Source organism: Magnolia sinica, chromosome 8, assembly GCF_029962835.1.
Source record: "Magnolia sinica isolate HGM2019 chromosome 8, MsV1, whole genome shotgun sequence".
Taxonomy (NCBI): Eukaryota; Viridiplantae; Streptophyta; class Magnoliopsida; order Magnoliales; family Magnoliaceae; genus Magnolia; species Magnolia sinica.
In genome coordinates, this window is record NC_080580.1 from 10,771,677 (window position 1) to 10,915,855 (window position 144,179).

A 144,179-nucleotide genomic window follows, 5' to 3' on the forward strand; every position below is an offset into this window, starting at 1 on the left:
ATACTAAGATAACTCTAGATCCTGTCCATTGATAACCTTAACTAACCCTAATTTGGTATCATAGGCCAAACAAAGGGTTGGCCGTCCAATCAACGGCCATTCTATTAGATGCAATATAAACAATTAAACCATCAAATGTTTAAAATTTAAAAGCTGCTTTACTTTTAACTTAGCATCACATGTATAATTTGGCATCTTATCTATTTTGCTATTGATTTGTTTAAATCAATGGCCATTCTATTAAATTCATGAGCACTACACCAACTTTGAAAAATGAAAAATCTTTAAAGCTCTTGATTAGGCACAGCCCAACCGGCCATTAGTTGTCCAATAAAAAATCTTCCACCCCTGATTATCCCATCATGTGAATGTCAAATCTTGACCGTTCTCAACATTATCAGACCGAATACGGACCGTTTGTCTTGAACCATCCATTAGAAGGCTAGCCAGGTATGGAAGGGCCTACCAGATGGACAGTCCGGATCATCCAATCCATACAGAACCAAAAACCGTGATGCAGATCATTTAACTAAAAACGTCCAGTCCTTTCTTAAAATGGTGAAGGTTATTTGCGGCATTCAACCCCAACGGCCACCGTCTCCTAGGACAGTTACAAAACTGTGTGTTTGCCATAACTTACTATAGCTGTGGCACCTCATCTACCACCAAAGTCCATGTACACATGGCAATCCAGACCATCCAAATCGATAAGTTCTGTTGTCGGTCAATCATACCATGAAAATCACAGAATTCAGTGAATCCCAACCCCTCAATTGCTCACATCCAATCTACGGTCAAAGAAAAATAGTGAAAACCCAAGTTCTAAGTGGAAAAATCTACCAGTTGAATTCGTCAGACTGATGCAATTTTCTTGCTACCACCCATCCAAGATGTGCCCCACAACATGGACGGGCCAAAATAATCATGCGTAAATGCCACGTGTACATGTGAGGAGTTGCCACAAATTATCGAGGAGAAATCGAAGGGTCACTATCACATATGCGAACATGATTGTCGGTCTAGATGGTGCCAAACTGCTGGAAAGTCCAAAAGTTAAAGATTGCAACGTGTAGGGTGGATACCTGCCACAAGTCGGTAAAGCTGTTAGAAACGCACATTTTAGTCTACAGTATATAAATCCGACTCCCGCACCCGTTTCTTTCTCAGCACCTTTCCACACCCCTTCTCTCGCTCCGTCAAAAACAGAAACGGAGAGGCGCCGTTTGTCCGTCGCGACGAACGCCGGCGTCCTCCGTTGCTCCAATTCCTTCACAAGAGAATCCCCCAAATACCCTTCACCCCCGCAAGCAGATCTCCCCATCTCCTCTGGGCATTCCCGTCATTTCTCCAAACCCTAGATCGAGGAAGAGCAGAAGCCCCTAACAATGCGACGATCGTACATCTCGCTCCCCATCATCGTCGTCCTGTCGACGATTTTCTTGCTGTATTACCTGATGATGTTCTTCGTGATCGATGAATGGCTGGGATTGAAGACATCGCAGGGCCTCTTCAACGCGGTCGCGCTGACCGTCTTCGTGTGCATGTCGCTCTCCACCTACGCAATGGCGATCGTCCGTGACCCCGGGCACGTGCCACCTTCATTCATGCCGGATGTTGAGGATCCCGACAGCCCTCTCCACGAAATCAAGAGGAAGGTATAGAATTTTCTCGATTTCTCTCTTTTTCACGATTTGGGTCTTTTAGGTTTGGGATTTTTCCGGATTTCGTTTTGGTTTCTGGGTGCAATTTTGTTCTTCAATTGTGCATATAAAGAATTGGAAAGGTGTAATTCGGTCGGACACCCGGCGTACGAGCTGGTTGGGATTTTCTGAGTCAGTGGGCGAATGTGGATCCACCGCGGCATGAAATGGGGTTGATCGGATGAATCTGACCCTTGATTTGGTGACCATCCAATTGTTTGGAGGTTGTCAACCGCCCAAATTAATGGGCAAGATCGGAAGTTGAGATCGATGAATTATTGTTATTTTTGGTTTAGGCTTCTACCACAAAGTGACCTGTGAAAGCGACCTGTGATTTGGATGCAATTTGGATTGTCCAAAACTGGTGTGCGCGTACCATGGATGAAGCGCTGCAGATAAGCCGGAAGGTAGAATATCATGATCCTATGCATGAACGCATCATGCACACAACCATTGTTTATATGACATTTATATACTTCAATTTAAGCCGTTCAAATTGGCGAATGAGCTGTAGATGGGGCATATCACAAAAATCAGATTTATTTGATGATCCCACCTTCTGATTAGCAGATGATCGATCATTGAATTTGGACCAGATATCATTTTAAATTTTAACCGTTCATTCGGTGGCCACCAGTTAGATAGGATGATTCATCCTGTGTGATTTGTGTAGGAAACATGATTTGGATGGCTATGGATTGCTCCTTCTTCCTAATGTGATATCTCTAACTTTGCAACTTCAATCCCAATGCGAGGGGGTTTATCATTGGAAATGATTACGAATGGAATATGGGATTTGGTAGGCGTTGTAATTGGATGTTGTTGAAGATAGTTGTTATAAGAGTTTTACATGGCAACAGTTGATTCATCTGAGTTCGCATTCTATTTCCGGAGTGGTTTATTTTGCATGAATGTGTCACAACATCAGCCCACCAGCAAGTGTCAACCAATGGGGCGTCCATGCAGCTACCAACGGATTATTTGGACCATTCGTCTGCTGGTTACCACCACTGATGAGTTACATCTAGCAATTCTTTCACATGCATTGTGGAACATGCCCTTCTACCAGGTGTTGTGCAATGGATGAGCTACATCCAGCAATTCTTTCGCATGCATTGTGGAACATGCCCTTCCAGCAGGTGTCATGCAATGGATGAGATACAGTATAATAAAAACGATTCAGAATGAGCTTCGGTTATTGATTGGTTGCATTCAATGGGAAAAACAGTGGTCAGGATTTTATTAAGCTTGATTTTTGGAGCGTACCCCACCGACAGTAGTTCCAATCAGATGAACAGTAAAAAAACCTGACTATGGCTCCATGTGGGCCTTGGTACCTGAGCCATGCAACATCCTTTTGGGAAACTGGTTGTGCATGTGGTGTGCTTGTCGCACTTATTTATTCTATTATGGACATATATGAGTGCATTGAAACGGTGAGATGAAGGGAGAACAAATGAAGAAGACGCTAGCGGGACTTAATGATGAAATTTGGATATTTTGGCAGTAGCACGCATGTTTTTCATGACATTCGTACAGCTAAGGAAGCGTGAGATAGTTTTGGTTTGGTCGCTTTCTTCTAGGAAACCCCGCCCTTGATGTCTCTCTTGATCCATCAATAAATGGTCATCAGAAAAAGATATGCATCCATATATTCACATACCTACATATATACGTACATATACAAACATGAATCCCAATCATCAAAATCATAGCCTTGCCCTAGCATTTGGGGTATGCTTTATGAAATTCTTTTGCAAATCATGTCCAGAAAGGCATTCTCATAGTTGTTTAGTGTCAGTTCTACGAATTAGGATTTTCTCAGGTAGGCAGCCAGTACTGTGAGAAAGATTCATGTTTCCTATATATTGGTGAAATGGGATTTGTAGAGCCAATACCAAATAGTTGGGACAAGATGGTGGTGATGATTTGGGACCTTGATGTAAGTAAATTCATATGTATTGTTATGATCATCATCATAGTGTTGTGACACCTCTTTGGGGACACCATTCTCATTATTTGCTTGACAAAGGCTTGCTTCGCCAAGCTAGCATAGTCCTCCTCTACCTTAGCTTGGGCCTGTGGCAACTAGGTGGGGTTATTTTAAAATGGTCTATATGTATATATGTACATGTGAAGATGGTCGGCAAATCTAAATTTAAAGGTCAAGTCATATGGTTATGATCATCCAATCAGTGTGATTTTCGGTCTATGCACCATCCAAATGGGGCCCACAAGTTGGATGGTCCAATGTTAGTGTGCTTATATGTCATGTGCTTTGGATGAGTTGTTGCACCTTGTGGAATGTGGCTTGCCCTACAGCACCCGGAATCATTCTTATGCATAATTCATTTAAAGCATTCATTCATTTGTACAACTAGGAGCAAGCCATGGTGCAAAAATCGTGCCCATTGGGTGATCTAAGCTCCCCATCGATGGAATGAAAATGGATAATCAATATTGACCCGAGAAATAAAGTAGGTCTAATCATCATCTTGAAACCTGTAATAAGCAGATCCTACTTTGTATTTCTTATGATTGATTCTAAAGTAGCACTTTGATTTGATGATTCTAACCATGTGATTTATGGTTTATAAACAATGGACGGTTGTAACAAATTAGCCTCATTCCAACGTGTTCTGTATTCGTTACAATATGGCCGTAAAGGCTGATACGATAGGTAACAGCCGTGACTGTTATGCGATATGGGGTGAAATAGGGCAGTTGTTTTTTGGGACCATATCGGTTGTTATGGGGCATAATGACCGTTACCCTCATAACGGTCAAAAAACAACCACTTCTTTTCTATTTAAATCCATTTTTTCACTTTTCTCATTCCAAAAACTTTCTTAGATTATTTTACAGTAGATTATGACCACTCGTACTATAGTTTTTAGAATTAAAACTATAGATTGAAACAATTTGGGCGAATAAAATCTCTAAAGGCCATTTTTTTCAAAAAATTGAAAAATGTGGTATTTATGCTCTCTTTTTTATTCCTCGATTTCTAGTTCTAATGTTTGATTGTGATGTGTAAACATTAGAGACATAAACCATGTTCATAAATTCACTAGACAACCAGATAGAACAGTCTCACCAAAGAGTGGACGAGAGTGACCATTACTCTACCATAAACATGTTCAAAACAAAAAAGGAATACATATTTGAAATATTTACATTATTCTAGATTTTCTAAATATTTTTTGAGAATTTTTCCAGCAATTTTTTTGCAACCCTTACAGGGGTCGTAAGGGTTGTTACGCTCCCGTATCAACCGTTACAGCCGATACCTGTATCAGTAATGGTGGTGACAGTTATGGCCACCGTCACCGATACAGAATACCTTGCCCTGTTCAAAGGTTTAGAGATCATTCAATTGGCATGATTCTTGCACCTAATTGTGTGAATGAATAAATGGTTCAGATAAACTAGGTCACCATGTGCCTTTTAAAAGGTTTAGGGATTTTGCTAACGCCCCCAAGATAAGTTTTGTATTGATGTGTCAATGTTGTCAAAATCGGTATCCTATCGCAAATTGTGATAGGGGTTGAATCGTATCGAATTACAATTAGTACGATTTTTTTATAATTTTCTTTAAAAATTATGAAAACTATAAATAAATTAGGAAAAAAAAAAAAAAATCAATTCATCAATCAATCCTTTTGCCATCAATATTCACCCAGCAATACCATGTATTGATAGTGTTAAATGATTCCTATCTTCCTTTATTTTTGTCTTTCAAGAAATTTCCTTTAAAAACACATAGGGATCCTATAACAATTTTTGTTCTTGTTACCTTTCTTGAATATAGAGTCACGTTGGAAAAGTGGTATTTGATACTGTAGATAGACGAAAAATATATTTTGATTTCTGAACATCATCCCACAATACATATAAGTCAACATGATCATAACCATTCATAAAAACATTCCAGATAAGTCTTACATCAATTTGGTGTTTCGACTAGTTAAGAAGTAAGAATTCATAAAAAAGCTCCATGATTTAATGTTGAAGAGATAGCATTCACTCTCTTATAAAGAACAAATAAAAAATTTACCTCTTCTAAACAATTCTTAAAGCCTCCACCAATTTGAAAACATAAAATGAAAGTTAAGTGAAGCTAAAAATATAAGCGAACTAGTATAATTTGAATTGTAAATTGTAAGATTCAAACCATAGAATTGTAGGATTCATATAAAAAGGGATTCAAGGTGGGATTCAAATCATCTTGCTTAAGATTTAACGGAAATCACATATCGTAAATTATAAATAGAAGGATTTTGGCAACACTAGATGTGTGACGTGTCTGTTGGCCTGATACATGTGAAAACTTGACCCTATGCCACGTGTCTAAGTAACACTCGCAACAGGTAGAATATCAATTAGTGTATTCAAGATTGTTTGTTTTTACTCCACTCTTTTTTCTTTTTTCTTTTTGGCACCTCCAGCTTGTTTAGTTAGTTCAGTGGGTATTCCACCATTTACCAAAATAAAATAAAAAAGAAACTTAAGGGCCTGTTTGGATGGCCAGTTGCAATTCAATTCGATCAGAATAGACCCTATCCATTTCATTCTCATGGCAAGAGCAAAGGAAAGGGGTTTGCACAGGGCATTTGGTTTATCAAAATGTCCTTTCCAGATTCAAATCCCTTTGTATGAAAAAAAAAATCTAAAAAAGGTGGGGATTCTCTGCCCCTACAAACAGGCCCTCAGAGACTTAGAACAAACCGCTTCCAATCCATAACTACCTGACTTTCTTTGTAGCGGGTTTCATACCAGGGTGGCGATCTGAGATACTGTCAGAAGTGTTCCCACTACAAGCCTCCTCGTGCTCATCACTGTCGTATTTGCAGAAGATGTGTTTTGAGAATGGTACATACTGCGAGCGCTTTCTCATGGCTTTCTGGTCGCGGCACAGAAGCTTCAATGGGTTCTAACAAATTGATTTCTAATGCATGCAGGATCACCATTGCGTCTGGATAAACAACTGCGTGGGGCATGCAAATTATAAGATTTTCTTGGTTTTCGTTTTGTATGGTGTAATCGCTTGCATCCACTGCACGGTAACACTGTATTTTATTCTCTTCTTTTATCCTGTGCATATGCGGAATTGTTTGGAAATTGTTCAACGCCTTACGAAAGAATTCATGATCTTGTTTCAGATCCTTCTTGTGGGGAGTGTGCTAAACAATGTACACACGGACCCAAGTGGAGGCTCGTACAAATTTGTATATGTGAGTACTCTTGAACTCTTTCTTTTCTTTGAAGTGGAATGCCCTACTTGCAGACACAAAACCAGTGCTCTGCAAGATTCGGGCCCATGGTGAATGTGCCATAGGCGAGGTGGATGATCAGGCCAATTGGTTTTAAGCACCAGTTTAGGACTGTCGGTGGGACTCACCTAGGCCTGAAACTGGTCGGACTCGCCCACTCAGTCGGACTCAGTTGACTCGGCCCATTTCAGTATGGTGCTCGTATCATTTCAGATTGAAAGACACGCCCACTCAGTCTGACTTGGCTGCCTCAGTTCCATATCATTGTGGTGACTCATATCATTCCAGATTGAAACTGTTGAAACCAAGATGTATCAGCTCACATGTCAAGTGGGCCACATACATAAACAGTTGAATGGCTAAAACCTTAGTTGTAGGATCCTTCTAACTAGGTTCTGCTCCCACATTGAATCACGCTTCAGACTCCCGCTCATGCTTCCTACCCGTTTATACCTGTTTACACTTTGGAACGGATGCTTCCCCACTCCTGCACCCACTTCGGACTCCTGCTCATGCGTCCTGCCCATTTATACTTATTTAAATTTTGAAACGCATGCTTCCCCACTCCTGCACCCGAATTTGTTGCCGCTTCGCTTCAAGCTTTGTGCAACTATAGCTAAAAGTAGATAACACCACTTTACATTCAGCTTACATGCGTGGCACATCCAATGAGTGGACTTACCTGGGTTTAGGGCCAGGACATAATTCACCATCCATGCATGATTGGTGAACAGACACATGCTTGCACATATGGCACCTGATTAATGAGCAGACATGCTTGCACGCCTTGCCCTGGCTGTTTTCCTCATTCAGTTTTCTTTGCAGATCATTAGTGGAGTGCTGCTGTTTCCCTTAACTGCAGCACTGACTGTCCTCCTGGGCTGGCATGTTTACCTTCTCCTATCAAATAAGACTACCATCGAGGTTTGAAAAATATGATATTCTGTCATGCATCTTGTTTGCTGATGATGTGATTTCAGAAATGCCAATCATGTTTTGTGGGATTTTGCAGTATCATGAAGGAGTGAGGGCAATGTGGCTAGCAGAGAAAGTGGGTAACAGTTATCGTCATCCATATGATCTTGGTGCATATGAAAACCTTGTATCAGTAAGAATACATTTCTCTTCTTTCTCTGTGTGATTTTTCTTAAGTGAAGTTCGCTAACCCCTGACACATTTGGAGCCCTGCCTGTCCACACGCAAGCAGGGATAAGGACTTCTGGTTTAGTGGTCCACCATGCATATGGCTCACATCCCAAAAGGAAAGGCCACATTCATATGCACATGTTCTTAGTAAACCTCCCCCTTTATATGCCTTGGAAATTTAGGAAATTTTGGAGGAAAAAAAACTGTCATAATGTGAACACCATATTTCAGTTCGTGAAGCACATCACAAAGTACCTGTATGGTGATCGTGACTATTGGTTTAGTGGTCCGCCATGCAGGTAGACCACTTCCTGAAAGGCAAGGCAATCAGTTAGCCATCTGATTTGCTGTCTGAAAAAAGAGTAGCAATCAGTTAGCCATCTGATTTTCTGTGTGAAAAAAGAGTAGCAACTAAGAAACTGAGCAGCAAGGTATTCCGTAACGGTTACGGTGGCCATAACAGCCACCACCGTTACCTTTATGATACGGGTCGCAACGGCTGTTACGAACCCCGTACAACCGTTACAGTATCTTTTTTTAATGAAAAAAAAAAATTCAAAAAACCTGTATCTACCCCATAATGTTGAAAAAAAATAAAATTCGAAGAACCTATGTCTACCCTGTAACAGATCATTATGAGGTTGTTACGGTCTTTGCAAGGAGCATAATGGGCCATTAAGAACTGTTACAGGCATTTTTTTCCATAGCGGTTGTTACGACTGTTACAACCCTATAATGTGTAACGGTTCCCATCATTACCTTTATGTAATGGCCTCTACGGGACACCATGTTGGGCAGTGGTCAACATTCAACGACTGAAATGCCCAACAATTGGATGACTGAAACTCATATGCTTATTCCACCAAAATAAGAATGTTTTGGCCCATGAAGCCATTACCATCTCTAACCGTTTCCTCAGTTCCTGGTGAAATGGAATGCTCCCCTCAAAACATGTTTTAATTCCTTTTCATAAAGTCCCCACCTAGAAGATGGCCACTACAGAGTTCTTTCCCATTGAATGCCAATATTTGTTGGATTTCTTCCTAAATTTCGATTCATAATTGTCGAAGGTCCTCCAATGAATGGGTTGGGATTATACCATGCCAGGTGTGTTTTTCAATGGCCCAGATCTTGTAGACATGTACCAGGTATTTGGAGATTCAGTGCCTATACCTAGGATTTAGCTTATAGCATTAGATCCTTTTTTTTTTCCTTAATAAAGGCATGTTAAGGTTAATTATAATATTTTTTTCAAAAAATGAATAAACTCACTCCCGAGAATAATGACAGCAATACCCATACATTGCCTAACATGCACTGATGTGTACGCCAGGGACAATCCTGATCCGGACATGGTTGCAGTCGATTTGACGCATACATCAAAATCCTCATCCCCCATGCATGTAATGACTGTGTACCCAAATTCACATTGGGGGCATGGATCGATGATTCTTAGTCGACTCATCTGAGTCAGCTCGGTTTTAGTGGGGCCTGTTATGGATCAGTACCAAAAGTCACCCTCCCATTCACCCCAAATTGGGCAAGTCGTTGTTCGACTCAGACCAAGACAGACAATTTTGGATGAGTCGGGGAGTTAAAATAAAAAATAAAAACCCTTGTATCATTTGGCAAATATCATATTGTTCTGTCCGTTCCTCAGGTGTTGGGCACAAACGTGCTGACCTGGCTATGTCCCACCTCAAGTCACACTGGTTCAGGTCTCCGCTTCCGTACTTCTTTTGACAGCACGCACTCTTCGTCACCCAGGGGGCATGTTTGAGGTAAGGCAGGTAAGTATCCACTTGGTGTGGAGCGGTCAGTTGCTACTTGTAGAAAAAGAGAGACGAAACCCGTGAAGGTGGTCCGTTTCGGGTTGCAGGCTCTACTGTAAATTACTTTTGGGCGGGGCTCATGATGATGACTGACTGACGGTCAGTAGTTGTTTATTACACATTTACCGAATTGTAGAGGAGTTGAAAGAGGAGAGCTAGCGTAGTTGTTATACACAGGGAGAGCTGATCCTTCATACTACTTCGTTGTAAGCATCAATTGCAAGGCTTCCTTTTATATGGATTTTTTTTCTTCTTCATCTTCTTCTTCTTCTTCCTGCTTTTGTATATAATGTGTGATTCATGGTTTGGCAATCCAGTCCAGGTCAGATGGGACCTTCAAATGATTGTGTGGCTCAGCCCAAAGTGAGTTGGACGGGCAGAGTGAGGAAACCTCTCTCAGGTAATGGTCTCTGCGACTGACTATTGGATGTGGCCCACTCCATGGATGCTTCTTTTCATCTTTTGAATGTAGGACTTTGCTTGTCTTATCCACTCTACAGATCCAAACCGTCCAAGGTCGCTCTGATCAAATTACGGTAGGTAACGGTCGGTGGTCCAAATTCAGTGGGTAAAAATCTGATCATTGTGATTTTGGAGATGTGCCCCATTTGAAATGGGGCCCACATGTTGGAAGCCTGGAATGAATGTGTCAGGTGAACGATGGGTCACCACCATCTTGAAAATTTCAACCTGATCGGATACCCGACCTATTTACAAGTCGGGTAAAAATCGCAGATGGGAATCTGGTTTCTTGTCGAGCCTTATACCCGGATCCAATTTCTCGGATAGGTTTCATTGCTACCCCATATACGTACAACCTTTTGGCCCAAGCATTGTATATTCCTTCCCTCTAGTTTACAAGGATGGAATCTGGAGTCCGGACCCTAACTACCCAATCTGGTGGACAATATTTGGACGGTTTGGATCATGTTATGAATGTGATTTAAGACTCCATCCACCAGATGGTGTCCCTCCGATACTCTGTTGAAAAGGAATTTACGGGACGCGTACCCTTTAATTTTTTTACGATTTCACTGTGAATTAGATATGTAATTCCAGCTGACCTGTGATTCAGGTGGGCCACACCAAAGGAAAGAGTTGTCAACCTTGATTTTTACCGGGCCTGCTGTGATGATTATTAAATCCATTCCATTCATTAGAGCCACACCAAAATTTAGGCCCGGGCCAAACATCAGATCCATCTGTGGCTGATTTTTGGGACCTGGGTCTTATATGGGATGATGCACCTTGTTGTTGGGGTGGATTTCACATAAGCATCATGGTGGGGCCCACCTTATCCGCCCTCCCTTTGCTGGCATGGCCGACACCCCCAACTTCTCGTGAAGAAATTTATATTTTATATTAAGTGGGTAGTCTATTGAAAACTTTTAGAGAAAGGTATCCAAATGTCGGTTTTATATTAAGTAGGTAGCTTTTTGTAAAATTTCTTTAAAAAAATTGGTGGTGATTCATCTCCTCAGAGGTGGTATTCATGTAGGTTATCCTGACCATCCAAATTGTCGAGGCGCATTGTAGATGGAGCATATGGATATCATCTCACTGATCAAGCAATCTTAACCATCCAGATGGATGGTTAAAAGTAAAAGTTCTCGGTTCATATTCCAAAGATGAAATCAAATAAATGGTTGCTATCGTCTTTAAGGTACAATTTTTGAGCTATGCTACATCAACGGTTGGGTTAAAGATCTGGACGGTTGGTTCACGCTGTCGTACAACTAAGCTAATGTGCATGATTGAAGAGTCACCATCATTTTAATTGGTGCAAGACTAACACCGGAATCTCCCATAAAACCCCTAAATAAATCATAACCGGAGGGCTTTGTTAGGAGCCTCGCTCACAACAGCGTCCGTCCAACAAAGCTCATGCACATGCCACCACACGTGCTAACATAGATTGTAACTACAAGATCCAATGAATGAATCAGGGCGGTTCCTCTATGTACATCCGTTCATCTGCTTCAAGCATCGAAGCCCACTTGATGAGTGGGCCAGCTTTTTTTCTTTTCTTTTTCTTTTTGTGAGAAAATCTTCCAAGTTACTACCGCATATGGACCGATTGTATCATACTGAGGAGCCCAGGCCCTCTAGATGAATGCACCAATAGAAGATCAGAGATTTAACAACATCCCTTATCGAGAGAACGGGCCATCCGCAGTGGGGCCCATTAAATGCGTGGTTCCCATTGCAATGAATGAGGTACATGCCATCAGGGGCACAGAGAGAGAGTGCTGGTTTTCCGACTATATATAGTCACGCGAAGTGCACCTGTCGTAGCATTCATTGACTGGCCTACTTGATGCCACACATGCTATTGTGCAAGATCTGAGCCGTTCATCATTCGTGCCCCACTTCTCAGGCCGAGAATTTGATAGATGATCGGGTGGTTACATCGGATAATTGTAACCATTGATGAGCTGCTGCATTAAATTTATTACGACCCACCCTAATTACTCATTTTAGTTGGACCACAAAAGAAGATGGATGGTCCAGATGGACTACTAATTCAAGGGCATTTTTGTAAAATATCAGGTGGCCCACCTAATGAACAGCCTGGATGTTGCAAAAAACTGGACGCGAAGGCTCGGGCTGGGATGCGGTTTGGCTAGTGACGCTGCCATCAGCCAGGTGGCTAGTGATCGGTGCTATGTAGACCCCACCATGATGTATATCTTTTATCCAAGCCGTGGACGCGAAGGCTCGGGCTGGGATGCGGTTTGGCTAGTGACGCTGCCACCAGCCAGGTGGCTAGTGAACGGTGCTATGTGGACCCCACCATGATGTATATCATTTATCCATGCCGTCCATCCATTTTTACAGATAATTTTAGCTCTTTTATCAAAAAATGAGGCAGATCTAAATCTCAGGTGAACCACACCATGGGAAAACAGTAGTGATTGAATGTCCATTAAAAACCTCCTAGGGCCCACTGTAATGGTTATTTGACATCCAACATGTTGATTAGGTCATACAGACCTGGATGAAGGGAGAAAACAAATATCAGCTTGATCCAAAACTTGTGGCCCCCAATAAGTTTTTAATAGCAATCAACAGTGTGGTCCACTTGAGATTTGGGTCAACCTCACTTTTCGGCTCATACCATAAAATGATCTGGAAGAATCGATGCACGGCATGGATGAAAAAAATACATCATGGTGGGGCCCACGTAGCAGCGACCACTAGCCATTGGCCAGTGGTAGGGTCACTAGCCAATCAGTTTCCCCGCAGGTCCAGGCCACACTCGAGACCTAGTTTTAACTCGGCAGGACCGACTTGGACAGGAACCCAGTCCAGTCAGGTCTGCAAAACATGTCGTTGATCCAAATCGTTCATAATCTTGGACCCGTGGTGAATAGGACGTGCTCAAAGAATCTCCTCCATCCATCCCACGATCCCAACTGTTCACCTTGCCTCCCAAAGTTGTTCATTTTCATTGAACGGCTAGAATAATCTGATAGCAGATACATTGGGTGGGGGCATTGCCCATCCCATGATGGGACATATGGTACATGCATGTCTTAGCTCTTACTCACAAACCATCCAAAAGCAATGACCCTGTGTGGGGTCGTGATACTAATGAAGATACAGGTCTTGAGTGAAATCTTCCATACCTCTCCAACACCTAATACTAATGAAGATACAGGTCTGGAGTGAAATCTTCCATACCTCTCCAACTCCCATTCCCATACATCCCTTGTGTCTGAAAAATCAATTCGACTCGATCTTCATGTGGGTTGGATTGACTCGACGACTCAACCCGACTGTACTACCTGATATCCTACTATTATAAATTGAAAACACTAGAATTATTTATAGATATTTCAGATAGTTAAATCTTGTATAATTAGTATAAACAGTAACTTAAAGCAACAATATTATTAATACCTCATTGGTTAAGGTCAGCTGTGATTTGGATAACAAGTCACTCGAAACACATCAGATTTTATTTTTAATAAAAATCTGCACCTTAAGGCAACTTGGTTCGTGTCATGTTGAGTTATGTCGACTCAACCGAGCCCAGAGTCAACCTGATGAATCTCTCCGAGCCCAAGCTCAGTACTCAGTTTCCTTGACACTGACTCAAAATCTCACTGAGTCAAGTTTGACTAAGCCAAGTTTCAAGTCAAGTCGATCAGTTTTAGAACTATGCTCCACATCCTCTTATTTCCTCATAATTCATATTCCTATGGAAAAAGGGCGCCGGCGCCACTCCACCCTCCAAGATAGAGAAGCATGGGAAATAGCCACTTAGCTATCATAAACTTGAGCCAATCTAGGAAAAATCAAGCAAAGGGCTGATCAGAGCACCAGACATCCTCCCATAAATGAATTCCAGTGCCATTCCCCAGCCTCCGTCACCCACCTTGTGGAAAACCCAAGCAAAGGGCTGATCAGAGCACCAGACATCCTCCCATAAATGAATTCCAGTGCCATTCCCCAGCCTCCGTCACCCACCTTGTATTTACAAGATATTACCACTGTGACAAGTATCATGGATATTAAGCTTTCAATATTCCAGGTTTTACAAAAAAATTATTGAATTACTAATGTGATGCAGGACAATTAACCACTTGCTCTAAAAGCTCGAACTGTTAGAGCATGGCAAATTAATCCATTTATCTCATAGTCCAGGCCCCACATCTCATGGGTCAGGACCTCGGCCGAACCCCCCTAGTGAGCCCCAAATCACGTGGGTACCGCCTCACATGGGCCGCCCACCCCGAATGTATCCACGCATCCCACAGGCTACCCCACTCGAGCCCGATGCGAAATGCGCATTAATCACCCCTGATGAAGAATCTTGAACACGAGACCACCCCCGTGGGCCCCGCCCACCCCAAGTGTGCCCCTGCATCCCACAGGCGACCCCACTCGAGCCCGGTGTGAAAAATGCCCTTGCATTATAATGCCATATTTAAATAAAATGTCTAATTGCTTGCTTTTTTTGTTTTTGTTTTTTGAAGAGGACTACAAGCTGCTCTCTATACAAATATATAATTTAAACACACACACACACACACACATAAAGTAATAAATGATAATAATTTTAAATATTTTATTTTCAGTGAGATTTTCCCAATAATATACCAAGAAAACAAATTTTGAATATCTCCCGAGAAATTGCTGGGAATGGGATTTGCCACTATGGACATCACCTGCTTCCATAGTGCCAATGGATTATTATTGCTATTCAATTCCATAGTGCACCCAAATACAGACTTAGCAAAGATGCCCGACGTCTGCAACTAAGACAAACACAGTTTGGTATAAGTCATTGCTCCTGTAGGAGTGTTGTTGATAGTGTAATGTATATACACACTAATTCCATAGGATAAGTTAACATAGTTTATGGATTCTTTGTATTCTAACAGTACGCCTGATGAGAGAGAGAGAGAGAGAGAGAGAGAGAGAGAGAGAGAGTTGCCTTATGATTATCCTAAGAACTGTGATTATCTAGTAAGCAGTAGTGGGTTTGTCTATTTACCTTTCGCTTTGCCCTTTCCATGACCTTTCTTAGAATCCAATTTAGCTTGTATGCGAGCGGCAGCGGCGGCTTTTGCTTCTTCTCTCTTCTTCTTTTCTTCCTCTTTAGCTGCTGCAGCTATCTCCCTTTGCTTCTTAAGTTCCCTGATTTTCAAGTTAAACAAGCACATGAGTCCACGTGAATCAGCATTGGTCCAGATCCAGTCAGTCATTAGAAATCAGTGATGACCATCTTTGAGACAGGTATGCTAATATTATGCACATCCATGTGGGACACGTGGCATTTGTGCATGAATTACTGACCATTTATCCAGTTCACCCCACAACAGGAGGTCCATTGCTCAAACCTGGAATGTGAATCAGTGGTCTATTGTTTCTTCAGTGTCCCTTTCTTCTGTTAAGGCTCGTCACTCAACTGGGATGATTATTGGACCATGGCCCGTCCGTGATGGGCCCTGCCAAAGCAGTCTGGATGTCATACTTGCATTCCATCTGTCCCAACTAGGCATGTGTGATTTGAGGCTATTGTTTGTTAACCTATTATAAAAATGCTGCAGAGTGCCATTCTCAATTTCAGTTTTGTACATGTGGGGCCCTCATTTCAGTGATCCAAAATGCTGATATAAACAGGCCTAAGTGTGGATGGCCCATGCACCGAAAATACAGCAGATGGGGAAGACGTAAAATAGTTGGTGTTACCCTTGGCTGAATGTGAACCGTTGCTGCATTTTCTCCCTTAACCATCTATCGGGTGTCTGATCTGGGGAACTTTCTGGCAGCCATCCACTGTGGGTCCCAAATATCAACTGTTTGGATTACAAACCCTGAAAACCTGAACATTACTGTACAACCTTCACACCCAGACATAGTATATAAATACTCTGATTTGTAAACAACCATATGAACTGGTGTAATCAAAGGTGTGCAGGCAACATAGGAATTAAAAGACGTGCACAGTTCCAGAAAATCAATCTTACTGCAATAAATTAGATAGGGTAAAATGGGAATTTTCACTTACTCTAGCCTAGCCTTTTCATCAGAAACACTCTCAAGACTTGAACCTTTCCGAGGTCTACATGCTACCAGCTCCACTTCAAAAATAAGAGTCGCACTGCATCACATGAATATACCAGCTATTTCATTTATTTTATTGGAAATCATCATTTCATCATTTATTACATAGCAAAGATATGCTGAAAGGAATCAGATGCCACAAAACAGAATGAAATGTCCTTTTACTTTGGTGGGATATCTGGTGGGGAACCAGCACTCCCATAAGCATAGTCCGGCTCGCACGTGATTTTTGCAACTTCACCAACCTTGGAGAAGAAAAATTCAAGACCATTAATGGAGGTTTCAACTGAAGAATTCCACACATCTAGAAAGGAAATAGCTACTAAAGAGAATTAATTTAGTCAGTCCTACTCTCCCACATGTTCCAATGCCGTATGTGTGTGTGGGGAATGTAGACATTTCTGGACCGTGGGTCCTCTCTCTGGACTGTGGCCCTTCTCTCGCTGGACCATGGGCCGTCTCTTATGCTCCTCTTATTTCTCTGACTATTTTTCTTTCTTTTGTTTTCCCCCTCTTTTGCCCTTGGTGCCAAGAGTATTTTATGTAACTTGGGACATCACTTTTATATTAAGGGGACTGGACATCCAGCCTCAAAATTTATTTTTTTTCTCTCCCAAAGGCCTTTTTCTCTCTGCCATGGTAAAGGTACATGGTCCAGATATATCTACAAGATACAAGACATTCATCGGAAGGTCCCATGGTGTATGTGGTGGCCCAAAATCAGGCCATCAGATGGGCCATGCATGTATGTGCAATGCAGACCATTGGTCACCTATAACCATCCATCTTTCTAATACATGTGTGGCCCACCTAATGATCAGACCAACCTTAGCCCACCAGATGAATGAACTGGGTCACACACGTGCAACATGGCACTCAGCTCACCATAAATCCGCGCTCAGCCCACTGAATGAATGAACCGGGTCACACACGTGCAACATGGCACGTGAGGGAAGAAATGGATTAGAAATCCTACCCCTGTGAGTAGCTATCACATCTCTTGGAAAGTGTGGGGGAAAAAAATTTACCCTCATGGTTTTCAAGGCAATGTCCCAAGCCTTGATTACAGCACCCTTTCCGACCTCAAAAGAGAATACTGTGTTGTCTTCATGGGTAGTGTCGAAAACTTCACCAGTTTCAGCAAGAACACCTTCATAATGAACTGTTCGACATATCAAGGATTACAATCAAGGGTCCAAAGTCAAGGTCAATTAGGTGAACCAAAAAGCAAATTTTATTGGAAATTTTGGAAAGAATGAATGCGAAAAAGCTTTATATGCATCATGAAATTAACTTGCAACATGGAACTCCTTTTCTACATGTGGTCACACGACAAATTCTCTACAGACCTTATCTATATATATATATATATATATATATATATATATATATATATATATATATATTAAAAATAAAATAATAATAATAATAATAAAATAATAAAAAAAGAAGAAGAAGAAGAAGCAAACAGAAATTGAGTGTCCAGGGAAAGAAACCCGAAACTGTTTTTGTCTCGATAAGCAACAGCATGCATGACAAGGGAGTAAACTGGAAGCGTGTTTGGGTGCACTATCAAAATGAATTGAAATAACTAGTCTAGTGTAGTTGAAAGGAACAAATTGTAATTGCCTTGCTGTTTTACATCGAGGTACATCCTCAAAATATTGCAATAACGTTACTTCCAAGTTGATCGGAAGGAACTAACTGCAATTTGAGGAATACTTCTTCATTATGAATACTAAGAAACATTTCTAATAATTTCCTCTTGATTAAACAGAAAATATAATCATAACTCACCTCTGCATCCAATTGCATCCCGTATCTATTTATAGATGTGATTTTGTCAAGGAAACTAGAACAAATGAAACATGGTAGGCAGAGACATTCCATTGAAACCATCAAGTATCCATGACCTTGTTGGTCAGTAGCCGAGGATGTTGGGAGGAGACTACAAGAGAAAATCTGATGTATTTCTTCCAACATGTCATTTAACCTCATTGCATTGACCACTCGAAGTAGCCCATCTGACACAATGAGAGCCCGTTTGGTAGCCACAAAATATTAGTCATTGACAGCCTGTCTAGGTCACTCTTGTCCTAGTGTTGTCTATCTAGGTCATGTTGTCCTGAAACTGTTATCATGTTGTTTGTCAAGCATCTAGAATAAGATTATTTGCATTGTGGTGGATGTGTGGCACTTGAAAACGTAGAGTGCATATGTGGCACATGCAGGGTACTTGAAGATGTACAATGGCACGTGTGGCACTTATGGGGCAATAACGATGTATGGTGGCACATGCAGCACACACATTGCATGTATAATTTGGCACATGCAGCACACACATTGCATGTATAATTTGGCACATGAGACAAATACAACACGTGAAAGTGGCACATTTGCAAGGCTTGAAGATGGATAGTGACACTTATGTCTGACATGTACCATAATAGGGATAAAAAGGTTAGGACTTGGACAACTTGCCCTCACTTTTTTGTTTTTCCTTTGGAGAGTAGTAGTAGGCAAACAATGGACAGATAACTAGTTAGTAGTTAGGGAGTGGAACTTTTGTTGCCAACAAACATACCTCGAGAGAGTTTCATGCCAATTTTTTTTTCCCTTTCTTTTTTATAAAAATTATTTTAAATATAAAAAAAAAAAAAAAAAAAAAAAAGAAGAAGAAGAAGAAGAAGAAGAAGAAGAAGAAGAAGAAGAAGAAGAAGAAGAAGAAGAGTGAGTTGGGTGGGTGGGGGGAGCCTCGAAACTATGTAACATGGACTCTCTTTTACCATTTCGCCTTGAAACTATGTAACATGGACTCTCTTTTACCATTTCTTTTCAACTTTTCCACGTTTAATTTATCTGTAAGCGTCCACACTCCTAAACACGGCCATATAAAAAGCTATTTTTATGTTCAATTATTATTTAGGGATACTTTTTTATGTAAACAAATGTTTTTTACGTTTACTGTAATAGATTTTTTATTTTTTTTGCAGGGCGGTGGGGGGATTTTTTTTATTAAAACAATTAATTGTAATATACTGTAATACAATAACCATAATGGGAACGTGTTGGCGAATCTGATTTTTAAAAGTTGTCGTGTCATTGGATCTGGGTCCAACACCAAGGCATGTGTCTATGCATGGTCCCAAGCCCAAATTGGCTAAAACAGATCCAGCTTACTAAGTAAAGATTAGTTCAAGAACTCCCTCCCAAGGTTTATTATTATTATTTTTTTCAATAAGCAAGAATTGCCCAGCAAACTTAACAAAGACCTTACTTGCCCTCACATTGATCCAATTGCTAAGGCCCTATAAAATCATGGATCTTTTTACTCTTTGTTTGACAAGCAGCAGCCTCTTGAAATATTCTACACTTCCTTTCCCACCCATCTGCTCCAACACATAGCGAATACATAGATACTCCAGAAATGTTATACCTTAAAGGGACAGACCAGACAACCCTACAAATTTGAGCAGGAATTCAACCACTCATAGACAAGTTGAACCCAAAATTTATTTATTTTTTTAAAATGATAATAAGACCCCCAATGGGTAATCATTAAATAAAAAATAAAAATAAAAGAAGAAGAAAAAATGATAATAAGACCCCCAATGGGTAATCATTAAAAAATTTTAAAATAAAAATAAAAAGAATAAAAAGAATAAAAAGAAAATGAAGAAGATGAGGTAGCAATTTCTTCCGTAGTGTGGCCCACCATACACATTGTGTAGTATGCATGGTTCAAACACCACAACTCAAGTCAATTCTATTTTCAGCCAGATTAGATTGACCCAACGACTCGAATTGACTTGACTTGATATCTAATAATTAAATAAATTAATAGGACTTTAGGTTAATAATTGGTATAAAGATTTTAGACAAGGACAAGTATTTATTAAAAAAAAAAAGGCTCATGTTGTCAACAAAACAACTTTGTTTAGTTGGTATTGGTGTGTACGCTTTCCCATGAGATTGTGTGTTCAAGTCTCACTTTCCACTTTGATTTTTCAATAAAAAGGTACTCATTCGGCAAGAAACTCTGTTCGAGTCATGCCAAGTTGACAGAGTTAGCAAACCGACTCAACAAGTCTCACCAGGTCAAGCCCAAATCTCTCTCATCAGTGAGTTTCTTAGTGACGGCTCAAAATCTTGTCAAGTCAACTTGGCCTAGTCTCAAGTTGAGTCACCAAGTTTTAGAACCTTGGTAGTATGTAATAAATGTTGTAAGGCATCACCCATTCTAGTGAAGGCCCAAATGTTGGTTATACTCTTCTTTTTTTTTAACACGCACACACCCTCACACCCCAAAATGGGTACTCAAACCCATGACCTTAGTTTTGAAACTCTTGTGGATCTTCTCCAAAATTGCTACTAAGTTGATGAGGAATTATGGGATCCAAGGTATTCCGTATTGGTAACAGTAGCCATAACAGTGACCACCATTACTAATACGGGTATCGGCGGTAATGGTTGATATGGGGGGCGTAACGACCGTTACGACTCCCGTAACGGTTGAAAAAATAATTGTCCAAAAAATTCTGGAAAATATTTAGAAAATCCAAAATATTGTAAATATTTCAAATATGTATTTATTTTTTGGTTTGAACATGCTTGTGTTTGCATAACAATCCACTCTTTAGTGAGAGTGTTGTATCGGGCGGTCTGGTGAATTATGAACATGGTTATATGTCTCTAATGTTTACAAATCACAATCAAACATTAAAACTAGAAATCAGAAAAAAAAGGGCATAAATACCACTTTTTTCGATTTTTTTTGAAGGTCCTCGGAGCTTCTATTCGCTCAAATCGCTTCAATCTACGATTTTATTTCAAAAAAAAACTACAATAAGAGTGGTTGAAATCTACCGTAGAATGATTTAGGAGAATTTTTGGAATGAGAAAATTGGAAAAATGAGGAGAAAAATACATTTAAATAGAAAAAAGGTGGCCGTTTTTCAACTGTTATGACTCCTATAACAGCCGATATGGTCCCAAAAACCAAGTGCCCCATTTCACCCCCGTCTCGCATAACAGTCACGACCGGCCGTATTGTAACGAATACGAAACACCTTGATAGGATCCCTAATCCAAGGCTTTGCACAATATGCTCAAACTTCTTGTTCTGAGACGTGGGGCCCATAGCATAGCTCTCCAAACCATTAGTATGTTAGTTTGAACCATGAATGGGCCATGCATCAATAATCTCCTTGATAGGACGCTTCAAACCTTTCGATTTGTGACCTACAAATTGATAATTAAAAACAATCCACATCCAAATGAAGAAATGCCCAAAATCAAAGGTTAGGATCTTCCAATCTAGAGGAGTTTCCACACATAGTCCATCCACAGCGAGACACAACAGATCAATGGTCTGGATTGCTAATCCATGAGCCCAATTTGTCGGAATTGAAAACCAAAGTATATTGGGTAAAGTCGTGGTCCGGGATCCTATAATCCCTTCAATTTTAAATACACTCTTACCAGAAAAGCTCCATCCAAAACCTTCCCACTTTTCATGGAAGTACCTTTGGGGAGGTGAGACACTTTTCCCCATTAGCCACAAGCAAATTCACGGATTTTATTCTAGTTAAAATTTTGTGAGCAATGCACCTAAATAGGTAGTGGTGTAAAATCTCTAATATCTTCACCACCTTTTTTCTATAATAGCTTAAGGAGGTTAACCTTCATGCCATTGTTCAAAATAATCAAATGAACTTTTATTCATCAAATGACCTTTTAAGGTACCAACTCACATGGTCATGTTCCGTTCAAGAACAAAATAGATATCCTCTCTCGGAGAGATGGCCAAGTGCTTATAAACCAAATTGATTTTGTTGCCATTAGATGAACGGGGGGGGGGATAAAGACATTGTTCTTGTTTCACAAGGACAGTCATCAACTCATCCGATGTCATAAGTTGGCAATCTAGAAGTAAGAAATCAAAATCATCATCGTTGTCATTATCATCATCTAAGCCTATAATAGCCCCATTTCTAGTAGTTAGTCTTATACACTTGTACATACATGTGTATTTCTAAGAAAAAAAGTAGTGAACACTTAGAAACACCATTGATTAGATTTTTCTTTATTACCATTAATGGTAGAAGTGTTGAATTTCGGGGGCGAAATTTTCTTTAAGGAAGGTAGATTGTAACGCCCCGTATCTCTCGTACATGGGTGTTACTATGACCATAGAACCAGTTAGATGGAGTAGATCTGTCCAAACATCAATGTGGACCCCATCATTGAATTGTGCATGTGCACAACTTGTGTGCACATGCAGTGCACTGGACCACTAATTTAGTCAAATGGACGCCGACCTGTACTTCACAAAAAAAGGAGAGAATTTCTCTCTTCCATTCTCCCGCTCGACAACAGTTCAAACGGACGAACGTTTGCTGAATGATGGTGGCTCACCCCTACTTATGATTTTGGTAAATCTTAACCGTTGATCTAGTTCAGATGGTGCCTTCGACCAAACCCTAGTCACCTTTGTACGTTGAAACACACATGCAAGTGCACAAATCTCTGTGCAAGTAAGATGTTCATATGGCATTTCAAGAAACAAAATCATTTTCTGTTTTGTCACGTTGGCAATCTGTGTGTGAGGCGAATATGTCATTCCTAACCCTTCATTCTCGATTCTTCTGAACCGTAGAAGAATCCTTTCAGTTAAGGAAAATGAAAGGCAGAAAGAATATTTCTATTTTCGGTAATATTACGCCCTAGAAACGATTCGAGCCGTAGAACGGCCATCCGATCAATCCCAAGCATTCATTTTAAATGTACAATGAACCTAGAAACTTTTCTTATAACGATTAGGGTTTTTTTGAACCACCATTGAGTTTCGCAGCCACTGTAGGAAAAACTCAAAACCATTAACTTGTTGGGAGTTCTCGTCCAAAACGTCGACCCCACATGCATCCCAGTGTCCATCTAAGCCGTCCAGTCGAGTCAGATCATGTGATGACCCGTCAACCACAAGTTTGTCATTAACATCCATGCCATCTTCTCCGTTGGGTTGAAATACACACCGTCCGTATGTGGGATCCATTTGTCAATCAGGAGCGTCTATTTGAAGAGTGTTCGTATGTGGGATCCATTTATCAATCAGGAGTGTCTATTTCAAGAGTCTTAACATCAGATAACCACCCTCAGTGATTTATATTACTATCGTGTTGAAATTAATTAGTGCATGCCTTCCTAAAACCAAATCTCAGAAAAACTTCACCTGGTGAACTGAGTTGAGTTGAACCAAGTCTCGACTAGATCTTAGCACCTTGTAGGTCTTAAGTTGATTTTGATCCAAATCAACTCGTATTTGTGGTGAGCTATTATTATTCCTTTAGATTCCAGCTAGAATGTTGTTATTACTTAATAAATTGTTAATTAGTATATCTACTTGGTTGTAGGAGTTTGGGTTCTTCCCAATTTCTTCTTCTTTTCTTACCTCTTAGTAAGGGAGATCCAAGCTAGAGGTGAGGATTCACCCTTCAAGCTTACTTTCATTATGATAGTTAATTTAGTTTTATTTTGATTTAGTTCTCTAATAATGTTGATAACTAATTTACTTGTATGATTAAATAGTTAATTGAGTTATGAATTGTTAATCCTCATTTAAGATGATTCATATTTATATATGAACATTCTCTTATAATTAGGAATCATATGAGTACGTCTTTTGATCTACAGATATTAATGTACTAAATCCTAAAGAGTTATGATTTATTTGACTGTAAAATTAATTGGTCTAGGCTATTCCCGATGAGTACTTGCATGAGTATTTGCTTAAAGGTATAAATTGAATTGATTGTAGATTAGTTTGACACTTGATGATATATATTGAATTGATTATAGTTTGGTTTAACATTGGACTGTGTTAAGTTGTAATTGGAATTTAGTGTTAGATGTTAGTGGATATATATATATATATATTAGAGTTTTTCTCAAGCGAGTGGCCGGTCATGAATGAATTAAAGGTTATGTGGTTGTAGGCTTACCATCTCATGGATCATTTGTATCCTTGTGGCTTATGGATCGTATTATTTGGTGGTGTCCTTGAGGGACTTGGTGCCAATGTGGCTTATTGGGAGGACTCTTGTTGTTGGAAGTATGTCTGGACATATAATGGCAATGTCTACGTATTGAATCATGAGTGGCCACTAGTTGTAGAAGTTCTTATAATTGAAATACCTTGAATTCTTTATCTTATCATCACTGCTTATAATTATTTAAATGTATCAGAATCTTAGTTGTGTAAGTCTCATGAGCCGGGGATGGTAGAATGGGACACTATGCCCGAGCTATCGGCCTATGCTGGGTTGCGTGCGCCCCCCATAGTGACATTTGAGCTTATCTGATATCCTGTTTGTAAATTGGACTAATAACGGTTGGGTTAATCATGCATACATGGCACGTGGGCATTATCGGGTGCCTAGTCGACTCTTTGAAATACCAGTGTACTGTTCAAACGACCCTTTTTGCATTTTGAATGGGTCAACTGTTTGAAAGACCCAATATCTTGTATGAATGGGTCAATTATTTGAACGGTTCATTCATTTGTTCAGCTGGATGTGCATCCCCAGGCTGATTGCATTCATGCATTCATTTATTAATTAAGATTAAGTTGGCGATTGAATATTGCGTGTGAAGTGGATTCTATCTTCTTATGTTATACATTAAATTGTAGTTTGGATGTTATAATCGTTTGTGTTATATTTGTGAGGAATGGATTGTATCTCTACATATTATACTTTGAATTCCGGGTGGATATGTAGTTGGTGTTGTACTTGTGAATTGTGAAATGTAACTTAGATTCTATAGTTCCTTGGATTGTACTTGTTGATTGTGTTTTCTTCTTATGTACAGATGGTATCATCCTATATGTCACTTAGGAAACATAAATTGTATATTTTTGAATTATACTTATGAAGTTTACATTGGATATTGTATTCTCCTTTGTCATTTGAATTCTATTCTTGACTATTGTGATGCTTGGTAATCTTGGAGGGTATACCTCATTGGGATAGCCATTAACGCTATCAAATCGTATTCAGTTGGTGCAGGTTATGTAAATGATGTACAGGTTAACATTAATATGTAACACGAAGAACTGGATAATCTTGTGATTCTTGATTCTACATTTTCTACTTATATTAAGATATTTCATTTGAATTTTGAGTCATTGGTTTGTATAAGCCCTATGGGCCACCAATTGTATAAGTTGAGATAAATTTTAGACACTTCCTGCACGTGTGGTCCGTTTTGCTTCCATTGAGATTACTCACTTATACTTTAAAAAAAATAAAAAATAAAAAATAAAAATTATTATTGTGAAATGTGGGCTATCCTTGTAGGTTAACTCTCAGGATTTCGGAATACGAATACAAAACTCACGTTACGAAATCCGGGGCATTACAAAACGGTATCAAAGCGAGTTTAGATAAACCAGGCCTTGGGGATTGGGACTTGTACAAACTCAAATGACTCAAGTTATGTTGATGAAAATTAGAGATTTCAACTTAGGTGAAATTCCATTAGTTACAGGTTATTTTGAGAATCTACAGACCCAAATTTTAGGTTCCCTGAAAATTTTTGGATAGCCATAGAACATAGAAACTGAACTTAGATACCTTGGGAGAATAGATTCCGACCATGATGTAAATAAGATCAGACAAGAACAATCTTTGAATTTGACTTACAAAGAATGATTTTTGAAATCTAGAATTTAACTTTCTATAAGATTTTCCTTAATTAGAAATAACATTTAGCAAATAATAACAATTAGAGTGGGCCCATAACCCACAGGTCACAGGATCGAAACCATGGTTTAATCATGAGAAGACCATAATCAAATGTTAGAGTTTAGGTCTTAAAGTTTTTGTAATAATCCCATTAAGTAGACATTTTGATAAATACAAAACAAAACAAAAATGCGAAAGGTTGTCAGAATATAATGTTTTGACCATTTTCAACTTTCAAATAAATTAATTATACTTAAGCGTTGATTTAACCAAATATGGATCAATTGGGGTCTATTTCTCATGGAAATAAGAAAAATTTTATTGTAAAAAATCATATGAATACCGATCTTCTGCTTGATAAGAGCATTGAGTCCATTGATAATCGTCAGGATTTAGAATTGAATCAAACTGCGTACACTTCGCTTAAATTTCATTTCATTTTCATTTTTCTTTTTTTGTTTTTTACAAGAAAATTTTTCTTAGGTTTATGAGAAATAGAGCCCAATTGACCCATATTTGGTTGAATCAACGCTTAAGTAAAATTAATTTATTTGAAAGTTGAAAGTGGTCAAAACATTACATTCTGACAACCTTTCGCATTTTTGTTTTGTTTTGTATTTTATCAAAATATCTACTTGATGGGATTATTACAAAAACTTCAAGACCTAAACTCTAAAATTTGATTATAGTCTTCTCATGATTAAACCATGGTTTCGATCCTGCGACCTGTGGGTTATGGGCCCACTCTAATTGTTATTATTTGCTAAATGTTGCAACAATGTTATTTCTAACTAAAGAAAATCTTATAGAAAGTTAAATTCTAGATTTCAAAAATCATTCTTTGTGAGTCAAACTCAAAGATTGTTCTTGTCTGATCTTATTTACATCATGGTCGGAATCTGTTCTGTATCTAAGTTCAGTTTTTATGTTCAACAGCTGTCCAAAATTTTTCAGGGAACCTAAAATTTGGGTCTCTAGATTCTCAAAATAACTTGCAACTAATGGAATTTCACCTAAGTTGAAATCTCTAATTTTTATCAACATAGCTTGAGTCAATTGAGTTTGTACAAGTCCCATTCCCCAAGGCCTGGTTTATCTAAACTCTCTTTGATACCATTTTGTAACGCCCCGGATTTTGTAACCTAAGATTTGTACTCGTTTTCCGAAATCCTGAGAGTTAACCTACAAGGATAGCTCACATTTCACAGTAATAATTATTTTTTTTATATAAATATAAGTGAGCAATCGCAACGGAAGCAAAACAAACCACACGTGCAGGAAGTGTCTAAAATATATCTCAACTTATACAATTGGTGGCCCATAGGGCTTATTCAAACCAATGACTCAAAATTCAAACGAAATATCTTAATATAAGTAGGAAATGTAGAATCAAGAATCGCAAGATTATCCAGTTCTTCGTGCTCCACATTAATGTTAACCTATACGTCATTTACATAACCTGCACCAACTAAATATAGTTTGATAGCGTCAATAGCTATCCTAGTGAGGTATACCCTCCAAGATTACCAAGCATCACAATAGTCAAGAATGGAATTCAAATGACACGGGAGAATACAATATCCAATGTAAACTTCATAAATACAAAAATATACAATTTATGTTTCCTAAGTGACATATAGTATGATACCACCTGTACATAAGAAGAAAACACAATCTACAAGTACAATCCAAGGAACTATAGAATCTAAGTTACATTTCACAATTCACAAGTACAACACCAACTACATATCCACCCGGAATTCAAAGTATAACATGTAGAGATACAATCCATTCCCCACAAATATAACACAAACGGTTATAACATCCAAACTACAATTTAATGTATAACATAAGATGATACAATCCACTTCACACACAATATTCAATCGCCAACTTAATCTTGATTAATGAATGAATGCATGAATGCAATCAGTTTGGGGATGCACATCCAGCTGAACAAATGAATGGACCGTTCAAACAGTTGGCCCATTCATACAAGATATCGGGTCTTTCAAACAGTCGACCCATTCAAAATGCAAAAAGGGTCGTTCGAACAGTACACTGGTCTTTCAAACAGTTGACCAGGCACCCGATAACGCCCACGTGCCATGTATGCATGATTAACCCAACCGTTATTAGTCCAATTTACAAACAAGATATTAGAGAAGCTCAAAGATCACTATGGGAGGCGCGCGCAACCCAGCATAGGCCGACAGCTCGAGCATAGTGTCCCATTCTACCATCCCTGGCTCATGAGACTTAAACAAGTAAGATTCTAACACACTCAAATAATTATAAGCAGTGATGGCAAGATAAAGAATTCAAGGTATTTCAATTATAAGAACCTCTACAACTAGTGGCCACTCATGATTCAATACGTAGACATTACCATTACATGTTCAAATATACTTGCAACAACAAGAGTCCTCCTAATAAGCCACATTAGTACCAAGTCCCCCTCAAGGACACCACCAAATAATACGATTCATAAGCCACAAGAACACAAATGATCCATGAGATGGTAAGCCTACAACCACATAACCTTTAATTCATTCATGACCGGCCACTAGCTTGAGAAAAACTCTAATATACATATCCACTAACATCTAATACTAAATTCCAATTACAACCTAACACAGTCCAATGTTAAACCAAACCATAATCAATTCAATATACATCATTAAGTGTCAAATTAATCTACAATCAATTCAATTTACATCTTCAAGCAAATAAAATGAGGATTTAGTACATTAATATCTGTAAATACTCATGTAAGTACTCATCGGGAATAGACTAGACCAATTAATTTCACAGTCAAATAAATCATAACTCTTTAGGATTTAATACATTAATATCTATAAATCAAAAGACGTACTCATATGATTCCTAATTATAAGAGAATGTTCATATATAAATATAAATCATCTTAAAACGAGGATTAACAATTCATAACTCAATTAACTATCTAATTATACAAGTAAACTAGTCATCAACATTATTAGACAAATAAATCAAAATAAAGCTAAATTAACTATCATAATGAAAGCAAGCTTGAAGGGTGGTTCCTCACCTCTAGCTTGGATCTCCCTTACTAAGAGGTAAGAAAAGAAGAAGAAATTAGGAAGAACCCAAACTCCTACAACCAAGTAGATATACTAATTAACAATTTATTAAGTAATAACAACATTCTAGCTGGAATCTAAAGGAATAATAATAGCTCACCACAAATCCGAGTTGATTTGGATCAAATTCAACTCAAGACCTACAAGGTGCCAAGATCTAGTCGAGACTTGGTTCAACTCGATGTCGTCACTAAAGCAAGATCCAAGAACTCAGTTCACTAGGTGAAGTTTTCCTAAGATTTGGTTTTAGGAATGCATGCACTAATTAGTTTCAACACGACAGTAATATAAATTACTGAGCCACTGAGTCAGTGACTCGGTGGAGTGCATGGAACATCACTAGGTAACTCAAATGTTAACTGAATTGGTTAGCAAGTTGAATCAAGATTCCTAAATCAAGCTAACTACAATTTAGCAGAACTAGGTATGATAACTCAGTCATTAACTGGGTGTAACTCAGTTTAGGATAAATTGAGTCAAACTGCCAAGTCAGTCCTTATTTCACATGAGTTGAACCCAGTTTATGACTGAGTTAGCACGAATTATCAAAGCAAGTAATGGACTAGCACGAGTTGAAAACTCGGCAATAACCCCATTGGAACAACCTAACTCAGTTGATTTTCAAGTTGAGGAAGAATGCTAAGATACACCAACCTCGGATGAAGAATCCAATGGATCGACTTGCTTTCTACAACCAGCTACACTAACGACACTTGAGCGAGTCATGCGACACACCAACACTCCAGATTGAGTGCAATACCACCGAGTTAGTGTGACTCGTCAACACTACTCACCTCCACACGAACTTTCAGCTTTGATCCTCTTCCTTTGCACCTCTCCCCTCAGACAACATCTCGAATATTGACAGACTCTAATTGATAATGAGAGCCGTCAAGGCTGAGTCGACTCGGTATAGCTCGACTCAGATTCACAAACTCGCCCCACTCTCACTTCCTCTCTTTCTGAATATTTTTTTTTGAATTAAAAAGGATTAGAGAAGAATGGAAATGAGGCATTTATAGTCATTAGACTGATTCTAGATGGTTCCACAACTAATCCGATGATTAGTTGAGTTATAAACTAAAACTTACTTAGACTTGGTTAACAAATAACCCAGTAGCCTGGTCAGACATATTATAGAAATATAATTGGAATTTAGGGGTGGTTATCTAATAGTAAGACTCTTCAAATAGATGCTCCTGATCGACAAATGGACCCTACATACAGACAGTGGGTTTTTCAACCCAACGAAGAAGATAGCATGGATGTTAATGGCAAACTTGTGGTTGACGGGCCATCACATGATCTGACTTAACTGGACGGCTTAAATGGACGTTGGGATGCATGTGGGACCGATGTTTTGGACAAGAACTCCCAACAAGTTAATGGTTTTGAGTTTTTTCCTACAACGACTGCGAAACTCAATGGCGGTTCCTACAACGACTACGAACTCCCAACGACTACGAAGCTTCTAGGTTTGTTGCACATTTAAAATGAACACTTGGGATTGATCAGATGGCCATCCTACGGCTCGAATCGTTTCTAGGGCATAATATTGCCGAAAATAGAAATATTCTTTCCGCCTTTCGTTTTCATTAACTGAAAGGATTCATCTACAATTCAAATGAATCGAAAATGAAGGGTTAGGAATGAGATATTCGCCTCACACACGGATTGCCAACATGGCAAAACAGAAACAGATTCTGTTTCTTTAAATGCCACATGAACACCTTACTCGCACAGAGATTTGTGCACTTGCACATGTGTTTCAACGTACAAAGGTGACTAGGGTTTGGTTGAAGGCACCATCTGAACAAGATCAATGGTTCAGATTTACCAAAATCATAATGATGGGTGGGCCACCATCTAGTGGACGTTCGTCCATCTGAACTGTTGTTGAGCGGGAGAATGGAAGGGAGAGAAATTCTCTCCTTTTTTGTGAAGTACGGGTCAGCGTCCATTTGACTGAATTAGTGGTCCAGTGCACTGCGCACAATTCAATGATGGGGTCCACATTGATGTTTGGACAAATCTACTCCATCTAACTGGTTTTATGGTCACAGTAACACCCATGTACAAGAGATACAGGGCGTTACAAAGCCTTACCCCAATTCATTGGAGAGTTAAGAAATCGAAATCACAAGTCAAAAAGAAAAGGTCCCTTCCACATACGCAGCAAGGAGATCCATCTCCTTCCAAAATAATGTTGATTCAAAACAAAATTTACATAGCGTCTTGAAACACTGAAGAGGTTTTTAAGGTATGCTAATTTGGCACTCCTTACTCCACACAAGTTTCGATGGGACATGCAGCTGATTGTTGAGTGTGAAATATTGCATATTTCTCCCTATTTATACCTTAGTTTTATAAACATGATAGTGCTTAATCGATTTCATGTGCGAGGTGATTTCGAAAGCTTAAGGTGAAATTGATGCCAAAAGGAAGATCTATGCTCAAAAGATTACTAAATGAAGATTTGGAGATTTTAAAGTCATTAATGAAGAATTCACATGCCAAAGATCCAAGAAAACCAAGTGAGTAATGAAGAGAATCAAAGATTTGAAGAAAATGAATCATGAAATTGTCCTAAAAACAAACATATTCCTGAAATTGTCCTGAAAAAGTATATTCTGAAACTCGAATTCTATTTTAGCTGTGAAGAGTCAAGTATATTTTGGAAAACTGCGCAGAGTGAAGTTTAATTTAGCAAACTCTAGAGAGTGCGTAAATTTGAGGCAGTTTCTAGATTTTTCCAACTAGGTGCGAAAGTTGGAGTTCCACAACTATAAATAGGACTCCCTAGGATGCTCCAAAGCATCTTCTAGGGTTTGGAAAGGTCTCAAGGAGCATAACACAAGGGTGGAGCAGCCACCAAAGAGTTTTTCTTCTTCCCTAATTTATTTTTCATGCTTTGTTTAAGAGATTTAGTTTCAATCATGTCTATGGTTAGCTAAACCTCTTAGCTATGGCTAAGAGGTGAAGCTTGTAGCGTGTTGGGATGTTTATTTTGCTTTGATTCTTGTTCTAATTAAACTTCATTGATTTCTAGTTTGATATTAAAGGAATATTTTCGGTTTTCTATGATTTATTGTGACTCAAATTACAATAGATGTTGTGATAGCTTTGGATATCTTTTTTTCCTGTTTTCAGATAGTGAGATTGGTAAATCTCATTGTTCACCATCGTCTCCTGAGCATGATAGGGTGATGGAATCCCTTCCAATCTTTACAATTCTCCTTCATTGAGAATTAGGTTAATGAAAAGTTCAGATTTGATTCAAATTGCTTTGTCTTGCAATTGAATAGGATAGGACTCCAATTCCAATTGTGTTTATTGAATCAAGCAAGGTAGCATCTTAATAGCTACAAGTGGATCCTTGGCACCCTAGTTCCCACCTTTAATTGATAATTTAAACATTATTCACAATTATACTCTTTTATTCCAGAATTCAGATTAAGATCTTTTTCTAGTTCTGGTTCTTTTTACAATACGTACAAGTTTAGTCCCTGTGAATTCGACCTCGTTCTCACGAGTTATTACTACATCGCAACCCTACACTTGGGGTTGTGAACACAGATGCATAAAAGATCTGGATTGCTTGTCTTGTAGACCGGCCAAGGCACAAAATTCAGTCTTTTCCAATGATCCAAACCACTAGATTCAAGGTAGAAGTGGGCCTTGTTTCCATCGAGCAGCTAGAATTGCCCGACGGGCCTAATTTCTTGGTTGTGGCCCATAGATGATGGGGCTGCCAGATGAACCCTGACTTAGCAGCATACGTCCACAGTCCACCATGTGTTCTAATGGGCACTACGGGCATGTATGGATACAAGGAATCCATGGTGTGGATATGGAATTATGGATAACTACAATGATTACGTTTTCCAGCACTCCTCACTCGTGGATTCCCAAAGAGGGTGGTCTGCTTGGGTAGCAAGCAGAAATCCCATTTCCCATTAGACAACAATCACCTTGTATCTTCACCAACTGTGAATAACTTTTTAACTACTATGTGGAATCCACTGTTTTCTTTGCAATCAAAACAACTGCAAACATCAAATCAAGGAAAAAACAATTATTTTTCCATCGATTCCTCGTATCCAAACAGGCCGAATGTGCACTAGACATGTCGATTGGCAATCCTTGAAATTTCTTGGCCAATGTGGAAGTGCCACCATATCTCACTTACCTTAAGGTATACACCCAATAGCCTTTTAATTGCTGACCAAGTAAAGAGTAAATACCAGAAGTCAAGCATACCATCGACAAGGGGAAGGTTCTCTGTTGGTGCAGCGGCATCAGACTTGGCTTGCCTTACAATTGTCTTGATTACACCTCCATCCCCAGTTAAATCTACTGCATCCCCCATGGTTCCTAAGCTTCAACAGCCTGTTGAGTAAAGGGGGAGAAAACATTGACAGATGAGATCAAAACTGCTCAATTGTGGCACATAGTATATTGCAAACATTCAGTTTAATCAAGAACATCATAAGCATAGCCCTGTTAGCCCTGTCCCAGCTATTTGTGTTGACTCTATGAATCCTGGTTAAATTGGAATTCTCTTGTAGTTTCTCTTTTTTTGTTCCTTCATGCCATTGGGCTAATATAATCGCATCATGCATTAAATAAATAAATAAAGGAATGAATTGTCATGACTGCTTAGTAAAATTTCAACAACCCACTGCCCACCTGATACCATCCTCCCCTTACCCCAGCTGGTGCAATCACTACCAAAAGAGTTGCAAACTCATTATCATGATCTCTATACAAAAGTTGCAATTTTAACATCCATTTGATGCATGGAAGCAGTGACAAAATTGGGAAAAAAAAAAAAAGGACAAATCAGTTTAATCAAGAAAAAATGACCAAAATCAAGGAGATTTCCATAGCATTCATAGAGCTTGAGTGGTGCCCGAGTCAACAGGGGCCTGTCTAGAAGCCTGGTAAATAAGATTGTCAATGGAGAAGGGCTTAGAAGTTATGGAGGTTATCCATGCTATCAGGGTTGTTGGCTATATGGAAAGAACAAATCAACATAATGTTTTTCATGGGCCATTTCTGCAAAAGCATTCGTGGGGTGTTGCCAAGTTGAGATAGAGGGAGTTCAGTGGAAAGGCTCTAGAGTATTAAGGAAATCACAGAGAGGCTGGAGCGTAAATTATTAACTTGGGAGCAAATCCTTGCATCTACTTCGTGTCTTTGTTTAAGATGCAATGTTCCTTCCTTAGTAGACAAGAAGGCATTGAAGAAACTTTCTTGGTGAGGGTTAGGGAGGCCATGGATCATCTCATTAAGTAAAAGCATGTCCATAAGTTCGAGAGGACACAAGGCCTAAGGTTAGGGAACAGTAGGAATAGGAATATGGCTCTTTTTGGGAAATGCCTTCAGAGAATTAGAAGCTTGGAAGTAGCAAGGGATTAGGATTGTGAATGGCCATCAGAGGCAGGATGCAGGTGTATACGGACTAACAACAGTGGTTGTAAAGAAACTCAAGAAGAAGAATAGGTCTGGGGTGGATTGAGGAAATAGAAAAGGTTCTAGGAGGATCTTTGACCAAAAAAAAAAAAGAAGAAGAAGAAGAAGAAGCTAAAATGCAAAGTTACAGACACAGGTAGCAGGGATACAAGCCACATTGATGGAAGTCTAGGACATGACTACAGATAGGATTACCCATCTAGTACTTCCATACAATTGCAGGGAAATTTTTTTGCTAGAATGATACTCGGTACACTGGCATTGATAGTGATATAGTATGACATGGTACCACACACACATAAAGGTATCCCATGGACAAAGTCATCTCCACTTTGCGTTTTCATTCCTCTATAGAAGTAGGAAAGGGGTGGCAAAGGAACTTTTCTAGGGCATTGGGGAGTAGGTGGGGTAGTGACAATAATGTGGAGGCAATTGCTATTTTGGTGAATTTGTTGAGCGTGTTGGAGGATTATAGATTCCATTAGGGTTCAGTTGGATGCATGTAAAATCTTACTTATGTAAACTCTTTAAACAGGCAAAGAGTTCCACAGGTGAACCATTTCATTCTGTAATGTTTGGCTAACTGGTAAAGTGTTTACCAAATAAATAGTTTTTTGTGTTTGGTTTACTAGTAAAATGCTATTAGGAATTAGAAACTGCTGTTAATAGATTTAAAGAAGAAGAAGAAGAAGAAGACCGTTAGAGACTTATAGAGTGTAAAGAGTTTGTGTATGCAAGCTAAAACACAACTTTTTATTAGTATAAATATTTGAGAGATTTTGATGTAAACTCTTTACATGTTGTAAACACTCTACACTTGTAGTTTTGTAGATTAAAGAGTAAAAGAAGAATAGTAGGAGGAGGAGAGAGAGAGAGAGAGAGAGAGAGAGAGAGAGAGAGAGTTGGACATCCACACCCTCTCCCCTTATATTCTTTTTTTTTTTTTTGAAAGATAAAACATTTTATCAGGCAAAGCTGACAAAAAAAAAAGAAGAAGAAGAAGATGAAGAAGAAGAAAACAAGGAAAACTAAAAGACAACAACCCAACCCCGAGACTAGGAGGGAAACCCAAAGATACCTTAAAAGACTCAAGGCGCCCAATCCATGAAAAACAATAAAACCCTACAAAACGCCCCAACTGAGGAGACCCTCAAATTTCTGAAACAATGATTATTTCTCTCAGACCAAACAGCCCACAGGACAGCCATAAGAAGAGTCCTCCACTTCTTTCTCCCAATCACCCCTTGTGAATCCGCATGCCACGAACAAAGGAGACCATCAATAGAGGCAAGCATTACCCACAAAACCCCAGCCAAATCAAGAACATGTCGCCATATTTCCTAAGGGCGCGTTTGGGAGCTTGTAAATGGAGGTAAATGAATTGGGAGTAAATGGCTTACTCCGCATGTGTTTGGATGGAAGTAAATGAAATGCATTTAAAATCCAAATATTTTGTTTGGATAGGAGTAAATGGGAGGATTTGGAATGCATTAAAATTTTTCAATATATTCACAATAGCACGTGATATCCCAAATCAGCCTTAATATCTCAAATTAGTGTGCATATGTGATATTTAATAGATTGATTGTAATAAGCCCATTGAAATATATAATTTAGCCAAAAATTAAAATAAAAATCTTCAGCCTTGGGTGGGCCACAAACAGAAGGATCACAAACAACTTGCCAATGCTTTTTAACCATCCATTTAGATGGCCAACCTTTAGACGATTTGGATCGTTTTATTGGTGTGATTTTAGTGATGAAGCCGGTATTTGAATGGTTTTGGAGCATCACTAGCAAGCCGTATATATGGTGGACATGTGCGTAGCACCACCTTTGTTCAGTCGCACGACTCTCTAAGGGATCTCAAAAGGGCATTTCACCCCATTTACTTCCAAATTCTCTCTCGTAGGGAGAATTTCATTTACAAGCCCATTTACTTCCATTTCATTTTATTTGCATGCATTTACTTCCATCCAAACACATTTAAAATACCATTTACTTTCATTTTGTCCCAATTCCCTCCATTTACTTCTATCAAAATGGCCCCAAAGTGAAAGAACAAAGGAAGAGATGATCCACTGACTCTGCATCTTCAAGGCACAACAAGCACACATTAGTCAAGGGGATGCCTCTTTTCTTTAGATTGTTGACCGTGAGCACCCAATTCTTACCGACTAGCCACACAAAAGCAGCAACTTTAGGAGGCAACCTATAGAACTAAACGGCTTCAGTGTGACAGCATGTCACTGACAAAACCGGGAGAACAAGAGATCCATAAAAGGAACACACCAAGAAGGAACCCGAGCTAGCAAAAGGCTAGACTAACGAATCTTCTAAACCCAAAGATGGGATAAAACCCTACAAACGAGGTAGAAGCACCATTAGATCTTGAATTTCAGTAAACACTGCCAAAAAAAATTTTGGAAGAGAACATACAACAGCAAGAGCAAGAAAAGCAAGCAAGGAGGAGGGACTACCACACCACAAATCTGATTAAAACCTGATTCTCGAACCATTACCCAAAGCAAAGGTCATTGATGTAGGAAACTAGCCACTTGCTCTAAAAGCTCGAACTGATAGAGCGTGGTGAATCAATCCCTTTATCTTATAGCCCAGGTCAGAACCTTAGTCAAATCCCCCTCGTGGGCCCTGCTTCACATGGGTCTCGACTCATACGAGCCACCTGCCTCACACGCGCCATCCACCCTGAGTATGCCCCTGCTTCACACAGGCCACCCCACTCGATCCCGATGTGAAAATGCCACTGCATTAATCACCCCCGGTGAGGAGTCTCGAACACAAGACATCCCACTATGGTACCACTTTTGCTGCAAGATAACTAACAACTTGCTCTAAAAGCTCAAACTGATGAAGCGTGGCGTATCAATCCCCTTATCTCATAGCCCAGGTCAGGCCCTCGGCCGAACCCCCCTTGTGGGCCCCACTTCACATGGGTCTCGCCTCACACTAGCCACCCATCTCACATGGACCGCCTACTCCGAGTGTGCCCCTACTTCACACAAGCCACCCCACTTAAGCTTGGTGTGAAAATGCCCATGCATTAGTCACTCTTTCAAAACTTTAGGAGCGGTCTTAGTAATCCCCTTCCATAAGAAAGAAGCTTAGTATAGGGAGGAAGATTTAGTTCACAAGCCTTGGGGATTCAACCCATACTTAGCAAAAATAACCGATCTCCAAAGACTATCTTCCTCCCGACAAAACCTCAAGGCCCATTTTCCCAATAGAGCCTCATTGACCAAATCCAACCTCTTAATTCCCACTCCTCCCTTAGATAAAATGGAGAACAAACCTCCTTCCAATTTAGAAGCGGAAATTTCCCCCCTTACCACAATAACTCCCTATGAAGTTTATCAATCCGGAGGAGAATTGGTTTGGGACAATAGAACAACGGTATATAGTAAACAAGCAAATTAGAAAGAGATGCCTTAATCAGGGTTGATCTACCCCCAAGGAGAGAAACTAACTCTTCCAAGGAGATAATTTTCTCCCCATCCTTTCAATAATTTTATCTCGCAAATACAATATAGGCTTACCTCCACAAAAAGGGAGACCCATGAATGGACTAGGTAGGGCCCCTGTTTTACATCCAAAAGACTCATCTAAACTAGTAATTACCTCCAAGGATAGATTAATCTCAAAAAAAAAAAAAAAAACTCACTTTCAGACAAATTCACCTTCAAACCTGAAACCACTTCGAACCAACACATTGTCATGCTAAAAAACCCGCGACACAGTCATTAGCTTCACAAAACAACAAGGTATCATCAGCAAACTAAAAGTGAGGAAAGTTCTCCACCTGGAACTCCCTAAAAAGGGCCACATCTTGACCCTTAGATAATGTACAACTAAGAGCTTCAGTGACGAAAACAAAAAGGAAATGGTACAAAGGATCACCCTAACAGAGACCCTAGGAAGCCCTAAAGAATTCGAAGGGTGATCCGTTAATAAAAACCGAGAACCGAGCTAAGGAAACACAAGATCGGATCCAAGCCCTCCATTTGTCCATGAATCCAAATATGCCTAGCAGTCCACATGGTCATAGGCTTTTTCAAGGTCAAGCTTATAAAGCACCCCCTGCCTACCTGCCCTATTGCAAAAGTCCAAACATTCATGAGCTATAAGGACACTATCTAGGATTTGTCTCCCTTGCGCAAAAGCACTTTGAAAGGGAGAGATGATCTTAAGGATCACCAATCTCAATCTCTGACCGAGGATTTTGGCCAAAATTTTATAGGGGTTGTCAACAAGGCCAATAGGCCGATAATCTTTAAGGTTGACAGCACCTTCCAACTTAGGAATAAGGGCTAAGAAGGTACTTCCCATTTTAGAGGACAAACAATTAGCCTCAAAGAAGTTAACCACAAAGCTAGCAAGATCTATCTTTACCAATTCCCAAAAAGACTAGTATAAAGCTAGGGGAAAGCCATTAGGACCAGGAACTTTATCTCCACCCAAATCCCAAACTGCAAATTTTATCTCATCAAGAAGGAAAGGCTTCTCCAAAAAAGTCACGTCTTCCTAAGAGATACAATTAAAGGCCAAATCATCAATGTAGGGATGAAAAATACTTCTTGATGACAATAAATTAGAATAAAAATTAACAATAGAATTGTAAATACTATCCTTATCAAAAATACTTTCACCATCAACAACCAGAGAGGAAATAGAATTTACAAGCACCTTTGCATGGCTATTCCGTGGAAGAACTTTGTGTTACAATCACCCCCTTTAAGCTAAATTGTCTGGGAACGCTAGCCACCATTTTATTTCCTCTTTTAATCTAGCACAATTGTCTGAAGATAATTTAGCTTTTGAAAAAAATATAATAAAATGTAAAAATGACAAAACTGCTCATAATAACAAAAGCGAATATACTTGACATGTCCCAAACTCTCTCAAACAACTAATAACTGAAGAGAATGACTAAAAGTAGAAGCTACGTGGGTCGTCCACTGTATGGTCCACCTCCACATCCATTAACACTCCCCCTAGTATATGCACATAGATTAACTGTAACTAAGGGCCTTGATGAACACATCAACAAGTTAATCCTTAGACCGGACATATGGTGTAGAGATTTCGCCATTAGAGACGTATAAAGTGACAATTGGCTTCAATATGTTTAGTTCTCTCATGACAGATTGGGTTGTTTGCAATATGGGATGCTGCCTGATTATCATAAAATAACTACATAGGTAGATTCACCATAAATCTCCTTTCCTGCAACAATTTTTTGAGCCAATCAACTCACAAGTAGTATGAGCAATTGCTCTATATCATGCTTTAGCGCTTAATTGGGCCACAACACTCTACTTCTTACTCTTCCATGTGATTAGATTTCCTCCCATAAACATGTAGTACTCACTAGTAAACCATCTATCTACTAAAGAACCTACCCAATCTGCATTATGGTACCCTATGACCTGAAGATGATTGTTCCATCTGTATAAGAGCCCTAAAATAGTACTCTTTTAAGATACTGCAGAATTTGACCAATTGCATCCGTATGAGGTACCTTCGGAGAACTTATAAACTGGCTCACCACACTTCTAACATAAGATATGCCCAACTGAGTGATAGTTAAATAGATGAGTTTCCCAACCAATCTTCTATACCTCGCTGGGTCCTTCAAATACATCTCATTAATCCCTAACAAGTTTGTGATTCAATTCCATTGGTGTATCAACCGGCTTAGTACCAAGAAGGCTCGTCTTAGTAAGCAAATGTAAAACGCATTTCAGTTGACAATGGATTAATTCATTCCTTTGACCTAGAAACTTATATACCAAAAAGTATTGAAGATGACTCAGATCTTTTGTGAAGAAATGCTTATGAAAATACTTCTTAAGCTCCTTAATCCCCTTATTGTCACTTTCTATGATAATGATATCACCAACATACAAAGACAAAATGATCAGCATGGCTTCAAACAAAGCCATAGTTCAAGACAACTTTACTGAATTTGTTAAACCATGCACGTGATGGCTACTTCAACCCATAAATCGCCTTGTTCAATTTACACACCTTGTCTTACTCTCCCTAAGCAACAAATTCAAGTGGTTACTCCATATAAACTTCCTCTGTGAGATCATCATCAAGAAAGGCATTTTTCGACATCCAGTTGGAAGAAGGATCAGCCATGATTAACAACTACAAAAAAGATAACACGAATAGAATTCAACTTGGCAACAAGAGAGAAGACTTTTGTATATATCCCTTAACAACCAAGCAAGTCTTCAACACTCAATCATATTATCAGGAAGAAATTTAATGGTGTACACCCACCTGCAATCAACATGAGCAAATATATCCAACATGTCCTAAACCCTCTTAGACAACTAATAACTCAAGAGAACGACTAAAAACAAAGGCTTCTGTGTGTGTGTGTGTGTGTGTGTGTGTGTGTGTGTGTGCGTGTGTATTACACACACACACTCACATATATGTATGTATGTATGTATGTATGTATACATGTATGTATGTATGTATGTATACATGTATGTATGTATGTATATCCCTTGACATATGGAAACATGCATGAATATTGTCAATAATATTGCAAATACTGGGGAATGTGTTCATGTCAGAGGGAAACATTGGGCAAACATTAGGAAAATGGTGGAATTTTTCAGTGAAACTTCAGGAGATGTTAAAAGACGTGTTATTACACACTTAGAAACCAAAATAGTACAAAATAGAACTATGCATAATAGGTTTCCATTGTATAGGGGCCCAAACTATGCGTTTGGGACAAATATTTAATTAGTAAATATGATTTACACCAATTTTTAAGAAATAATGCAATAATTCGGCACATATAATCACTAATTTAAAACAACCCTAGGAAGATATCCCCAAAAAAAAATTCAACAAAAGTTGGTCTTTTGTATTTTTTTAAAAATTTATTCAGGTATTAACGCTGGCATCGTCGATACATGCAATTATATTTATAAAAGGGTTGTCGCTGATGTATCACGATACCGAAAATATCGTGAGATCTCGGCAATATTATGATGATATTGGTGATAACTTCTAAACTGTTTTATTACGCCCGGTATCTGTATCATTGAGGTGTATTACAGATAATATCAAGTTGATATTATCGGCTATATTTTAACATTGCTCCCAAGTCCCAACCATACGCATGGTGAAAAGTGTTACATGTAAAGTTTTTGCAAAATGGGGATTTTACAAGCATTGACCAGACCCCTTAGGGCTTGTTTGGATCCTTAACTCACTTAAGAGATGGATTTCCATTTCCAGTTCTTTAAATCCTGGAAATGGATTTCCGTTTATTGTGTTTGCCGTTTATTGTGTTTGGGACCTTGGGTGCGTCGATAAGGTTGCCTATGAAAATGAATGGCTGCTTTACATTTGGATAACATCTCTTGGACAGTTGGACAACCTTTTTCCTTAAAAGCGTACAGGATGAGAATATAAAGAACATGTGAGCAGTGGCATGCTTACCAATATTGCACGTGTACAAAACTAGAATCCCATAATAAGTAGGTTCTAAAATATGAATATGCTCTTCACTTAAGGATGGATATGTCAGAATACAACTGCAGTCAAGGATGTGGAGTAGAGAGTTTTCACTTTTCTTTAACTTTTTCTTTCCTTTTTTTCTTAGAAAGTCCTTTCCAAGAAAGCTAAATCTCAAGCTCCCCCCTTAGCACTCTATTCAATCATTTGGAAAAGCTTGTCCTTCCAAGAATAATAGTGCAGCCAAACACATTTTTTCACTTAGAAATGGAAATTCATTTCTTAGGTGAGTTTTCAAGGATCCAATCAAGCCCTTAGCAGCACGACAAGAGAGTTTAGGTTGGGACTCTATGTGGGCAGAACCCATGCCCACAAGGGAGGGAGGCTTTCTTGTTGGACAGACATGATGGATACGATTTTAAAGTGAGGCTGTCTCAAAAAAGGGATTTTGTCTAGCAAAAATTTTCTTGACACGTGCAGGATGGAGTCAGCCAATCATCAACCCATCTAGTTCTACAACACACAAACATGCCTCTAAATACTCATCTTGGTACAAAATTTAGCTCATACCATTCATTTCTATCAGATGCACTGCTAATAAAATTGCGATAATTTGTTCAATAGAGAGGAAATGACCAAATGGAAATTCGTTTCTTGAAGTTTATAAGAAAATTGTGAATTCCAAAGGCCCCATCTCCAAATGCCAAAGAAACACACCACACATAACAACATGGAACTCGTGTGCCGGATTCGAGACATTCATAGGGAGGTCCCACAACATCTCCTGTCCTAAAGATCAAGCTGGTGCATAGTGCATACATCATGTGAACAACAAATGCAACACGAATCCGGAATATCAAGGTCTCAGGCAGTGTTCGAAATATCGATACTATCATGACACTGGTTATCATTTTTTTATTTTTTTTTTAGAGAAAACAAGAGGAATTATTAAGAAAAAATCAAGGAGGGATCGAGATCCCATTATAAAGAGCCTCATGGCTACTGTTTATGCTATTTGCCTCGATTCCAAGGTCAAACGAAATGTTTAACCTATAGGCAAGAATGTGAAGTTCATTAAACACAAAACTTCCAGAGCTTGGAAGTAGTCATTGATGATAAGTAATGATACTCTTGGGGTCCCCTTCAACCACATCTGAGCCATAAAACCTTTCTGTAAAGAATCTCAAAGATTCTCTAAGATAAGAGCTTTAGCATCAACATTCCAGTGAATGAGTGTTAAGTTTCCAAATCCTGATTGGCAGGGGCTACAAAGTTTCATCACACCTTGATACTATCATTTATGGAAGAGTTGTCAAACACCTCCTTCCAAGTTCTCATCAAATCTGTCAACAAGACCTGACAGATATCTTTTCAAGATGATGCCCATTTGATGAGACTACATTTTATCTTCTCATAATTTTCAACACGGGATAGTACTATCATTAAAGATACAGTTGTGTTTCACCCTTTCTAGACCTCCCACACACAACAAACGAGAGCATAGACAATGAGACTTCCCCTCTTCCCTTGAAAGGACCCAATCTTCAGCTTCTAAAAACTTCATGCCTTTTTTTTTCTTTTTTTTTTGGGGGGGCGGGGGGTCCTTTAGATTTCTAAAGGCATTGTTCTGCATTATCCTTCCTCGAAGCTCCTCAAAGCAGTCCTCCAAGAAACTTCTCTTGTTAAACACCATACTAAAAAGACATCCAACCACTTTTCGCCATTCTCCACCTAACTAATATTTCCCAATACAAACACTAGCGTAACTCATGTAGATATGAGGAGAGGGTGACTTGCAACCATAAAGCGCCACACAAGGGAACGTCTTTATGGAGAGAGGCCAGGACTCCTATGTTAGTTTTGCACCAATAAAAAATGGTGGTGACTCATCCTCCTCGCATTTGGTATTGATCAAACCATCTGAATTTTAGGTCCCTTTGTGGATGGAGCATATATCCGAAATCATATTGATCAATCAATCCTAACCATCCAATTAATGGCTACCAAACTGATGGTTACAGTAAAATATCAAGATTGGAGGGGAGAAATTAAACTGTTAATATTATCTTCTCATTGCAATTTTTAGGTTATGCTCCATCCACAATTAGGTGAATGATTTGCATTACAATTATGCGATGCGTACCTTGAAAGAGTAACCGCCATTATTTAAATGGTGCCAAAACTAACGCAGGAGTCTAGCGCACCAGTGAAAGTCACCCTACCTGTATAACTACATGGGTCTACTAGTGTCTCCCCTTTTGAGACTCTAAAGCCCTTGCACATTTCACTCTTTAAATTCCCTACCATATTCGCTGCTGATAACCTTCCCCCACAAGGCATTTGATTCCTCCCAAAACCTCCACATCATTTGCTAAGAAGGCTCTAATGTCTTTCCCTAATTCTTCTCGCCTCCAATCCCCCACTCTTTCTTGGCCATTTGAAAATCCTCAATCCTCCCATTTCATCTAATCATGCTTTTGATTCTCTCCCCTTCCCTCCCAAAGTTCATGCTTTTGAAAATCCTCAATCCTCCCACACAAGTTGATTGATCAAAATTTGAAGAATTCAATAGTTCAGATTATCTTGATTGATCATCGCAACCAAATCCGTGGTCTAAAATGGATACAATCGCCCCACATCCCACATGTGTGCACAAGAAAAGGCCCACTCTCTTTTTTATCCTATCTCTAATTTCCTTTTCTTTCATATCTCTATATTATAAAGTAAGTAATCTTAGATTTTTCTTACTTAAGGTACTTTCTTATTTTAGATATTCCATGTCAAGGAAATAATTAGTTTTCCTATTTTGAAGATCTTGGCTAGCTAGGAATCCTATTGTTAGATTCAATAGATTATGTTGAAGATTGTAAGCACCCATTATAAATAAGGCTTAGGCCTATGGAATGAGACACAGTTGAACGATATTCTCTTTAAGCAATTCTCTTGTTCCTCTACAGTAGTTGTTGAAGAAGAGAAGTGATCTCTAGTTTAAGACTAGAGGATTGTTGAACTTGCTCACAGTCTTGCATTCTTTTCTCTTTTGTGGTTCGAACTTAAATCTAGCGCGTTGAATCTTATAGCAATAGTTTCTTCCTTGATCTAGTTGCATCAAAAGTCCATCCCTTCGAATCTTCTCCACTCCATTTTCCATGTACCTAAAGTCACCCCACCCAATAAACAGACTGGCTGCATTCCCAGGCTAATGAAGATTCACCGCAGGGACCACCCCACAGACATCCAGGATCCTGCAAACATGCCATGTTGGCACATGGTTGTGCTTCTGTTCAGCACATGAAGGTGCCATTCATCTATCCATAACGATAGCAAGTAGCCCCCAAATCGCAATTTTGTTCCTTTGAACTCCAACTCGAAAGCAACAAAATTGCAATTTGGAAACCATTCCTCAATCATAAAAACTAATTTATCTAACCACTATTAAATTCAATTCAATAATGCATCCAAACATGGCCAAAGATACCAAAAAAAAAAAAAAAAAAAACACCAAAAAAAACCAAAAAAAAAAACCCAAAAAAACAAAACAAAACAAAACAAAAAAAGAAAAAAATCGCAATTCTATTGCTTTGACCTACTACTCAAGAGCAACGTAATTGCAATTTGTACACCCTTCCTTCAATCATAAACACTAAGGAAACCCAAGTTGGGTTCGTTTCCAAATTATCTAATTAAACATTATTGCAATTCAATTCAATAGCGCATCCAAACGCGGCCTAAGATGCCCGAAAAAATTTGGTTTTTTTTTTTTCTTTTTGGGGCCCTAAAACAGGAATCGGCCACAAGGATGTATTGCACTTACTTGGTTTTGGGAGAGGAACGGACGGTGGAGATGAGATTTATTGGAACCGATACGGTTCGTAGAATTCGGGACCGATATGTCGGTAGAAGACAGATGGAGCGAAATCTGCAGAGAGAGAGAGAGAAGAAAAAGGGCCACATCGTCCGATGGAAAAGAAAAAGAGAATCCCTTTTATTCTGCCGGGACTGGCACGTCAGCTCGGGGCATCGGAAGTGTTTTGCACGTGACAATGGCATCTGTGGCACGTGATAGTCCTAGCAAGGTAAGAAACGACTACTGAGGCGGGACGCGGATTGCGTACTGACACTGCCATAGCCACGTAACTACTGTACGGTGTTTTGTGATCCCACAATGATGCATGTGTTTTATCCACGCCGTTCATCCATTTTGGATCATTAGTTTAGGGCGTATTTGGACGGGCGGATTCCATGGGATTGGATCGTGTTAGGGTGGATGGCAGCGTTTTCAAGGTAATGATGCTGCGTCGGTGGATTTGCTGGCAATCCCATGGGATTGGTATATTCCATGTCCAGCACGTGGCATGTTTGGTTGGGTGGACTGAAGTTGGGATTGCAACACAAGGCCTGTTTGGCCGGGCATGGGATTGCCGCAAGCCATGGGATTGAATCCAAATGCTGCCAAGGGTCCGGAATAGTCGGTTATAACCGTCTATGGGCAGGAAATGGATTGGCTGCTCCCCCTGCCACCAGCTCTGTGGCTCATGGTCTGTGCTCTGTCGGCCCTACCATGATGTATGTGTTTCCTTGGGTTCATTTCATCCATTTTTACATCATTTTACGGTGTGATTTAAAAAATTAGGGGGATATAAATCTCAGTTGGACCACACTACATGATAACAATAGTGATTGAATATCCACCATTATAATCCACAAAGGGCACACTATTTACAGTTTATTTGACATCCAATCAATTGATTAGGTCATACGGGCCAGATGAAGTGAAAAAACAAAGATCAGCTTGATCCAACTTTTGATAATGGTCCCCAAAATGTTTTCAATGGTCAACCCTCATTCAATACTGTTTCCTTTAACGTGGTCCACATGAGTTTTGGATATACCTAATTTTTGGAATCACAATGTAAAATGATCTGGTTTATTCAATTAATGTCACTATCACGTGGGACATGTCCACATATCCAGTGGACCACATCATATGACTGTGGTATGATACAAACATATCGATATAATATATGGCAGTCGATAATGTAACCCATCTCCACGGCTCATATGGCCGATGTTAGCATAAGTCATACACGAAAAAGAGAGGAAAAGGAACAAGTGACAACAAGAAAGTTACAGTACCAGTGTTGGGCTAGAATTTAAAAATAACAATCATTGCAAGAAAAAGAACCACAATGCTAACCAGAAGTGCACATAATCTCTCTCTATCTGATGGGGCAAGATCATCAGTCGACGTGGCCCTAGAAACCATGGCCTACATCATCTGTCGGATAGACGAAATCGCAGAATGGCGGATGTCCAGCTCATCAAAATATGCGGCAACCTGAACCGCAGGAGATTCTGTGCGAGGTCTCGACAGTGCACAGGCCTAACTGAAGTGACCGTCTCAGCATGCAACAGCTTCCTTCCAGTTCTTGAAGGCTCGGTGTCTCGCTCCACTAAATCCCTCCACCTCCAACCTAGCATCGTCTCATGTCAGATATATACCTGGCCGACGTCCCTCCAAGACGACTTAGTATTTCTTCTTTCCTATCTGCAATGACATGGAGGTAATTGGCACGAGATTCGTGTTTTGAAATAGAATCGCGAACGAAGTGTACATGCATTATTGTCCTATCGAAAAAATCAATAAATACAAATAAACTTACTAAATAAAAAGAAAATAAATTATAAGTACGTACCCTTCCAAACAAGCGAAGTGTGTGGTTTTATCTGTCTTAATGTGCATAATGCAAACATGTGAAACCATATACGAAATATATTAATTAGCAAAAAATTGTCACCATCACATCAGTCATATTGGTATACGCTACGCATATACTAACATAATATCAATCCCAAAAAAAAAAAAAAAAGTTTTCAGAAATCATGTCTATCAAAGTTATTACATGCCCAATTAAGTAACAAGAAAACATAATTAGGGACAACACTTCCTCAGTCCACATAAAATCATGAAAGACAAAGAACAACAATTTCAGACAATAAACAAGTAGATGAAAATAAACAAAGACATGTGCAGTATAATAAGGCTAGAAATTGGAACTTAGAAATCCTCAGCCAACAAAAAATCATGAAAGATAAAGAATAACAGATTCAGACAATGAACAAGAAGATGAAAATAAGTATTGACATGTGTAGGATAACAAGGCTATAAAATAACTGTTTTGAATAGTTATACAAGTAGATGAAAATAACTGTTTGAATTATTTCCATATAGATAACTGATTGAATTAAAAGTAAACAGAGATACACTAGCTAGAATCTGCCTCAGGGAGCAGAAACTAGATAGGCCCCTAGATTGGCAAATTCGGGTAACTTATTGATTTGGCTGTATTAAATTTCCAATCGAACCAATCAAAACCAAAGAGGTCTTTGTAGAATCATAGCCAAATGGACAATCATGACTTCTTCTATTAAAAAGATCCACTTTTACGAAAGATGGCATAAAGCTCCATTTTAGGCATCCATTATTCAAATGCAACAATGTGTAGAAGAGATTGGTCCTAACAGTTGAGTACTGAGAAAAGGGCAAAGACATGTGCAGGATAACAAGGCGTTGAAACCATTCCTTATAGGATCCTCAGCCTATAGAAAATCATGAAGAACAATGAACAGCAATTTCGTATAAATTAGTAGAACCACGACCATATAATAATTTTCGGGCTATCAATCATTATATAAGTAGATGAAAATAAGTAGAAGTACAGATGAAACTTACTTCTTTTCTCTTTTTTTTTTCTGAAAGATAACTAATTGAATTAAGAGAAAACAGAGATACATTAGCTAGAAACTACTTAGAGAGCAGAAAGTAGATAAGCCCCTACATTGGTAAATTCGGATAACTTTTTCAACTATTTTTATTTTTTTTGCCAATTCTCTTCAAATTATCTCTGGAAATTGCAATGTCTTGGAATTAGGATGTTGGAAGATTCATTCAGTATATAATAGCAATAAATAACAACCATATTTACAGTTTTTGGGACAAAAATTTGGATGTTGGAGATAAAATAGGCAACAACATATATCAATTTAATCACAGCATGCATTATAAGACTAAATTGTCACCCACACTTATATAAAAGATGCATAGCAATATTCGACTGAGAACCTTTTTTTAAAGAAAGGAACAACAGTTCCCAACCAAGGAATCATGTTTGTAAAAAATATATTATAATGATGTATTCAGCAGGAAATCAACTACACATATCTGGATTGAATCGAATAGATAATCTTCAAACTAAAAACTCAACACTTTTCATATATACTGAACAAATAAATAAAACAATACTTCCTATATGTATATGAACCAAAGAGCAATCCTCTTCCATAATATACTCAATGAAAAGAGATGTATAACAGTAATGCACAATAGATGAGAGTAACCATACTAGATACGTATAACATATCCCAGAGATGAGACTCAAGTACTTCAAATCAATGAAACCATGCTGCGAGTAGCCAATAGAATTCCACGAAAACAACCTGACTTTAGCTTAAACGGAAAAAAAAAATACATTCCATGCTATAAGAAGGAATCCAACTACATATATTTGGATTAAATCCAAATGATACAATCGAAACAATAGAAGACAACAATTTTCATATATGTTAACATTTAAATAAACAATTCTTCATGTATATGAACCAAGAACCTGATTCTATATCCAATCTGAATGTAAAGAATAGGATATGTATGAATTTTATTTTGCACAAATAGACCACTTGACAGAGATGCAAGTAGATGAAATTAAATACCAGTATAATTCCATGCCATATGCTAGACGGGTGGGAATGTAAAATCTAAAAATTTACTAAGAATACATTCCACCTAACATACCATGTCATCTCATTTTACTTATCAGAAACCACATATGGTTAACTTTCAGCCAATGAAGATAGCTCTGGTAATAGGTAGGGCTGGCTGACCTTGAGGTCTTACTTATTCAACATATGAAATTCAATCAAAGTAACTCTCCTAGGAACAGCATTGCATGAAGAACAATACACATCAATTTTAGAGAAATTAGTAGAGTATAAGACAAATCTCCACTTTATGTAATTCAAAGAAAACCCAAATGACAAAATATTCAAAGATATTCAGATTTGTCGAACTTGATGTTAAATAAAAATCCACACAATATCAAAGTAAGAATCCATATAAAAAACATACTGAGAAACACTACAAAAAAGAAAAAGAAAAAGGGACAGATGTGGAAAACAGGATACTTGATAACAGATCCCAAAATATACAAAGATATTTTGATGCAATCCACAGTTTAAACTGAATGTGAAAAACAAGGAAATTTATGGGCACACATTACACGAAAAGAAGATTTCATCTCATTTGATTTATCAGAAAAAACGCATGGACGAAGATTAACAAATGAAGATAGCATTGATCAAACAGTGATTAATACACAGTTTAATTCAAAAAAATTCATAATTGGATTTCATGGAAAACCAACAACAGAAAATCCATCTGAGATATAACAACGTAACACTCCAACTAAGTAAATAGAAATTCTCAGGAGAACAGTCTACAGCAAATAGTCTAGAAATTAGTAGATTATATAACATTCCAGATATACGAAACTAAAGATATCCTAGATAATCAAATTCCTCAAATATATTTAGAGAACCCAAAAACCCCCCAAAATCATGATATTGCAAAGGCCTAATATAATCGGAATCCAGAAGGTCTAAACATGAGAAGTGATATTGAAGAAAACCCACACTACCATACTCCTACGACATCACCACCATCCGAGTTAACAGAACTTGAAGACAATGAAATCATGCAGTGACATACATCTGATTTTTTTAAGAAAGGCAAGATCAATCGGAAAAAAAATCAGTATATAAGACATATTAAGAAGAAATCCAACTGCACATATATATCAGAACTCCAAACAAAGCCATCGCAGCCAGCCACACATGTCAACTCCATCTTGGAGGGCCTGTCTCGCTGGTGACGAAGGTTTTTGACATTAGATGCATCCAAGTCCTTCATGTCCCTCTCAGACGCAATAGAAATCAACATTTACTATAACATGCAAGACATAATCAGGGCATTTCATGGGCATGGAAGAAGACCTACCTTAGTCCAACCACACTGTCAGTTCGCGATGGCAGCGCCCGGTCGACTGAAGACGGCCATCGCGACCTGATGGTGGTTCTTATAACCCCATTTCGCACCAAAAAATACACTCCCGCTACCATCTCTCCCACCAAAGCACCACCCTCTGTAAACGCATCACACAGTCTCCGTACGATGGACTGCGGATAGGCATGGGATGACAACGAGAAGGGATCCCAATCCAGCGTTGGATCCGCGGGATTTCGCAAGTACCAGAGGAAACCTCCCGAATCCAGCGAAAAATCCCATCCGTCTTTAATCCATCGCCGCCCAGACAGACCTACATATGGACGGGGGTGGATTTGAGAACCCTATCCCACCTACTCCAACCTACTCTAGCGTAATCCGCCCGTCCAAACATGCCCTTAGGGCATGAGCCTAAAAATTAGGTAGATATTAATCTCATGTTACCGTATTACAGGAAGTCAATGGTGATTGAACAGTCACTATTAAAAACTTATTAAGGCCCACTGTAATGTTTATTTTCCATCTAACCTGTTGACTAGGTCAAATGGACCTGGATGAAGGGAAAAGATAAATATCACCTTGATCCAAAGCTTTTATAGTCCGCAAGAAGTTTTTAATGGTGGGCGTCAAATTACCACTGATTCTGTTTCCTGTGTGTGGTCCACTTGAGATTTGGATCTACCTCATTTTGTATAATTTCTTAAAATGATATGAAAAATGGATGGACGGTGTGGATAAAATACAAATAGCATGGTGGGACCATAGACCATGGATTTCCTGTCCCCTGAGGCGACTCACGCGAGGAGAGACGCGCATTAGATATTGACACTAGGTGTAGTAGCGGCTCGCTACTAGACGGTGCTCTGTGGGCCCCATTATGATGTATGTGTTTTATCCATTCCGTCCATATATTTTTACAGCTTATTTTATGATATTTTTTTTAAAAATTAAGTAGATCCATATCTCAGGTGGACCAAACCACAGGAAAAAAGTGATGATTGAATGCCCCCTTTAAAAACCTCTTGGGTCCACAAAAGTTTTGGATCAAGCTGATATTCGTGGTTTCCCTTAATCCAGATCCATGTTACCTAATCAATGGGTTAGATGGAAAACAAACAAATACATTAAGCCCTAAAAAAACTAATGATGGCGTTCAATGACCACTATTTTCCTGTGGTACAGTCCACCTTAGATTTGGATTTACCTTATTTTGTGGCTTGTGCCCTATAATAATAATCCAAATTGATTAACCGCATGGATAAAACACATACAGCATGGCGGCGGCCACAAAGCACTCTCTTAAAGTTATGGCTCTACAGCAGTGACAGTATGTAATGTTAGTGAATTTTCTGCGAAATGGGAATCTTTTGGATTGGAATTTTCTGCATTAATAAGTTAGGTGAGGCCTACCCTGATATTTATGCCAAATTTAGTTTATCCATACGTTTTGATAGCCCAATTTAAGACTAATGGCAAAAAATGAGCATGATACAAAACTCAACTGAGCAAGGAAAATTTGGGAAAAGAACTCGGATGTTTATATATCATGTAAACATTATATTATGTGATCTCTACAGGAGTTAAATGAAAATGTAAATTCAAAACAAAAAAAAAAAAAAAAAAAAAACTGAGCTTGATACAAAACTTTTGTTACCATATGGATGTTTGGATGGTGGTTGTTCAATCCCCATTATGTTCTCTCATATGGCCCACATGGCACACGTGTGTGATTGATAGGTCCCCTTGTTCCCATTTCAATACAATCTGATAGTTATCCACAATTTCTCGTACAAGTGTTGTTCACTTGATAAGTGGACTTATGTTGTGTGTCCCACCTAATGCGTGGTGGGGATTTTATATGTGTGCACCATGTTGGCATGTGTGCCATGAATCTTCTGCTCTTTATCTTCGTCCGAATAGCAGTCTTAGTTGATTGAAGCGAGAGTTTGCTATGACCCAGTCGATGGGCTGATTGTCTGTGACCCGGGCACAAAGATAGTAAGTACTATGCCAATGCCAGGGGCTATATGGGGCCCACATAAATGTCAATGAAAAATCCACTATGCGTTTTGCAACACTACAATGGACAAGAGACTAAAAATCATGTGAGTCATACCACATGAAACTGTGAGAATTGAACGCCGGGGTGATATAAGTTTTGTATTAGGATGATATTAATTTGTGCCTATGGTTTATCTAAGTGATAATAACCCTATGAATGGTTTGGATAGCATATAAACATCATGGTCAGCTCCACGGAGGTTTCAACATTTCAACAATGGATGTTTTCGTTCCCATTATTTTATTGGAGTGGCCCTGTGGACATTGTCCGACGTGCACACATACACGGTGGAATGATGCCCATGCTTTCTTAGCTTTTTTCGTCTTGTTAACCTGGTTTTTATTTAATTGAATGTGGGTTTGACTTATATATAAAAATGTGTTTAACTTGGAGTCACCACTAGCCAAAAGAAGCTTGGAATCTACGACCAGTTAGATACCATATAATCGATTAATGGCTGGGGAATCGGAAGATTACCCAATTCGAGTAACTCTTTCGGTTGGCTTATGGCTGTGGATTTTAGGCAAGGACCTTGGTTACAAAAAAAGAAAAAAGAAAGGGTTAAGCACCATTTTTCCACCCTAGTGCAATGCACGATTTCTACTTTACGGGGTTATACGATTTTTAGGAGGATTCGGAAAATTTTCCAATGTTATATAAATCAGGTAATACTTTGAAGGTTTTTTAAGGCCTGCATAGGGGAAATATTAAAGAAATAAACGAAGAATATGTTGGAAAATTTACATAATAATATTTTTTCTGTAAAATATGGAAATAAAAAAATGCAAATTAATCTGAAATAAGGATAGGCTGAAGCACATCTGAAACGCTGTCCTTAAAGCGTTATTTGTCCCTACTCAAGTAAATTGAGTATGCTGATAGGTTACAGACAAACCACTTCTAGGATACGATGATCCTGGTGTGGGTTTGCGTTCAGCAAACACGAAGGCCCACCAATGGAACTCTTGTATACACTATCTTGTAGAATTACAATAAAAGAAAATTCTCAAAATAGAAAAGAGAAGAAAATTTGTGATTTAGACCACTGCACTGGTTAGGTTTTCAGCCACCGGTTCAATTGAACCTTTCTAGACCACACTATTGATCTATTCTTCAAGCAATGGTTCTGATCAACCTTGCTATACTGCTGATATTTTGGTCTGTATGAGAGAAGATGCTTTGATTCGTATTGGGATTGCTGGAGTGTGGTGAGATGGTTTGGAAACCCATTAAGGCCCTCCTTTTATAGGCTATGGTGGTTGGGAGTTATGGTCCAGGGAAATAAATCCCATGACCGTTTTCTAGCTGTTGGAGAAAACTAGCCGTTTTATCACCGTTTTCTGACTATTGTGAATGGGCCATTAAATTGTTGCATGCTAGCCATTTTCTAGTTGTTGGGCTAGCCATACAGCAGTTACAGTTAGACCTTGCAATAATGACATAGCTGTTACAGATCTACAGCAATAGCTCTATTTCAGCTCTCTATATATACTGGAGGACTCTCATTCAGTCCTCTAGTCTCCTCTTCATCCAGCTATCTGCCTTAGCCACTTAGTTGCACCGCGACTCGCACATATCTTGCTCCGGTTCGCTCAAGGTCGTGAAGGAGTGACCCTCTGCGACATGGTATGGACGTGCGAAGTGCGCCACTAGCACCTCTACAAGCACACTGCCTCACATGCCTACGCCCTCGCATCGAGCCCATGCCCAAGCCCGAGCGCGCGGGTGTTTCAGTGCGTCCATAGTCCTTGGACAAATATTATAATACTCCATTGTTTTCATTTAAACTACAAAATCTTCTCTTCCCTTTCTCATGTGGGACTATTCTTAAAAACCCACAAAAAGGTATTTTTCAAACCTTTTTTATATATTATATTATTATTTTTTATTTTAAAATATATATTTATAAAATCAATATTTTGCAACAGAATAAAACCATGATGGGTGTAAATGTGATAAGTGTGTAAGGAATGTGCGGAGTGAAATACGATTTGACTTGAGATGTGAGAATGAAAAGAAAAAACCAGATACCCGTTTTTCAAAAAGGATGATTAGATGACCCTACTTGTTAACTTCAATACTTTCCTCAGCTTTGACTTTGGTGAGACAATGTAGTACACAGGAGGAAAGTTCACAGAAGTATCAGAGTGCTGAGTGGGTTTGGACATGAGTTGTTCTCAAAGAGGAGCACACTATAACTAAGATTAACTTTGAGTCAAAGCAACTGAACATCTTTTCTGCAGCTTGAACTCCTTCGACAACTCGGCACTCTCCAAACTCTCTCTGAAACATCTTGCCTCTCTCTGTCTATCTCTCCCTTGAGTCCTCTCTCTGGATAGCATTTCCTCTCCTATGAACTCTCTCCTTCGATTGGCTCATTTCAAGAATTGTCTAAATAGGACGAAAGTGCCACATGCATTGAGACCAGACAGGGCTAATGTTGCGTCATCGGGGTATTGTGGCAACATTGGTTGGCCATTGTTACAATTGAGGCACAATGTGGTGTGTGGAGAGCGAGCAATCCAGGATGCAATGGATGGTAATCCGCATTCATGGATATAGCTGTACACGAGTCGAGTTAGCTTGGTCAGCTCGCTCGACTTGACTCAGAAAAGTTCGACTCGCCTCGGCTCGAAATTGGATTTGGTCCGAGTCGAGCTAGTTTTTGGAGCTTGAAAATTTTTGATTTGAGTTTGAGCTTGCCCGATCTTGACTGAACTCGGCTCAATAACTTGGTTATTTTGATATTGATGCTACTTGTCAAGTATTTGATGAAATGACTCAACGAAGTGTTGTTTCGGATGCATACATTCCTCATGGGATTGGCTGGTGGCAAGGAAGGAGTGAATATGAAACAAATTACTATAAAAAAATAAAAAATTTACATTATAAATTAACTTCATATCTTGGTTTTGATACTACCCAGTGAGTGTTTGATGAAATACTTGTAAACTGGTATTACTATTTTACACTACATAAAAATTTGAAAATACACTTTATGTGTTTGAGAAAATGTCACGCTAGATTGAACTCGGTCTGAATTGGGCTAGCTACTGACGGAACCGAGCTGAGCTGGCCAATCGGGCTCAGGACGAGTGGAGCCAAGTTTAAGTTGGGGCTCGATTCGGCTCATGTATAGCTATATGACCATGGATGCGGTTTTGCCGCCACTGCATCCATGAATGGCATTCTTTATTCTTTGTGGAAACTTATTCGTGGTTCGTGCATGGACTTAGGCCGGTGCTCTTTCACCCACTTGCCACTTGTATGCCCTTATTTTGGCTGATCCAATCCAATAGACATCTACGGGTCATACTTTTAGCCATACAATCATCTTGGTTGGGCCCACTAAAGTCAATGGGTGAGATTAGATCTCTTGGTTAAGGCGGGGTGTCTGCAGGCCCACATGAGTTTTGGATCTGCCTGATATTTAGTATCCTATACTATCGTGATGTTTCAAAAAAGATGGACGGAGCGGATTTGTCACCGTATATATGTGGGCCTTACACTGCCCTAGGCACAGGAATAAGTCTAAGGAAATCTTGTTCCTAGCCAGGAACAGACGGTATCAATACTTCATTGACGTATGGGTTTTATCCTCAACCTCCGTACATTCCTCCGCTTCATTTTATTTACAAGTCCAAAAGGGGCGGATCTAAGGCTCAGTGGACCACACCACAGGAAAGGCTACATAGACATGGAAGAATGGAAACTCAAATATCACCTTGATTCAAAACTTCGGTGGCCCCTTGGCTTGTAGGATTAAACAATGGCCTGTTTGGCAGCTGGGATTAAATAGTATTAAGTGGTAGTGTAAGTACAAAACTCAGGTGGAACACACCAAAGGAAGAAACGGGGACATTTATGCCTGCCGTTGAAACCTTCCTATGGCTCACCATAATGTTTATTTGCCATCCAACCAGTTCATAAGTTCACATAGACCAGGATGAAGGGAAAACACAAATATCAGCTAGATCTAAAACTATTGTGGCCACCAAGAAGTTTTCAATAGCAGGCATTAAATCTCCACTACTTTATGTGGTCTGGTCCACCTAAGCTTTGGATCTTCCTCATTTATGGGCCCAAATCCGAAAATGTTGTCGCAAAGTAGATGGATGGTGTTGATATAATACATACATCATACTAGAGCCCGCAACTTGCTAATGGTCTTGGATAGAAAAATAATTTTTCATTGCGGTCACCATTTTTCCAAATGTTATAAATCCATATGTTGCTGATAACCCATGAGCTTTTTTATAATCCAAATATTGGATGGAATTTTGAAAAGCCAATGGCAGTAGCGAACAATCTTTTACACCAAACAAGCCCTCGATGATAAGTAATTAATTAGCATGTTCATGGTGTCATGACGGACCCCACTCGATGAGTTGCTCAGATCTAGCACATGGGCTACACGTGCCTCACTTCTTCCATCCAAAAAGGACCATCTAGAATGGGCCATTGACCAAAAATCAGCCAATGGACAATCCATCTCCCAGAAAGAAAAGTAATTAGTTCCCATCCAACGACCCTGCCAACATGTGGCACACCTTAAACATACCAAATAGTGAGCTTGGTTTACATTTAAGAGGAAGATCCTCTGTCCAGTAGACAGGGAATTCTCATTTTCTTCATTTTCATTGGGTCATGTCATCATATATGCAAGCTACAATGATGTCATCACAACATGGTCTAATTCCCTATTTCCCACAGCAGATGAGCCAGATTTAGCATTAAATAAACAAAGCAATATTAAATGTTTAAAGGGCATGGCCCAATCTAGTCCATGCATAGCTCAATCAAATGCTTAAAATCATACAACTAATAAGATTATCCTGAGAAATAAAATTCTAATTAAATAATTATGAATGGTCCAAATGCGGCCAATTCCTATTCTGATAGGTACGCGTTACGTCTCATGTGTGTCGTGCACCAGTTCAACTATAATTTCTTATTCCTGCATCAACTCATTAACTAATTACTCATCTGTATGGTTTTTCCATCAATAAAAATGTAAGCTGGTCATGCTTAGTAAGAAAATCCAACATGGTTCATGCTTATTAAAATTAAAATACAATAGAAACATAGTATGCACAATGATATGAATACAATGATGTATGAATGCATCAGATGGGATGATCGTCCATCTACTTGGGTTGGAGATCGTCAACCCGCATCTACCCGTTGGGTAGACTTTCACCTTTCGATAGATTTTAGCATAGCCCGCATCTGGTAACGCTCTACCAAGATCGACGTTTCTTCCAAGAAGGACCAATAGGATCGACCATGTATTATGCAAATGTAATGAATGATTGATGATGTATAAATGTATTATTTTCATAACTGTTATAGATACTTGTTTTGATAAGTGAATTCAATATACAATTATTATAATTCATGTAATTTGGTGCAGATTAGCATGTGATTTATCGTTGTATACATTCATGGTAATTAAAATCAACCACATTATAACATAACACTCAAATCAGTACATCAATTAATTAAATCATCAAAAACAAATTATTTTAATTCTAATGAATCATGAAGCATGTTAGGTTACTCGCTTGAGTCTGATAGTGTAGAATCCACAAGGTAATTAGGTTGGTTTGAATTTAGATATCCTATCAATTATATCAATGATATTGTTATTCATATATTTTTATTATATGGTGGGGCCCACCTTTGATTAGCATCCTAGGTGGCCAAACCCTAAATGATCAAATAATTGAAATAATATGTTTATTAAATTTAATTATCAAAATTATATATATATATATATATATATATATATATATATATATAATTCCGAAATTGAACGGCAAATGATTGATCGGGGTGGCTCATCGGATGATTGGATCATCAAGATTCTTGAACTCTTAGCATATTTTGCTTCTACACATTGAATGAATGGTGTGAATCTAACCACACATATACCGATGGTTCATCTCGATTTTCTACACTAAGTGATACCAATCGCAGAAATCTACGCTTTCCTTATTAAACATTTTCAAATCTTATCAGTGTGGTCCATCTGATGGTTAGATTGATATGGAAGTTAAGGCCCTTTTATATTTTGGCCTTAGAGATCGTTTGATCCGTATAGATCTAATCTAATTTAACTAAATGCACACCAATTAATCTCTATGACAAGAAACTTCGTATTTAATTTTAGACTTCCATAATCTTTACATCAGATATACCCACATATCAATGCAATGAACATGTAGCCAATTCACACCATTCATTACATAGATCGAATTAAAATTATATTAAATGTACCAAAAAGTAATGAGAAAATAGACAATAACTTAACAGATTTAAGCCCTTTAAAGTTCTCTCCCTTTCTCAGTTGTCACGGGGTGCCCATTTTGCTAATATCTAAATTGGAGTGGAACTACTCTTATGACACAAATATCTAAGTCCACTCCAACTCCGTAAAAAGAAGAAAGATTAGGAATAAAGATAAGATAGAGAAAAATAGAGAAAAAATATGGTAAGTTAAATATAAGATAAGATAAAAAAATTATATTATTATTATTTTATTAAATTTGAAATTTTCACGGACTTTACACCACCAAATTCAATACCTAGGCCCAACCGTTGGCAGTCCACTCAGCCCAAAGGCCCACCCAGCCTCTGAGTACTCCAAGAGCCGTGCTATCATCAAGTGCACTAAACGTGGATGAACGGATACAAAGAACCAATGGTTCGTATTCAAATGTACATATTGTGCCCAATTGCACAATGGATTCACCTTACTTTTGGGCCAGGACATTTTCATGATGACCCAACCTGATGAACGGTTTAGATATTGCAAATAGCATACTACATTGGCACATAGGCGTAAAAAGAGAGAACGGTGATCTCAGGCAAGCTTAGTTCATTTTGGAAAACAGATGCTAACTCAACCGATTGTGAATCAGATTTGGCCCAGAAGATGAGGCCCACTAAATTAACGGGCTAGGCTCAAGCTGACCCAAACCTGACCTAACCCACTTATAAGAAGCATATAAACAGCATGGATGGCAATGAGCCCGGCTAGGGTTAGGCTGAGGTTGGCCCTAGCCTAGCCCGAGAGCCCTAAGCCTTAGCCCGAGCCCAACCCAAGTCCTAACAGTTTAGAGAGACCCGCCCTCACCCTAGAGGGCCGGGTTCGATGAGTAAGATATTCATGAATCGGCCTCTTCTTTCGAAGTATTGAGTTTTTTTTTTTTTTTTTTTTTTGGTGTGTGTGTGTGTGTCATACTTATGTTAAATAAAATCAAGTATTATATGTTAGTTAGGGAGGTTGGTGAACTACTACAATCTATAAATTCTCTATTTATATCTAATCCCAACTAAAGTAGGAGGGAATCACTTACAGCTTAGCTTGTAGTAGTTTTCTAGTCTTTGTAGTCGGCGTGCGTGCTTCGGGAATGTGATGTTTGATCGAGGAGAGGTGGAAGAAAAGGCTTAGGATGGTTTTAGGAGTCTTTGTGCAAGCTATATGAAAAGAGAGAGTCATATATATGTCTATATCAAGTCACGGTGAAATCAGGCCGAGTTGAGTCAACTCAGGTAAATCAGAGTTGATTTTTTTTTTTTTTTTTTTGGACTTTAAAACTGCAGTTAGGACTTAAATACTGCAAAACAAAGGTTTTGATATGACTCTTTCTTAAAGAAATATCATTTTATCAAGTTGGAGGGTTTGGTAAAGGGTGCAACCAGGCTGGAGTGGTCCAGATGGGCTTAAGCCAAGTCCAGACCATGTTGGGCTGAACCAGACCTAAGCCGGAGTGTGACCCGTTTAGCCATTGGACCTATGATTTGTAAGGCAAAGTCCCACCTTTTAATATCATAAATGGGCCTCTTCTGAGCTTGGTCACGCCTCAATGCAAAAACCCTTTCTGTGTTTCTCAAGTATTAGTACAAGGTTATCTGAGTTGAGTCGAGTTTTCTTGAATTTCTTTAAGCGTTTGTTGAGTTCCACTGAGTCATCGAGTCAAGTCAAATCAGCTGAGTTAAGTCAAATTTTTTTGGTATAAACCATGGTCCAATTAATCACTGTCAAGGATCATGGCTCATGATGGGGCCCACCTTTTACATGACTAAGATTGAATGCACATATATGTTATATTTTGGTGGGAAAAATGGTCAGCATTGTAACCATGTCATGGAGGGGGTATATGTAATTACATAGTTCCAAACCCCAAAACTCGACTCAGCTCCGTTTAAAGCTGGGCCGGGTCGAGTTGAGTCGACTCAACCGTGTTCCGAGTAAGACTTTGAAGTTTTAGGGCCGTGTATGGTCATTCATCATGTAAAAAGACGTGTCCACCAACGTCAATGTCAATCTCCATTAGAGCCTGGACAAAGGACTCGGATTCAGTACTGATCCGTGCAGTAACCACGTGGAAAAGCTCTGTGGGCTCCACCATGATGTATGATGTATATATTTTTATCCCCGCCGTTCATCCATTTTTCCAACTCAAACATTACGGCGAGGCTTAAGGAAGTTTTTAATGATGGGTGTTCAATCATCACTGTTTCCTATGGTGTGTTCCAACTGAGATTTGGATCTGCCTCATTTTTTGTCTTATAATTCAAAATGAGCTAGAAAAATGGATGGACGGAGTGGATAAAATACATATATCATGGTGGGTCCCACATAGCACTGACCAAAACCCATGTCGGTACGAAAGCCACATGCTTGTAATTCATACATCAGTCATCTATTTTTTACAGAATCTCAGTCCTTTTCTGGCCGTAGGACATACCCTTTCAAGGCCGGTTCCTCCACAGGTCCTTGTAGACTTCGCGCATGGGGCCCACCGCAGCATATGTACGGCATCCAAACTATTATTCATCACGGTTGACTCAAGTTGGGCTCCCAAAAAATCAGGCCGATCCAACCGTTCAGAAGTTTTTCGATGGTTGACCATTGTTTTCTATGGTGTGGTCCGATTAATCATTATATAGGTTTTATTTTTGGCCAATCGAATCATTATTTTGGGAATCACTTGATGCACGGGATGGATTTTAAATAAACATCATAGTGGGTCCCACATAGGCAATAGTTCAAATGCAGGTGAGTAACTTGTACCCGCGGGTGAGTAACATTTTACCCACTGTGAATAACTCATACAGTAACTTTCGTACATCTCTCTTTTTCCATGGCATTTCTATTAAATTGATATAAATTACTCCGAGGAATGCTGGCTGTTGGAACAAGTGGGCCCCATTTATTTGTAGCCTTCTGATATAAACGGCTAGGATATTTCATTTTGAGAGAGTTTTGGACATCCTCCATACACACTGGGTAGGATTTAGATCAACGGTCTTAACATCCTAAACATGGCCCCACTTATCAATATATTGTTTCTGATGCACCAACTGTTGTCAGAAGTCTTAAATCTTCTAATTTTTTGGGTTGCTCGACTGGTCGTAGGTCATCCTTGACCGGTCGAGGAAGCTGCTCAACTAGTCGATCACCTCACAACTCAAAGTCCAGCAAACTTATGACTTCGGGGTCCGAGGTTCATGACCGGTCGAAGGTATGTCTCGACCGGTCATAGGGGTCATACAACCAGTCGTAGCCTCGGCTCGACTAGTCGTAGTTACGCAGATTTGTTTCCGAATCTGATGCGGACTGCGAAAATTTGAGTCAGTTTTTCGCAAGGTGCGAAAGGAAGTTGCCTAAACTATAAATAGGAGTCCCTTGGGCTTTTCTAAGGTAAGGGGAAATTATTTTAAAGCTTTCTAAAGGGGTTCTAGGGTTATCAAAAGGTGTAGCAAGGGTGAGATTCAAGCTTGTTTGAATCGGGTAAGTCGTCTCTCTTGTAACTTTCTTTTCATGGTGGAACTCTGTCGCTTTGTGCCGTGGTTTTTTTCCCACAAGGGTTTTCCACGTAAAAACTTTATGTTCTTCTGTGATTGCTTGTTACTATTGAATTTCTATCATAGATCTAGGTCTGTGTGATTCCACAGAGCAAATCCCCAACAAGTGGTATCAAAGCAATCATTGGGGCACAGATCTGAATCTGCAGGATTAGTAATAATGGGAAACGGCAAGTTTAATATTGAGAAGTACTCAGGCAAAAATAATTTTGAGTTATGAAAGGTTAAGATGATTAGCCTGTTAACCAAGCAAGGCGAGATTAAGGCTCTTGAGGAGCGAAAATCTACCATGAAAGATGATGAATGGAAAAACCTTGATAGTAATGCTTTAGCCTCTATCCGTTTATGTCTCACGGATGAGGTTCTCTATAATGTTTTGAGGGAGAAAACTGTGGCTGGTTTGTGGGCGAAGTTAGAGAACATCTATGCAAAGAAGTCCTCTGAAAATCACCTACACTTGAAGCTACAATGTTATTCCTTCAAGATGGCGGAGGGTAGAGATCTAGAAGCCTATATCAACAACTTTAATAAATTGATATGCAAATTGCTGGATATGGAGGAAGTGGTCAAAGACGAGGAACATGCATGTATATTGTTGAATTTTCTTCCTGCATCATATGAGTCTTTCAGGGACACGATGTGCACAGCAAATAAAACCCTAAGTGTTGACACCGTTATATCAGCCCTTTAAGGGAAGGCTATGAGAAAGTTAAACGTTGACATGGGGGCATCTTCCGATGCACTGATTATGAGGGGCAGAGATTCTGAGCGAGGTACAGGGTCCTCAAGACCTAGATCCAAATCCAAGGGCAAGGGCAAAGGAAAATTAAAGTGTTGGAATTGTGGATTGTCTGGACACATGAAGAAGGATTGTAGAAATCCTAAAACGAAGAAAGAAAATTCAGCGGCTTCTTCCAAGGAAGCCAATGTGGTCACATCTGATGAAGATTCAAGTGGTGGTGATGTTCTGTTTGTGTCCATGATTGGTCATTTACACGAAAATCATAAAGACGAGTGGATACTTGACACAAGAGCATCTTATCACATGACTCCTCATCGGAGTTGGTTCGCCAGTTACAAGGAATGTGATGGTGGACAGGTTTTTATGGGCAATGACAATGCTTGTAATGTTGTGGCTACTGGCACAGTGAGTATCAAGATGTTTGATGGGGTGGAGTGTACCTTAACTGACGTCAGGCATGTTCCTGATATGAAAAAAAGTCTAATTTCTCTCGGTGCACTCAAAGCTATAGGGTGCAAATTCACTGGTATTGATGGTGTCCTTAAAGTTTCAAAAGAGGCACTCGTGGTTATAAGAGCGCAGAGGCATAGAAACCTTTACAGGTTGATTGGGAGCACTACGGCAAGTGGAGCGGCAGCAGCTATTGCAGACTCCACGTCTCTACGTATGTGGCATGCTCATCTGGGCCACATGAGTGAGCGGGGCATGAAGGTACTTTCTGATCGGTATTTGATTCCAGCTTTTAAAAATTCTTATTTAGATATATGCGACCATTGTATATATGGTAAACAATCTAGACTATCTTTTAAAACTGGAAAACATATTTGTAAGGAAGTGCTTGATTATGTGTACTCTGACATATGGGGGCCATCGCCTGAAGTTTTCATTGGGGGGTCGTCATGGTTTGTTTCATTCATTGACGACTACTCCAGGAAATTTTGGGTTTACTTCATGAAACATAAATCAGAAGTTTTTACCATATTCAAGCAATGGAAGGCAATTGTGGAAAAACAGTTAGGGCGAAAAATAAAGGTTTTAAGGACTGACAATTGTGGAGAATTTACTTCTACTGAGTTTAATGATTATTGCAAGGATGAAGGGATCATCAGGCACAACACAGTGCGGCACACGCCCAAGAAAAATGGTGCGGCTGAGCGAATGAATCGAACTCTCTTGGAGAGGGTTAGATGCATGTTAAGTAATGTTGCGTTGGGCAAGGACCTATGGACTGAGGCCATTAACACGACTTGTTATTTGGTGAACCGTTCTCCTTCAACGGTAATTAAATGTAAAATCCCAAAGGAAGTATGGAGTGGTCAGAAACTCGACTACTCAGATCTATACATATTTGGTTGTGAGGCTTACACTCATATACCGTCAGTTGAGAGAGATAAGCTAGACCATAGAGCCAAAAAGTATATCTTTGTTGGCTGTGGCATTGGTGTAAAAGGTTACAGGTTATTCAACAAGGTCACACACAAGGTCATCACTAGCCGTGACGTCAGATTCAATGAAAGCTCTCTATTTTCGTAAGAATGATCAGGAGGAACAAAATGAACCAGGAAGGGTGATCGTAGACGTCCAGATTGACACAAATGATACTCAGGCAGAGACAGATGCAAAGACAGAGGTACAGGATCAGGTAGAGCAGCTACCTGTGAGAAGGAACCCACCGCGTGATCACAGGTTACCGGCAAGATACAAGAACGATTCTAATATTGCATATGTCCTCATTACAGATAAGAGAGACTCGTCTACTATTCAGGAGGCTCTTAATGAGCCTGATGCAGAAAAGTGGAAGGCGGCGATGGATGATGAGGCGGATTTGTTGCACAAAAATCACACATGGGAGCTGGTGGAGCTTCCTATGGGCCGAAAAGCGATCGGATGCAAGTGGTTATTCAAAAGGAAATAGGATAGATACAAAGCAAAGTTGGTAGCGAAGGGTTATGCTCAGAGAGAAGGAATCGACTTCACGGATATATTCACGCCGGTGGTTAAGCAGGTATCTATCAGACTGTATTGGCACTGGTTGCCCAATACGATCTCGAGTTAGAACAGATAGATGTGAAGACTGCATTCCTGCATGGGGAATTGGAAGAGTAGATCTACATGAAGCAACTAGAGGGCTATGAGTTAAATGGGCAGAGAAAAAGGTTTGCAGGTTAATGAGGTCGTTGTACGGCTTGAAACAGGCGCCTAGACAGTGGTATAAAAAATTTGATTCTTTCATGGTGAGTCAGAAATTTACTCGGAGTGAAAACGATCACTGTGTCTATTACAAGACACTGAGTGATGGAAAATTCATTATCCTAGTACTGTATATTGATGATATGTTGATCGTCTGTCATGATATGTCTGAAATCAACGAAATGAAGACTCAACTATCAGAGACATTCGAGATGAAAGATCTAGGGGCTGTAAAGAGGGTTCTTGGCATGGATATTCATAGAGACAGGAAGATTAGCAGACTTTGGTTATCACAGGCAGAATATCTTGAAAAGGTATTGATCAAGTATGGGATGGACCAGGCAAAGTCGGTAAGCGTTCCCCACGCGGCTCACTTCAAGCTTTCTTCAGAACAATATCCTAAATCCAATGAGGAAAAGTAGGATATGTCTCATGTGCCCTATTCGAATGCGGTTGGCAGTTTAATTTATGCCATGGTATGTACGAGACTGGATATTTCACAGGCAGTTGGTGTTGTTAGTAGATACATATCAAACCCCAGCAAGCAATATTGGGAGGCGGTGAAATGACTACTTCGATATATTAAGGTACAAAAGACTACGTCTTAACTTTTTAGAAAACAGGGAAAAAGTTGGTAGGGTATATGGATTCTGACTACGCAGGCAGTATAAATTCGAAGAAGTTTACTTCAGGATACTCGTTTGTACTATCGGGTGAAGCAATCAGTTGGATGTCGAAGCTTCAGTCCGTGGTGGTTCTTTCCACGACCGAAGCAGTATATATGCTAGTGACGGAAGCGTTTAAAGAAGGTGTTTGGCTCAGAGGCATGATAAATCAGTTGAGACTTTAGCAGGAGGCCGTGCCGGTTAACTGTGACAGCGAGAGCGCTATCAATTTGGCTAAAAATTCTGTTTATCACTCACGTACTAAACACATTAATGTTCGTCACCACTTTAATTGACATGTGCTCGAGGAAGGAAGCATCACATTGGAAAAAATTCACACCAGCATGAATCTAGCAGACATGCTCGCCAAGGTCTTTCCTATAGAGAAGTTCAAGTTCTGTGCAACTTCTCTGAGCTTGGCGATAGCGTAAAAGAAGGACGGAGTGTGCACGAGAATCGTTGATTGAAGCTATGATGCAAGGAAGAGAGTTCAAGGAGCTACACGATTGAAGATTAAAGACTAGGTGGAGATTATTGTCAGAAGTCTTAAATCTTCTAATTTTTTGGGTTGCTTGACCGGTCGTAGGTCATCCTCGACCGGTCGAGGAAGCTGCTTGACTAATCGAGCACCTCACGACTCAAAGTCCAGCAAGCTCATGACTTTGGGGTTCGAGGTCATACGACCAGTTGTAGCCTCGGCTCGACCAGTCGTAGTTACGCAGATTCGTTTCCGAATCTGATGCGGATTTTGAAAATTTGAGTCAGTCTTTCACAAGGTGCGAAAGGAAGTTGCCTAAACTATAAATAGGAGTCCCTAGGGCTTTTCTAAGGTAATGAGAAATTATTCTAAAGCTTTCTAAAGGGGTTCTAGGGTTATCAAATGGTGTAGCAAGGGTGAGATTCAAGGTTGTTTGAATCGGGTAAGTCCTCTCTCTTGTAATTTTCTTTTCATAGTGGAGCTCTGTCGCTTTGTGCCGTGGTTTTTTTCTCGCAAGGGTTTTTCACGTAAAAACTTTATGTTCTTTTGTGATTGCTTGTTACTATTGAATTTCTATCCTAGATCTAGATCTGTGTGATTTCACAGAGTAAAACCCCAACACCAACACCGTAGAAGCTACGCATGACAAAAATGTACGGTGATCCGGCTTGTTGGTCCGGTGGGGCAACGACAGAGATGGGATATAGGCCACTCTTCAACTATCTTCAATGTTGATCCGATGGGCCAAACCGTGTATGTGAATATCCCAAAAATTCCTCCATTGTTAGATCCCATCCTTGTATACTTTGACCAACTATCCATTGAATGTGGAACATTGTATATTATTTTCTTAAAGCTCTATTTTTTGGCCACTAGCATAGGGTTCCACTAGATCAACGGTCTAGATCAGAAAACCATATGTTGCATGTATACAACCTCCGGCAGACCACTGCTATTAATGGCTGGGACCATATGGTTATCTTGCATGGCACTATTCAAGCTTCGTGGTTACGCTTGTATACGTGATGTTTGTGTTGTATCTGTTGTCTTAAATTGAGTTAGATACTGAGTTTGTTGATATCATTTAAAGAATGTTTAATGTCATTTTCGATGGCATCGAACTTTGATTAATCCCATTGAGATTTTGTAGATTTTTTTCAATTAGTCATTTGACTAACTAAGCATTTTTTTCGATGTCATTGATATGGCATTGAAAGTTTGTTCGATGTCATCAAACAAAGCTAGATGTAATTGGAGAAAATTGAATTTTTCAATTTTATCTTTGGACAGGTTGAGTATTAATTCGATGCCATCGAAAGATAAATTTCGATGATATTGAAGTGTGTTTGATGGCATTGAACTATTTGACGCAGATTTATACAAAATTGCGGTTTTGCATAATTTATTTTGAATTTCATTTGGAATTTCTTATTGGCTTATAAATATAAATATACATGGTTTTAAGAGTAGATTCTAATGTTTTTAATTTGTTCAAGGATTTTTAATTCATTCAAGGGTTTTAAAGAGTATCGGAAGGGTGAGATTTGAGGTTTATTCGGATCGGTTAAACTATTTACTTTATACTTTCTACTTTCACAGTGAAAATTATGGTAGTTTTTTACTTCAGGGATGTTTTCAAATTTAATCAGTGTTTTTTCCGTGTTTGATTAGTGTAATTGGATTACTCCCGTACATTCATGTGTTTGATTAGTGTAATTGGATTACTCACGTATATTCATCTATGTGTGCTTTCGCATTCACCCAATAGTCTGGGTGATCAAGAACGTTCATCTGGTGGGCCACACTATAGACTGGTCACGTGACTGCTTGGGCAATCCTAACCATCCAGTCAGTGACATGTATTAATGATTCGAAACTAAATGCCATAACGACCTGAGTTATTGAGGCCGGTTTGTCTGCAACGTACGGAACATAAGTTTATTCAACAAAGTAGTGCGTGGGGACCCCCGTGATGTAGGGGTCCATCCAATCCGTCCAAAAGCTTCCCTCCTATAATTTCACTCGACATCCCATAAATCAGGCAGATACAAAATAAAGGTCAGTCACACCACAGGGAGCAGCTGGGATGGTAACACCCACCATTAAAGCCTTCAGATCGTGTGTGGGGCCAAACGTGTCTTCTACGTTCCATCTAAATCCATTAAGAAGATGTACCCGGACCTGAATGGTGACACCCAAAACATCAGATTATTCTGAAACCCAAGTGGGCCACACCACGTGATTTTACAAGGTGTGGACCACCTGACATTTGGATCGGTCTGATTTTTAGAAACAAGGAGAACATTGGGGGGCCCACATGATGGACCGATTGGATGTTATGTATACATCAATGTGGGCCCCACAGATGTACGCTTGCACTCAGCCATGTACACGTAGGATCCATGATGTAATGTACATTTATTTGCTGAATTCACAGTCCATCACTTTCATCACAACCGTCCATTAGATTTCGACGAATCGGCCTGTTAGGAAACTGGTTCCATGCAGTCTACCGTTTGTAACCCATCTAAAGTGGGACCCACGATCTGGGCGGTTTTGTTTCGGTTATATATATATATATATATGCGACGTGTAAAATTTCTTAGTGCATACGCATGAATAGGAATTGAAAGAACGTGACATCCTCAATCTACATATTAGAAAACACTAAAAACAAGGAAGGAGCTGTCTCCTCCTAAGCGCATTTATTCATCAACCCACCCTTGCTAAGGGACACTTAGACCTTCCCAATTATTGCTAGGTCCTAAGATAAGGGACACGTTCCATTTTCTAGAAGATTCTCACCCCCAGCACCCCTATTAAAAAAATAATAATTCAGAAATGGTTCTTGTATCCGAGCATCTGCAGGTGCAAAACTCAAGCGCACTACAAATGACAAAATGATATAAATATACTCGATCTGGACCATTCATTGGATGGGCCCAGTGATAGATGCTTTCTACGGAGAAATTCATGTTGGTTCTCTAAGAATGTGTACTTTGTGTTAATAAGCAGGTGCCCTATGCCTTAATAAGGTCTTATTTGGTAGTTTGTATTTGAAATAAATTAAAATCTAAATAACAATTATTATACAACCGATATGACATAAAATCCTTAAAAAAAAAACTTATAATTGGAATACAAAGATTGTGTTTAACAGCTTGCAATTGAAATGTATTTAAATTGAACTTGAATTTGATTTAAAAAATAAGAGTTAATACCTTAAACTAGTGTACATAGGCAAAAATTAAAATTTTTTTAAACCTTGGCTGCAAATAGGGGTGTACATCACGTCGAACCGAGTCAAGCTGCGGCGACTCAGCTTGGCTCGGTTCTCAAGCCTAACTGGCTAGCTCGGCAGCAGCTTGGGCCAGTTCAAGCGAAGTTCGCCTGTGCAGCATTTTCATGAGCACCTGGACTGTACCTTCAAAATCTCACTGTATTTAATAAAGCAGCAATGGTTTTTATAAGTATTTTATCAAACACCTTCTAAGCAACATAAAAACGAAGAAAAAAAGGATATTGGTTTCATATACATACCTTCCTTGCCATCAAATGCTTGGTGAGCAACATCAATATCAAAGTAACCAAGTCATTTTGATCCAAGTCAAGTCAAGCTAGGGCTAGCTTGAACTCGGCTCAAACTCATTTTTGAGCTCAAAAAATCAGCTTGGCTCAGCTCGAACTTGGCTTCGAACCGAGTTGAATCGGGCTTTTTTGAAGAGCTAATTGAGCTATCTCGGTTCGCGTACACCTCTAGCCACAAATATAAGGATTCTAAACAACGTAATCCGTTAAATCATTTTATTAGTATGATTTAGTGATGCCATCGATTATTAAATTGATTGGGGATATCAATAAAATGCTAAATGTCTAGTTTAGCCAAATAACATTTTTATAACTTTTGCAACTCTCTTATCTTTAAAAGAAAGCTTATAGAGATATTTCATTTACCATCAATAAGAGATGTTAGACATGAAAAAAGATACAGTTATCATTAATTACCATTGAATACAGAGTGCCAAAACACAACTAAAAACCCATGCAATGCATTAGACCTACCGCATGTAATCCATTAACATGAACTAAAATAGAATAAGCTATGGAGTCCATTGTTATTGAGTCATGGTTCTAAATTTATATTCTTCAAATGGCCTGGCCTCTAATTTCTAACAGTTATATTCGTGGAAAGAATGTGGATCTTTTACTTGTGATAAATAAGCTTTTTCTATTTTTTTTTTTTCATTGTGATTGATCCATAACATCATTAACGTTGTAAGCACTGTTACATTAAATACACTTTGTGATGATGTATCATAATCACATTTCACAAATAGATTTTTTTTCTGTTAGTCGCAAACAGAGAATTCCATTTCTCCTTTTAAGAGGGACTTATAATTGGCTATTAAAAGCCTAAGTTTAAGTTTTTGGTAAATCCAAACTACCAATCGTAATTTGGACAGCCTAGCTTGACTCATTCGCCACGTATGCAATTTACAAAACACACGCAGTCCTACCAATGAGTATTCCAGATTGGATTTTTGGACAGGACAAATTCAGCGTGGAGCCCGAATGATGAACGGCCTGGATCTCATCCACCATGCCACTTGGGCTCGTGTAGGGCGGATGGGATGAGAGGCTGCAGTCAGCACCACGACAACGGATCCCAAACATTCAATGCATCTTGAAACCGGAGAGAGTGGCCCCCACCGTCCACTACTCGACCCACGTGACCCTAACCAGATTAGACGTGGCAGCGGGCCCCACCACTTCAAGCCCATGTGACCATGGTCCGGAGAGCGTGGACTCTTCAACGGTAGTGGTCCATCGTTGACACGTGGACCAATGGGACGGTGCGACGGAATCTACGGCCGCTCGCTGCCGCGCGAAAAGACGGAGCGCCGTAGCCACGTGGGGGCGTGCTGTCGGGTGATGTGACCGTTGACCGAACGCGGGCCATCGCTTTGGAGTTGGAGCATCTTCTTTCTATCCCTGGACGAAGGGAGTCACGCTAACTTGCGCTGGGTGTGATGGTACTACGATTAGGAGACCATCACGTCACAATGATAGCAGGAGTTGGGTTGTTGGGTAGGCGTGCGTTCGCTTTTATTAACCTAATCCCGCAACCTGGGTCCCGTGGGCTATCTTGCGCTTTGACAAAGGATGTATGGTAAGCTGAAGGACTACAAACATCCATGCATATGCACAGTGAGAAATAAGGCATAGGATGTAATATGTCTCGATCCAAACCGTCTAAATGGTGTGGCCCACTTTAACTCCATTTTTTAAACTAAAAATGATTTCAACGGAAATAGATAACATGATGATTAATTTTATTGACAATATAGAAGAATGGATTTCATTTTATTTTTATAGTACGTTTGTTTTACAATGGAAAATCGCCCATCCATCATACAACATCATACTGTATTTTACATAGAAAATTACAATTATATATATAAAAAAGACTAATAAATGATTTTCTTTATATATCAAACAAACGGTGCCTTATCAAACAAAATCAGTTTATTTTTCCTTTATTTTCCTAATCATCACACCTTTTCCCTTCTAGATTGAAATCGTGATTTATATGTTATCAGCTTTTGTCAATTTCAATACACGTCTATACATCAAATCAAGAATAAAAAGTACATTGAATCACATACCTAAGCTGCATGTATTAAAGTAGCCTCAATGTTCATCACCATCTCTCCAGCGAGGTAATCTCCACACCGAAAGAAATGAACAATGGGAAAGAGGCCTCAGTACCGGGACTAATATATAGAGAAAGAGGATTCTTAAGAATCTTGAATTTTACAAGAGTCAGTAACTTTCAAGTATTTACTGGATAAAAAGTTTACATTTACTAAAATTTCACCACATATTACTTAAATATAAAGTTAGCCCTACATCATAATATAGAACTTAATAACATTTCTAATAAGCTTTATAAATATCATCATTACATAAGACCCAATAACTAGATTTGATTTGGCTTGGTCATAATTGTTAATGATGATTGTTAAGGTCATTATAATCCTTCAACCTCGGCAACCTTTCCATGTTTGCAAGCTTCACCATATTATTTAAGTAGTCTAATCGTGCATGCTACCCCTCTGGCCCATGGCATCTCTACCATTCTGGCGCATCTCTACATTCTCTCACACATGCACTTGCAAAATGCTTGATGTAGTTGGAAGGTTTGTGGTGTGGGTAGATGCATGGTAAGAAATTTTATGAAGCTTAGAACCATCTGGAGTGGGACCCTTATAGGGAAATGTAGTAACTCATCACTTGATAGATCCCGTGCCATTGTTATCTCATTGGGCCACTTCACCCTTTGGTGACATCTCATTTATAGTTGACATGTATTGCTTTCTTATGGACAACCAAGTGGCCATGACTAAAAAAGGGCTGTCTATTCATTCCATGCCTGAGTAACTAAAAGTAACATGGCTGGATCAATTTTACCACACTAGTGTTCATGATAAAGATGAGGGAGATGGTAGTTCTTGGCTATTTGATATGCCAAATGAAAAAACCATAACCTTGTCTATATACCCACGTATTTAGATATGAAGATCCATGCTCAAGCAATTGGGATCACGAAGTAATTTCCTTATTGGATTGTCAAACAACTACTTTCTCTAAAAGCTGGAGCTATTAGAGGATTGGGGAACATATTGGGCAAGGGTGGAGGGACACATCATAAGTAGGAGAATACATTAACAAATGCATATTTCCTTCTTCTATGATACAAACACTTAATCTTTCGCTTTTGTACCATGTCAAACAACCACTTGCTCTAAAAGCTGCTCTTAGAGCAAGTGGTTGTTTGACATAGTAATAGAGCGGAAGGTCAAATGTATGAATTCTGGGAGTAACAAATATGTCTCAGTTAATATATTCTTAAGATTATATACATCAATTAATATATTCTCTTGTTTTATATTGTGAGTGTCCTTTCACTCTTGCCCAGTATGTTCCCCATACTCTGATGGCTTGAGCTTTTAGACAAAGTGGTTGTTTAATATGATATCAAAACAGAATATCTTATGTTCGACTATGTACAGGATTCTTCTCTTCCAAGTTCCTATAAGTTGCTTGCTACTTTTACCAACAACGTTTTTGAGTCATCGTCATTTCCATCGTGTACTATGGGAATTATGATGAATAATTTTGGTCCACTAATTGACGGTATTCGCAATCGACTTAACCATTCAAGGTTACTTTTTAATAGGCCCTCTTTGAAAATAGTGTTGGCTTGCACTTGAATTAGTGTTCAAAGGATGAACAACCTGGGTGTTTCAAATATTATTATACTTGCTATATCTATGATTTTATCTATTAGACAAATAAAATTCTTTCGCTGACCGTTGTTACTTAATATCTTCATGACATCTTTCACACATGATTCTCTTTGATCACTAAACTATCACTAGAAGAACACTGCTCCTAATACTTCTTCAGTGAATATTGTTCCTTCTACTGGCATTGTCTGATCGACAAGCATACAATTCTTTTGCTAATTCAACTTTCATCTTCTGATTTGAAGCATTCATATTTTGCTAATCCACCTTTGTCATGTTAATTCCTAAAGTTAGAGGGAATGGGTCAATATTGACTAACATAGCTTCATTCTCTTTATTGAGGAATTTAATTTGAGCATTCCTGAATCTATGTTATCTTTAATCGTGTTTATAAAAGTAATACAATTCCTTATGGAATGAGAACATGAGTCATGCCATTTATAATATTCTATCATATATTTTCAATTCATATGGTAAATAAATTCTTTATTTCCACAAATTTGATGAGTTTGGTCATCAATAAGAAATCGAATATCTTGTCGGCCTTTGTAATATCAGAGGAATATCATATGTTTTGTTCCGAGACTTCTTTAACTACACCAAAATCCTGTAGAGATTATTCATCCTCAATCTTGGTTACATCCTTACAAACAAATGGTTTTTTTTAGGTTTATTTATACCAACACAATCTCATAGTTTGGGTCACCATAATAAGTGCTCGAAGATGAGTTTTTTCCTTTGATTTTTCTCTTTGATTAGTTATTCATACCTAGTTGCTGGATCTGACAGATCCACTAAATCTTCAAAATCTATTCTTCAAATTTCTTTCAAAGCTCCATGTTTAAACTTCCATGGCTAGTTTCACAAGTTGGGTTTCTGGTAAAAATATTCGGTATCTATTCTTTGCTTTTTTGAACCAAATGATATATTTTTCAACTAATTCGTTGGGTAACTGTCTGAGCCGAGAGAAATCGGCTAAGGAAATTCAGGTTCAGTTTGATAAAATTGAGCATGGAACATTTTTTTTCATATCTTGTCATGATTGCACTGAATTTACAAGCAAATTAATATACCATGTAAACGCCATGTCATTCAATGAATTGATAAACCATTTCAGTTTCACATATTCATTGATAAAAAACTCATCGCAATGTAAGCTGAATCAACCAATCTATTCTATTATAGACTGATTCGTGTCCCTGAAGAATAATGAAAATTCAGGTATTTTTGTTTCCCTTAGTACCTTTGTAAACCAATTAACTCAATCAAGGTATGATTTATGATAAATAGGACAATTCAGGCGTCGACCATGACATTGGTCAGTCACCTCATCTATCAAATTAATAATTTCTTCATGGCCCGTAAGTGAGAGCCCGAAGTTTCCTATTGGAGGTATCTGTAAACCATAAGCAAGCTATATATCGGGAACGTGATATCCGAGAATGTCATTATTCGACACAAATGGTCTTACAACTAGTATGACATGATTTAAATCATTTTCATTCGGACTATTAAATCGGTCATTTTGTCCATTCATCCTAATGCCTACCTGCGGCGGTATATTTCAGCTTATCATGTTTGGATCTGGTTGTACATTACATGGAGGCATCATCGGCATTTCAAGCATAACATTGCCAAATCTATAAATTTCTGGATTAGGTTGACAATAATTCAATAACCTGTCATTAAGGAAAGTTACAAGCCTGTTTATAGCTCCAGTTTGTGTGTAAGAATATTCAGCTTGTAACCTCCATTGTTCAGTTAATTCTCACAGGCTAACATTCACACTTCCCATGACTTCATTAGAATTCATAGAGTTGTTTTGCGATGTTGACGCTACTTCTGTAATTGCCAGAACTAGTGGACTAGGGACCTCTGGTTTAGCCAAAACTGCGACGGTCCTTAAAATTGGCCGTGTGGAACATGTGTGAGGGTTGCGAGCATGACAGAACCGATCGGGTCTGATTCAAATCATGACCACCGACCCCTGACGTTGGATAAAGCAAGTTGGCTCAGTCATGGCTCAACCATTTGTCTATTCAACCAATTGTTGTGCACTCGTTACTCATACGATTGGCGAAGGTTGGAGCTCTTCCTCCGAATGATCTCTTTTTTGCCTTGAAAACCCAAGGACTTGTGAATGTGCAATAGTTATATGGTCGGAATAAATAAGAGAAAAGATGGATGCAATTGAGAAAAATACGAATAAATTACCACTATGGGGAATCGCTTGCTTGGAGAGTAGCATGGTGCTTCCGAGAGCAGTGTGCTGATGAGCAAAGTAAAAGTAATGTCGGGAATTACAATTACAGTCGGTCTAGCGTATGAGCGTAGTTGGACGAGTTCCTAAACTACTATCTTCCTTCATATCTAGCACACATGTGCAAATGGAATGGAATTACAACTACTAAGTATGACGTATGTTGATCCGACGCACGTGCAGACGAACTAAACTTAAATCTACACTAAGGTCCATTCCTATTGAGTATGGAAGCCTAGACACACATTGTTGCGCTTGATTGATAGTTGTGTTTGTTGATGAGTTCGTATATCCTTCTCAAATTTGCTTCTAGTATTTACAAGCTTGATGAAGAGAGATAAAACAATAATTGTTCATACATGTCTTCATCGTATGTAAATAGCTGGAAAAAGAGCAGTTATATTTTATTACCCATGATTTCAACCACGAAGGTGCACTTTGAAGCTGACGTGGCAGAAGCTGTCTTCCTCTTTATTTTAAAAACTAAAAGATACCCAGAGCGTCCAAAGATTAGCTGATTTTATTTTTATTTTTTAAATTTTTTTTAAAATTTTTAAAATTTTTTAATATCTCTGTGCTAAGTAGCAACATTAGCATCATCCATCTAGTCTACACTAATTTTGTGACAAACACCTGCATTGGGAGGTTTAGATTGATTTACATTTGCATTGGTATGTATGGACTTACGATGCACGTGAATATGCATGGTCACTCTCTGCAGCAGTGCCACTGTCCTCAATGTTGTCTGTGTTTGGACTAGTGGGGCCCATGAAACGCTGATCGAGACTGTTGGTCTAGTGGGGCTCCCAATGGATCGCAACTCCCAAACTTCCTAATTGTCGGTCCAAATCTCTCCATCAAGTGCCCTAAACATACAAGGTTAAAAAGAAAAAGACACATCATGCTACCTTAGGAGGAACAAATTATGATCAAACATCGAATGCCTACAACCGTCCAATCCTGACAACTTGGGGAGAAATCCACCATCCACTACAGTGCCCATTGGATCCATGGTCCGGATTGCAAGTTTGGTAGAATACATCCCACGCCCGTGTAACGTAATAAGATACGTCTGCACTCTAGCGGTTGGATTCAGGTCTTTTTCAATGATCCAGACCGTTAAATGATAGGATCCTCTCAGGCAAGGCATGCCCAAAAAAAAATCTCAGATTCAATATTTTCAATCCTTTGATTATACGAAGGTTTCACTGACCGTCATATTAAAGTAAAAGTGCCAAATTTTATTTGGGTTGAATTAATCTAAATGAATAATTATTTGTTGTCACCCCACCATAAAAATGGAGATCCATCATATAGACGGTTTGGATCATTTCACGAACATATGGATTCGAACGATAAAGTCGCGACGTACCCTACAGAATACGTGGGGATGTATTCTGGCAATCTCTGTGAGAATAGAAAAACAGCTGGGATTTTGACTAGACTTTGGCATTTTCGAGCTCGCATGTGTTACCGTCGCGTAGCTCTTGTCTCAAACGGCCACTTGCTATTCCATAAGCGTGACGTGTACATACCAAAAGTGATAGTTCATCACTAACTTTTAAGTTATGGTGTCTCTCTTAGATCCAATCTAGACCGTTGAGTTAAAGTGAGACCGAATTGGAGCCTATAAAAATATACGGCTAGAAAAACAAACTGGTAAAAGCATTCGAAATTCATCGAAGGGAACGATCGTCCAATCAACGTGAATTTTGGGTTGTGGCCCACCTGCAATGGGCCCACGAGACTGGACGGTTAGAAATTCCATTCATACATGCGACTGTGTTGTGGATATGACACCACAACTTAAAATAGGTTGTACCGTATATAAGTAGTTAGTTTCAGTTCTCACACTCCAGAGCCCTAATGGAAAATGGAAGCATGGTGCAACCCAGGCCGATTGCATTATTGGAAAGGTAAAATTACTGAAATACCCTTGGAATGACGAGATGGGTAGTAGAACGAAAATAACGGTGCTTGTTTCCCACCATTTATTAAGTTGTTTTGTGTTGTGCACTGTACGAGTTGTATGCTGAATAAACAATCCAGACCGTTCATATTAAAGGGATTATTTCTGATTGATCATGGTTTGGAAATTAGATGGATAGAATCATTTATTTTACTTAAATTTTGACTAATTGTTCTAAACCCGTCCAAACAGAATGTAATCAAGTCGTCAAGATCGGTAGTTAAGTGTGAGTTCCCGGTCATGCACTATCCACAATGATCCTTTGATTTTGACGGTCTGGATTGACTTTCATGTATAAGTACAGGCTAAGTTTACATTGGATTAGTTGCGGTAAACTATCATTACTATAGAAAAGATCGACGAAAGAGTTCGTTTTGCCTGTGTCGCGACTCAGGGTCAAGCCCGTGTCCCCGCCCAGTGCGCCCCACGTGCTGAGTTTTACGATGATCGGAACCGTCCATGCTGTGATTTGTGCTATAATAGCCTCCATAAAGACCGTTTGTTACGGATGATTGTGACCACCATTATCTATAGATGAATTTAAAACAATCAAAAGAACATTTCCAATGGTTCGCACTTAACCTTAAAATCAATGGCTAGGATCAGAAACGAAGGCAGATCATGGAATAATAGCTTAATTATAGTAGTAAAGATAAAATGTACGGTTCAAGTCATGGGACCATCTGAGCATGTGGGCCCCAGTGGGTAGGCAACACAAGCTGAATCCTACGTCGCGACAGAACCAAAACGAAAACGTAATGAAATGGACGACTCCTAATTGGACTCTTAAGTGGGCCCACCCCCATGCAACACGAAGAGCTGATATCATGTGAGGTGGGTCCCACTGCAAAGGACAAAAAGAGTCTGACCATACCATCCATAAAATAAAACAATAAAATAAAACTGCCGTCGTGTGATGTAGAATGGAAAATAGACACCTCACCTCATAGATAGGGCTCACGAGCACATCCAAAGCATTGGAGGTGGACCACCTTGTATGCGGTATGGGTTTATTTAAACATTTCATATTGAAATTTGAGTCTGACCATACCCCAGTGAATCAATACAATAACAAGAGTTTGTCTCGTTCCAACGTGGTTGCATGATCCAACACAGCCATCAATACGGATGGTTAGGATTATCTGACCGTGTAGACGTGTCGGATCATCTGACCGTTCAACATAGAGCCATCAATTTGTGGAATTGGAAAATCTGAGGGCTTTGTAACTCATATGATAGAGTGGCCATTGTTTCAGAGATGGTGGTTTGCTGATTTCCACACGCGCGTGGACCTGTCGTTCACATGAGGCACACGTGCCCGAGTGGAGCCCGTGCGAGAGATCTGAGCTTCCATCAGGTCGGATGGACTGCTTAGATCTTCTATCCTTAAAGGAGGCCGTTCATACCTCAGGAATCGGCTGGAAAAGAAACGGACGGCTAGAAAGATTGTTTTTAGCCCTGGGTTGACTTCGAACATTTGTGGCCCACCTTATGAGATAAACGGTCTAATGTTTGAAGCAGAAGATCTAGGCATTGGTTCCCGCCGGACTGAAAGCTCAGATATGGTATACTTGGTACATATTTCCAGGTATACGTGCGTGTGGATGGGCAGAGCTCGACGCGCGCGTGGGAACTAACAGACCTCTGATAAAACACAGGTGTCGTTCGCACTACGCATGGCATCATTGGAAACACAATCTAGACCGTCCACAGTCGATCTACGGTTAAGATTGCTCGATCGGCGTGAATTTCGAGCACCACACATCCACAGCGGAAACGGATTGGCTACTCCCCCTGCCACCATCCCCGTGGCAGGTGATCCTCTATGGGCCCCACCATGATGTATATTTTTCATTCATTTTTACAGATCATTTTAGGGCTTGGACTACAGGAAACAGTAGTGATTGGATATCCACCATTAAAATCCTCCTAAGGCCCAATGTACTGTTTATTTAAAATCTAATCTGTTGATTAGGTCATACAGACCCAGATGAAAGGAAAAACAAAGATCAGCTTGATCCAAAACTTTTATGGTCCCCAAAAAGTTTTTAATGGTCGACGTTCATTCAACACTTTTTACTGTAATGTGCTGCATTTGGGATTGAAATATACCTCGTTTTTGGTCTTATACAATAAAATGATCTAGAAAAATAGATGGACGGCATGGATGAAAACCATACATCATGGTGGGGCCCACGGAGCACCGACCATCACCGGGGCTGGTTGCAGGGGGAGTAGCCAATCCGTTTCCATCCACAGCACCCTCCGCAATCTGGGGAGTGGACCAGGTGCGGCCGCGGCCTCACCCAAGACGGTGCAGCCCTTACTGTGGGCCCACCTCGCTGTATTTATTCCATATCCACGCTGTCCATCCGTTTTTCCATATCATTTTAGGGGCATGTTCTAAAAAATGAAGATCTGAATCTCAGATGGATCATAATACAGGAACAGTGGTGACTGAACGCCCTACCATTAAAAACTTCCTAGGTCCTACCGTAATATTTATTTTCCATCCAGCCCGTTCATTAGGTCACAATCACCACCATTTCGAATGTTAAGGTCCACCTGAGAAGTGGACAATCACCGTAAAATTATCCAAATTATCCGAAAAAATGGATGGACGGCATGGATATATAACACATACATCAAAGTGGGCTGCACTGTCTTGGGTGAGGCCGGGACCGCACCTAATCCGTTCCCCACGATCTGATGGGTATGGATCGTCCCACCATGGAAGTGGACTGCGTCCTGCCCTTGCCTGGACGGACTCGATCCAGGCAGGGCCCTGTTGGGTACGTTGTGATGTATGGGTTTTATCCACGCGGTCCATCCATTTTGCTGGAGCATTTTTTGATATGAACCGAACATGAGGTAGATCCAAGACTCAAGGAGACCACACTGCAGGAAGCAATGGTGACAGATACGCACCGTTGAAACCTTCCTAGGGCCCACTGTGTGGTCCATTTGAGCATTGGATCTGCGTCATCTTTGGTCTCATATCCTAAAATGATCTTACAAAATGTATGGACGGCGTGGATGGAACCCATACATCACGATGGGTCCCACACGGCCCCTGCCCGGGCCGAGTTCGTAACTATCCAACTCCCAAAGCTGTGGTGAACTCCCATGATTTATCATCCCCAAGCATCGAGGCCGTGAAATTTCAAAACTGCCCTTCGGAGTCCCACCCAAGACTTAGGAAAATGGACAAAAGTACCCCTGAATTTCCAATCCCACGCCGAAGCGAAGCGCAGTCCCAAGGGGCATTGGACGGTCTCAGGCGTCAAAATTATTGCCGCAGTAAAAAGCGCAGCAGTCAAAATCCGAAAGCGGTAATTAGGAGACAGGAGGGCATTTTCGTCGTTTCACAACGCATCGCAGTCCGCGCCTTCATTACACCTCCAGCTATCAGCCTATAACTAGAAATGACAGGCGAGTGAGTGGGAAGACTCCGTTTACCCTTTCCAAATGATATTTTAAACCCCACTTTTTGATATCTACACCCCTCTTTCTGACAATGCACAAGTCCACAATCTACAAGGGTGTATCTGTTAAAAAAAAAGGTGTAAATGTCATATTACTAAAATAATATGCAAGTGGACGATTGAGAATGGAGGGCCACTGCAGCTACCTCTCCCAATGACCCCGGTGATCCGCCGGACCACCGAATTAGGTGGTCACCTGATGTCCGTACACAAGCAGAGGGGTAGATCAGGACCATCCAATTCACTTTCATCGGATGATTCTAGCCTGTAGATCCTAGACTTCATAGTATGGAAGATGGAGAACCGTTGGATTGCTCATATCCTTGGTCCTTGCATCAAAAGTGGGAAACCAAATAATTTGGTGGTCCGCACCCATCACATCATTTCCATACGACTGATATCTGCACCAACAGGTTGATAGACACACCCCTTTTTCCTACATCCAGCAACTAAAAACCCTCCAGCTTTTAGCAAAGCATTCCCAACTATAGAAAGAGTGGGGGTGGGGGTATCTATCAATAATAGGGTGTTTAGAGAACACTGTTTACTCCCACCCTGACAGAAAAACACACCAATCCTTACAACTTTTAGCAGAAATAAGTACAGAACCGTACAACCAACGTACCAAAAATAGAAAAGACTGGTGTATTCAGATCAATCAGGTAGGATGTCAATATCAAATTCCCTTTTAAATTCATAAAAAAGAAAACAAATAAAATAATACGGTGTCAGTCGGGAGCACGTCGGACTCCACAGACTCTCTGCTGTAAACACCATGAAAGGAATCTCTCTGTCGTGATTTCAATCAACAATAGGAAGAAGGAAAGAAGAAACAGACACCCATCTCAAAATCCTTTTGAACTCATATTCATATCAAGAATCCGTCTCCTACAAGGAGTTGAAATTTAAAAAAATAAAATAAAAAAAAAAATATTTACAACCCATGCATTTTTTTCTTCTCCATCAGATTCTGAACAGAAAGAAAGAGAAAAAAGGCGGGGGGAATAGGATTTTTTTCTAAGAATCTCTGTATTCTCTCCAGCAAATGAGCATGGTGACGCAGCGCCTCATGATGTAGAACCTAGCTCTCTGTTCTTTGACGAGACTGGCGCATTTCCTTGTGAAAGAACACCGCCCATGTGAGGAATTCCTCATGAAAGGCCCCCCACCTCCTCTGCTGCTTCCCTTTTTTGAAAGCTTCCATTTTTCGTCTATGTAGAACTCTGTCGTACCAGCAGAAGCAGCCATGGCTGAATAAGAAACAAACCCAACTCCTTTCTACGGCTATAAAGAGAGAGAGAGAGAGAGAGAGAGAGAGAGAGAGCTCTGTTGGGCTTCTTCTCTTATGGGCTTTCTCTCTTCTGGGTTTGATTTTCTAAGCTGTTTCTCTTGGGAGAGAAGAAGATAAGGGCTAGTTGGGAGTATTTATAGGAGGGATGAGGAGGAGCAGATGGGTGTGGCAGTGGGTATCACCTGGGCTTTTTCTATTGCCTCGAGAGGTCCCACCATCTTGGGTGGGCCTACCTTTTCTTTATCTTTTATCTTTTTTGATTTTTTTACTGAGAAATGCTGCAGTGTTCTCAGAGCAATATAACTTATGGTGCTACTATCTGTACTTTTTTATTTTGAGAAATTAATCATTCGATCTGAAACGTCTATTAAGTCCATACCATATTTTTTGGGCCGCCATGAAAAAATTTGACTGATACGATGGTTCAATTATCCTTGATTTGGATTTATTTTCTCTAGCCGTCCATTTCCTAGCCGTGGATGGGATCGATTTGATCGCCTAATAAAATTCATGCTTTGGAGTAATAAGCAATCCATGATGGACCCTGGTATATAGACGCATCGAATTGTTGATTGGAACTATTCCATGTAAAGAATCTTGACCGTCCATATTGAAGGTCATTGATCAAATGGTTAATAGTTTCAGGAACGGTGTATTTTTGCATGGTAACTTGTGAAATGTGTGTAGGACCTATTGAACGGTCTGCATCAGTGGATTGGATGGTAAGTTATATTGCTCTAGTTGCATCGCGATCGTCAAACAGTCCACTCGATTGATTTAGGCTGTAAATTTCATTATGTCACACCCATACTTCAGGGTTTACCATGCAATTATCACACTGATATGATAATCTTAACCATATGATAAATTACCTTTATTATGGACGGTCAATATCATTTACAAAAAAATAGTTCTAATCAATCGTTCGATTCAGTCCCATCATGGATTGCTTATGATTCTTAAGAATTACTTCTTTTAGGTAATCCTGACCATCCCATCCACGAGTTGGAAAAAGTATGGCTAAAAAATGAGGACTAGTTTTGGATGGTTCTGATCATCCGATCAGATTCTTTTTTGTATGAAATCCATTGTTATGTGTTCTACACTAAATGGACAGTTTAGATTGATCTATTGGATTGTTCAAGTGACCCATGCAATGAGGAGTACTATAACTTACTGCGCTCTTGAGAGTATAGGAACATTTCTTTTTAATATATTGAGGGATGTTCCCGATATACTGGCGTCATGGGCTTGCTTATCTAGTGGGGTCTTTTTATTGAGAGGTTTGATCGAATACATACGGATGTACTGTAATAACATACGTCGGGACTCCAGCCGTTGGATTTGGATTTTTTAAAATGATCCAAACCGTTTAGTTGATTATACCTTCCATGGATGGTAGATATAAAATATTTTTTTTCGGATCGAATGATTCAGTCCTTTGATAAAACGGAGGTTATGATGACCATTAACGTTCAAAGCAAAAGATCTCAATTATAAAGTGTTGAAATAATCAAATCGAGAGCTTTTATTTTTTGATTTCCACCGTACATCGTAAGAATTTTCTTATAAACGGTTTGGATCATTAGAATACGACCCGGATTCTAGGGTAAAGTCCCGAGGATGGTAATGTAATGTTTCGTGATGTACACGATCAAATCTCTTTTATAGAAGACAATCTCCCTACAGGATGGAACCGACTACAACACCAGCACTACGCAGCTCCCTAAGACACACAAACTATGTAGGGCCCACCATATTTTATATGAAAATCTACCCCGTCCATCAGCTGAGAACCAATATTTAAACCGTACACACCAAATTTCACTTGATAAAAGTTACAGTGGGATATACATCAAAGGGAGAAATTTAAAACTGCTCCTGAAACCTGTAAGTACACACGGTATAGCTCGCTTGATAATTGAATTAGTCTGGTTTTTATATTTTCAATTCATCTTGTTGAATTACACCCGGTTAATGGCTTTTTTGAAGTATACCCACCATAGTGGCCCCTAAAAAAAAGCTAAGGTTGGCATCCCAACCACATTGTTCTCTGTGGAGTGGTCCATCTGAGTTGTGAATCTCTATGATTTTTTCCCTAGGTCCTAAAAACGTGGATAAAACCTGATATACGGGGTGGATTTTACTTCTTCAACATGGGGGCCCCACAAACTTGGGTGCAGGTTCCTCCTTCAGTCCCTCATTCACTTCCTCAGGACTGATGGAAAGATTTTTGAGACTCTGGCTGAGTGTGGAGGATGATACACGGGGCTTAAAAAGTACTGAGAAATTGCATACCTCGCATGAATGTAAATCGAAATTAAACTGTCTAAATGATTGTTTTCCTTTTAGATGTATCATCAGAATAATATTACGCTTACTCGATTATTTCGACTGTGGGATTTTTGGAAATTTATTGGATGGTTAGAAATTAAAAATATTCAATGGTCCTATATCTTCATATAAATGTCCCATGATCACAGCTTGAGATTGTTCCATAGACTTAAGTTTTGGACTGAAACTCACCTATACTCAGGTACACAATTTAGTCAGTTTAATTTGAGATATAATTTTAAGTACATGTAAAAAATGATTGACTATAGGTGGATATCCATCGAGTAAATATGTATATTTTCGAATATTGATTGAGTACAAGAACCCATGAAAATTTAACGAGTACACACAGGTACAGATATTTTCACTTACTAATGGTGAATATTGACTGAGTATAAATAAAAATTCACCGAGTAATGAGTATGCAATTAATTCCTGCCTTTTATCATTTTACTATTCAACACCTTCATATAATTTTAAAATAAAAATTAAAATATTAAAAGTTTAGTTAGAATAGCCAATTAAAAATGAACCATATGGAGAAAATTTTATCTGAAATAATCATACCAAATATTAAATCCATCTCTCTTCAACACATGCTGTTTGAAGTAACGAAGAAAATTAAAATGAAGATTTCCAAAGAAAAATGAGGGGATATTTGACGTATAAATACGAAAAGATGAGTCGATTTGGGAAAAACAAAAAGAAGATGAATTGTCAGGGTTACTTTTGTTCTAAAAATAGCTTCGTTGAGAAGTTAAAAGTAAAATTTTATAAGTTTATATAAGGAATTTTTTTTTTTTTGAAAATTTAAAGTTCTTTAGAGTTAGCCCACACGCGTGTACACAGCGTACCATTTACACGCCAGCCGTCCATCAGGTACACTACAGTCATGTTTTATTCAGTCGTATGCTTGTTTCAAAAACTGTGGCCCACCTGACTTATACGCCAATCTGATTCTTTCGCCAGGGCATCTACAGTGGGGTTCCACTCTGATGGACGGCTGGGATATTGCATTTATATGCAAGGCTGGCACGTGCCTTGTATACGAGTATGTGTCAGCAAAGATCGATTTGAACTAATCTGGATGGCCCAAATATCGGGATCCACTTAAGATGGTTTGCAACTCAAATGATGTTGAACTGTGGACGGTGCAAAAATGGATGGCCCAGATTAGTTCACAGTTGACGGCCTGGATTAAAAATTGCGTCACCCTTTCTTTCCGCGCTATTCCTTTCCATTTACATCCACCGCGTTTCTATTTTGGGATTGGTTCCCAAAATAGAGAATGACACGTACTTTTTCGTAGGGATGATGAAGACGTCCGTTTTGTGCATGAAGGGCCCTGGTTCGGTGATCTAGACCGTTCACATGATGGGTCGCACCTCCAATTCAGCATGTTTCAAAATTTTCAACATGAGATCATCCTAACCATCAAATTTTTTGTGATTATCCTGACGGTTGTTTTCTCTGTAATCGTCTATTTTTAGGTAACTGATCCAACGGTCAGTATCCTCTTTAGGCATCCTACGTCTACTTTGGTTTCCTTCAAATCAATGGTACTGATCTTCGAACCATCGGCCTTACACGTATAAACTGGCGCATTCATGGGGATGCCGTAAATCTCTCACCAATCGGAAGATCCTGACCCTTAAAAACATGTATGGGAGACTTCCCGTAGCTTCTACACCAACGTTTGGCCTTTCGTAGCCTTACTGACTGACGTTTTTCTTCCCATAACATGGGTTGTCCCCTACTGACCCAAGTGCTTCCCACCACCAGGGTGGGGCCACCTTCAGGATCTTCAAATACGGGTCTTTGGGCCGGCATCAGATCCGCAGCATGGCTGACGAAACCGTGTATGATCTTGCAATCTGGTGGGCTCTAGGACTTCCTACCACAATATTGGGGCCCATCTTGATACGATGGATTGGATGATCCGACGGATGTTCATATTGAAACATTTTCAATCTGTAATATGGGAAACAAGATAGACGGTTCTGATTGATAATTCATGCACAGTGGACCACTTAAAGCACACATGCGTTATCTTTTCTCATGCGCCGTTGTGAAGCACATTAAAAATGTGATAGATTTTCAATGGCTTTGATTTTGTCTCCCACTTAAAAGAAAATGGATTAGGCTAATCCCTATCTGATTCAACGGGGGACAGACCATGGGAGAGAAAATCTGACCTCGAATCCAACAAATAATGACCGTTCATGGACTAGGTGGCACTTGTAATTTTGACCAACGAAAGGCCCACTTGCTGTTGCGGTCTCGTTTCAGGAAACAACAGTATCAGCTCATTGATATTAAAAAGAGGGGGGCCCATTTTCTCTTAGTTGATATTAATGGCGAATTGGTTGATACTCTGTTGGAGAGTGATACTTGATACACGGGCGCTCGAAAATGTATACACGACATGCATTAACTAGAACAAAACCGCCTAATTTGCGAGAGCTCATGATGATCATTCCAATTGTTCTTATACTCATAACAAGTTACATTCGTCTATCAAAATCGGACCATTAACTTCTTTTACTTTCAACCGTCCATTAAATGTCCAATGATCCTATATCTGAAACAGGAAATTCTATGGGTTTTGGTTAATCTAACATAGGACACACGATTTGGACGGTTTATTTTGAGTTTCATTATGCCAATTTCTCTATATTTTAGTGCACGCATATCAACTATCACACCCTGCAGGAGTATAAAGTTTTTCTCCGGGACCTTTTTGTAAGAACTGCAGGTGCATCCGCGCTTATATTTTCCGATCAAGTAGAGAACTGATACGTACGGGAGTCAGCATGCCAACTTTCCGGAAATCATGCCACCAATATATGAAATCCGAACCATGAAAATGATAGAACCCTTCATGAAGATCATCTGGTACAAAAATCAAATCAATGTAATAAAAATCTGGACCACATTTCTGGAATAAATGTACAACCGACGATCTCATTCAACATACAGCTTGGACTCATCTTGTGAGTAGGGACCACCATGTTCATTAGGTAGGGACTACCATGAACATGCCTCATCATAAAATGTTATGGTTCTTCTCATCAGGTGGGAAATGGGCCAAACGTGCTTGAGAGAATGAACGGCTGGAAACTAAAATTCCCAGGGGCACATCTATGTTCGACAGACCTCTGGCCTAATTGCCCCTGGCCATGATATGATCATGGTCGTCCTCAGCTGATGAACGGACTGGATGTTTCGCTGTCTTAAACAGTGCCACCTGTGCGGAGAATTACTGCTTCAGTCTCTCCCGAATCCGTATTTCTCATGCGTAAATACACGTTCTAAAATAAGCCGCGCGTGTAAAAAAGTGACTATTGTTAGTTTACATCCAACCGTCCATTTTTCTCGTACAACTGTCACGTGTGTTAGGAGGGTCCAATCAAAATTTGGGGCCAATGCATGCCTACACTTAGTCCTACCTGATAAATGACCTCGATTTCGTATACGTGTGTAATTTTGGCACGTGTACCGAGAAGACCTACCTCTCATCTCAAACGGCTGAGCTGGCAACAATCCTATTTCAGGATAAGGATGATGGTAGAAGCCTACAGAGGTACGTTGTTCATTCAACGTTTTCTAATTTCACACGCGTGTATATCCGTACACATTCACACGCGGTAATACGTGCAAAAATGAATAATTTTGGTAAGATCCGAGCTTTCATTAAACTAGAAATTATTCTTAGAATTTTCTCTTAAAAATTCAGACAATTTTGCTTTTCATGTGGGCCACAAGGAATAAAGTAAATTAACGGTGAAAATATTTTTAGCCATTCATTTTTTGGTATACTGTGGTCTAACTGAGTATTGAAATGGCATGAAATTCATGAAAAATATCCGACAATGTATCCCACCTTCTGGAAGGTTCAGATATCTAACACGTGTCAATTTGTAACACGGCCCCGCGTGTGGATATATACCTATCCACACGCGTATGGAATTAGCAAACGTCAGTTCTTGAGAAGCATTGATATTTCTGAGTTGAAAAGTTCCTTCTCTTTTTTGATAGAACAGCCCTTGCTATATCTTCATGCTTCAGACACTGCAAATACCCACTACATTTTCTGGATTGGATAATCCTAACCGTCTAATTGGTTTCCAGCAAATAAGCAGTTGAAAAAGTACATCAACGGTCCATGTTGACTAGATAAAATGTCAAAGTTTGAAAGGCTAAAAATCCTTCAAATCAAGATTATTTTTGAAGAATGGTCCATTTAATGTAGGGCCAGGAGATCAACGGTCTGGATCACTGAAACCTGGATCCATTTTATAGAAAAACAGGACCTGAGAATACTTTTAACTATGCCATCCTTGACAAGAGAGATTGATTCTCTGAAACCCAAGTGGGGCCCACGGTTGGGTGATACATAGAAATGGGCCCCCACCAACGGTGGATGGATGGAGTCCCGAAAGATTTCATAGTGCAGACCAGAAATGTACAGTAAAAAGAAAGGACCTGAGGATACTGTACACATCCTGCGGTCGATATCATGTAATTCCTCTGGAGAAAGGTGAAATGAAAAGAAGCAGATACGGATGGGAGGTGACGACAAAAGCTCTGTAAATCCACCCAACCGAACGGTCACATGTGGCACATGTGCCGGTTTCCCGAGGTGGCCCCCACAACGCGTGTATGTTGTAAGATGCTCGTCCTTGCCCACACGTGTCGGTCGGCAAAATAGGTGGGTTGTGTCCCCTGTCTGTGGTACCCAAAGTCCACAGTCCTCAGCTTCTAGTCAACGTAAGGAAGAGAAGATTGGTAGAGAGAGAGAGGGAGAGCGAGCGAGCGAGATAGAGAAGGGGAGAGAGAGAGAGAGAGAGATCACCACCTTATCATCCGTCTCTGCTCTACAAAGGAAGGAGAGAGAATTCAAGCAAGCAACAAGGGGAGAGAGAGAGAGAGAGAGAGAGAGGCGCCGTGTTGCCAACAGCATGGAAAAGGACGTGTCGGAGAAATCGTTCACGGGCAAGAGAAGAATATGCAACATTTAGGTAAGAGAATAGATAGAAGCGAATTCCCTACAACGACATAGCTATGTGGGGCCCACCCTGATGTGGGTGTGACATCCACTCCGTTCATCATCTGTGCCATTTCATGTTTGAACGTGAGCCGAAAAACCAGGCTGACCCAAATCGCGAATGGACCACACCAGAGGAAAGAAGGAGGATGGGGAAACCCAACATTGAAACCTTCCTGGGTTCCTCTTCATGTTCATATGCTATCCAACCCGTTCATAATGTGGGTCCCACCTGGATAAAGGGCAAAAACCAAATACCGTCCTGATTCAAAGCCCCAACAAGGTTTCAATCGTAGGTTTTACCATCCCCACATTTCCCAGTGGCGTGGCCCATTTGGGTCGGCCTTATATCTTTGGAAATTCCTAAAAGCTGGTGCAAATAGACAGCAATACAAGTCACATACACATCAAGTGGCCCCACAGAGCCTTTTGTCGCACTGGCTACTGACAGGAAATTGGCCTCCGATAGAGGAAATGGAATTCCTGGTTGTGTTCTGAAGTCAGCTTGATAATGGAGGGATGAAAGACTAGCAAACATGCAAGACGGCATACTCGTGTGAGCTCCTATCCATTTATTAGGTGGGACCCAACCTGAGCATATCCTGACCCAGAGCAAAGTTTGGGCTGGAACTCTCATCAGGTTGGTCAGTCACGCATAACGAGAAGAAAAAAAAACGGCTAAGAATTTAAAAAGCTGACCGACGGTCCATATTTGTTCTACACATGAGGCGGACGCGGATTGCGTACTAAGGAACCCTATACCGTACTGAGTAAACTCTGTGGGGCCCACCGTTATGTATGTGTATTATCCACGCCGTTCATCTGTTTTACCAGCTCACTTTACTGCGTGAGACAAAAATTGAAGCATATGCAAAGCTCATGGGGGCCACACCACAATAAACAGTGGGGAGCCTACGGTGACGTTTATTAGCCATCCAACCTCTCGATAATGTCACACAGATATGTATGAAAGTAAAATACAAATATCAGCTTGATCCAAAACTTCAGTGGCCCTCAAGAAGTTTTCAACCATAAGCATTCAATTCCCACTGTTTCCTGTCGCGTGACTTACTTTAGCTTTGGATATGGTTCGATTTTGGCCTCGTGTCCTAAAATAAGCTGATAAAACAGATGGACGGCGTGGATCAGACACATACGTCAAAGTGGACCGCACAGATGTTACTCATTACGCAATCCAGGGCCACATGAGGCCTACGTCATGTCCTAAGCCAGACCATGTTCGAAGCGACGAAATAGTCCGCACGATGAATGGCCGGGATCTCGCACAAGTGACCCATCTCCACCTCACTCCACCACACGGACCAAGCTGGCACACGTGGTAAGCATCTGGGCCGTTAATCTCTTGGCTCAAAAATTTTGGTTGGTCCTTTCATCTGGTGGTCCAAAGTGTTCAGTAAAAAATGATTGGCTAAAAAAAATCTTGTCCCTGTTTTTCCAGCCGTCTATTTCTTTCAGACATTGCGGCCCACCTTGTTTGGATATCTGAGGATAATACCAAAGGATACCCTTCCTTGGAAGACTACTCAACGATCATACCTGACGTGGACCTGCCTCCTAATAAAGCAAGCCCATTTACTTGGCGGGTCTCATCTGATGGTTGGATCAAATCTCTCACACGTGCCATGTGGGCACACGTTACACCTTTCTTTCTACCTGTGGAAATATGATCAGTATCAATTAGGGTGGAAATGGGCCGGGTTTGGGCTATGCCCGAATGGGACCCGATACTTAAGATCCAAAGCCCGAAAACCAACGGTCCACAATTAAAATATATGGCAAGCACAAACCTGACCCGAAAATTGATCCGGCAAGCTAGCTCGATGCCAACCCATGGGCCATGCCCGGCCCAAAACGGGCTGGGCTTGTGGAGTTGGTGGGTTACCCGGCCCATTTCCATCCTTGATATCAATGACCATCCTGTGCTTTCTATCGTCCATTCCGGATGGAATGATCTAAACCACACCAGACATCACCCATTTCCAGACCATCTAATCTGTGGGTCATATCCGTTCATAAATGAAAATCAGACTTGCCCATTTTAATGGACGGTTTAAATGAAAATCAGACTATTTAAATGAAAACCAGTTGATGGTACACATTCAAAAAACAAATGAACATTAATAAGTGGTTATGATCATTCAATCAATATGCTTTTATGGTATGATCTGGCTATGGTGGGCCAAATGATTCGGACAATTTAATTTTAGTTAGGTGTGTGATACGGGTAGAATATCCTAGTGCATGCGTATCAAGCTTCGTACACTGCGAGATCACAAAATGAACGGTCGTAATCGTCCAACTGTTGTCCGTTGACGGTTCCGCAGCTCTCAAAAAACCATCTAAAAGTGAGTGATTGGCCTAACCATTAGGTTATCGACTGGACAGTTTTGCTGTATAGATGGCCCACGGATTGGACAATCTGAATAGACGGTCACGTGCACCCGCACCTGATTGGACGGCAGAGGTGGTTCGTACTTCGTACTTTGAACAGACCCTAACTCAAGTTGGAAAAGTTAATGGGAACGTTCCAAGGACCATCGTTGCATTTGGACTCTTGAAAATCCACATCGACTATCTGGACCGTCCATTAGGTCCAGTTTACTCTCCATAAGTCGGTGTGAGACAATATTGATCAGATGATCCAAACCATCCAGTGGATGGGAAAGATTTGTTGAAGAAGAGTGGTTTATTTATGGATGTTTAAGATCATCATATTGCTGGGATCTTTTTTTCAAAGTAGCCTATAAGGAGTGGATTGCACCCAATGGACGGTCTAGATTGGTGATGACGATGGAAATGATTAAAATACAAGCATATGCATGGAAGGTTTTCAATGCATTTGGTGTACTAGTTAAGTTCATAATTCAAATTATCATTTTATAGCAAAAGGACAAAAGAGAGCGGTTACTATGTAAATAGCTGTAGAATGAGCCAAAGGCCATTTACCTGCGGGTAAACATTTACTCATCCGTGGGTAAAAGTTATTTTACTGTTGACACGTCCACTCTAATAGGCCTGCCATGATGATGAGATTACTAAAACATCATGCATATGCAATCATTTTGAAGGTTAGGTCATAGAAAATAGAAAATAATGTATGACTACCCAAAACCTTTGGTAGTAGAAAAATAGCAACAAAACTGCGAAAAAAGAGTTAAGGTAACGTGCCTAAGAAAATTAAAAGAAATTAACACTATAAATAAAATAGAAAGATTTATATGATTTGACAGTGTATCTCTTCCACCGGGGCTTATTTGATTTTTCAAATTCCTTGTAAACGGATTGTAAATGGATAATAATTATTTTCTCATGTAATTAATGTAAAATAGGGAACACTATGAAATATATGCGCGGCTCACCATAATGTATGTGACTTATTCACATTGTTCATTCGTTATGCTAGTTGAATTTAGGGTTATATATATACACACACACACATACGGAAACGCTCACCTGCGAACCAGTTCGTATGTACTATGTATGAACTTTTTTGAGAACCCATCATACGTGGTGTGGATCCAAAATCTGAACCGTTCATGTGAAGTAGCACCTCGTGAAACCTCCAGGGCCCAAGTTTTACTTTGATCTAAAACCTTGATGGGCCATGAAAAATGAAAACAGTTTCCTCCTTTGATTTGCATTTATCTTTGCTATGGCCCACCAAAATTTTAAATCGAGGTGAAAATTTGTCAGATGGGGTTTCATGGGATTCCGCATCACATGGACCGTTCAGATTAGGCACCCATGGCACGTGTGTAAAGGTGTGCACGTGCGTAGGTGCGCAAGGGAGCACGTGCGTAGGTGCGCAAGGGAGCATGACTCTCTCTCTCTCTCTCTCTCTCTCTCTCTCTCTCTCTCTCTCTCTCTATATATATATATATATATATATATATATATATATATATATATATATAAAACAGTGGGGCTCACAAATTTAAACAAGTCATTTTGGACCAATTTTCAAAGTAGAAATACATGCTTCTTTGCTTCTTTTCAAATAGATGAAAAAGTAATAATTGCTTGTTTACATGGTATTTAAAGAAGATTTTGAAAATCAAACAACCCTTAAGACAATTATATAATTTCTTACAATCGAGGAATATTTTAGAAGATGGATGAAATCACTCCATATATGGTTCTTCTCATACAACAACACTACATGAGAAAACACATCAAAGTCTTAATCCAACCAGGCTTCACTGTATACAACTATGTATATATGTACGTATGCACATAAGAGAGAAGTAGGGCGAGACTCTTCTCACTAGGACACGTCCTAGTTAGACACTTTCACCGTTATTCACTTTTCAAAGTTTATATTGTGGCCCATGTGATGGTTGGCTCATTTTAATTTTTAGAATGTCCTACTTTCACGGGAGAATAACCCTTTTGATGAAATTGGATGCAATATCCCTTCAATGGTTACAAGATCCCTGTTTATTTATTTATTTAAATACCCTAAGTTGTTACTAGGAAATGAAAAACTTTAGGAATTAAAACTGATAAGTTTTTTTTTTTTCCACAAAATCTTAGGTACCACAACAACAAAAAAACCATTCTCTAGAGGCTAATGGCCAACTTTAATATTCTCTAAGGAATATAGAACCCACGGAGTATATTTCCCAACAATACATATAGACTGTTTTGTATAATTTTCTAATTACAACCGTAAATGATTATAAATAGGTAGTAATTATTTACTATTATAATTGTATGATAACGTCACTTACATTTAATTGAAATGATGATTTTATTATATTTTGTTTGGCCTAAAAATTATAAAAATTGTAATAATTACAATGTATTTTCTTTTTATATTTGACTTTAATTTAGGTACTCTTATTTTTAATTAAACAAACACTTAGAAATAACATGACTCATGCAAATTCAAAGGATAAACGGTTGCCCCAAAAATAAAAACATTTTAAGACACATGAATTTAGAGACTTAAGGCATGATTTTACACCATAACGGATTTGACTGATTTTGAGAATCCATGGTGAGATTGCCTAGGTGCACCTGATAGATGGGCTGGATTTGTTCCACAGTTCATTCCCAGTCCATGACTACATGATCTAGCTAGCGAATCCCAAAAGGAAAACAGATATGAAGCAGAAGAAAAAAGGGGACATGACTAGCATAAAAGTAGGACGTGCGGGACGGCCTCGTGTGCATGAAATCCACACCGTCCATCAGGTGCACCACCTGTGTTTGTCCTGGACTCGACTTCATCATAGGAAGGAATGTAAAAAATGCATAAAACCGTACAGTCATGTGATGTGTGGCCCACCTGAGTTTGGAAACAACATTATTTTTGAAATACCCCTCTGTCAGGATGATTTGCATCATAATAACGGATTGGATAGCATATATAGCTACTGTGAAACACACTGAAAAAATGAAGGGCAACCCATCCCACCTCTTCCCTATTCTACCCAAGTTTTGAACCGGCCTGATTTTTGGGACGTTCCATGTAAATATTAGGTACCACACTCATGGAGGAACGTGAACTCGTGCTTGTCGTGACCCACGTGCCGCTCTATTAGTAGTAAGCATGACTCCTAACTATAGTTGGGCTAGAACAGTTCTTGGAAAAGAGTGGAAACCATATATATATATATATATATATGATCCGGTCTTATGGTTTTTATAAAGTTATTTCTCCAACATGCCCCACTGAAAGATCAAATAGTCATATCCATGGCATAGGGGTGTTTGATTATGGTGCATATTTGATAATTATCAATTGGTCCAGCCAAATTAATGAAAATTGAAAAGGCTTGCTATTAATACGGCAATTTGAAATGTTTGAATGATAAAGAAATGAAATGATCCTCTATGTAATTCAAAATTTCTGACATTAGAAATTAAGTAACCCTTATTTCACAAGTATAAGATTTTTACTTACCATACAACTAAGATCTTTAAAAATGAAATATAATAATAGGGATGATCAAAATAACCATCTCTCTCTCTCTCTCTCTCTCTCTCTTCTTTTCTTTTGGAGCAAGAGTATCTGAACAAGGCTTAATAGAAACATGAAATATTAGATAAGTAAAAGGTGTGATTTTGAAATTACAATTTTAGAGAAATATGGAAAATTGGAAAAAAAAAATGGTGCGATTGGAAGCATTTCGAAAATCAATTCCTAAGTTCTTGAGTATCATCCATCACAGACTGCCAAGCTTCAAAGTTTAAATTATGTAAGCTCCCCCATGTTTTAGGTGTTTCAAGCTAGGCGTGCTATGTGACTATATTATCCATGTATGCATGTATATCAATTTTAGGGGGTGTTTGTTTTTCAGTTACCCTATGTAAATGCATATAAGTGGGTAATGATCATTTACTAATGTAATTCATGTATTTATTTATTTATTTATATATTCTACAGTTTATTTCTTACTTTTTTGACACTAAAATCAACGAGGGTGTGAATTTCATATGGGACCCACTATGATATATGTGGATTATCCATGCCGTTCATCCATTTTATGGGATGATTTTAGGGCATGAATCTAAAATTGAGGTAGATCCAAAGCCCAAGTGAACCATGTCATACGAAACAGTGGGTTGAACTCCTAAGGTTAAAAGCCTTTTACAACCACGATTTCCTATGGTGTGGATCACTTAAGCTCTAGATCCACCTTGTTTTTGGGCTCATGTCCTAAAATGTTCAGGTAAAATGGATGGACAACATAGATATGTCACATACATCACCATAGATCCCATAGATTTAAATAATCTTTTTTTGGATCGAGTTTCTAGATGAAAATACATCCTGGATATAAATAATAATAATAATAATGAGCTGTTTATAATTATTTACTGATATTTACGGCGGAATTGAAAACCAAACACCCTTAATAAGCTTTAGAGGGGAGATTTTGATGGTTAGTCATAGGCAATTAGAAACTGGACAAGTGTCTAGCACTAAATCGAGTTAAACTGTTCAAATTGTAGGGCCATGTTAGATAGTATGTATGCCCAAAATCAGATTGGTTAAATTATCCTTGTATTTGATACTTAGAAAATAATTTTGTTGGACTAACTGGCACATCTCTTACACCACTTTGATGTAATTCCAAGCCCCAAATAAATCCAAATCAACTCTAGGTATTAGAAATTCAGATATAATACTATCCTTAATCAGTGCGCTTTGCGTAAGTATATATGTTCAATGAAAAATAGAATAATCAAAATAGGAACAACCACTCTCTCTATATATATATATATATATATATATATATATATATATATATATATATAAAACAGTGGGGCTCACAAATTTAAACAAGTCATTTTGGACCAATTTTCAAAGTAGAAATACATGCTTCTTTGCTTCTTTTCAAATAGATGAAAAAGTAATAATTGCTTGTTTACATGGTATTTAAAGAAGATTTTGAAAATCAAACAACCCTTAAGACAATTATATAATTTCTTACAATCGAGGAATATTTTAGAAGATGGATGAAATCACTCCATATATGGTTCTTCTCATACAACAACACTACATGAGAAAACACATCAAAGTCTTAATCCAACCAGGCTTCACTGTATACAACTATGTATATATGTACGTATGCACATAAGAGAGAAGTAGGGCGAGACTCTTCTCACTAGGACACGTCCTAGTTAGACACTTTCACCGTTATTCACTTTTCAAAGTTTATATTGTGGCCCATGTGATGGTTGGCTCATTTTAATTTTTAGAATGTCCTACTTTCACGGGAGAATAACCCTTTTGATGAAATTGGATGCAATATCCCTTCAATGGTTACAAGATCCCTGTTTATTTATTTATTTAAATACCCTAAGTTGTTACTAGGAAATGAAAAACTTTAGGAATTAAAACTGATAAGTTTTTTTTTTTTCCACAAAATCTTAGGTACCACAACAACAAAAAAACCATTCTCTAGAGGCTAATGGCCAACTTTAATATTCTCTAAGGAATATAGAACCCACAGAGTATATTTCCCAACAATACATATAGACTGTTTTGTATAATTTTCTAATTACAACCGTAAATGATTATAAATAGGTAGTAATTATTTACTATTATAATTGTATGATAACGTCACTTACATTTAATTGAAATGATGATTTTATTATATTTTGTTTGGCCTAAAAATTATAAAAATTGTAATAATTACAATGTATTTTCTTTTTATATTTGACTTTAATTTAGGTACTCTTATTTTTAATTAAACAAACACTTAGAAATAACATGACTCATGCAAATTCAAAGGATAAACGGTTGCCCCAAAAATAAAAACATTTTAAGACACATGAATTTAGAGACTTAAGGCATGATTTTACACCATAACGGATTTGACTGATTTTGAGAATCCATGGTGAGATTGCCTAGGTGCACCTGATAGATGGGCTGGATTTGTTCCACAGTTCATTCCCAGTCCATGACTACATGATCTAGCTAGCGAATCCCAAAAGGAAAACAGATATGAAGCAGAAGAAAAAAGGGGACATGACTAGCATAAAAGTAGGACGTGCGGGACGGCCTCGTGTGCATGAAATCCACACCGTCCATCAGGTGCACCACCTGTGTTTGTCCTGGACTCGACTTCATCATAGGAAGGAATGTAAAAAATGCATAAAACCGTACAGTCATGTGATGTGTGGCCCACCTGAGTTTGGAAACAACATTATTTTTGAAATACCCCTCTGTCAGGATGATTTGCATCATAATAACGGATTGGATAGCATATATAGCTACTGTGAAACACACTGAAAAAATGAAGGGCAACCCATCCCACCTCTTCCCTATTCTACCCAAGTTTTGAACCGGCCTGATTTTTGGGACGTTCCATGTAAATATTAGGTACCACACTCATGGAGGAACGTGAACTCGTGCTTGTCGTGACCCACGTGCCGCTCTATTAGTAGTAAGCATGACTCCTAACTATAGTTGGGCTAGAACAGTTCTTGGAAAAGAGTGGAAACCATATATATATATATATATATATGATCCGGTCTTATGGTTTTTATAAAGTTATTTCTCCAACATGCCCCACTGAAAGATCAAATAGTCATATCCATGGCATAGGGGTGTTTGATTATGGTGCATATTTGATAATTATCAATTGGTCCAGCCAAATTAATGAAAATTGAAAAGGCTTGCTATTAATACGGCAATTTGAAATGTTTGAATGATAAAGAAATGAAATGATCCTCTATGTAATTCAAAATTTCTGACATTAGAAATTAAGTAACCCTTATTTCACAAGTATAAGATTTTTACTTACCATACAACTAAGATCTTTAAAAATGAAATATAATAATAGGGATGATCAAAATAACCATCTCTCTCTCTCTCTCTCTCTCTCTCTTCTTTTCTTTTGGAGCAAGAGTATCTGAACAAGGCTTAATAGAAACATGAAATATTAGATAAGTAAAAGGTGTGATTTTGAAATTACAATTTTAGAGAAATATGGAAAATTGGAAAAAAAAAATGGTGCGATTGGAAGCATTTCGAAAATCAATTCCTAAGTTCTTGAGTATCATCCATCACAGACTGCCAAGCTTCAAAGTTTAAATTATGTAAGCTCCCCCATGTTTTAGGTGTTTCAAGCTAGGCGTGCTATGTGACTATATTATCCATGTATGCATGTATATCAATTTTAGGGGGTGTTTGTTTTTCAGTTACCCTATGTAAATGCATATAAGTGGGTAATGATCATTTACTAATGTAATTCATGTATTTATTTATTTATTTATATATTCTACAGTTTATTTCTTACTTTTTTGACACTAAAATCAACGAGGGTGTGAATTTCATATGGGACCCACTATGATATATGTGGATTATCCATGCCGTTCATCCATTTTATGGGATGATTTTAGGGCATGAATCTAAAATTGAGGTAGATCCAAAGCCCAAGTGAACCATGTCATACGAAACAGTGGGTTGAACTCCTAAGGTTAAAAGCCTTTTACAACCACGATTTCCTATGGTGTGGATCACTTAAGCTCTAGATCCACCTTGTTTTTGGGCTCATGTCCTAAAATGTTCAGGTAAAATGGATGGACAACATAGATATGTCACATACATCACCATAGATCCCATAGATTTAAATAATCTTTTTTTGGATCGAGTTTCTAGATGAAAATACATCCTGGATATAAATAATAATAATAATAATGAGCTGTTTATAATTATTTACTGATATTTACGGCGGAATTGAAAACCAAACACCCTTAATAAGCTTTAGAGGGGAGATTTTGATGGTTAGTCATAGGCAATTAGAAACTGGACAAGTGTCTAGCACTAAATCGAGTTAAACTGTTCAAATTGTAGGGCCATGTTAGATAGTATGTATGCCCAAAATCAGATTGGTTAAATTATCCTTGTATTTGATACTTAGAAAATAATTTTGTTGGACTAACTGGCACATCTCTTACACCACTTTGATGTAATTCCAAGCCCCAAATAAATCCAAATCAACTCTAGGTATTAGAAATTCAGATATAATACTATCCTTAATCAGTGCGCTTTGCGTAAGTATATATGTTCAATGAAAATAAAATAATCAAAATAGGAACAACCAATCAAGCAAACAAACACAAAATACACGATTTTAATGTAAAAACTCTTGTGGGAAAAAAAACTATGGCACAAAGCGATAGAGATCTATACTATAATCAAACCCTTAGAGTTACACCACTCATCTTCATCAATTACTGGATCACCCGATCTCCCTTTCAGATGCGTACTTAAGAAAACCCTAATCCCTTGAGAATATTCATTCCTAAGTCCTTACAAATGTAGAAAAAATTTCTCACATTATAAAACTCCTTGCCCTTAAAGAGAAAACACTCATATTGCCAAGCTTTAATCATAATTAGGCTTAAATACCCTGATTTGTGCAAAATTGCATAACTAAACTAGAGTCTGTTAGTCAGACTGACCACACATCGCTGGTTGGACAAACAACCCCTATTGGTCGGACTGACAGACCATACTCTACTTCTAAGAAAACCCACCCTCTATGAGTGAATAAACTTTTAGGGTAAATACTAGAGGTGTGCATTTGTGACCCGATCCGGCCCATTCCGAACAGAATCGACGGCCAAGATCGGGCCTGATCGGGTTGTGGTTTCCAGATCCGATTTTTTTTTAGGTCGGGTCCGGATGGACCTCTATGCAGACCGACTCAACCCGGATACCCGAACCGCACCGAACAGACCCGAACCGATAGGCGAGCAGATAGTATAAAATATATTTTTTATTTTTTACTTTAATTTTCCTTAAAATGGATGGACGATGTGGATAAAACATATAAATTGCATAAAATATGTTGATCAAGTCATGATGACCCAGATGAAGGGAAAAAATAAATATCAACTTAATTGAAAAGTTTTATGGCCTACATAACGTTTTTAATAGTCAAAATTCATTCAACACTGTTTTCTATAATGTGGTCCACTTGAGATTTCAATATACCTCATTTTTTTCTAATGACTTAAAATGATCTATAAAAATAGATGGAGGGCATGGATGAAACACATATATCATAGCGGGGCCCACATAGCACGGACCACCGGAGGGGGAGTAGCGATCCGTTTCCAACTGTAATATGTCTGGCCTCCTTGCGATGCAGGCGGTCCTCGAGCTTTGTGCTGTACGGACGGTTCAAAGGAGATCAAAGTTATGGGCCCCACAGTGATGTATTTATCATATTTACACCGTTCATATACTTTTAGAGATAATTATAGAGTATTATGCAAAAAATAAATAATATCCAAAGATCATGTGGCCCACACCACAAATAGCAGCAGAGAATGATTTTCACTGTTAAACCATTCGTGTGGTCCACTTGATAGTTAGATCCGTCTTGTTTTTCGTCTCAAGCTTTAAGACAAGCTTGGAAAATGGATGAGCAGTTTTTATATAACACATACCCTATGATTAGATCTACAAACCTTGCTCACTTGGATTAAGAAATCACCCTATACAACTCTGCTTGCGTGAAAGGGCAAGTAGTTTGATTTTCGTGCACTACACGTATTCAATAAAAACGATGTATACATTAGAATATTCATTCCTAAGTCCTTACAAATGTAGAAAAAATTTCTCACATTATAAAACTCCTTGCCCTTAAAGAGAAAACACTCATATTGCCAAGCTTTAATCATAATTAGGCTTAAATACCCTGATTTGTGCAAAATTGCGTAACTAAACTAGAGTCTGTTAGTCAGACTGACCACACATCGCTGGTTGGACAAACAACCCCTATTGGTCGGACTGACAGACCATACTCTACTTCTAAGAAAACCCACCCTCTATGAGTTGGATTAATAGAGCTTTGCATCGACTCTCGTACTAACAGAATTCAAGGCATTATGCACAATAATCTACACCTTAACTTCAATTCTACCAAGTCATATTGGAGATCTCTCGTACTAGCCTCCATCTTGAGCATAGACCATATAGTCCTTTATCGGTCAGATCGACTTGGACTGATATATCATATTTTGCTTCTAAAAAAATCCATACTCTATCGGTTCAACTGACAGATCTATGCATCGACTCTCGAACTTACAAAATCTAAGGAATGGTGGACAACAAGTTTACTAAACAAGGACTATTTGATAAATTACATGTTGACTATTGAATAAATATCCAACAATATTAGATAATCACATCAGTGTGATTCTCTGTCATGCATGGATTGTCTAAGTCCTGACCCACAATTTGACGGTTCAATTTGAATTAATTAGATGACTCATGACTCATGACTGAGAGTGTACACTAGTCGAACCGAGTTGAGCTGGGACTGACTAGCTTGGCTCGGTTCGGTCAGTAGCTCGGGTTAGTTCGAACCAAGTTCGAGCCAAGTTCGTCTATGCAGCATTTTCACAAACACATGGACTGCACCTTCAAAATCTCATTGTACGTAAATCAGCAGCAGTGGTTTTACAGGTATTTTATAAAAAACCTTCTAAACAACATAAAAATCAAGAAAAAAAGGGGATTTGTTTCATATATATACCTTCCTTGCCACCGGCCATACTTCGTTGAGTCATTTCATCAAACCAACATCAATATCAAAGTAACCGAGTCACCAAATTGGTACGATCCGAGTTCGATTCAAGTTGGGTTTGATCTGAGTTAAGTTGAGCTTGGGCAAACTCGAACCCGGTTTGAAATTTTTTCGAGCTCAAAAAATCAGCTCAACTTGGTTGAATTGAGTTTCGAACCGAGTCGAGCGAGCTAACCAAGCTAACTCCGTTCGTGTACAGCCCTGCTCATGATTCATGACTCATGTACAATTTCCTACAGCCTGCGTATCAACTATTATACTCGGCCAGGTTATGGAAGTTTTCTCTTCTTTTCAGTTAATTAATTACATGAGATTACTTAAAAAAGTCTGTGATTAGGCGGTCAGGCGACCAGTCAAAGATTTGGTCCAAATTTATATTTTTAAATGCTATATGAAAGAGAAATATAAGGCAATCCGCGGCCCACATGCTCACGTGGCAGACAAGTGTGAGATTCGGGCCAATCAAGAGAGACCAACATGAAAATCCCCTGCTCAGATGTGTTCTCTGTTACACACCGTTCGTTGTATTTTTCTAACTGTATATTTTTCTCATGTACATGTGATCCACCTGATGGTCAGATCGGCTCCATTTTTTAAGATATGGCCTTGTCACGGGGGTACGCATCTGATGAGTGGCCCTGATCTGTACACATGTGTGCTTGGAGAGGATTCTGGCCTAACCCCCCTGAGCATTGCCGAGTTCATTTTGCCTCTGTTGGGAACTCAGATCCAGCGTCTGTCGCCGCCATTGGGGGCCCACATGCTGAGTGAACCCATGACCAGAGCTGTCCATGTTATAGATTCTATACTTTAAGGTCTACTATAAGGAAATTATTCAGAGTGGTTGATTTTGACCATAACTATACGCGGATGAATTTAGAACATTAAAAATAAAAATTTCAATGGCCTGTATTTAAATCTAAAAATCAAAGGCTAGGATCATGATTGAAGCATAGTAATGCGATAATAACTTATTTATGGAAATGAAGAGAATATGGACGATTCCAATCATCATACTATCTCAGATTGTGGGCCCCATTGGATAGCGACAGACGAGGGATCCTCAGTCGCGATAGAGGCAAAACGAACTCAAGCATTTCTTACCGTTTATCAGCCGTTGGTCAAATTCCCTGCGTTTTTAGCGGACTGATGTCAGAGCATGTGACGTAAGGGCATCTTAGTCATTTTCTAAAATATTCTATACAAGAGTACTTTGGTACTCTGGCAGAGTGCGAAGATTGATACACAGTCAGTAAGAAACTATATAAACTATACACGTGGTTTAAAAGCAACTCAAATTAGACCGTCCAAATGGTATGCCGCGCTTTATATGGATTAAAAGCCAAGAGTAAAACTAATTGCATAACTCAATTAAATCAACTAGTGGACATTTATTGGATGGTTGAGATGAAAAATGGCCAAGCAACTCAGCAAACAAGTGGCCGTGCATCAGAGGTTAAGATCGTTCAACAAAATGATGATCTATCTACAGTGGGTCCCATATCTTGGATAATCAAATGTGCGGTGCATACAATTTCTTGAGCCTGCGTATCAACTATAACTTGCTACCGTCGTATCAAATCACCCGGATTGCCTGCCGTGGGTAGCTAGTTGGGCCCACCGTGGTGTTTCCGAGAAATCCACCCCGTTGATCCGTTTTTTCAGATCATTTTAGGCCAAGAGTCCAAAGATGAGGCAAATCCAAAAGTCAAGTGGGCCACATGATAGGAAAAGGTGGGAAGGAAAATGCCTACTGTTGAAACCTTCCCGGGGTCCACTGTGCTGTTTGTATCCATCCAAACCCTTGGTAAGGTCATTAAGATTCGGATGAACTGAAAAACCAAAAATATTTGCCAGATCCAAAGGCTCTATGATTGTTTACCTTTTCTTATCGTGTGGCCCACTTGATTTTTGGATCTACCTTATTTTTCGTCTCACTTTCCATCATGAGTTAGAAAAACGAATGGAGGGGATGGATTTATCACAAAGATCATAGTGGCCCCACCTGACTTTCGACCGCTGAAAAGTACGGGGATTGGGGGTGGCAGGCAAGCCTCGAAGCGTATCAAATCATCCCGGACGCCGATTGCCTTGAGACCCTCTCACCAGGATATCTCGGGGTCCTCTGGGCCCACTGTAATATATTTGTTTTATCCAGACCGTCCATCCATTTTGCCAAATCATTGTACAATATGAGCTAAAAAAAAATGAAATATATCCAAAGAGTATCAAATCTCCAATTACTAAACATTTATTTCTTGGATTTGGATTATAGTCTTAGCTTTTTAGTGGCCGTGTATCAACTATCTTGCAGTGTCAAAAAATTTCTTATAATGCAGGGAAGATTGTAATAAAAAAGAAGATAAGCCAGTCGTGAATTTCTAAATTTATTATTATTATTTAAAACGGTCCCATGTGCTTCAAATATATATATATTTTTTACCACAACAAAAACTAATGGCAAAGGTAAAATCACCCAAAGCGAGTTGCATTATTTTATATATATATACGGAAACGCTCACCTGCCAAGTTATACGTGCTACATATAAACTTTTTTGAAATCCATCATACGTGATGTGGATACAAAATCTGAACCGTTCATGTGAAGCAGCACCTCGTGAAACCCCCTGGGGCAGTTTTAATTTGATATAAAACTTTGATGGGCCATGAAAAATGAAAATAGTTTTATCTCTTGATTTGCATTTATCTTTTCTATGGCCCACCAGAATTTTATATCAGGGTGAAAATCTTTTACATGGGGTTTCATGGGATTCCGCATCACATGGACCGTTCAGATTAGACACCCATGACACGTGTGCAAAGGTGCGCACATGCGTAGGTGCGCAGGGGAGCATGACTCTCTCTCTCTCTCTCTCTCTCTCTCTCTCTCTCTCTCTCTCTCTCTCTCTCTCTCTCTCTCTATATATATATATATATATATATATATATATAGCCTTATAAGGTGTGAAATCATATAATAATGATGCATGGAAGTAAATGGATCAATAAGAAGAAGATCATTGTCTTCCTCAGGTAAATAGAATTTTAAATCCATAAAGTAGGTATTGAATTTACAAGATTAAAAAAAATGAAATATGAAATTATATTATTCAATAATAATTCTAAAATGCTGGAATACACCACTTGTATGAAAGGCTTAAAATTTTAATAGAAGTTTTAATTCGAGTAAGAAATTACTTCAAATGGTAAATTTTTACTAAAACTAGAAAGTACTAAATTAATCTTATTAGAGCATTCTTAACATTATTAAAATCAATTTTATAGGAAGAATAAATCTAAAACTCTAAAATAAAGGAGAGATGATAAAAATTAAAATTTACTAAAAATAGTAAATTCTTTTCTCTTAAAATCATAATTTTGAACAGGAAACGATGCATTTTCTCATAAAATCATCGGACAAGACTTGAAACAGTAGCCGGTTGACCTTGGATAGCTTGCTACATAAAGATGGATAGGTCGTTTGTTCCATTACTAATTTATTATAGTCCAAACTACCAACAACAATTTGTCTCTATCTGGAATAAATTTCTTCACTTGAACACGTTAAGACCCAATTACATCACGCTCTACTCAAGTTTGGAACCGGATTTGACGGACTACATTTGCTTCCATTCGGGCTTCTTTTGATCCAATTGTGCCGGGGACATGTCTGCAATCCACTCTACATCAGATAATCATATACTTTTGAGCGTGGGTCCACAATAATGTTCGAATGCCATCCAACCTGTCTTTCTTAGGAGTAGATCACACGTCCTGGCATGGTCCATAACTCAGGTGCACCACACCAAAAGGGAACAATGGAGTACCTTGGAGAGGAGGACATCGACTGTAGAAATATTTCTTGATGAAATGTAGGGTCCACTATGTTATGTTATGCCATCTAACCAGTAATTGGGGCTGCCCCTGTAGCACAGAAGGATTAAAAAAAAAAAGGAAATCCAAATCATTTGCTTGACACAACTAGAGATTTCCTATTTTCCTGCACTGTGATTGATCCACGTCATCATTGGTGATGTCAACACTGCAATAGCAAATGCAATTAGTGATGACGTGGCTCAATCATATTACAACAAATAAAAAATTTCTGCTTGTGGCAAATAGATGATTTAGACTTAAAAAAAATAAAATCATAAAAGCCGTTCCAAAACTTGGGTGGGACACAATAGTGATTAAATGGATTTTAGCATTGTTGCACATTGCTCCTCGTAATGTTTCCCACCTGAGTTTGGATTGGGATGATTCTAGGGAAGTAGGTTGAAGGTTAGGAGGCGCACCAGATTAACGGCTTTGATTCTGAAAAGAAATCATGGGTGGGCCTCACATATCTCGAACTTATGGTAATTACCAAAGGAAGGGATCATTCTCCAACACACACAGGTCTGATTGGAACCATCCATCTTCTCAGTGCCACCGTAAATAAGGTATGGTTTAGTAACCGTGCATTTTGATTTCTGATGTTTGGAGTTGAATGTGAGACATTCCTCAGTGGCCCCCTATAGACTAGCATCCAGAACACCGACGGTTCTGATCACGAGATCATCTCAGCATGTGAGATTCACCACATGAAGTTGTGGTCGACTCTAATTGGGACACTTCGATATTCTAATCAATACATCCGGGCTGTCGTTTTTCTCCAACTTACAATTTCATGGGCGACCATGCAAAGATCACACCAGTCGGATGGTTTGGTCCATGCAAGATGCCCTTCTTTACTCGATGGTTAGGTTGTTAAAAATGAAAACTATCCAATGGTCACCAAAAAAAAAAAAGTGTTGATGAATCAGCAGTTAGGATCGTTCAACCAACAGTGGGTTCCATGGTTCAATTAGTTTAATTTTAGTGGAAATAAATTCCTCATACATGGCAAATATCCTTGCATGAATTGGACGTGTGTTTACTGTGTGAGACCTTGGCCATTTACACTGACCATTCATCTCAGTAGACCTGTACATGAGTCGAATCGAGTCGAGCTTGGCCCAGCTCGGCTTGTCTTGGCCAGAGGCTATCCCAGTTTGAACTTAGCTCGACTCGGTCCTTGAGTTTGATTGCACAGCTCAGTTCAGCTCTATTAGCAGATCAGGCCAACTCAAGCCAACTTAGAGCTGAGCTTGAGCTCTATCTTTTGAGCTGAGTTCAAGTTCAACCCTATGAGTTGAGTATGAGTTTAGGTTTTATAGTTTTTAATATATATAATATATAATTTATTAAAATATGTAAATATATATAAAATATTTATACTAAGTGAACCTGATCTGAGTTGAATTGATTCGAACTGAGTCAAGTCAAGTTCAGTCTAAGTTGGACTTGGTTCGAAATTTTCTCAAACTCAAAAAATTAGCTTGATGCAGCTTGAACTCAGTTTCGAGCCGACTTGAGTCGAACATTTCTGAAACGAGTCAAGTGAGTTAACCGAGTTAACTTGGTCGATGTACAACTCTCTGTACTGTTTCTCAAATATCATGCCCTGGCCCAAGATTCAGGCTGCTACAGTCCTCTAGTAGGCCACACCTAAGGGGACAATTGTCTTGGTGTGGTCAGGTGGAAAGCAGTCTGGCACCCACACATTTAAGAATCAGGCCAGAATTTTAGACCCAAACCCAACTGGAAGGTAGTCTAGATCCCACCCATGTAAGAATCAGGTCAGAATTTTAAACCCAAACCCATCAGAAATGTAGTCTTGGATCCCACCCATTTAAGAATCAGGTCAGAATTTTAGACCCAAACCCAATCAAAATGCAGTTTTAGATCCCACCATTTAAGAATCAGGTCAGAATTTTAAACCCAAATCCAACTGATTAAAATTTGATTGAGTCTAAATTAGGTCCCAGTCATAAATAGACAATTAATTTATTTTATGGATTAGGACTCAGAGCCAGCCATTTATTACATGGGTTATGTTTGAGTTTGATTTAGGCATAGAAATTACAATTGAATTTAAACAATTCAATTGGTAGTAACTATCGATTTAATAATAAAGAATAAAATGGCAGTCATTCAAATTCAGTACGACTATGAGGGTTGTTCAACTAGTGTGATTTTTAACATATTCTCCATCTAAAATGGCCTACGATTTTCACAATCCATGTCATGACAAGTAGTGGATAAATAAGCTGTTTTAGTGGGTGTTTGGATTGTAATTTGCTTAAGATAAGCTACTTATATCTCAAGTAGATTATTTTGGTTTCTACTTATTAAGCTAAGGTAATTTAAGTATCTTTAAGTAAAAAAGTTATTTATAATTAATCTTCAAACAAACTTACTTATTTCTAATAAGCTACTTATCTATTACTGTAATTAGAAAAAGTGACTTATTTGGTGGTATCCAAATGGGCCCTTTTAAAAAGAAGTTAACCATTATTACACAGAAAAATCATTAAATATGTACTACATTGCTTTTTTTTACTTTGATTAGGTTGGGTTGGGGCCAAGTCTATTTTCATATGATTTAAATCGGACCCATCTAGAAACTACTCCAGGTCAGGTTCATTTAAGAGGACCCAGACAACCCATTTAGTAATTGGGTCAAAATTAGGGACCCAAGCTTGAATTTTGGACCCAGACATGATAATTGTCTGGTTGGGTCCAATAACTCATTGGGATGACCTGACCCATTAGCACCCCTAGCCACCCGGCCTTTTTTGTAACTATTCATTTTTGTTGTACTAGTGGAACCTGTCTAATTAATGAATGAGTCACATATCTTGGCCATGTAATGCATATTCGGTTTCATCCATGGATGATACGACCATATAGGCATATGTCTTCTATTGCCTATATGCAATACAACTCAACAGGAAAGTTATTTAGACATATACCAAATATAATAATAAACATGAATGTTAAACTAAAATAATGGGCATTTGGAGAATAAAGAGACCATGCCAGTCTAGTGGAGAGATTTTTTTTTTTTTTAAAAAAAAAAAAAATCCAAATCTCTAAACAAATTGTGGATGATATAACTGAAAAAACTTACAATGAAACGAGGACAGTAAGCATCCAACGCCGTAGGAATTCGGACTGATTTGGACTGCTCCTAGTTTGGTTTTGTATAGACATCAATTGTGTAAGTGCTATATTGTATAAAGCATACCTTTGTTCGTCAAATTTCGTTTAGACAAAACAGCTTATGAAGTGGTCCGTCTAATGTGGATCAAGATGGAAAGTTCGAGTTTCAAGTCAAGCACGTTCAACATCTACTATGGTTTAAGATCTTACTGAAGTACAAGTTATGAAGTAGATCAAGATGGAAAGCTCAAGCTTTACTAAGTCCAAGTTTTACTACACTTCTAGTAGAAGATCAAGCTCCATCTTCAACTACATGTTCTATTGAAGAATTAAGTAGAAGAATAAGTTTCAAACATTAATGTTCAGTCTTTTCAGGTATAACAGACACTAGAAAGACCTTAGACTTAGGTGCTTTCAAAAGATATACTTATATGGGTTTTTATACTTTTGTTAGGCTTAAGTTCAACTAGTCTAGGCTTAGGTTCGACTAGTTTAAGTTGTTGCTTGACCAGTCTCAGAAAATCTTTGACTAGTCCAAGTTTAAATTCCAAAAAACAGATTTTTCTGTTGCTTCCTCGACTAGTGAAGAGTTGCTCGACTCAAAATCCAACAACTAAAATTTTGCATCCTCAACCAGTCAAAGCCGATGCTCGACCAGTCGAGCAGGGCCTTCGATTAGTTGGAGAACGATTTTATCCAATCGCGTACAAAATTTGAAAATTTGTTAAATCTTAGACGAGTTGAAGCAACAACTTTTTAGCATATAAATAGAGGCCTTCTCTCAATTCGAAATTACCAATTCAAGTTAAAAAAATGCTTCATCAAGAAAGAGAAGTCCCCATTATCCTCAAGCTATTGCATGATGTTTTTAATACTTTTTTAAAATAGCCTTTTGTTTTAATTCCTTGATCTCCTTTTTATGAATCTTATTTTTTAAAGAGAATAGTTACTCTTCTTTGAAATCTTGAGGAATTCAAACAAGTAGCCTTTGGTTTGAATCAATTTAAAATCAATATAGAACTTAGAACCCTTGTTTATATGATTGGACACTGAACATTTTACTTCAAGATAAGCGGTTATACAAACTATATTAAGAGATACTTCTTTAAGGTGAAGATAAATATATTTCTATCTTTTGTATTTTGGTTTTATAGAGATAGCCAGAAAATCTCTTTTGGTTGGTTTGTCTGAGATAGTCAGAAAATCTTAGTGTGGGGTTGTTGTTTGTGATAAGCCCTTTAAAATCACAACTATATCAGGTTTTAAGGTGACCTTATGAAAACCTTGTTTATAGTGAAAGCCAATATTACGTGAATTGTGATTATTGGGAGTGGAGTAGGTGTGACTGTTTGAGAATAGTTGGCGTACACACTGAACCACTATAATTCTTGGTGTTTATGGTGTTCGTCAAATTTCGTTTAGACAAAACAGCTTATGAAGTGATCCGTTTAATGTGGATCAAGATGGAAAGTTCGAGTTTCAAGTCAAGCAAGTTCAACATCTACTATGGTTCAAGATCTTACTGAAGTACAAGTTATGAAGTAGATTAAGATGGAAAGCTCAAGTTTTATTAAGTCCAAGTTCTACTACACTTCTAGTAGAAGATCAAGCTCCATCTTCAACTACATGTTCTATTGAAGAATTAAGTCGAAGAACAAGTTTCAAACATTAATGTTTAGTCTTTTCAGGTATAACAGACACTATAAAGACCTTAGACTTAGGTGCTTTCAAAAGATATACTTATATGGGTTTTTATACTTTTGTTAGGCTTAAGTTCAACTAGTCTAGGCTTAGGTTCGACTAGTCTAAGTTGTTGCTTGACCAGTCTCAGAAAATCTTTGACTAGTCCAAGTTTAAATTTCAAAAAACAAATTTTTCTGTTGCTTCCTCGACCAGTCGAGGGCTGCTCGACTCAAAGTCCAGCAACTAAAATTTGGCATCCTCAATCAGTCAAAGCCCATGCTTGACCAGTCGAGCAGGGACTTCGATTAGTTGAAGAACGATTTTATCCGATCGCGTACAAAATTTGAAAATTTGTTAAATCTTAGACTTGTCGAAGGATACCTTAGACGAGTTGAAGCAACAACTTTTCAGCCTATAAATAGAGGCCTTCTCTCAATCTGAAATTACCAATCCAAGCTAGAAAAAGCCTTCATCAAGAAAGAGAAGTCTCCATTATCCTCAAGCTATTGTATGGTATTTTTAATACTTTTTAAAAATAGCCTTTTGTTTTAATTTCTTGATCTCCTTTTTATGAATTTTATTCTTTAAAGAGAATTCAAACAAGTAGCCTTTGGTTTGAATCAATTTAAAATCAATCTAGAACTTAAAACCCCTGTTTATGTGACTGGACATTGAACATTTTACTTCAAGATAAGCGGTTATACAAACTACATCAAGAGATACGTCTTTAAGGTGAAGATAAATATATTTCTATCTTTTGTATTTTGGTTTTATAGAGATAGCCAGAAAATCTCAGTGTGGGGTTGTTGTTTGTGATAAGCCCTTTAAAAGCACAACTATATCAGGTTTTAAGGTGACCCCATGAAAACCTTGTTTATAGTGAAAGCCAATATCACGTGGATTGTGATTATTAAGAGTAGAGTAGGTGTGACTGTTTGAGAATAGTTGACGTACACACCGAACCACTATAATTCTTGGTGTTTGTGGTGAATGTTTACTTTTTTGCATTTGTGGTAAATAGTTGTAATTTTATTTATGCAAATGTGGTTAATGCTTGTAATAGACAGTTCTATTAGATCTTGCTTTGGTTTGAAATCTTGATCTTTACAATTATTTGTGAAATAAGATTGTCTTACCTAAACTTTGTTTTGGGTATAGGTTGTCCTACAAACTAAGCTTGGATCAATTTTTCAATACTAGTGAGAGTATATTTCTTGATTTATTTATTATTTCAGCAAGTTAACATTTATTTGATATAGTCCTATTCACCCCCTCTCTAGGACTGTTAAGCTCGCCCTTTTCAAATTGAATGGTCAAGATTTCTTGATTAGGGTGATTTATAATGTAATCCATCCATCCATCCATTCATCTATATATATATATATATATAGCATTTCCCAAATTTCAACATTTTCACGTTGGTTGAGGAGTCGTCACCATCCATTTTAAGGGCCGTTTGGATGGGAGTAAATAGAGGCAAATGGTATTTGATGTGTGTTTGGATGAAAGTAAATATGTATGTAAATAAAGTCCTATGGGGTGAAATACCTTTTTGAGCTCCGTTGGAGAGTCGCACATGTAAACGAAGGTGCCGCGATGCACATGTCCACCATACGCATATCACACTAATGATACCTAAAAAAAGTAAATATTGGTTACATCACTAAAATTACATCAAAAGAATGATATAAAGCATTCAAATGATGGCCATCTAAATGGATGGTTAAAAAATGGTGGCAAGTTTGTGGCCTGCCTGAGACTCAAAATTTCCTCAATTTGGCTAAGGTATAAATTTCAATGGGCTTATCACAATTCTTCTATTAAATATTGCATATGCACTCTATGTTGGGATATTCAAGTTGATTTTGGATATATATACACACACACACACCATCCAAATGATGGCCATCTAAATGTAAGCTCCCATTCAAGCCCTAGTCAAGTAACCGACTTTTCACTAGTCACAACCAATGAAAATTCTTACATTGAAATATTTTAACCCCTTGATTATCCTATGTTTTAAGGAGACTGTCCACATTTAAAGGAAATGGTCAAATGATCAAACGGTTGGAATGATTCCAATTTCTGAGTTTTTATTTCTTGGGTGTTCCCCATCCAAGGAGACGCCCACAATATAAACAGTTTGGATGATGGAAACATGACCCAAAGTAGGTTTTGTAATGAGATGACATCCACTAAATAGATGTGGTTTATATAGAGTGGGCCATCATAATAGAGTCTAATAGCTGAACGGTCTGGATGGTAATGTCTCAGTGCCTGCTATGGGCCAACTTATTGGGGCCTTTAGTGTGCATGAAAGCTAGGGCTGTCCATTGGCCTGCAGTAAAAACTAGCCCAAGCCCATCTGGGCCAGTGACAGCTCGAAAGAAACAGGCCCATGAGCCCTGACCCATCTGTGCAAGATCTGGGCTCTTCCTCAAGTGTTGCAATGAAGTACCTAGAGCTACCCCATTGGAATTTTGGGCTTGGCCGGCTTGGGTTTAAATTATAGGCCTGAGAATCAGACCGAGACCGGCCTGTTTAAGGTTTTTGAGGCATTTTTGTCGATATGACGCATGATTGGGCATTCCAAATGAGCGGCCTGGATCATGCATAAAAGACGATGGACAGGTTAGGGTTCGGGGCTCAGGCATGTTTGTTTTCAGCCTGTCATTGGCCAAGGCCTACTTGGCCTTAGTTTTACTTTGCATGCCGCGTTTTGGCGAACCTTCACCCGGACTGAATCCTGGCCGTTGACAGCATAGATATGGCAAAAACCCTAAACAGGACAGAAAAGGGTGGGCTATTATATATAGACTAGCCGAGACCGATTATTAAATGGGCTTAACTTTAAGAACCAGGTCCAACCTACGGCCTTAATATGTCAATCTAATGGGCCAGCCTGTCCCATTGACGGCCCTAATCAAAGCCCATCACCATCCAATTTCTTACTGGTCTTAAAAGTCAGACTGGTGTGCAAACTACAGGCTTCAGCTGGGGTCCACCAAAGCTGAGATCAGAATGACCTTTGAAACTCTAATCATGGGCCTGGTCTTTCAGCTTTAGGTTTTGGGCCAAGCCCATCAGGGCCCACCATCTGTGAGCTTGGAATAACCCTCAAACCCTGATGGTGGGCATGGGGTTTTAGCTTCAAGAGTCATGGACATATGCATAGCATGTATTAAAGACTCTGCAACCTGGCCAGACTCATGGCACTGAACCAGATTGGACTCTGCCGAGTCGACTCAGACGAGTGGGCAATCCATCATGTACGGTGTCCTCGCTTCATTTATCTGGACAATCTGTTCACGTGGTATGAGAATCCAAAATATTAGTACGATGGCCCCTTGCAGATGAGCCATCTCCTACAAATCTGCGATGGGAAGATCTTAGCCATGTAATTTCTATCAACTTTTTTTTCCCCATAAAATCTCAACGATTGCTGAATATTTTCAGGTGCTGGATTGAAGGGTTAGGTAGGTACATGCAATGTGGGCCCACTAGATTCATGGTATAATTTCTGAGCCATAGGCTATCCATACCATCGGGCCATTGATCATATTCCTCCAAGGACAGAATCTCTTGCAGCACCTGTTATAAGAAGCCCATGCAACAAAAGGCTTTGTGGGGCAATGTAGTGCCTGTATGACATCCACTCATGTTATGATGCAAGCCCCAAAAAAAGGCAGATTCACAGCTCAAGTGGACCACACCATAGGAAATAGTGGGGATGGAATGATAACCATAAAACCTCCTTGGATCACTACAATAATAAAAAGTGGGGATGGGACGCTCACCATTGAAAACTTTTTGGGGCCCACTAAAGTTTTAGAGTCAACCAGTATTTTTATTTTCCCTTTGTCGAGGTGGACTGACCTTACCGGCGGGACAGAGTGTCCCAGGAAGGTTTCAATCATGGCTTCACAATTCCTATTGTTTCCTATGATATGGTCCACCTGATCATTGGATCTACCTCATTTTTGGGCTCGAGTTCTAACATGATCTGGGAAGCTGATTGATGGACTGGATGCCACATAGATATGACAATGGGTCCCATAGAGTTATTGCTAGTGGCTCCGGTAATTCAATGGTATCATCCATTGACAACCATAGATAAAATCCAATCAATTAGTTAGACCAGGTTCATAGCTTTTTATGTGAATGTGGCGAAAGCATTTGTGCATGGCAGAAGTAAAATAAATCAAAAGCTTTCTAACTTAAAAATTGTACCTTTTATAGAGAATAAAAGATGATTGGCAGTTACTCTCTCTCCCCTCCCTTTTTTTTTTTTTTTTCTAGATTTAATCCCCTTAGGATTTCTACTCCATGTGTTAAGAAAGCTTTTTTGAGGCATGAAACTTAGATGAGTTTCCTATACAATTCTCATATATTTAGATGTTTATAACTTTTACCATAAATGATTTCTTGTTATAAAGGAATTTTTTTACAACCCTTATAAATTACTTAAAGTACAAGCAACACATATAATATACTTGTTTAAGCATACCAGAACTTTGACCGAATTAAATTCATCTAAGTTTGGAGTTCTATGTGTAGATCACATGATTACCTTGTCTCACACTATCGTATACATGTCTTTCTATGTACTACCTTAAGGCACATTGTCTTGGCCCATCATATCTCATGACCATGATTGATCATAAAAAAAATAAAATATGAACTGTTGATTTTACAAAATAATGTATATAATGATTTTAAAATTAATTGTTTAATCAAAATGAAAAACTAATTTATCTAGTAATACTGATTAATTATTTCGATTCCTAATTTAAGGTTAAACTCATAAGGGCTATAGATCCTTTGTTGAGAATCATAATTCCCATAAGAATATGATCGATTACCCAACTCACCAAGACTCACCTAAAAGCTTACATGTTTGTGAATCAAAGCAGTTGATTAAATTCCCACCAACTTGGTCTCAAGTCTAAGCTACCAAGTATAAGAAGTGCAAATTGATACTAAATAATTAAATTAGCTTGACTTCTTAAATCAAGTCAATTTACAGAAATGCACACACCTAAACATATTGGGGGATAACAGTCATATCACAGATAGTGGCCCATGGAATAACTATCTTGACTTATCTATTGACTTTGACAATATTCCAGGTAAACAAAGAATCGAATAATTAGTCCTCCAAATATATTTTACATCACACTTATTTTACTTTATTTCTTAAGAATGCAAAGACATTGGTGAAGTTTCTCAATTAATCCATTCCAATGATAAATATATCATGTATACATAAAAACAATGAGTAATAAATAAAATATTAATAAAGAAAACATATATAATTCACTGGACTAAAAGAACATATATTTCAATAGTTGACCATTCGAAAAAAGATTAGTTCATAAACCACACCTTCCTTTTAAACCGTTAATCCCCTATCATCAATAAATATATTTATTACTTCTTGCAAAGTGGGGTGATCACTAAAGCTATTCTAGTCTAGTATTTCACATCACTAAACCCACATATAAATACGCTATTGACATGGATAAAGCTAAAGTAATATTAACATTTTTATCATTCATTGGTGCAACCACGAGGTACTTGCATGATTTTCCAAGGCAAAAGAGCACTTGACTAGTTAGAAACAAAATTATTTCATTGGACTAGGTGTGGCAGAACCATCTATGATGGGGGGAGTGAATGAACGGAGAGGAAGCCTATATAAGAGAATACATTCTTGTATCAGGTAGTAAATTAAAAAAAATAACTAGTTTGCTAACATTGTCAAAAAATAAAAATTTCATAAGGATGAGTACCTCAACACTTGTATAAGTGAAAAACTCTTTATGATGAGAAAATGTTCTAAATTAAGAACATCCATAAACCCTTTCATTTTGCATTTTGGAGACTTCCGAAGAAACTTATAGTAATGACTATTATTCAGATTTTGAGACGAAACAACTCCCCTTGAATCAATCAATTATTTTTAAATATTTCGAGCTTTTCATGTTGATCGATCCTGATTAATCTTCATGAAAGTTCAATAATGTTAATTAAAGGGATGTTGACCCTTTAACAATTAATAGTACTAGAGAAAACGAATATTCAATCTTAAAGATAAGCCCAATTGGTATAAACTCACTACAATACTCAAGTGAGAAGGACAACAATATTGAGAGATAGGATATTTATTTCAAAAACTTCACCCTAAATGATCTAAGAAATTTCAAAGGTTTTCTACTTTTCCAAAATAATCTATCAACCTCGCACGACCCAAACGCTCAAGTGTATTGAATAATGACTTTTGATTATTAGTCATGTTCTTTAATATAATAGTGAAGCGAGGCATATCAAGTAATTAACATGCACGTAGCGAGGTCCTTTTAATTCAGCAAGTACAAATGAATTTTTCTTTTTTCATAGATATAGAAAAAACAAGATTTTTAGGATACTTGACAATTTATAACAGACTTTCCAAGTACCAAGTACTTCAATATTATTTAATGGATGAAAATGAGAGGGTGGCTTATTAGTTCTAAAACATTTGGTTCTTCCTATAAACTTTTAGTGTGCAAGTGGTAAAAAAATTTGAGTTCAATCCAAAAAATAAAATATCATATGCACATTTTAATATATATACGATACAAGTATTTTGTTGTACTGTATATGGAGCCACATCACAAGCCTTAGGTACCGGCTATTTATCAGATAATTTCTAAGATGTTTGGTAGTTGAGTTAAAGGGGAGAAAGAAACTAAGTCATCGTTAGTGCCATGATTTTTTATTTTTATTTTTGGGTTAGTTTGTTGGTACACACCCATGTCAGTATACACACTCCATGTTAGCCACCCCCACTAGGGATCGATACCAAGACCTCAAGTGTTGAAACGAGGTATCTCCACTCAGTCTGCCAGTTGAGCTATGGATCTGGGTGTCGTTAGTGCCATGATTGATTTTAGTTGAGTTAGTTCATTTTCGATGCTCGCCCATCTATTTAGATGATGGGGCAAGGCAAGTATAAGTAATCTTATTGTTACATCGAAACATGTAAGTATTGACTAATCTAGCTAACATTGAACTTGATAAAATGAAATGGTTGAATAAATAAAAATTGAGATTATTTAGAAATACACATTGAATGGCGAGATTATGTATTGAATTTCGACCCACTAGGCTAGAAGCTTCTCAAGCAAGATACATTTAACTTTTCTAGTTAGATACCAATATTTTAAAGTTAATGTGGGATCCGCTCAATGATCGCAATAATCAACAATACGGGCTTTGACTTTGACGAGACGCTTAGTTCAATTGTTAAACTTAGCAGAATGCAAGGAGTAATTTGGCTCTAATTGTTAGTCAAATTCAAATTTACTCTATCTTCGTGCTAGCAAATGAGCATAATAAAATTATTGGCGTTGTTATAGTTGACCTAATATTTACACTGAATGGGAGGAAGAAATAAGAATAGATATAGAAATCAAGTGAGTAGATATTGGGATGTCTCTTATTAATTATTAATGAATGATGAATGATCCTTTAATTTGGAATAGAGTAAGTAATTTCTCCATAAATTCTATATCTCTTTATATGAAGAAGAAATCATGTAAGGAAGGAGAAATGTGAACTAGATCTATTTGTCTGGTAAACATTAATAGGTCTAGCCATTTGAATTCATTTTTCATTAAGAAATTTTGATTCAATACACTATATCATAATAAAGGCGCAGTTGTTTGCATTTTGTTAAAAATATGACTTTTTGGTATGAGTGTTGCTTAGAGAATTGTATGGACATATGGGGACATGAAATATCCCTTATCTAGTATAATGTTCTAAAGAAAGAAAGTTAGCTCAAAGTCAGAACTATGCATATTAGAACATAGAGTTTAATAACCACAAAAGTGATACATTTCAGAAAGGGTACAAAATTAATTCATGTATTGCAATTGTTTAGACTGGTATATAATTAATTCAATATGGAATCATGGATAGTAAAATCTCTACAAGAAGTCAAATTTTTGATGTTGCCAATAAGATTTTGATATTTATATATAGTGGTAATGCCAAATTGAAGCGACTGCATTGATATGCTTTTCCTAAAGAACTACATAAATGCAGTTGCCTTAGCTTGCCCAATCCTCTTAAATACACATCCAATTCAATTTGGTGATGAAATCTACAAAGGCATCTGTTGACACTTAGTATGAATTGAACTATTGATCATACATTGATGACTATAAAGAGCCATACATCCATCTTTGGTGGGTGACGTAAAACCTAAGGTGTTTTAATTTATTTTTATTGGCTCTAACTTTATTCCTGAATGATTTCTAAATACTTTCGTGGAGCTAGATAAACAATATTTCATTCCAGACAGACTTTATGTTGAGAATTTGTGAAAGCAAATTCCAAATTCAGATCACACAAAATAATTAAGTAAATGAAAACAAAGCAATCATAAACGCACACAAATTTTACGTGGAAAAACCCTTGTAGGAAAAAAACCATGGCACAAAGTGACAACAAATCACTATAAAAGCAAAAGTATAAAAGATAGAATCACTTACAATGTCGAAAAATCATTATTTTTTTACCTTCCTAAATCCTGCAAATGATTAATCCTTTATTAATTCTTTATTAATCTTTTATCATTTATTGGTGCAACCACGAGGTAACTGTATAATTTTCTAAGGTAAAAGAGCACTTGACTAGTTAGAAACAAATTTTTTTCATTGGACTAGGTGTGGCAGAACCATCGATGATGAGGGGAGTGAATGAATAAAGAGGAAGCCTAGATAAGAGAAAACACTCTCGTATCAGGCAGTAAATGAAAAAAATATCTAGATTGCTAACACTGTCAAAAAACAAAAATTTCATAAGGATAAGTATGTCAACACTTGTGTAAGTGAAAACTCTCTATGATGAAAAAATGTTCTAAATTAAGAACATCCATAAACCCTTTCATTTTGCATTTTGGAGACTTCCAAAGAAACTTGAAGTAATGAATATTATTCAGATTTTTAGACAAAACAACTCCCCTTGGATCAATCAATTATTTTGAAATATTTCGAGTTTTTCATGCTGATTGATCTTGATTAATCTTTATAAAAGTTTAGTAATGCTAATTAAAGGGATGCGGACTCTTTAACAATTAATAGTACCAGAGAAAATGAATATTCAATCCTGAAGTCAAGCCCAATTGGTATAAACTCACTACAATACTCAAGTGAGAAGGACAACAATATTGAGAGATAGGATACTTATTTAAAAGACTGCACCCTAAATGATCTAAGAAATTTCAAAGGGTTTTCGCTTTTCCAAAACAATCTACCAACCTCGCCGACCCAAACGCTCAAATGTATTGAATAATGACTTTTGATTATTAGTCATGTTATTTAATATAATAATGAAGGGAGACATTTCAAGTAATTAACAGGCAAGTAGCGATGTCCTTTTAATTCAGCAAGTACAAATGGATTCTTCTTTTTTCATAGATACAGAAAAAATAAGGTTTTTAGAATACTTGACAATTTATAACAGCCTTTTCAAGTACCAAGTATTTCAATATTATTTAATGGATGAAAATGAGAGGGCGGCTTATTAGTTCTAAAACATTTGGTTCTTCCTATAAACTTTTAGTGTGTAAGTGGTAAAAAAAATTGAATTCAATCCAAAAAATAACATATCATATGCACATTTTAAGCTATATATGATACAAGTATTTTGTTATATCGCATATGGAGCCACATCACAAGCCTTAGGTACCTGCTATTTATCAAATAATTTTTAAGAGGTTCGATAGTTGAGTTGAAGGGGATAAAGAAATAGTGGCATGATTAATTTCAGTTGGGTTAGCTCATTTTCGATGCCCGCCCATCTATTTAGATGATGGGACAAGGCAAACCTAAGGCAAGTACAAGTAATCTTATTGTTGCATCGAAACATTCAAGTATTGACTAATCTATCTAACATTGAACTTGATAAAATAAAATTGTTGAATAATTGAAAATTGAGATTATTTAGAAATACACATTGAATGGTGAGATTATGTATTGAATTTCGGCCCACTAGGCTAGAAGCTTCTCAAGCATGGCACATTAACTTTTCTAGTTAGAGACTAATGTCTTAAAGTTAACGTAGGATTCACTCAATGATCATAATAATCAATAGCACGGGCTTTGACTTTGATTAGTCGCTTAGTACAATTGTCAAACTTGGCACAATGCATGGAGTAATTTGGCTCTAATCGTTAGTCAAATTCAAATTTACTCTTTCTTCATGCTAGCAAATGAGCATAATGAAATTATTTGCGTTGTTATAGTTGAACTAATGTTTACACTGAATGGGAGGAAGAAATAAGAATATATATAGAATTTAAGTGAGTAGATATTGGGATGTCTTTTATTAATTATTAATGAATGATAAATGATCTTTTAATTTGTAATAGGGTAAGTAATTTATCCATAAATCCTATATTTATTTATATGAAGAAGAAATCATGTAAAGAAGGGGATATGTGAACTAAATCTATTTGTCTGGTAAACATTAATAGGTCTAGCCGTTTGAATTCATGTTTCATTAAGAACTTTTGACTCAATACACTATATCATAATAAAGACGCAGGTGTTTGCATTTCATTAAAAATATGACTTTTTGGTATGAGTGTTGCTTAGAGAATTGTATGGACATATGGGAACATGAAGTATCCCTTATATAGTATAATGTTCTAAATAAAGAAAGTTAGTTCAAAGTAAGAATTATGCATATTAGAACATAGAGTTTAATAACCACAAAAGTGATACCTTTCAGGAAGGTTACAAAATTAATTCATGCATTACACAATTGTTTAGACTGGTATATAATTAATTCAATATGGAATCATAGATAGTAAAATCTCTGAAAGAAGCCAAATTTTTGATGTTGTCAATAAGATCTGGATCTTTATATATAGTGGTAATGCTAAATTAAGGCGACTGCATTGATATACTTTTCTTAAAGAACTACATAAATGCAATTACCTTAGCTTGTCCAATCTTCTTAAATGCACATCTAATTCAATTTGGTGATGAAATCTACAAAGGCGTCCGTTGACACTTGGTATGAATTAAACCATTGATCGTACATTGATGACTATAAAAAGGCATACATCCATCTTTGGTGAGTGACGCAAAACCTAAGGTGTTTTAATCTATTTTTGTTTGCTCTAACTTTGTTCCTGAATGATTTCTAAATACTTTAGTGGAGCTGGATAAGCAATATTTCATTCTAGACAGACTTTATGTTGGGAATTTGTGGAAGCAAATTTCAAATTCAGATCACACAAAATAATTAAGTAAATGAAAACAAAGTAATCATAAGCGCACACAAATTTTATGTGGAAAAATCCTTGTGGGAAAAAAATCATGGTACAAAGCGACAACAAATCACTATAAAAGTAAAAGTACAAGGGATAGAATCACTTACAATATCGAAAAATCATTATTTTTGTCCTTCCTAAATCCTACAAATGATTAATCCTTTATTAACCCTTTATCATTCATTGGTGTAACCACGAGGTAACTGCATGATTTTCCAAGGTAAAAGAGCACTTGACTAGTTAGAAACAAAATTTTTTCATTGAACTAGGTATGGTAGAACCATCTATGTTGAGGGGAGTGAATGAATAGAGAGGAAGCCTAGATAAGAGAATACACTCTCGTATCAGGGAGTAAATGAAAAAAATAACTAGTTTGCTAACTCTGTCAAAAAATAAAAATTTCATAAGGATGAGTAACTCAACACTTGTATAAGTGAAAAACTCTCTATGATGGGAAAATGTTCTAAATTAAGAAAATCCATAAACCCTTTCATTTTGCATTTTGGAGACTTCCAAAGAAACTTGAAGTAATAAATATTATTTAGATTTTTAGACAAAACAACTCCCCTTGGATCAATCAATTATTTTGAAATGTTTTGAGTTTTTCTTTCTGATCGATCTTGATTAATCTTTATGAAAGTTCAGTAATGCTAATTAAAGGGATGCGAACCCTTTAACAATTAATAGTACTAGAGAAAATGAATATTCAATCCTGAAGGTAAGCCCAATTGGTATAAACTTACTACAATACTCAAGTGTGAAGGACAACAAAATTGAGAGATATGATATTTATTTAAAAAACTGTACTCTAAATGATCTAAGAAATTTCAAAGGATTTCCACTTTTCCAAAACAATCTACCAACCTCGCCGACCCAAACACTCAAATGTATTGAATAATGACTTTTAATTATTAGTCATGTTCTTTAATTTAATAGTGAAGGGAGACATTTCAAGTAATTAACATGCGAGTAGCGAGATCCTTTTAATTCAACAAGTACAAATGGATTCTTCTTTTTTCATAGATACAGAAAAAAGAAGATTTTTAGGATACTTGACAATTTATAATAGTCTTTTCAAGTATCAAGTATTTCAATATTATTTAATGGATGAAAATGAGAGGGCGGCTTATTAGTTCTAAAACATTTGGTTCTTCCTATAAACTTTTAGTGTGTAAGTGGTAAAAAAATTTGAGTTCAATCCAAAAAATAACATATCATATGCACATTTTAAGCTATATATGATACAAGTATTTTATTATATCGCATATGAAGTCACATCACAAGCCTTAGGTACCTGCTATTTATCAGATAATTTCCAAGAGGTTTGGTGGTTGAGTTGAAGGGGAAAAAGAAATAGTGGCATGATTGATTTCAGTAAAGTCAGCTCATTTTCGATGCCCGCCCATCTATTTAGATGATGGGGCAAGGCAAACCTAAGGCAAGTACAAGTAATCTTATTGTTACATCGAAACATGTAAGTATTGACTAATCTAGCTAACATTGAACTTGATAAAATAAAATTGTTGAATAATTAAAAATTGAGATTATTTAGAAATACACATTGAATGGTGAGATTATGTATTAAATTTCAGCCCACTAGGCCAGAAGCTTCTCAAGCATGACACATTAACTTTTCTAGTTAGAGACCAATGTCTTAAAGTTAACGTGAGATTCGCTCAATGATCGCAATAATCAACAGCACGGGCTTTGACTTTGATGAGACGCTTAGTCCAATTGTCAAACTTGGCACAACGCATGGAGTAATTTGTCTCTAATCGTTAGTCAAATTCAAATTTACTCTTTCTTCATACTAGCAAATGATCATAATGAAATTATTGGCCTTATTATAGTTGAACTAATGTTTACACTGAATGGGAGGAAGAAATAAGAATAGATATAGAATTCAAGTGAGTAGACATTGAGATGTTTCTTATTAATTATTAATGAATGATGAATGATCCTTTAATTTGTAATAGGGTAAGTAATTTCTCCATAAATCCTATATTTATTTATATGAAGAAGAAATCATGTAAAGAAGGGCATATGTGAACTAGATCTATTTGTCTGGTAAACATTAATAAGTCTAGCCCTTTGAATTCATTTTGCATAAAGAAATTTTGACTCAATACACTATATCATAATAAAAGTACAGGTGTTTGCATTTCATTAAAAATATAACTTTTTGTTATGAGTGTTGCTTAGAGAATTGTATGGACATATTGGAACATGAAATATCCCTTATCTAGTATAATGTTATAAAGAAAGAAAGTTAGCTCAAAGTCAGAACTATGCATATTAGAACATAAAGTTTAATAACTACAAAAGTGATACTTTTCACGAAGGCTACGAAATTAACTCATGCATTGCACAATTGTTTAGACTGGTATATAATTAATTCAATATGGAATTATGGATAGTAAAATCTCTATAAGAAGCCAAATTCTTGATGTTGTCAATAAGATCTGCATCTTTATATATAGTGGTAATGCCAAATTGAGGCGAATGCATTGATATGCTTTTATTAAAGAACTACATGAATGCAGTTACCTTAGCTTGCCCAATTTTCTTAAATACACATCCAATTCAATTTGGTGATGAAATCTACAAAGCTATCTGTTGACACTTAGTATGAATTGAACCATTGATCGTACATTGATGACTATAAAGAGCCATACATCCATCTTTGGTGGGTGACGCAAAACCTAAGGTGTTTTAATCTATTTTTATTTGTTCTAATTTTATTCCTAAATGATCTCTAAATACTTTAGTGGAGCTGGACAAGCAATATTTCATTCCAGACAGACTTTATGTTGGGAATTTGTAAAAGCAAATTTTAAATTCAAATCACACAAAATAATTAAGCAAATGAAAATAAAACAATTATAAGCGTACACAAATTTTACATGGAAAAACCCTTGTGGGAAAAAAATCATGGAAGAAAGCGATAACAAATCACTATAAAAGCAAAAGTACAAGAGATAGAATCATTTACCATGTTGAAAAATTATTATTTTTTTCCTTCCTAAATCTTAGAAATGAGTAATCCTTTATTAATCATTTATCATTCATTGGTGCAACCACGAAGTAACTGCATGATTTTTCAAGGTAAAAAATCACTTGACTAGTTAGAAACAAAATTTTTTCATTGGACTAGGTGTAGCAGAACCATCTATGATGAGGGGAGTGAATGAATAGAAGAAGCCTAGTTAAGAGAATACATTCTTGTATCAGGCAGTAAATAAAAAAATAACAAGTTTGTTAACACTGTCAAAAAATAAAATTCCATAAGGATGAGTACCTCAACACTTGTATAAGTGAAAAACTCTCTATGATGGAAAAATGTTCTAAATTAAGAACATCCATAAACCCTTTCATTTTGCATTTTGGAGACATCCAAAGAAACTTGAAGTAATGAATATTATTCAGATTTTCAGACAAAACAACTCTCCTTTGATCAATCAATTATTTTGAAATATTTTGAGTTTTTCTTGCTGATCGATCTTGATTAATCTTTATGAAAGTTTAGTAATGCTAATTAAAGGGATGCGGACCCTTTAACAATTAATAGTACTAGAGAAAATGAATATTCAATCCTGAAGGTAAGCCCAATTGGCATAACCTCACTACAATACTCAAGTGAGAAGGACAACAATATTGAGAAATATGATATTATTTAAAAAACTGCACCATAAATAATCTAAGAAATTTCAAAGGGTTTCCGCTTTTCCAAAACAATCTACCAACCTCGCCGACTCAAATGCTCAAATGTATTGAATAATGACTTTTGATTATTAGACATGTTCTTTAATATAATAGTGAAGCGAGACATTTCAAGTAATTAACATTCAAGTAGCAAGGTCCTTTTAATTCAACAAGTACAAATGGATTCTTCATTTTTCATAGATACAGAAAAAAGAAGATTTTTAAGATACTTGACAATTTATAATAGTTTTTTCAAGTACCAAGTATTTCAATATTATTTAATGGATGAAAATGAGAGGGCGGCTTATTAGTTCTAGAACATTTGGTTCTTTCTATAAACTTTTAGTGTGTAAGTGGTAAAAAAATTTGAGTTCAATCTAAAAAATAACATATCATATGCACATTTTAAGCTATATATGATACAAGTATTTTGTTATATTGCATATGGAGCCACATCACAAGCCTTAGGTACCTGCTATTTATCAGATAATTTCTAATAGGTTTGGTGGTTGAGTTGAAGGGGAGAAAGAAATAGTGGTATGATTGATTTCAGTTGGGTTAGCTCATTTCCAATGCCCACCCATCTGTTTAGATGATGGAGCAAGGCAAACCTAAGGCAAGTATAAGTAATCTTATTGTTGCATCGAAACATTCAAGTATTGACTAATCTAGCTAACATTGAACTTGATAAAATAAAATTGTTGAATAATTGAAAATTGAGATTATTTAGAAATACACATTGAATGGTGAGATTATGTATTGAATTTCGTCCCACTAGGCTAGAAGCTTCTCAAGCATGATACATTAACTTTTCTAGTTAGAGACCAATGTCTTAAAGTTAACATGGGATTCGCTCTATGATCGCAATAATCAACAGCACGGGCTTTGACTTTGATGAGACGCTTAGTCCAATTGTCAAACTTGGCACAATGTATAGAGTAATTTGGCTCTAATCGTTAGTCAAATTCAAATTTACTCTTTCTTCATGCTAGCAAATGAGCATAATGAAATTATTGGCCTTGTTATAGTTGAACTAATGTTTACACTGGATGAGAAGAAGAAATAAGAATAGATATAGAATTCAAGTGAGTAGACATTGGGATGTTTCTTATTAATTATTAATGAATGATGAATGATCCTTTAATTTGTAATAGGGTAAGTAATTTATCTATAAATCTTATATCTATTTATATGAAGAAGAAATCATGTAAAGAAGGGGATATGTGAACTAGATCTATTTGTCTAGTAAACATTAATAGGTCTAGCCCTTTGAATTCATTTTTCATTAAGAAATTTTGACTCAATACACTATATCATAATAAAGGCGCAGGTGTTTGCATTTCATTAAAAATATAACTTTTTGGTATGAGTGTTGCTTAGAGAATTGTATGGACATATGGGAACATGAAATATCCCTTATCTAGTATAATGTTCTAAAGAAAGAAAGTTAGCTCAAAATCAGAACTATGCATATTAGAACATAGAATTTAATAACAACAAAAGTGATACCTTTCAGGAAGGCTACGAAATTAACTCATGCATTGCACAATTGTTTAGACTGGTATATAATTAATTCAATATGGAATCATGGATAGTAAAATCTCTGAAAGAAGCCAAATTTTTGATGTTGTCAATAAGATCTAGATCTTTATATATAGTGGTAATGCTAAATTGAGGCGAATGTATTGATATGCTTTTATTAAAGAACTACATGAATGCAGTTGCCTTAGCTTGCCCAATCTTCTTAAATACACATCCAATTTAATTTGGTGATGAAATCTACAAAGGCATCTGTTGACACTTAGTATGAATTGAACCATTGATCATACATTGATGACTATAAAGAGCCATACATCCATCTTTGGTGGGTGATGCAAAACCTAAGGTCTTTAATCTATTTTTGTTTGCTCTAACTTTATTCGTGAATGATCACTAAATACTTTAGTGGAGCTGGATAAGCAATATTTCATTCCAGACAGACTTTATGTTGGGAATTTGTGAAAGTAAATTTTAAATTCAGATCATACAAAATAATTAAGCAAATGAAAACAAAGCAATCATAAGCGCACACAAATTTTACATGGAAAAACCTTTGTGGGAAAAAAACCATGGCACAAAGTGACAAGAAATCACTATAAAAGCAAAAGTAAAAGAGATAGAATCACTTACAATGTCGAAAAATTATTATTTTTTTTCTTCCTAAATCCTATAAATAAGTAATCCTTTATTAATCCTTTATCATTCATTGGTGCAACCACGAAGTAACTGCATGATTTTCTAAGGTAAAAAAGCACTTGACTAGTTAGAAACAAAATTTTTTCATTGGACTAAGTGTGACAGAACCATCTATGATGATGGGATGGGAGTGAATGAACAGAGAGGAAGCCTAGATAAGAAAATACATTCTCGTATCAGGCAGTAAATAAAAAAAAAACTAGTTTGCTAACACTGTCAAAAAATAAAAATTCCATAAGGATGAGTACCTCAACACTTGTATAAGTGAAAAACTCTCTATGATGAAAAAATGTTCTAAATTAAGAACACCCATAAACCCTTTCATTTTGCATTTTGGAGACATTCAAAGAAACTTGAAGTAATGAATATTATTCAGATTTTTAGACAAAACAACTCCCCTTGGATCAATCAATTATTTTGAAATGTTTCGAGTTTTTCTTGCTGATCGATCTTGATTAATCTTTATGAAAGTTTAGTAATGCTAATTAAAGGGATGCAGACCCTTTAATAATTAATAATACTAGAGAAAATGAATATTCAATCCTGAAGGTAAGCCCAATAGGTATAGACTCACTATAATACTCAAGTGAGAAGGACAACAATATTGAGAGATATGATATTTATTTAAAAAACTGCACCTTAAATGATCTAAGAAATTTCAAAGGGTTTCCGCTTTTCCAAAACAATCTACCAACCTCGCCGACCCAAATGCTCAAATGTATTGAATAATGACTTTTGATTATTAGTCATGTTCTTTAATATAATAGTGAAGGGAGACATTTCAAGTAATTAATAGGCAAGTAGCGAGGTCCTTTTAATTCAGCAAGTACAAATGGATTCTTCATTTTTCATAGATACAGAAAAAAGAAGATTTTTAGGATACTTGAGAATTTATAACAGTCTTTTCAAGTACCAAGTATTTCAATATTATTTAATGGATGAAAATGAGAGGGCGGCTTATTAGTTCTAAAACGTTTGGTTCTTCCTATAAACTTTTAGTGTGTAAGTGGTAAAAAAATTTGAGTTCAATCCAAAAAATAACATATCATATGTACATTTTAACCTATATATGATACAAGTATTTTGTTATATCGCATATGGAGCCACATTACAAGCCCTAAGTACCTGCTATTTATTAGATAATTTCTAAGAGGTTTGGTGGTTGAGTTGAAGGGGAGAAAGAAATAGTGGCATGATTGTTTCAGTTGGGTTATCTCATTTTCGATGCCTGCCCATTTATTTAGATAATGGGGCAAGGCAAACCTGAGGCAAGTACAAGTAATCTTATTGTTACATCAAAACATGTAAGTATTGACTAATCTAGCTAACATTGAACTTGATAAAATAAAATTGTTGAATAATTGAAAATTGAGATTATTTAGAAATATACATTGAATGGTGAGATTATGTATTTATTTTCGGTCCACTAGGCTAGAAGCTTCTCAAGCATGACACATTAACTTTTCTAGTTAGAGACCAATGTCTTAAAGTTAACGTGGGATTCACTCAATGATCACAATAATCAACAGCACGGGCTTTGACTTTGATGAGATGCTTTGTCCAATTGTCAAACTTGGCACAATGCATGGAGTAATTTGGCTCTAATCGTTAGTCAAATTTAAATTTACTCTTTCTTCATGCTAGCAAATGAGCATAATAAAATTATTAGCCTTGTTATAGTTGAACTAATGTTTACACTGAATGGGAGGAAGAAATAAGAATAGATATAGAATTCAAGTGAGTAGACATTGGGATGTCTCTTATTAATTATTAATGAATGATGAATGATCCTTTAATTTGTAATAGGGTAAGTAATTTCTCCATAAATCCTATATTTATTTATATGAAGAAGAAATCATGTAAAGAAAGGGATATATGAACTAGATCTATTTGTCTGGTAAACATTAATAGGTCTAGCCCTTTGAATTCATTTTTCATTAAGAAATTTTGACTCAATACACTATATCATAATAAAGGTGCAGGTGTTTGCATTTCATTAAAAATATGACTTTTTGGTATGAGTGTTGCTTAAAGAATTGTATGGACATATGAGAACATGAAATATCCCTTATCTAGTATAATATTCTAAAGAAAGAAAGTTAGCTCAAAGTCGGAACTATGCATATTAGAACATAGAGTTTAATAACCGCACAAGTTATACCTTTCAAGAAGGCTATGAAATTAACTCATGCATTACATAATTGTTTAGACTGGTATATAATTAATTCAATATGGAAACATGGATAGTAAAATCTCTGCAAGAAGCCAAATTTTTGATGTTGTCAATAAGATCTGCATCTTTATATATAGTAGTAATGCCAAATTGAGGCGAATGCATTAATATGCTTTTATTAAAGAATTACATGAATGCAGTTGCCTTAGTTTGCCCAATCTTCTTAAATACACATCCAATTCAATTTGGTGATGAAATCTACAAAGGCATCTGTTGACACTTAGTATGAATTGAACCATTGATCGTACATTGATGACTATAAAGAGCCATACATCCATCTTTGGTGGGTGACGCAAAACCTAAGGTCTTTAATCTATTTTTGTTTGCTCTAACTTTATTCCTGAATGATCTCTAAATACTTTAGTGGAGCTGGACAAGTAATATTTCATTCCAGATAGACTTTATGTTGGGAATTTATGAAAGCAAATTTTAAATTCAGATCACACAAAATAATTAAGCAAATGAAAACAAAGCAATCATAAGCGCACACAAATTTTACATGAAAAAACCCTTGTGGGAAAAAAAACCATGGCACAAAGTGACAACAAATCACTATAAAAGCAAAAGTAAATGAGGTAGAATCACTTACAATGTTGAAAAATCATTATTTTTTCGTTCCTAAATCCTAGAAACGATTAATCCTTTATTAGCATCACATAATCTTATAATTACACCCCTCCTCTCACACACACACACACACACACACACACACACATATATATATATATATATATATAGTGTCAAACTAGGAATAGAAAATAATTCGCGTAATTATGCAAAATTGTGCGCTTAGTTGATCTAAGGATTGATCGAGACTATCTAAAATTGTCTAGAGGCTAATATGTATAATTCAGGGCGAGCTCAATTGATAGAACAATGTGGTCGATTGATCGAACCTTTGTTACATGTACAAATTTAAGACATCTCATAATAATTTCCACAATGACTTTAATCTTCATTCGTGAACTATAACTTCATCTTTAGTTTACTTCCATCATAGCTTCTCCATCGCCATCTCTTTTTGTGCATACTTTGTCTTCATCATCCTTTCACTAGACCCAGAGAAGTCGAACACAATCGAAACTTTTTGTGGAAACTACATTTATTAGCATGTTTGTCGGATTCATACTTGTATGGATCTTCTTGAGAGTGATATTGCATTCTTTAAGCATCCGTCGGATAAAATGATGATGAACCTTAATATGTTTAGTTCTAGAATTATACAAGTTACCATTAACATTGATTAAATGGGAGAAGGGGCTTTGGTGTATAGAGAGGGCTTCACCGTTTATGAAGTAACCATAAAAATGATGGAAGCCACTATTTATTTATTTACATTTTAAATTGAATTCTTTAATAAATTGATCGCGCTTTTATTGTCACAATTTCTCGAATTCATACTTGTATGGATCTTCTTGAGAGTGATATTGCATTCTTTAAGCTTTTGTCGGATAAAATGATGATGAACCTTAATATGTTTAGTTCTAGAATTATACAAGTTACCATTAACATTGATTAAATGAGGGAAGAGGCTATGGTGTATAGAGAGGGCCTCACCATTTACGAAGTAACCATAGAAATGATGAAAGTCACTATTTATTTATTTATCTATTTACATTTTAAACTGAATTCTTCAAAAAATTGATCGTGCTTTTGTTGTCACAATTAACTGACACGGCCTCCTAATAAAGCCCAAGTTCGTTTATCATCTCTTGCAACCAAACACCTTCCTTGAATGCTTTCATCATTGCTATATACACAAGTTCTTTTGTGAAAAGAGCAACCACAGACTGAATCTTCGACATCCAACTGACCACTTGACCTGATAATACAAATGAGTAACTGGAAGTTGATCTTCAATTGTCCACATTCCCTGCATAATCTAAACCAACATAACTTACAAGTTTTTCCTCTGATTTTTGAAATATCAAGATGTAGTCTATTGTACCTCATACATAATGAAGTAACTATTTCACTACCTCTCAATGTTACTTGCCAGGGTTTAACATGTATATGCTCACAACACCGACTGCATGTGAAATATTTAATCTCGTGGAGACCATGATATACATCAAACTGCCAACCACGCTTGAATAGGGCATACGCGACATAACTTGCTTTTTTTCATCTATAATAGAATTTTTCTTTGAAGAAAACTTATAGTGAGCAATATGATGTGTGCTAACTACTCTAGCCTATCCATTCCAAACTTTACTAATACCTTCTCAAGATAATCTGCTTGAGATAACTGTAACCTACTCTCCTTCCTATCTTTTTGTATGTCTATGGCGAAAATCTTCTTTGCAGCCCCTATATTTTTTATTTTAAATATCTTTAATAGTTGAGTTTTTAATATATTGATCTCAAACATGTTTTAACTAGTAATAAATATGTTATCAACATATAATACCAATAGAATAAATCTTCCATCATTTAGAGGGCATTTGGTGCATGGTATTAGATGGGATTAGGTAGGATGGAACTGCATTTGGTCCCATGAAAATTCCGTTCCGTATTTGGGGAGAACGGGAAGGGTTAGGATTAGGTAGGATGGAATTGCATTTGGTCCCATGTGGGATTTTTGTGGATTTTAAAATCCACTACACATGTGGGCCCCACATTGATGCATGTGTTTTATCCATGTCGTCCATTCATATACGAGCACCCTTAAATGTGACGTTTTAGTTATATATGTGTACAAGTGACTAACTTTCGTTGTGAATTTAGTTCATTGAATACAATTCCATGGTCCATCAAACTGAATTTTGCTAATCCAGTATTTTTCCCATAGTAAGAATTTTATCTCAAACATAGAGATTGGATGGCCTAAATACCATGGTATTTCTAGACATAACATGTAATCATTATGCAATAATGGTGTTAATCCCATTTAATACAATTCCATACAATTTAATCCCACGGATCAAACAAGCCCTTAGTGTCCCGAAGTAAACACAATGATCATATTCACACACAATAAACATCTGATTCACCATGAAAGTATTGAACTTTTTATACCACTACCTAGGCGATTGTTTCAGGTTCAAAGAAAATGTGCCTTTTCAACCTGCAAACCTTATTCTCTGACCCATTTTCCTCGAACCCCCTCTGGTCAGTTCATGTACACCGACTTTTTCAATTTTCCATGTAGGAAAGCAGTCTTAATATTCAATGTTCCAGTTCAAGGTTGTATTGGGCAACCGGTGCCAACACAAACCTAATAGATACCTACTTGACCACAGGCATGAAAGTTTTGCTGAAGTCGACATCCTCCTTCTGCGCATACCCTTTTGCAACCAATTTGGCCTTATACATATCTTGTTTCTTCTTGTAAATTCATTTTGATCTAATCGCTTTACGCCTAATGAGAAGCTTCACTAGCTCCCACGTATTATTCTTATATATATAGAGTCTATCTCGTCTTCCATCGTCATCATTCACTTCTTAGCATTTAGGTCATCTAGTGCTTCATGGAAGATAGATGGATTCTCCTCATCCATCCACTCCACTTGCTCATGTATCTGTTATTGCGGCTCAGTTTCAACCTGTGTTTTAATTTTGTTAATTTCAACATCCATCATTGCTATTTTTTGGTTCATTATATTATTCCTTATGGAACAAAGAATCCTCATTAAACCCGACATTATAGCTAATCGTGATCTTCCATTTGACCTGGTTATACAACTTATATTCCTTCACACCATCACCATAGCTAACAAAGATACACTTCTTTACCTTTTGGTCTAACTTATTTCTATCAACGGACGATACATGAGAGTAAACATCACAACAAAAAACTCACAGCTTTGAGTAATTAACTTCATAATCACTTCATATTTCTTCTTAAATTTTACAATCGATTGGTGTAGATGAAGACTGATTCACTAAGTAACAAGCTGTGTTAACGACATCAGTCCATAACTCATTGCTTAACCTAGTATTACTCAACATGCTTTGGTCTCTCTTTAAGAGAGTCTAATTCATCCGTTTTACTACACTATTCTGTTCTGATGTATGCCTAACTATGTTATGCCATACGATCCGTTTATTTTTACAAAACTGGTTAAATTCCTTCAAAGTAAATTTACCTTCGTTATCTATCTTTAAAATTTTCAATTTCAACCTTGACTGTTTTTCTACCATCACATTCCACAGTTGAAGGTGTCAAAAACATCGGACTCTTATTTTTTAAAGTACACTCAAACTTTTCTAGAGTATTCATGTATGAATGATACAAAGTATGATGACCCCTATATATTAGAATGCACATAATTTAAAATACTCTTACAAACATTTTTACCCTATTAAAAGATAATCATGACTGTTTACCATATATACAAATCTCGCAAATATCAAAATTAATGCTTTTAAATGTAAGAATCAATGAATGATAAGAAAGTACTTTCATGTCGCACTCGCTCATGTGGTCTAGAAGTGCATGTCACAAATGTACCGATCGATCGAGATTGTCTAAAATTGTCCAAAGATCAATCTGCATAATTTGGGGCTGACTTGATTGATCGACCAGGATTGTCGATCGATCAAACTCCTGTTATATGTACATATTTAAGACATCTCATGACACTCTGATCTCAATTGTCTTTCAAGAGAATTCACGAGATGTCAAGTCTAGATAAATTCTTCACTTTGCATCGAATTAAACCACAAACTGCACCGCTGGTGCGAGCCCCTGACCGTTTCATATTTAATGTCTATTCCAAGGCCGCTAGTTGTATGCTACAATAACTCATCGGGTGTGATTTTCAACCACCGGATGCTTAAAGATAGGACCCCACTAAATGGATGATTTTGATGGACAGAAAAGCTAAAACCCCCACCACCTAAATCTTAGACACACGTTCCAACTGGACCATGGAAACCAGGCACTACATGAGAGTTGTCATGCATATTCACATATTTAGCACTTCGTAATAAAGTGGTTCATGTATGAGGACCGAATGCTCCAGCTCCATCATAGAAGCTTATCACCATCCTCACAGCCAACTTCAACATGCTGCTTCTCCCAACTTGAATTAGAGTTTGGTTTAAAATATCATTTAAGCATCAAACAACTCATCTTCAGGTACGCCAAAATGGGCTCTAATTCATGAAACAGATTCCTAGCAAAAGAGATTCTATCTATATCGCCTGGGTACTACAAACACTATCCTCAGGAATCTAATTTTTGTGTTTGGATAATGTAAAGTACTGTGAAGAGATGAGAGGCCTCTTTAACCTTTAGAAAGAATGGCCATTGAATGGTAATCCATTTTCTAAAATTTTGCAACCATTGGAAATTAGATTTCCATGAGAATTCGTTTATATTTCCTTACTAATGGAACCCAATTGCAGGGAGAAACATGACCCCTAAACTGTTCCCATTGATGAAATATGGACAGAAATTGTTAGCACTAATGAAATATTACAATAAGTTCAGTGCTGTAACTCCTGAAACAACCATTAAAAATTTGAGAGATAAAATGGTTGGTGGATAATTGTTATTTAAGAGCAATTTTTATTTTCACACCAATACCCTCAGTATGTTGATGCAATATGTTTTTATAAGGGGATTTTTGCATTTTAATAGTATGAAGAGAAAATAGAAATTGTAAAAATTAAAAAAAAAAAAAAAAAAAACAAACAAGAGAGAGAATTTGCTTTTACTCAGTATAGAATTGCACCGTGACCTAAATTGAGGTTATATATATATATAATATATATATAATATATATATATATATATATATATATATATATATATATATATATATATTATATATATATAAAAGTTAGTTTCTTGATCAACCGAGCGAGCACCTATATATAGGAAATGGTACTATGAGGTCGACCTCATGGGAACTTCCCATGAGGTCGAGCTGTGTGGCCCCACCCTGATGTGGGTCGAATATAAAGATTTTCTATACCAATTGGGCATACACCAATGCTCCAGTCTATCCTAACTAGGGGTTAGAATGAGTCAGGTCAGCCCAAGGGTCAACTAACCTAACCCACTTGTGAGGCAGGCTCAGGCCAAGCTAAAAGGTTGGCTGCTTGGTCTTGGGCTAAAAATGTGACCTGTTTAAGTAAATGGGTCAGGTTCAGTTAAACCAAACCCAACTCAACCCACCCATATAGATTATAAATGGCTTGGGCAAGATGACCGACCTGATCGACCCAACTCAAAACCCAAAACAAAATAACAAAGACAAGTACAATTTCTTTATTTTTATTTTTTTAAAATTTTTATTTTTATGTACATATTCACTAACTGGGCTAGTTGTGCATCTGGCCTTAGATGCCGTATATTAATGTTCTATCCTAAACTTGAGTTGGGTCATGGCAGGTTGGGTTGGGTTGTTTGATCCCAATCCATTTGTAATTTAACGAGTTGGGTTTATTGAATTTTAGGCGGGACGGGTTGAGTGAAAAGGGTAATGGGTTGTGGGTCAGGTTTGAATAAGAATTCTTAGTCTATTTAGTATAGGAGTCTAGTCTAAGCTGATGCCCACTCAACCCAAACCCAACCCATTGCCGGCCCTAACTTCTTTAGGCCTATCATAGAACCTGTTAATTGACTTTTGACCTCCCAAACTCCACGAGGTGTGAAAAGGAGACTAGATGGATACAACCTTCGAAACGAGAAGTAGACCCCTTTGGAATGGGATGTATTCAGAAGAGAAATTTTGATACTCCACCAATGTGTGATGGATGATACACAAGCAATGCTCCTATATATTTTGTTATTTTAATATGAAATTGGTGGAAATTTATTGGACAATTAAAAGTGAAAAATAACTAATGGTACTGTTTTAATTTAAAAAAAGTGTCCACGAAGATGTTTGGGTTTTCGATCAATCTGATTTGGTGACTGTGACTTGGCTGTTCCACAACTTAGTGGGATTAATTTGAGTAAATATTTGTCAGATGTATGAATTATTGAAGGCCTGCATATCAAGCATCATACTATGCTGGGAGTATCAAATAACTCCTCTCTTTATTGCCTAGATTGCTAAGGATGTTTAATGTGAAATATTTGTTTATTGTACTAACATACTTTGGAAATATTTTCATCTGAGCATGTTTAGTGATCCAACCGTTGAATTGATGAGATATGAAGCCAAATCTTCAAGATGACCTGCTATAAATGATCCCAAAGCAATGGTAAAGGAGGTGATCCACAAATGAAAATAGTTACACGATCAAAGATATCAAATATTCCAATATGAAATTAATTTTGGGTAAACCCCATATTTAATAAGGCCCATCATATGAATGGTTTGGATCATTCAAGCACGGCCGAGATCTGACTGCTATAGTCCCATCTATTGATAAAGCTTTGTAAAGGCAGATCATGCACATGACACATGCCATCATGGAATTTAGTATAAGGATCCATCCAATCCATACAAGTGGCACCACTATCTAGATTTACTGGCCCGTGAATTAGTTTGGGACCATTAATCTAGCGTGGCATGGTTTACAACAAACATAAGCTGCTGTTTAAAAGAAAAAAAGAAAAGAAAAAAAAGCCCAAAGCTTTCTAATCCAACCATGTGTTTATAATATTGGCGCCCACCTAATTAATGGTCCATATTCATCTTAGGAAATGAACATCCATAGGGTGGATCAGATTCTCCTGAAAATACGCATTGAATTGAAAAAAAGGGGTTCATGTCCTATTCTGGACTCGATGTGCAACCGGTTCCCATCTAATCGCTGGTTTGAAAAACATTAATTGTAAGGTACATAGTCAATGAAATACGTTCTAGACGTGGAATATTAAGGAAAGAAAGGCCCACTAATTAGAAACGTCTTCGGTAGGCTAGATGAGTCATACATGCCTGGGAAGACTGGACTACTTGCATACTTCCTAGGATTGCTTTAACCTTTCATGCATGGCTGATGTGGACAAAAAGAAAGATGAGGGGCTTAGAGATATCAATTAGCGTGGAGTGAATGTGCATAAGATCCATGCCGTCCATCAGGTGCACTGCCTCAGGTTCACCGTAGAAACAAAAAAGTTAATTTAGGCCCGTCGAAAATTCAGTAGACATGCCATGGGGAGGAGTTGGGATGGGGATGCCTGCCATTAGCACTCTGTGGAGTAAACTGAGGATTATATCTACCATCTAATCCATTCTTATTACAGGTTTCACCAAGATGAATGAACATTCCGAAAATCATCTATTTCTAAATTCAGTTGGGCCACACCAAATAGGTATAGAGGTTCTTGGTATGATTTTACACTGTTTCCTATAGCGAGGCCCACTTGAATTTTGCATCAGTTAATGTTTGGAGCCAAGGCCAAACATTGGGCAGCACCTGATGGACGGTGTGGATCTCATGTACATGAAATTTTAAACAATAATTAACCATATTCCAATAGAAATAAATTGTTTACGATGAATCACTAAACCATTGATTGAAATCCAAATTAGATTCAGTGCATCTCATTTTTGGTATTCCTGGTAGTGAAAGGGTAGTGGTCAAAACCAAAATGGACGCTTAAAAAAAAAGACAGAAATGATAATCAACAACCCGTTTCTGTAAGAAAAGGTCCATTTATTAGACGATCAAGATGATCCAATCAAAGCAATGTTCATCACGGGGCAATCAACGGCAGAGATGGAACTTTGCCCGGTTCGGATCATCATACAGCTTCACTAAAAAGAGACCGATCCAACACGGCTCCATACTGCAATGTGATTCGGGACTGACCTTAAATTTCAAGTTTTCCCACGTAGATTGATCTGAACCATCCACCCATTGATCGAGTCCACAACTTTGCAATTGTAAAAGGTCTAGAGAGAGAGAGAGAGAGAGAGAGAGAGATGGGTGGACCAAATTTTCATCCTCCCAGGTTCTCTACCATACACGAACACACATGGCATGTGTATGAGATCTGAACCATTCATTCATCAGGGACAACCATGCTATATATAAAAAATTACAGTAATGGGATAACGCAGGCTAATTAAAAGATGGTGAAAATCCGGACAGTTGCCATTTTTACATGGTTAAGAAAGACTGACCAATGATCGTAATCTCTGCAGATGAATGAATGGTGTGGATCATCATGAATATATGCGAGGTTATCTAAGAAGTTATAAATCCATGAAATTACCTTCACAGAACCAGTACTGGTTCTCCTAGTTTTGGGGGCCCACAAAAACTTGGACACGTGGCACAGAAGTCCATGATCAAGACCATTCATCACAACTACATTTCTCACCGATCGTTTAATCTTAATCATTCAATTACCTTTGGTAGAAAGTAGAATAAGGTATCAATCAGTGTCCACCGATCAAAACTCCTGGGAATAACCAAAGCATCCAATTTTTGGGCAGTGGTCCAACCATGGTAGAACCACCTAATGAATGGTCCAGATCATGAATCATTGTACCACATGTCCAATTCGAGTGCAGAGAAACAAGGAGATTGGTCTGCTGAGCTAATGTTAGATGAATGAATGCTAAGATGTGAGAAATGCAACAACCCCTCTTTAAATCTAAGAAATGATGAGGAGAATCACGTGTGTCGGACCAGATCTTGTGCGGTCATTCGGTATGGCCCACTTTAAACATGTAATCATGGCCACTGATCAAGTTGGCCATCCTGTGTAATGAACTAGCTAGACCACCGCACATCATTTTCCTAGGTGTACAAATCTGTCCACACATCTCACTGGTAAGTGGATAGGCACAAATTTTTTTGGGCAAGAGCATTTTACTCATGGACCCCACCTGATCAATGGCCCTGAGTACACGAGGTGCCTGTCAATTGTCTCTTCAAAATCTCCTCAGGCGAACTGAGGAAGCATTTCCCTTCCAAGTATATAATAAATGTGAGCACTTAACAAAAATGGCACATTCATTAGTCTCATCTGATCATGAGCAGATGACAGAAAGAGGAAATCTTTGATACTCTGGCAGACTCTGGTGGATGATACACAGCCACTTACAAATTACTTATAAATTGCATTTGTGGCAAAACAACTAATTCCAATTAAACCATCCAAAAATATTTAAACATTTAAATGTATCATGAACCAAAATTATGCTCATTTGATTATTTGACTATTAGATTGGTGGACATATATCAGATGGTTAAAATGAAAATAACAGACTTATTCTAACAAATAAGTGTCCAGTACTAATCAAAGGTTAGGATTGTTTAAACAATCTGATGTTTGGATTATAACTTAACAACAACAGGTTTCAAAATTTAGTAGTTTTAATTTTAATATATGCCCTATATGCCATTTCTGGGTACCTGCATATCAAGTGTCCTACAGCCTACCCTCATAGAAATTACATTTTGAAAGAAAAAACCAAGTCAAGGGATTGCTAGTCTATTTGAATTTTAGGCTACTGTACAAATTATCAAGTTTCAATACAATGAATGTTTCTAGGAAGTTACCCTACAATATGAAGTAAGCCTAGTAACTCTGACAAAGAATTCTTAGTTTCCTGAATGAAACTTCATATAACAAATCTCATATACGGATGGAGATTCATGTACAACTAGCATGTGGCACATGTATATGGTGATCCAAACCGTTATCCATCTTAAGGTTCCACTAATGGACCATTGGATCAGGTAATCCTATCTATGTAATAACAACAAAGAGAAGTCACTGACTGGATTGTAGCGATTTCTATACACTATTTTGAAATGTTAATGATAGTATGATCGCTGTCATTTATGCTGTATTGACATGGTCATGGCTGACATCTAGGAAGGAACTGATGTACTGGTTCTCCTGTTTTAGCATACACGTGTTTAAATGCAATTCACCAGACAGCAAAATTCTGCCCATCTGATGCATAAGGCCAACCTTCAGGTGCATCTATAATGTGGGCCCCCCATGGAAATCGTACGGTGTAAAAATCAGGCCAATCCACTCATCAAGTGGCACACATGGGCATACATTGCAGTTTTTTCAGCTGAAAGAGTAATAGACTCACTATCAGTATCTTCCTATTATTTTAGGACTTAGATTGAAAAATGATTGTGTATTTCACTAATTCGACAAGAATATAAAAAAGAGGTAGGAGATTAGTAGAGATTTATAGAAATCCTAACAAATATATATGAATCATCCCTGTAACTATCTACAGTATGTACAACTCATACATATCCTATACTCTAACACATACTTTCATTATCTTCCTGAAGGAGATGCTAACCTCAAACATTGCCCTTTTTTTTTTTTGGCTTTCACTTACTCTTGCTCAAGAAAACAGTCATGACATTGGACAGAAAGGATTATGCATTTGAAGGAGGCCAAGATATCATGTTTGAGCTAAGTATCAACTAAAAATCTAAGAAGGCATTGTACATTCAAAACCATGAGCATAATGAAATCATAAGAAATGCGCAAACCAACCAACATCACTACTTCAGACACGCATTCCTCTTTTAGTCTAAACTAACAATGCATACCCATGTTCAGGTTTTTGGTAAATCAGCTTCACTCCTACAAATCATCCAGCTCAAGTACTTTAAGACCCATATGACAATATTTCAAGATCCTGTTTAGAACAAACAATGTCAAAATAAATAACTAAGGAAATAAGACATTCAATCGATTTAATTTGAACTTAGACCATGGAACAAGGCACTCAGGCTAAGTAACAAACAATGGATACATAAGTTCTTGTATTGATACATGGGGTCCACTCATTTCGAGA

At 37.8% G+C, this 144,179-nt stretch overlaps 3 protein-coding genes across 4 annotated transcripts; 1 reads left to right on the plus strand and 2 right to left on the minus strand.

Moving 5' to 3' along the window:
* The first annotated feature begins 1,152 nt into the window (after nucleotides 1-1,152).
* LOC131252857 (probable protein S-acyltransferase 16) lies at nucleotides 1,153-10,204 on the plus strand. 2 transcript variants are annotated; one of them, XM_058253606.1, is made up of 7 exons: nucleotides 1,153-1,655; nucleotides 6,465-6,572; nucleotides 6,662-6,763; nucleotides 6,863-6,934; nucleotides 7,799-7,897; nucleotides 7,986-8,081; nucleotides 9,780-10,204. In XM_058253606.1, exons 1-7 carry the CDS (start codon nucleotides 1,386-1,388, stop codon nucleotides 9,897-9,899), a joined length of 867 nt encoding a protein of 288 aa, XP_058109589.1. In that variant the 5' UTR covers nucleotides 1,153-1,385; the 3' UTR covers nucleotides 9,900-10,204. The 2 variants fall into 2 exon arrangements, with proteins under 2 accessions (XP_058109589.1, XP_058109590.1); XM_058253607.1 differs by having other exon boundaries at nucleotides 6,480-6,572.
* A 5,006-nt stretch (nucleotides 10,205-15,210) lies between these two features.
* LOC131252858 (peptidyl-prolyl cis-trans isomerase FKBP20-1) lies at nucleotides 15,211-46,345 on the minus strand. The gene is made up of 6 exons (XM_058253608.1): nucleotides 46,188-46,345; nucleotides 33,653-33,781; nucleotides 17,556-17,689; nucleotides 16,693-16,772; nucleotides 16,472-16,564; nucleotides 15,211-15,597 (listed from the first exon to the last, which is right to left on the minus strand). The coding sequence occupies exons 2-6, from the start codon at nucleotides 33,759-33,761 to the stop codon at nucleotides 15,447-15,449; spliced, it is 567 nt and encodes a 188-aa protein (XP_058109591.1). The 5' UTR covers nucleotides 33,762-33,781; nucleotides 46,188-46,345; the 3' UTR covers nucleotides 15,211-15,446.
* Nucleotides 46,346-83,371: 37,026 nt separating this feature from the next.
* LOC131252859 (small polypeptide DEVIL 11-like) lies at nucleotides 83,372-83,943 on the minus strand. Its single transcript, XM_058253610.1, has one exon. It carries the CDS (start codon nucleotides 83,774-83,776, stop codon nucleotides 83,546-83,548), a length of 231 nt encoding a protein of 76 aa, XP_058109593.1. The 5' UTR covers nucleotides 83,777-83,943; the 3' UTR covers nucleotides 83,372-83,545.
* Between the last annotated feature and the right edge of the window lie 60,236 nt (nucleotides 83,944-144,179).

Coding starts and splice junctions, on each gene's coding strand:
- LOC131252859 (XM_058253610.1), bottom strand. CDS start 83,776: ATGGCTGCTTCTGCTGGTACGACAGAGTTCTACATAGACGAAAAATGG.
- LOC131252857 (XM_058253606.1), top strand. CDS start 1,386: ATGCGACGATCGTACATCTCGCTCCCCATCATCGTCGTCCTGTCGACG. Junction 6,764..6,862: donor TCGCTTGCATCCACTGCACG/GTAACACTGTAT, acceptor ATCTTGTTTCAG/ATCCTTCTTGTGGGGAGTGT. Junction 7,898..7,985: donor CAAATAAGACTACCATCGAG/GTTTGAAAAATA, acceptor GGGATTTTGCAG/TATCATGAAGGAGTGAGGGC.
- LOC131252858 (XM_058253608.1), bottom strand. CDS start 33,761: ATGGGGGATGCAGTAGATTTAACTGGGGATGGAGGTGTAATCAAGACA. Junction 16,773..17,555: donor TTGCCTTGAAAACCATGAGG/GTAAATTTTTTT, acceptor TTCTTCTCCAAG/GTTGGTGAAGTTGCAAAAAT. Junction 15,598..16,471: donor GATGAAAAGGCTAGGCTAGA/GTAAGTGAAAAT, acceptor CTTGAAAATCAG/GGAACTTAAGAAGCAAAGGG.